The 101,124-nt window shown below is 41.5% G+C and overlaps 3 protein-coding genes, 1 long non-coding RNA gene and 2 other non-coding genes across 22 annotated transcripts; all 6 read right to left on the bottom strand.

Moving 5' to 3' along the window:
• Positions 1–39,268: 39,268 nt before the first annotated feature.
• radil (Ras association and DIL domains) lies at positions 39,269–70,530 on the bottom strand. 8 transcript variants are annotated; one of them, XM_077023181.1, is made up of 17 exons: positions 70,096–70,530; positions 67,446–68,012; positions 63,613–63,732; positions 62,665–62,685; positions 60,856–61,142; positions 56,759–57,451; positions 55,922–55,959; positions 55,466–55,623; positions 53,565–53,680; positions 51,983–52,262; positions 48,095–48,267; positions 47,284–47,434; positions 46,845–47,035; positions 43,704–44,046; positions 43,389–43,531; positions 42,617–42,756; positions 39,269–42,100 (listed from the first exon to the last, which is right to left on the bottom strand). In XM_077023181.1, exons 2-17 carry the CDS (start codon positions 67,978–67,980, stop codon positions 42,001–42,003), a joined length of 3,489 nt encoding a protein of 1,162 aa, XP_076879296.1. In that variant the 5' UTR covers positions 67,981–68,012; positions 70,096–70,530; the 3' UTR covers positions 39,269–42,000. The 8 variants fall into 8 exon arrangements, with proteins under 8 accessions (XP_076879296.1, XP_076879295.1, XP_076879294.1 ...); XM_077023180.1 differs by lacking the exon at positions 70,096–70,530 and having other exon boundaries at positions 43,704–44,025; positions 67,446–70,035; XM_077023179.1 differs by lacking the exon at positions 70,096–70,530 and having other exon boundaries at positions 67,446–70,033.
• A 401-nt stretch (positions 70,531–70,931) lies between these two features.
• Positions 70,932–83,617, bottom strand: LOC143527842 (monocyte to macrophage differentiation factor 2). Of its 4 annotated transcripts, none has more exons than XM_077023176.1 (7): positions 83,384–83,617; positions 79,486–79,567; positions 79,119–79,279; positions 76,686–76,760; positions 76,305–76,406; positions 74,653–74,722; positions 70,933–74,506 (listed from the first exon to the last, which is right to left on the bottom strand). In XM_077023176.1, the coding sequence occupies exons 2-7, from the start codon at positions 79,561–79,563 to the stop codon at positions 74,303–74,305; spliced, it is 690 nt and encodes a 229-aa protein (XP_076879291.1). In that variant the 5' UTR covers positions 79,564–79,567; positions 83,384–83,617; the 3' UTR covers positions 70,933–74,302. The 4 variants fall into 4 exon arrangements, with proteins under 4 accessions (XP_076879293.1, XP_076879291.1, XP_076879292.1 ...); XM_077023177.1 differs by lacking the exon at positions 83,384–83,617 and adding an exon at positions 79,775–80,776; XM_077023174.1 differs by having other exon boundaries at positions 70,934–74,506; positions 83,185–83,617.
• Positions 83,618–84,799: 1,182 nt separating this feature from the next.
• LOC143527841 (uncharacterized) lies at positions 84,800–88,706 on the bottom strand. Of its 7 annotated transcripts, none has more exons than XR_013134285.1 (10): positions 88,460–88,706; positions 88,082–88,211; positions 87,899–87,988; positions 87,493–87,581; positions 86,882–86,988; positions 86,605–86,657; positions 86,092–86,131; positions 85,670–85,814; positions 85,381–85,444; positions 84,800–84,982 (listed from the first exon to the last, which is right to left on the bottom strand). It is a non-coding gene; the product is annotated as an uncharacterized LOC143527841 (long non-coding RNA). The 7 variants fall into 7 exon arrangements; XR_013134286.1 differs by having other exon boundaries at positions 87,493–87,684; positions 88,082–88,160; XR_013134284.1 differs by having other exon boundaries at positions 88,082–88,160.
• Positions 85,522–85,608, bottom strand: LOC143528948 (small nucleolar RNA SNORD60). Its single transcript, XR_013134556.1, has one exon. It is a non-coding gene; the product is annotated as a small nucleolar RNA SNORD60 (small nucleolar RNA).
• On the bottom strand, positions 86,735–86,820 carry LOC143528950 (small nucleolar RNA SNORD60). Its single transcript, XR_013134557.1, has one exon. It is a non-coding gene; the product is annotated as a small nucleolar RNA SNORD60 (small nucleolar RNA).
• Positions 88,707–89,062: 356 nt separating the features above from the next.
• Positions 89,063–99,274, bottom strand: LOC143528397 (interferon-induced protein 44-like). Its single transcript, XM_077024112.1, has 7 exons — positions 98,292–99,274; positions 97,638–97,671; positions 96,848–97,046; positions 96,090–96,239; positions 95,682–95,853; positions 95,206–95,306; positions 89,063–89,435 (listed from the first exon to the last, which is right to left on the bottom strand). Exons 1-7 carry the CDS (start codon positions 98,344–98,346, stop codon positions 89,253–89,255), a joined length of 894 nt encoding a protein of 297 aa, XP_076880227.1. The 5' UTR covers positions 98,347–99,274; the 3' UTR covers positions 89,063–89,252.
• Positions 99,275–101,124: the final 1,850 nt, after the last annotated feature.

Raw genomic sequence — 101,124 nt, 5'->3', positions numbered from 1 at the left:
TCAGCTCCGAGAGGGACTAGATAAAAGAACCCTTGTATTGGAGAGAGCAGAATGATGAACGAGCCGCAGTGCTCGCGACTCATCTCATTACGGCCTACAGACCGCCGGCCATTTAGCTAATGTAGCGAGTCATTGTGTGCCCAGGGACCCCGGGCCGCAGGTTTGGAAATTAATGACACACTAAATGCACGATATGGAGGTTGACCCTGCATAATACTGCCCAATGCACACACGCGCATGCACGCAAAAGGATTAACCTTGCCTCGTCAGATGCCGCCGCTGTTTATGTCCGCGTGTCACGTCTGAGCAGGTGTGAAGAGCTGTCTATGTGCAGGCCGTACACACGTTTGAGATCCAGAGCCATGGAGGAGGGACACGAAGACGTTACACCCGGCAGCTTTCGTTTACAGGCTGAACAAGGACCTGAAATCATATGGGAAGAGGCAGTGAGATGAAAGGATATTGGATGTTTCAGTAAAAGCATTCTAAGTCATGGTATTTATACTCATGTAACTATTGGATATAAATGTGCAGGGCATCTATAACGTTGAGCAATCTTTATGTAAAACTGAGAATTGACGTCAACTATCGCATGTGCTACTATGAAGCATTTCTCATGTTGTAATTGAACATTTCTAATGTTGTGAGTCTGGGTAATAAATCCTTCAAAAATATACAGCTCAACGAATGCCATGATGAAGAGTCATAATTCATCAGTCATTAACTATAATGAAATAATTCCAACGCATGTAATTATGCTTCATGTGTAAGTATGAGACTTCAAAATATGAGGATAAAAGAGATTTGTATGGATTAAGCTTGTTCAGAACACTGCTATTAGATGGATGAATTCAGAAAACTGCTATTAGATGGATGAATTCAGAAGACTGCGATTAAATGGATGAATTGAGAAGACTGATTAGATGGATGAATTCAGAAGACTGCTATTAGATGGATGAATTCTGTAATGTATGCTCACTGGGTCTGACTTTGAAAAATTATACTCAGTTTATACAGAATACCTCAACACCTTCCAACCTGCAGCAGTGGTAAAACTGTTCACCCACTCCACAGCTCACATATGGTGATACAGATCTTCTTCCACAGGTGAATAAAGGACTTGCAGATCTCTCCACAGGGATCCACAGGGATCAAGAATTTGATCGAAATGGAAAGAAAGAAACATAAAACGAGACAAAGTGGATCTAAACCTTGCCATAAAATGAGACCTTACCTGAGTTAAACAGTGGCTACTGATGGATCCCATGTGATCAGTAGAGACAGTGGTAGTTTACAACCAACAGCTTCAAAGGACCAGGAGTTGGCAATTCATGGGATTTTAGGTACCAAACACATGTCCAGGAGACTCGCGTTTCGTGGAGGGGGCGAGAAGGTTGTGGGCTATGCACTTAGCCACCGGTCACTCTTAATGGCTTCAAACCATGCAGAAAATTATTCGCTGACCCCTCACGCACCTCCGCACGTGGAGCAGCTGTAAAACAACCCCGCCTTTGTCGGGGATTATAGCGGGCGGAAATCTGGCCTTATTATTAAAGAGCCTCCTCGTTGGCTTTCTTTTCAGCCATCCAATATTCATTAAAGTGGGATTTCGGCACATTAGCAGGGGCGGGGTGAGGGGTGGGGGCGAGGTAGCCCCTGGAGACGGTGTTTGCGTTTCAGTGCCGGCCCCGTAATTCTGTCAGACACTCGTGTGAAGAGGGGTAAGGCAGCAAGCAGTTGGGGTGGAGGGGGTGGGGTGTCCCACTTACAGGCGATTTATTACCTCCACCAGCTGCCCTCTCTGTAAAAGGTAATTGCATCCAGTTGTAACAAGCTAATTGATTGCTAATTAGATAAATCAGCACTCGAAGAGTTGTCAGGCGCTGACGGATGGGTGGCAGAAGTCATGTGGCCTGGCAGGAGGGGTGGGATTAGGTCTGGATGGGGGGGTGGGGCTGTGTGGTGGTTGTATGGGGGGTGGAGCTGTGTGGTGCTTAGGAGGGGTGTAATTGGACAGAAGGATCAGCCGAGGTGTGCTAAGGAAGGGTCGAGGGCGAGGGGAGGACAGAGGAGTGCAGTGCAGAGACAGAGAAAGGCGTGTGGGGGACAGCAGAGGAAGGTGAGGGAGGGGCTGGGGGGGGTTAAACGATGAGTGACAACGCAAATCAAAAAGGGGCTGGGTAAACATGATTGATTCTGGTGGAAGCTGTCGTAGAGGGGGGAGACGGGCCTGAATGGACAGCTGGATGTCTGTGGTGAGTCCCCAGCACTTTCTCATGCAAATAGGGCTCGGGACCACGGAGACGCTGAAAGGAGCATCCTGACCTAAACAGGAACTAAGGGTGGGTAGATTGGGGGGTGGGGACGGGGGGAGGGGACTGTTGCCAATATCTCTTGCGCATCCTCCAAAGCATCTCAGACTTCATAAAGTGCTACAGCATGTCGCTGAGATGTTTCAGAAGCCGCCGGACGTCAAGGGCAGCAGCTTGCTGCAAGGATCGGTGCAAGGATGGGACTCTTAATTACAAATTTCCATGTCTCATTATGGAACTGTCCCACTCCTCAGTCACTTGTAACCTGGAGTATCAAACTTATATAAGACCCTTGTTACAGTGCACACTGTGAAAGTAAGAGGTTTTTATTATGTTTCATTGTCTGCAGAGGCTTACAATAACAATAAAGATTATTCAGTTCAAGAGTAAGGAAAGATGTTGAAGGTGAAGGCAACAAGCCATGGTAATTGGAGCACTAGGGGCTGTGTTGCCCAAACTGGGAGAGTGGCAGTAGTAAATCCCAGGAACAACATCAGATATCTCCATCCAAGATAGATAGAGAGTTAGATAGAAATATCTATCTGGAAGAGAGAAATATTTGTGAAGTGGAGACAAAAAGTACAAAGGCAAGTTAGGGGTTTAGAATGATTGTGTCTGCATAATAGCCATTTTGATTAAATGAAAGTGCTGTTTCCTCTGTTTGAACATCAGTATGTAAACATGGCTGTCTTCAGGCTGTCCAATAAGACCCCAGCCACACCTCTCTTACCGTTTAATCTCCCTGATTATGCAGGCATCACTTAGGCGTTGCCATGGCCACGGAACCCTGTTGGCAAGCGAGGCCGATCCCCCCCTGTGTCTGGTGAGAAACAGCCAGCGGAGCGGAGAGGAAGCAAAAGCACTATCGCCACGGTGATTCTACAGGCCGGGCAGGCGGGACTCCATCGTTTTATTCCTTTGCTATCTCTGCCATGCCTACCATTATATCACCATTTATTTCAGTCACTCGGGCAAATGCCCTCAAGCCTTCTCAAATTTTTTGTGACAAAAAAACAAAAAATTAACAAATGGTGCCCCCATTGCATGGTGTTTGTCTTGGCCCGAGGGGACGTCCGGCGGCTGGCAACAGCTGGACTTGAACCTGGGCGTCTGGCTGCAGCAGGAACACTACAGACCTGCCAGTCCTGTCTCCACATGTCCTCTTTCCCTCTCTAAGCCCAAGCCCAGCCCCATCCCAGCCCCCCACCCTGTCTCCAGTTGCGCCGCCGAGTCAGGGGAGACCGTGGGGGGGCTGAGCACATACAGGCCTATTGAGTTCCAGCCCTGCTGGCATGCACCATGCCCATTCCCAGCATGCTGTGGGAGCTCAGTGGGTGGCATGGTCCCAGTGCAGTTGCCGTGTGATTTACAGCCGGGCTGTAGGGTTTATTAGAATGAAGCAGTTTGCGGGGGTCTAAAAGAAGCCCAGTCCTTCAACCCTATCTGCATGACTAGGAGAACACAGTCCACCAACAGCAAGACAGAATGTAACTAGCAAGGGCCTGGTTAAAATAAGGTGTGGCATGGTATATAACTTCATTAACAAATTCTGATCCTGTCAGCTAATGGTTAATGTGGACGATACCAAGAGTCTAAAATATATTCCCTCTCCAGGCATAGACACGTGCATAAAATATCATGTATCTTCCTGAGTTTTTATTTGTGAGGGTGTGATTCTCTGTCCTTTCATACCGGAACCCTTATGTGTGTGTGTGTGTGTGTGTGTGTGTGTGTGTGTGTTCAGGACCCCTGCTGATCCCCTTCCCATTTCTTGGTGGTTTCTCCTGCCACATGTCCTTCACAGAAGGGTAGAAGGCTGGGCAGTGGCCATTTAGCAGAATGCTAACTTACGCTACATTGCTCAGAAAGTGGCAGTTGGTAAGTTCACATGAAAGCCTGTGTCTTCTCCCACAGTCTAGCAGTGGACATTGCCCTGGAATGTGTTGAGATGCAAATGTCACACATGTTGAAATGTAAATCCTGAGATGGTGGCCACCATCATGGGACCGAGAATGCTGCCGGCCACCCTTGCTTTGCATCATGCCGTCAAACAGCCAATACAGCCTAATTCGTGTAAGGCCTTATTTTCGAGTGAAACCACGCCCTCACGCATCTCCTGAAATGACATCACATGCTAGCGGTTTCATCAAGGGGGGCTGAACTTTGACCCCAGTGCATGGTGGGGTAGGAGTTGGGAGGGGAAGGTGTCTGGGGCTGAGGCTCAGTTCCTCTGCACCCTTCACCGAAGGATGAGGGATTACTTTCGCACCTCTCTTTTCGTTTGTTTTGCTAAAAAAAAAATCCAGGGTGGGGTGGAGGGTTAGCCTTTGGGGTGGAACATCGCTGTCTAGACGGCCGGACATAAAGGAGGCGGCAACTGTTCATGCGTGTCCCTTCCTCACCATTGTCCCCATGTCCCCCCCTCCAGTCTCCACCGGCTCTTCCTTCGCCCGCCGCCCCTGGCTTCATTGTTGGAGGACAATGCGCTGTCAAGCGCCGCTTCCTAAACTTGTAGGGGCTGCTGCGCATCCTCCAGGCGTGGGCCAATCAGCCAGAGAGCCGACGCTGCGGGGGCGGGCTCCGGATGCCAGGCGCTGGGCCTCTCCCCCTCGACGGCAGAGACGGCTGCCAGCATGGGTGCGTGCGGGAGGTGTCGGCCTGAAGGTGATGGGCGGGGCCATTGGCTGGGTGCCAAGGAGGCTGGCTGGGTGGTGGGGGTCTGCACTATTATGATTACGATGATCCCAGTGATGGACCCAGTACCTACATCTTGATTCATCTGGACTGACTTTAGGCAGGAACTCACAGAATACATGAGCCTCAAGGTTTGTCATATCATATTCAGAAGGGAAAACTTTGTTTGCAGAAAATGCAGACATGCATTTCGAGATCACGTCTAGTAGGCCTACCAAGTACCAACAACACACACAACATGAATGAATGAATGAATCGTTCAAAATGAATATTCAACCCTTTTTTCCAAAATCGTGTCCAGCCATTTCAGGAGATATATCGATACCTCTCTGCTGCACAAACAGACAGGGTATTTGTTTCTGTTCTCCATTCAGGCCAGATTGTTCCATCGGAGACCTGGGCGTCAGATCATCCTGCCGAATTGCGGAAAAAGGGGGGAGGGTGTCTTCGTTCCTGTTTTCCACTGCCTTATCGACACCCTAATGAGTACATCTTTTCTTCAGGCGAATGCTCGAGCCACCCGAGTAATTTATTCCGCTCGCCTGAAGCCTCTGCCACAGTGAGTCGGCTCACAAAACAAACGCCAACAAAAGCCAATGTTAATTTTCTTATTATCGGGCCCCTTAATTATTTGTTGTGCGTGATAACTGCTTTCAGCAGGCACGATATCAGCAATAACCTTCTGGCTGTAGCGTCGAGGGTGCCTTGTTGAGCTCTCCCCTCGCCACACACGTTCCCTTTATTAAGACAATGCGGCCCGAAACACAAATACCCTTTATTGCACTGCCTCCTTCTTGAAACAGAGGAATAAATATTATAGATTAATTAATCCGCACTGATTATAATTTAATTAGGTAGCCTCAAGGGGCTACCGCATAGTTTTACTTTTTTTTATCCATGCACCCCCCTCACCACCATCACCACTTAAAATTCGCTCTATGCCACGACGCGCTGAACGTTTCAGAGAGAGAGCGCAGTCACTCTTTGGTGCCTGGTGGGCTTTGTTCACGGGAGTATTCCTGTCACGTACGTTTGCACCGCCGATGTAATACACGTTTTGCCATTGTTGTGTTCAGACTTCGTCTACAGTGTGCCGCAATCTGCCGTTCAAAACAAACTAAATCAGTAATGCTGGCGATGTCTCCGGTATTTTGTTGAGCTGTGTGAATAGCGCATTTCTTAGATAATCATTTCTTCAGTTGTTTTTACAGACGTACATTTGCGCTGCATCACACGTGAGGAACGTCTGGATGTGTTTTTGATCTTTTCTTCAGTGTTCAGAGGATCAAATTTTCCATCACGTTCCTGCAGTTATGTTGTTGTACAAAAAACAAATCAAGGAATCCACAGCACACTGTGCACCACAATCAAACGCTTCAGATACCCAGCTTACTGAGATAGTTAGAAATATCTATCTGGAAGAGAGAAATATTTGTGAAACTACTTGTAGAGACAAAAAGTACAACCCAGCTTTAACCCAGCCAAAAAAAAACTAGAAAATGGCCTAGAAAAAAATTTAACTAAGAGAGTCGGTCACCTAGTTGACCCTTGAACCTTTTTTTAGCGCGGCTAATTGCACAGCCTGTGCGTGTTTACTGCTGCCCGGTCCACACAGACATCTTCACCTGTAACATGTCTGGACTTGAAGATGTGCAAGCAGGTGGTCAAGTGTGCCTGTAGAGTGTATGCAAATATCAAGCAGCTATAAGTGCACACGCATGCCTCTGTTTGTGCGAGTGTGCATGTGCGTGCGTGTGTGTGTGAATGAGCGAGTGTGTCTAATTTAAACCAGGCCCGGGCTGCCCATCTGCTGTGCTCCACTGGTGTGGGCTTGTTTCAGAAGTGCACGCGTGCATTCCTCCAGTGGCCTTGGGCTGCACTGGTAATCCGACCCCCGAGTACAGGTGCAACAGACGCAAGGTGTCTGTACCCTCCTCCCCCTTCGCCCCCCTCTTCCCCCCACCCATACATCATCTTCCCGGCAGCAGCATTCCCAGAATTCCAGTTCGTTTTTCCGTGTCGGACCATGGCCGCCGCCACTGCCTGTCCGCAAAGAGTGGGGCGGAGGGGCCTGATTGCTTTTCCTACCTCCCACATGCGGAACAGGTGCTTGCTCTCCCGGGACTGCTAAAGCCCCCAGTGGGAGATCTTGAATCATGTGTTGGCTCGTCAACTTTGACCCCGTGCGCCACCTGCACAGGGGCTTGTGGAAAAAAAAAACTGTCTGGAGCAATGGCAGTCCGACAGTACGGATGCCAGGGAAGAGCTCCCGTCCCCCTAAATCACTTCTGACAGAGGAAAACCGAAATTGGAGTCGTAGATCTTTTGAGGCCACTCTTCTGAGATCCCACATGTGCCATTCTGGTCATGAAGACTCCTTCGCAGTCTTTGGACTCAGTCAATTGGCCGAACGGTTTTCCACTGTGCTTAAACTGCTAATTCTCAAAGTGAGAACCGTTAGTGAGGTGCAATGCAGCTGTGTGCCTTTAAGAACAGCCTGAGCCCGTGATGATGTCACCACTATGACCTAGACTGCTGAGCTTGCTGTTTGAAAGTGCAATGCAGTGCTCAGTGGTGTTTACAAACAAAAGAACAGATTAATCTGAAATTCCTTGAGCCTCACACACCTTATTCCCTGCCCTTCCTTACTCCCTGCCCTTCCTGGAGCATGAAAATAAGCTTCTAGTAAAGCATTTGGGTATTTGTGCTTCACATTTTTCAGTAGCACAGACACATAACCACTCCTTCCACCAACAAGCTTCTGTGGTTTTGTTTGTTTGGGAGGGGAGGGGTGTTTGTTTTTTGTTTTGCATTTGAAAAAAATGTCAACTTAACAGAACATAAATATTTCAATACAGCCCATGACTGTCAAACTAACTTTCCTAACATGCCTCAAATCAAACTGTTTAAAGTGGATGGCATATTTTTTTCAGATATAAGTAGGACTTGGAAAGGACACTGTTTAATTGTTCATCAAACGTGTAAATCTTGAATCTTTATGCTTTCCAAATGAACCGCCTGTGATGGTGATGTTGAGCCACAGTAAGCATTTGCCCCACAGTGTTTGTGTTTCACTCTGTGACACCTTTGCGTGTGCTAGCTGCTGGCTAACCTTGTTAGCCCTTTACTCTCAACCCACATATTCCCCTCATGAATCTTGGATTCTACAGCCCCTTGTCAGAAGCTTTTAAAATCTCTCTCCCACACCTCCCCTGAAAAAAAAGAATGATTTGGACAGAAACCGGCTGCTAATTCTTGGTCCTGAATAAGCATTCTTATTAAGCGTTTATGTGGAACAGAAGAGAACACAAAGTTTTGTTATAAACCCCAGCGCTCCAGGATAAGAAGTCTGGGCTGTATATCACAGGCTCACAGTTCTGAAAGCAATCTGAGGGTACTGTCATGTTTATTAAAGAGGATGAGGCGTCTCCAACCACTGGAGCACCCCGACTGAAAAGAGTACCAGAGAATTACATGGAGCAGCCTTTTTATATAAGACAATATAGCATCGTACTGAAATCTATAAGGTAGGAAGTTACATATAAATATATTATTTATTTGTATTTCCATGTTAAAAATAAATACAGTTTTCCACCTTTACTGCACTTCCTTTTTCATTTCCATTGGTTTGCTGGACCTCATTAGAAACCGCTCAGTATTATGTTGACTTTCAGAAGCACTGACGAAACTTATTCTGCCCTTTATTACATTCAAGTAGTGCAATACACCCTAATCTGTAAAATACAATGTCCCAAGATAAAAACGTCAGGGATATTTTGAAGATGCTTTGCATTTGATTGAAGGTTGCAGCCTTGGCTTCACCTCACGTGCCCTGCAGCTGATTTAGATGTTATGAAAAGCAGAGCGGAGTTCCTGCATGATCCTTTCATGTTGTTCGTCTGGAGCTCTTCCAGTAGTGCCCTCTTACACTGCCTACACTCTCTGGCAAATGTGGTTGGCTGAGAGCTGAGAGGAGAGGAGTGCTAAACCACTGCCACATGCAAAGACTGATGGGAATGAAGAGCTGCAGTTGCTCAAGAGTTCTGCTGGTGACCATTCTGATCGAGCTCTGCCCCCACAGAGCTCCTGCACAAGGGGACGTGGGTTCTAATGGCATGTGCATCACGGAGAGGGGTTGGTGGAGGTGGTGGGAGGAAGAGTCAGAAAAATTAAGCTGTGCTGACTCTCAAGCCTGAGCCCAAACATGCGAATTGTGACAGAATGTGGAAGTAGACGCCATTCTGCTGCGCTCCCTCGCGGGGCCTCTTGGTGGCAGTGCCATGAAGTGGAATGCTAGCACAAGGCCATCACTTCCAACAATTTTATAAAACTGGCAAAAGTGAGAAACTGCTAATTGAGCACCAAAAATGTTGTTGACTTATTGGAAGGAAGTGGTACATGGAAGCAATCACCACCAACTTCCTACTTTTCAGGTTCCTGTGTTCTGCTGTTGTATGAACATCTCGCCATGGCTCTGTTTCTCTGTTTGTTTGTTTGACTGGGGGGCAGCTTTGTCTCTGTGCTCCTGAATTAGCATTTCTTTAGCTCATGAAGGGCTTGATTCATTTAAACACTAGCATTCAATGGCAGGAAGATCTAGCCAGGGTAGTAAGTGCTTTACCACTTTAAACACAGTCAGCCATGTTAACGATGATACACATTTACCATCATGCTCCCTTCTGATGATAGCTTACGTGTCCTCATAGTATACATAGCAGTTTTTAGAGTTATAAAAGGATTTTTAAAGAACAAGTTAATGTCCAGAATCAATCAGATTGCTAGGTGAAAGCTCAAGGTCATGGCAAAAAATAAAATGATTTTAGCATATTTCAAATCCTTGCAGTGTGCATGGTCATGCTAGCTCTGCTAGCCACGTTATCATTTTGGGCCAGTGTCCCTATAGGTCATGACAACAACTGTCCCCTCAGATTTCACCCAGCGTTAGTCATGTTAGCATTTTGCGCTAAGTGCACTTTTAGGAATAGAAAAGGCTGTAATGAGGAGTAACAAGCTGATTCACTTTATCTCACATCTACAGTTGGTCTCAGATCCAGTCCACAAGACCCATCCAGTCCACATTTTGATTCTCCCTCAATATCAAGCAAACCCAGGTCAGGTCATTAAAAGCTGTGACTTGGCTCGGGTGTTTTGAAAGCAAGAGCAGGCCAGGAATGTGACCTGGCTGGGAGTTCCCAAGGACTGGACTGAGAATCTCTGCTTTAGATTATGTATCTTTTTCTGCCAGTGTGAACATGTTATTTGACAGATGGTATAAGATGTTTTAGCGATCAGCCAACCTACACCACCACCAACCTACACCACCACCAACCTAAACCACCACCATTTTACAGCACCGTTGAAGCTTCACTCTAAAATGTAACAGGAAATGAACAGTGTCAAGCTGTAAAATCAAAAATAGACTCAGACAGGGACAAAGTGTTTGTCTGACTTTCTATCTGTCTGCATATATTATTTTTTCTTTCCTTTAGAATCTTTTAGTGAGAGGAAAAATCAGATACACGTTTCTGCTCTCAATAAAACACACGCATCTCAATCACTTCATCAGATGATCACATTTTTATTGTAGTACATCTTTGAATATCAAAGAGTGCAATGATAGGAATATTCAGAAATATTTAGGAGTTCTGTATCTTAATCTGAATCTCAATTTATGTTTTTATGGTTGATATGTTGTTTTTCAAAATGCAGACACCAGAATGTTAGTTAAAATAGCTCATTATCAGTGATGTCAGTAACGCGTTACTTAGTAACGCGTTACTCTAATCTTACCACTTTTTTCGGTAACGAGTAATATAACGCGCTACTATTTCCAGTCCAGTAATCAGATTAAAGTTACTTATCCAAATAACTGTGCGTTACTATTTTTATTTTCCCTAGTAAAAATATATATTTTTGCTTTCTTCTTGGCTCAGTTCTACTTTTGCGTCTGACCGTAGCGCTCGACTCCGCACGCTGCGCGCGACCTTGTGAGACCTTTACACGTCATTCTGTGCAGTGTCCTCCCGTTAAGTATGTGTGGTAGTGTAAAGAAACACCCCTCAAAAACAGGGGAAGGAACATTTACCTGAAGAATTTTAATATTGCACTGTGTTCCACGTTTGAAAAGTGCTGGAATTTTGACTAACGTCGCCTACTTTAAAATGCTTAAAATTGTAATGGTATTTCGTTTCACAAGCTGTCTGACTGAACAGGGGTGGGTTTCCCGAAACGTTCGTAGCGCTAAGTACTTCTTAACCTCGTACGTTTCGGGAAACCCACCCCAGTTCGCTTGTATTACTTTTACAAATAAATTTACAAATAATACCGCGCAGCTACACAAACGTAATGTCAGGAGATACTGTAGCGACTCCTACTCCTCACGGCGAGTCTCGCCCTTTAAGTGACACTGGGGGGGCACTGCGCGCGCCAGGGTTGCATTATCAATAAAGTTTTCCTCCTCGGGATTTTTGGATTAAGCAGTTTCTGCCTCGGTTACCGAACCTGCTTCAATACATTGTTACTGTTAAAAATGCACTTCCAATAAAGTGAGTATTGGAAAAATTTATTTTGCTGCTGAATGTAACTACTAAAGTAACTTGTAATCTAACGTAGTTACTTTTAAAATCAAGTAATATGTAACGTAACTAAGTTACTTTTAAAAGGAGTAATCAGTAATCGGATTACTTTCTCAAGGTAACTTAGCCATCACTGCTCATTATATAATACCTTTCCTACGCTTTGAAGTTATTTATTTAATTAATCTAACAATCTTTTTCTATACTATACAATCTTATTAGCATAAAAAATCTCATAGTGATTGTTTAGTGATTGTAATGTTGTATGAAGTAATTGCAAGTTCCACTCTTCTCAATTCATATCGACAGTCAGTACTCCAGTTAGCCTGTCCGGTTAGTTTGGTATGTAGAAGACACAAGAAATGTACAAGTAGTGTGGCCTCATGGTATTGAAGAGCCGCTAATGAATACTACATAACAGTTAGACCTGACTCACAGTTAGACTTGACTCACCATCAGCCCTAACTCACAGTAAGACCTAACACAAAGTTAGAACTGATTCACAATTAGATCTCACTCACAGTCATTTCTGACTTAAGCCCTTAATTAATGTGCATGTATAAGTCAAGGGCAGTGTATGTGAAGCCATTGCTACAAAGGCTCATGGTTCATCTCAGAGATGACCTGCCTTGTTCCAGCTAAGTCATCAGAGTCTCTTCACTTTGATTAAGTGAATCACGTCAGGCTGTCCCGTCACACAGAGGTTTCCACAGGCACTCACCCTCTGGGTTGGGGTGGCATCGGCGTGAAGTCCGCTGACACAATGAGGTTTGGTCATCCAACCCAGATGACATGAGCCTGGCTGACAGGTGTGTCTTGGCCTAAGTTTAATCTCTCTACTCACTTTGCTCAGCCCATGAGGTAAATACCCTCATTAGTCTATGGCCTGTCCCATGAGAAAGAGAACGTTTGACATTTTTAATTGGCTTTTCTGGAGGAGGAGTCAAGTAGATGAAAAGGTTTATCAAGCTGAAATTAGTATTATTATTATATATATCACCACAGAATATGCTGACAGTTCACTTATTCTGGCTGAGAGATGTGGGGGAGGGTGCTCACGTAATTCTCTGGCTTTTTCTTCTATCATTCTTTCATCCGATTCCATTTCCGTAGCTCTTATTTTCACCTCGGATGGGAGGCGACGTTTAAGCCAGAGATGAGGTGAATTTTGAACAGAAAAAATAATTAAATGAAATGTAATTAACTTTAACCTGAATAAAGGAAAGAGGCTGGTTTTATCTCTCTCCTTTTCAGAGGGCAAAGATTAGTCGCCTGCATTGAGACTGGTGTAGCATACAATTAATTCCAATTAATTCAAATTAGAGGGAAAATTATGTCCTTTGATAAAGGCAAAACCGTGACATAATGCAGCCTTATCTCCTTAGTCATCGGTGCCCTCCGCGGTCTCATAATTACTTTAATTAGTGCGGAGGAACACTGTGTGAAACGGAATGCACCTGAACTCCAGCAGTGTCAATATCTGCCTGAAAGAAAAGGAACTCCTCACAATACTGCGGTTTCACTCTGAATGCGTAACAAGGCCAAAGTCCATTTCTTGTTGAAGAAAGTGCAAACTTCTTTCCAAATGTCTGTCCACATTGTTTGAATATGCAAAATGTAGGCGAGCAAGCTCAGTATATCAACTACCCCTTTATGTGTTTGATTTTTATGTATTGATTGATCATAATCGTGAGTTTATCACTGAATGACTGATCACTGAATGAACACTACCACAGCAAATCCGGATTATAAACAAATGTTTATCTGCAGGCCACAGATCACTCACCTTAATTGTGGGGTACAGGCTATTGTGTATTTCATGGCATTTTATAATGCCAGTATGAGACACACATAGTTATCCATGTAAATTAACATTCAAAGTAATCCAGTTATTTCTAGCACTGTCATTGTGCATAAAAGTAAATGAATTCATTCTGGTAAAGATTTGTACCACAGGGTTAAAAATGATTCATGTTGGATTTAAGTTGTTATCCATAGAAGAAGTCCTAATTCACCCCACCCCAGGATCAGCTCCTGTTTATCCAGATCACAACCTCAACTGAAAAAACTGATCTGAGATCTGTGCTAAAGAAAAAATAAACCTTCCTCCTTGGTTTACAGTGACTGCAGAGATCCTCAGCAAAGCCCTTCCCCTCCCCACTCCCTGGACTCCGTATGTGAGGGTGAAGAGGCAGCAGCACTCGCTAGTGGTCTACACGAGAGTGACAGCTCATGCAGCCCTGGAGGCTGAACTCAGCAATGGCGGGCAGCAGCGGGACTGGGACACCTGCTTTCCCCAGGATTAAATCAGTCTCTTGCGAGGATAAGACTCCTGAATCATTTTACACTGATATGTCATTTTGAATTAGGTAAGAAAAACAACATCCAGCTTCAGTGATTCTTTCTGCAGTGTCAGAATTTCTAAACATTGTAAAGCTTTATTTGAAAAAATGTGTGAAATATAGAGCAGAAACAAAAAGACAACATCACATTCACAAAATTATATTCACCAGTGATCTTTTAAATAAGTATGTGTAAATGTTTCAAAGTAGGAAAAAGCAAAGAAGTGAGTTGTTGATATGTAAGTTAGAAACATCTCCAGTGCAGTACAAATACAAACTGAAGGAATTCCAATGTTTCTGTCAAAAGTAAAGAGACATAAAACAAATATCCTTCTTCTTCTGCGCTCTCCAGATGAATGCGCATGTCAGCCGAGTTCATATGGTTCAGAACGCGTGATGCAGTGTGAGACGCAAAAGGTGAGCTGCGTGTCTGTGGGGGCGCCAGCACAAAGCAGTGTGAGCCCGCTGGGTGAGTCGCCGTCTACAGAAGGGGGCGCGCGCGAGCGCGGCGGGGCGGGACGCTGGCTGGCCTGCTCCCTGCCGCGACCCACCACCGTTCGCCCAATCTGTCCGGCCGCCGCGCGCCTCTTCCAGGTCACAGCCCGCCGCCGCCGTGCCTTTATTAGGTCACGGCGTGGCACCGGCCGCACGCGCCGGGTCGTCTTGGCAACGGCGGGCCCCTCGTCGCCCCGGCGGCCGTCGGGCACGGCGCGACATGCCAGAACCCCCCAAAAGCCATAGAGGTGATGAGCACACAGGCACCAGAGTGTCAGAAGGAGAGAGGGAGAGAGACAGAGAGATGGGATGATCAAATAACAAGGCTAGGATGGTGAAATAATGAGGATGAAACCGATATTCACTCACAAGCAATATTACCGTTGAGGTATTGAGCCATTATTTATTGGCATTTGTTGGTAGTATTTTTGCTCTGATATTTGTGAATTATATGTATTTGTGTATTATTGCATTTCCCACTGTTATTATGATGTCACTGTTATCATGACGTCATATGTAAAGTAGCCTATACAGTGATGTTTCTTCATCATGGTCCTGCTGCTGGTGTGTGGTGCAGGTACATTGTTTTTGAAAGCAAAGACATAGTCCTGGTTTCAAAGACGTAGTCCTGGTCGCTGTCGTTCCTGGATTTCTATTTAGTATCCATCTTATCATCAATGACAATGAGTGGTGATGAAATAGAGGCACTTGAAAATGGCCAAATCCTTCTCTAAATGGCTGATTTGGAGGTTGGGCAGGGCAGAGCTGACTCATCCTATCCAGCATTAAGCATGTGTTATAAACTCTGGATCTAAAAGACCTTTCTTTATGGTAAAATGTGTGGCATTTTCAAAAACTGCCTGTCACAAACATTTCAAACCTGATACATTTTGAACTGCTTCCTTTTTCCTCATTTTTTATGTCTGTATCTTCTAAATAATGAGATTGTTAAGAAGTGAGAATGTGAATTTCGTTATTTGCAATCTAAAGTTACCATGCTTTAAAATGACATCGATAAGTTGCTTGAGGCTGGCTGTAGACATCATACCTTTTTGCTTCTGACAGCATTTGGAAGGACGAACAGAGTAGTATTGCACAGAATAGCAATATGTTTTAGTCTTCCATGGCTCATGTCACTACTCTTTATTATTTAAATAAACATTTATTTAAAAGTTATTTAAATTCTCCTTTAGGCATTGTTTCAGCTGAGTGTTATGTGTTGTTTTTTGACATTCTGTCATACCTTTTTAATGAACACACATGCCCAGTGAGTTACCATAGGAATTTTCCATCTTTAATACCACAGGTCCATTGGTCATGAACTACAATAGTACTGTTGTTTGCTCATTTACCTTTGAATATTACGTGTGACAAAACTCATCATAAGCCTGATACACTAACAAGCTGTCTTGGACCAAAAATACAGTTTAAATAGTCTCAACTTCAGTTGCTAAATGCAACATCAGTGATGCATATCATTGGTGGCCCAATGTTGCTTTGATTGGCAGAAGTCCCAAAGTCATGCCTTGGTTTTAATGTAAGCAGGGACATGACATATTGATAATGTGTAACTTGCTAGTTTGTTAACTCTAGTAGCTTCACCATGCAGTGTCCTATCCACTTGAGTGACACCATGCAGTGTCCTATCCACTTGAGTGACACTATACAGTGTCCTCTCCGCTTGAGTGACACCATGCAGTGTCCTCTCCGCTTGAGTGACACCATGCAGTGTCCTATCTTCTTGATTGACACTATACAGTGTCATCTCCGCTTGAGTGACACCATGCAGTGTCCTCTCTGCTTGAGTGACACCATGCAGTGTCCACTCCACTTGTGTGACACCATGCAATGTCCTCTCCGCTTGAGTGACACCATGCAGTGTCCACTCCGCTTGAGGGACACCATGCATGGCTGTTATAGCCAGTCGCAGGACCAAGCCCTCCTTCAGATCCCAAAACCCATGGGGGAACTGTTTTTTTTTTTAAAGACCTTTTTACTGTTGTGTCTTTCTTTAGTGAGGCATCATCTAGGGTTAAAAAAGATCTAAACTCAATTTAAATGGAACGATTAGTGTAGCTGTCCTCCCAGGTGTCTCCCTGTCAGACTTTACAAAGATGATGATGCAAAGAGGCACACGCATTTTGGCATAATACTACTGACTTGTGTTAGCAGCAGTGTCAGAATAAAAATTCTGGTTTAAGTCATGATACAAATGTCTGGGTGCTGAGTTATTCATCTTGCAAGGGGTGAAACGTTATTAAATTCCACTGAACTGGAGAATAACTCAACATACTCTTCTGTAGGGACAGGGGAGCTTGCTCATATAACTAGATAACTAATGATCTTGATAATTAAGTACATTGTTTTTAAAAACCTTATTAAATGTAATCTTGCATAATTGCACCATCCATTTGCAAGGGTAAAAGTTAAAATTATTTTTTTAGTTCATGTGTTTAGTTCATGTGTTTGGGGCATGTGTTTAGTTCATGTGTTTCGGGTATCTTGACAAATGCTTGTTTCTTCATTGCTTAAGTCATTAATTAAAAGGTGTCGACACTGTGGGGCAGTAGAACATAACACCACTTCAGTCGCCAGAGTGCGTGTAGAATGTCCTGGTGACATTTCTCCTGGCACTTTCCACATCTGATGCTCATTAGTGGTGTTCCTTTTAGAGCCATATTTACAGATAAAAAATATTTAGTGAAAGAACAGCTAAAATGAAACCCACAAGATTAGCTGAACTTAAACTAGAGTTAGCTAAACTAATCCAGTACATTTACTAAAATACCTTACTGAGAATGTGTTGTCTTCATCTGCCTCAGGACTCAGGTATGCTGTAGCATATGTGTCTTGATTTGTTTAATATATGAGTGTAAACAGTAAACTGTGTGACTCAGGTATGCTTGATTTGTTTTGTATGGTCTGTACCCAGTCAGACTCTGAGTCAGGATGTCACTTACAAACAGACCAATCACACTCTATGGTCACCACACTCCCTTCAATCAGTTTTCTGTTCCCAGTAAACAGAGTATTAGTGTCATCTCTCACACCTCTGTTCTTTCCCCAATCTTATTTAATCCCACAGGTCCCATTCCTTGGGGATTAGCGTTAGCCTCCACCGGTGACTAAGAGATACTTATACAGCCTATGAAGGAAGCCCTGTCGCTCTCTTCTTGGCCTTGTGGTTTGCTTGGCCATAGTTTTGCACCGTGGTTTGTTGTACTGTAACTCTTATCATCACCCATGCCTCAGTCCTTTGTCACGTCGCTTCATTCATTGTCAGACAGCTGAACATATAACAGCATGGTTAGTTAATTATACATACATAATCCCTCTGACCCCCAGTTGCTAAGTAACATTAATTAATGCATTAGCCTGCGCTGATGCTAACCAGTACTCTGGCAGTAGATTAAAAACAGTGCTTGGGGTTGTGGTTGTCATTAACGTGGTGGTCTAGGTTTTAACAGTGCTAGGAGTTGTTGTCCTCGTGAACATGATGGTCTAGGTATTAACCCTCCATTGTAAATCATTAACGTGATGGTATAGGTATTAACCCTCCTTTGTAAATCATTAACGGGATGGTATAGGTATTAACCCTCCTTTATAAATCATGAATGTGTTGGTCTATGTATTAACCATCCTTTATAAATCATGAATGTGTTGGTATAGGTATTAACCATCCTTTATAAATCATGAATGTGTTAGTCTAGGTATTAACCCTCCTTTATAAATCATGAATGTGTTGGTATAGGTGTTAACCATCCTTTATAAATCATGAATGTGTTAGTCTAGGTATTAACCCTCCTTTATAAATCATGAATGTGTTGGTATAGGTATTAACCCTCCTTTGTAAATCATTAACGGGATGGTCTAGGTATTAACCCTCATTTGTAAATCATTAACGTGATGGTCTAGGTATTAACCCTCCTTTGTAAATCATTAACGGGATGGTATAGGTATTAACCCTCCTTTATAAATCATGAATGTGTTGGTATAGGTGTTAACCATCCTTTATAAATCATGAATGTGTTAGTCTAGGTATTAACCCTCCTTTATAAATCATGAATGTGTTGGTATAGGTATTAACCCTCCTTTGTAAATCATTAACGGGATGGTCTAGGTATTAACCCTCCTTTGTAAATCATTAACGTGATGGTCTAGGTATTAACCCTCCTTTGTAAATCATTAACGTGATGGTATATGTATTAACCCTCCTTTGTAAATCATGAATGTGTTGGTCTAGATATTAACCCTCCTTTGTAAATCATTAATGTGATGGTCTAGGTATTAACCCTCCTTTGTAATTCATGAAAGTGTTGGTCTAGATATTAACCCTACTTTGTAAATAAGCTTTGAGTTCAACAATGATGCATCATCAGTTGTCCATATTTAAACTTTCATTCTTTAAGTATTGTGTTAACTTCACATTATCTAAAAGATTATCCATACGTCTCACTTATGGCTTTAGTGTGAAACAAAGCATTTTAATTAATGCAAAACCGTAAAAACATTTAATATGTCCTCTGAAGGCCTAGCTCAGCATGCTGAATATATTAGTGTACACTAATTACTCAGGACTGATTTTTACAAAACAGTTAAGCCGATGTCCTTTGTTGTCTCCTCTCAACACAAGCTCACTTAATCAGCAGCGTCTCACGCAAAATCCGAAGTCCACTTTGCCATGACCTCTAGACCTCTGGACACAGAGAACACCGTGAGGCCCCCCACTGCTGTTTCCAAATCCCTCCATCATGGTCCCATCCATCTTCTATCATTTTCCCATCCCTCCATCATGGTCCCATCCATCCTCTATCATTCCCCCATCCCTCTTCGCTCCACCCAGGAAGTGAAGGTGACAGTCTGCAGGGTGAGCCCGGACTGGGTGCTGGAGGGCCCGCGTCCCCACGCCTGAGCAACAATATCGCTCTTGGTTGCCCCATGCATCTTCCTGCCATGACATGGGCGTCCCAGGGTGGGCTTATCACCACCAGCCAGGGGAACAACGGCGTCTGCGCGGCTTGGATGAGCCTTGTCAAGTCTGGCGGCTCCACGTCAAACGTTCCCTTTAAAACACGCCTTCAGCGTCTCATGGGTTATTGCAGAATAAATAAATAAGCAAAAAAAAAAACACACACTGTTCACTTTGAAGGTGACCTCATCTTGATCAACACATCAACAGGTTCAATCAGGCTTTTCTCAGCATCAAAGAAGTTTCCTTTTAACATGATGAAATAATCACTAACTTGCTCATAATGCTGCATCTGCACATCAGACTATGGGTAATATCTGTGAAAATGCCTGTGGTATATTATAAAGCAATATGCTTAGATTTATTTATGGAGGGTATGAGGGCCATGAGGGTGCAAGCTTATATAACGTGTTTCTTTAGAACAATGAGAAATTCCATCCAGGAAGAGTCGCGTTGTTGTGGCTTTGCCCCTCTGGTGATGCTGTGGCTCTTATCATGCGTTTCCAAAGAAATTAACTGCCAATCAACATGTTATTTAATCCACTCAAACTTTCTGAATTTCTGCAGTAGTGGTTAAGTGCATGGAGCATGAATGTGTTGTACAAAACAGCTGCATACACCCACACACACACACACACGCACACACGCACATGCATGCACACACACACACGCATGCACACACACACACACACACACACAAACACACAGACACACACACACCTTGCAAAATCACACATCCTCTGAAAATCAGAAACCAAATGGTGCAGTGATCCCAATGAAAAAAAACATTGTACAGGCATTGTACAGCAAAAAAATCCGTTTTTTTTTTTTTAATGAAAAAATACAGAAACCCGCTCTATTGAACGTTACATAAGCCGACTTACCCGCGTCAGAGACTTATTCAGGAGCGTACTCCTAAAGCTCCTTCAGGAATGAAAAGGTGCACTGGGGGAGGCTGGCATGGTAGGGTGGGTGAGGTGGGTGGTGCTGGTGGTGGCTTCGCCCACAGGAAGAAATTCATTTCCTGTAGAATACGGCAGCAATGAGTATCAGTGTGGAAAAGCTGGCGGCACGATAACAGTGATCCCCTCGTTACATTGATAACCGTTTGTTCATTTCCTGATGACAACAAAAATGTGGAAGTCTCTCTTGAAAATGAAATAGGGGGCAGCCTCCCCAACCCCACTATACCCCTCCACACACACTACACCCCTCCACACCCCCACCCCAGTCTCTATTACTTCATTCTGGTCATATTTCATCTGAAATGTGGCAGCGGAATGATAATCAAAGCATCAGTTATCAGGCGGGGGGGGGGGGGGGTTCCTTATGTATGGAGAAATTGTGTATATGTGTGTGTGTCTGTGTGTGTGTGTCTGTGTGTGTGCGTATGTGTGTTTGCATTGTGTGTGTGTGTGTGTGTGTGTGTGAGTGTGTGTTTGGGGTGGGGGGTGGTAAAGGGGGGTCATGGTTTGACTCTCTCATATTTGTGGCGGGTCCCTGTACTTCAGGCCAAAGGGTGGATTTGCATTTTAATGGCTCTGGTTTATGGAGTCCACGCCGGCGTGCTCGATGCCATACAAGTGCTATCATTAAGTGAGCTAATCCGGATTAGTCCAACACGAGGGGTCAGACAACAGGAGCACCGCACCAGAGCCCGAGAAGAAGCACCAGAATGTGTGTGTGTGTGTGTGTGTGTGTGTGTGTGTGTGTGTGTGTGTGTGTGGGTGTGTGTATGGGTGTGTGTGTGTGTGTGGGGGGGGGGGGGGGGGGGAGTTGTGTTGGTGTGTAAGATTGTTGAGTACAGTGATGAGTGGAGATCTTTGCTCTGTGGTATATAGATATAAATATATCTCTGGGAGCTTGTGTATATGTCAAGAAGAGTCTGGATGCTTTTCTGCAAGGTTTAGGTAGCTCACGCTGACAGATTCTCAAACAGTCAGATTCAGTCAGATTATCAAACATTTGCCATCGCCTTCTGTTTTTATTCCAAAAAATTATTATGTGTAATAACTTTGCTCTGACCAGCATCCTACAAATATACAAACACCGTGTCTGGAACATTTCGACTGGTGAAAGGGACACATCCAGGAGGACTAAAATAAACTCTCACAGTGCTACAAGTGTTTGAAGTTGTTGGGTAGCTTGTAACATGGGTCTAGAAGTAAGAGGTTAACAGTGCAGACAGCTGCCTGTTCCCGAATGTACCAGCACTGCATTGTGGGTAAAAAAGGCACAGCCTGTCAGTCAAGGGGCATCGGTCTGTGGAGGTCATGCCTCGGTGGACACGTAAATAAGAGATTATGCATCGAGCAATAAAACTGCAAAGTATGTCAGATTCCTCGGTTTCTGTGCGCATGCGTCTGTATGTGTGTGTGTGTGTGTGTGTGTGTGTGTGTGTGTGTGTGTGTGTGTGTGTGTGTGTATGTGTGTGAGTAGGGTATTATCAGGAATGCAATATTCACGGCTGAGTTTGCACTTTCATGGCAACCCTTGCCAATAATTTGGAACATGACTATGTAATAGCGTGTGTGGATTTCACATCCTGCACAGAAGCAGCCTTTACTTCACAAGTAATCCAAACACTCGCATGTGTCCGTTGTTCCCTTTTAAAAGGAGTCTATAGAGCTCACTTGACTGGTGATGAATTCTTAAAAGGAATTTGTCCAAGGTGAAAGATTGAGATCACACTTTATCATCAGTCAGACAGTAAAACTGAAGTTGAATGCTATTGTTGTACCAGAATACCAAAGCATGATACCCAATTAAATGTTATGTACTGAACTCAGATGTCCACAAATTCCCCAATTAACCTAGCATGCTTATAAGAACTTCTAATTCCTTACATGTTTAATTAAGAAGCAACCTTTAATAATTAAACATGATATACATGCCCAAGATAGTACAGTAAGCTCAATTTTTAATTTGTTAAAACTCAACATTTTATACTGCAGACCACAGACAAAAAAGTGTAGATTAATCAAACAACTCATCAGTTCGTCATAAAACACAATTAACAAAATTAATCAAATAATGTTTCTTTTTTTACAATATCCAACTAAGCATGCATTTATGCAGAATAAATTTGAGCTTGAATGCTGAGCACACATTTAACCCCCAAAACTCTGGCTTATTAAAACACTTCCCCATTCGCTATTATGGTGGAACACTGGCGCCTGACTCGGCCCTAATTGTGTGTATTTTAAAAGCCATTTTCTGTTAGACTGCACAAATCCATTACATCTGCAACCTTAGCAGCAATAATGCGATCGAATTAATGCGCCAAAACAGACCCTGTGGTCGGCGGTGAGAGACAGTGACAGATACCCTCATTGCTGTCTTTGCAGCCCTCTGTTATGTTATCGATACTATTAGCGCCGGTGTTAATAAGAGGGTGGGGGTGGGTTTAAGGCCCTTGAGCGTGTCAGGAGGCAGAGAGAGGTGAAAAAGCCAGTATCAATGCTGATAATCTCAGAACTCCCTTACCAGGGTCAACACGAGAAAAAGAGGGAGGAAAAAAGAGAAAGACGAACGATACAGATATCGAGAGACAGACAGTATGCTGGGGGGGGGGGGGGGGGGGGCTTAAAGGATCACTGTCCTATGTTTTTGTTGTTGTTGATTGTGATAGGAAATTTTTGCTTTGCTTGGTTTGGTTTTTTTTGTTTTTGTGTAGTTTTTTGGATGGCAAATTTCTAATTTAGAAATGAGCTCCGATTCTAATCTCCATGTGCCTAGTTGGTGGACCACCTCATGCATTTGGATCTAACCTGTGAAAAGGAAACATCACTCCATCTGAACAGAAAAAAACACAAGAAATTACACACAAATAACAGCATAATCAAAAAGGAACTTTGTCCATACATACTCAAAAGAATAATGTTTTGCTGCTTTAAAAAAAAAGGGACAGGCAAAACCAGAGCTACACCTGTAAAGCTACACCAGAAAATGAGAAAAGGAAATGGGATTGTTTCAGCACTTTCTCAGATATGAATCTCAAATGTTTGGTGTAGTGATTTACTCCATCTTCCACTTAGTCTGCAGGCTTCTGGGCATTTGACAGTGGCTACTAGTGATAAATAATTAGTTAATGATCTTATGCATTGCATTAAATGAATAACATTAAATGCATTATTAATAGCTGGCACCAATGAATAACAATTCCAACCCACATGAATGTTTAATGAAAATAATATCTTCCATATAAATAATTGCACACTAATTACATTCCAACGATAGATTAATATTGTTTACATTGCAAGACTGTAAACAAGTGGACTTGTACTGATAGTGTGTGTGTGCATGTGTGTGTGTGTGTGTGTGTGTGTGTGTGTGTGTGTGCGTGTGTGTGTGTGTGTGTGTGTGTGTGTGTGTGTGTGTGTGTGTGTGTGTGTGTGTGTGTGTGTGTGTATTTTCCCTACCCTTCTGCTCCCTCTCAAAGGGACCTTATCTCCAAGCTCATGATCACAGAGTCTATCTGTCTAATTATGTGGCAGGTTTCTTCTTAAGAGGGCTGAACTCAGGGGAGAGAGCGAATTTGTGTGTGTGTGTGTGGGGGGGGGGGGTATATGTGTGTGTGCGTATGCGTGTGGGTGTGTGTGTATACACATATTCTGTTGATAGCAAAAGCATTCTGATCCTTTTCACCTAATATCAGGCATCTTATTCTCCCACTACACCACCACCCCCAAGCCCCTTAGCTTTGTATCAAGACCCCTGTGTAAGGGAAATTGGGGTCTCCACTGGGTCCACGGTAGCAGACAGAATGGGAGATAAGATTCCCCAGACTCATCCCCTCATCCCCCTCTCTTCCTGCTCCAAAAAGGATTTGAATTATTGGTCCAACAGTATTCCCAAGCCAAGCTTGCTTATCCTATCTAACAAGCTTTTGTCACATGGACTCCTGATACATACCATATTCATTTCATACTGGTGTGGACTATAAGCTTTAATAGATTATGTGCCCAGGACAGGGGTGGGGGATAATACATCTGGTTTGTGTCATTCATTCATTCATGATAATTAAAAAAAAAACTCATTCATGACCTAAGCAGGATGAAGCTTAGCAGTGAACTACTGAAACTATGTTAGTACTGCAAAGCAACCGATTGACACGAATATTACCTTTCAAGGATTTTCTAGAAATGATCCCCATGATTTCTCTAGTGCAAAACTTACTGATTCCACCTTTGTATAGGGTAACATGATTTTAGTTTGGAGTTTAGTTAGTTATAGGTTGGAGAATTTACAGAAGTCAGTGACAAAAACGAATTTCTAAGTTAGCTGACAGCAGAACTGAAATGTTGACAGCAGAACATGCAAGTGTATGGAATTAACTCAATAACAGCACAACAAGGTGCTTTTACTTTCCCAAACAAAAATAGAGTGACTTTATGGAACTTTTCATGCTGAATCATGTGTGTTGGGCAATTCTTTTTCTATGTTACTTTTATATAATTATATATTAGTCATAAATAGGCTGTTATGCCACTTTAACAATGTAGAACCATACTTCTAATGTGTAGTGTATCGCTTTTTGGCCTGAGAAACAGTAGTCCAATAGTAGTCTGCTAGATGGATTCACTTTCCTTGGTACTGCCTTTCCATACAATACATAATGTCTCTATACTAGATAATCGTATACTGTATACTGGATGACTGTATACTGTATACTGCAGTATAATGGCAGTAAATATGAGTAAAATATGAGTATGCTAAAGCAAAAAACTATGGATCAAAGATGAATTCTGAAAACACATTTTGATTCAGTGGATAAAAATATTTTTTGCAGGAAGTAAGATCACTGTTGACCAGTGTAACTGTGTAAAATGTAACACTCTTTGAAGAGTGAATGTCAATAAATGGAACTATTACAACTTTCATTTTACACATAAATACAATTTCAAAATAAATAGTTAACATTTTTACTCTAATACTAAACTAGCACTTATGTTTTCTAGTGCTACAGGTTTCACTGTGTGAACCCTTATGACTGGTTTATAAATGAAGCAAGCCAAAAGAAGACAACAAACAACATGTTAGTTTATGCACAAGCCAGGAACACACCATTAATAGCACTGAAACCATGTTTTTGTCGCACCTTGGAAAATCGAAGGCTTGGTCTTTGACACTTGCTCCATATATTCCCTAAGGTGAAGCCTCAGAATCCGGTGCCACTGAATGCTTTGTTTTGATGGCCCATGTTCAGTTTAACATTAAGGCCCATGGCTCAATGGCTCCTCGGTGCGAGTTATCAGTCGCGCCCCACAGCTGAGCTGGAATCCCAGTCCACGCTGTACATTATAGGCTGACACGGTGTCCCCTTTAATCTACAGTATATTCCGTGAACTCGGGGAGCGCGTGATCTTCAGCAGGGCTGGTGCTGCTACGTCTCCATGGCGCCATGGCAGTTTAACCCCTGAAAAATGTCCCGGTGGAAACTGGCAGCTCCGTGGGGGGTAGGTCACATTGCTATAAGCTTTCAGTGTTGACTGAATATATATTTTCAATATATCACATATGTTACCCCTGCGCGACATTTATCATTGTGAGGTGTAGGCATACACTTACACAAGACTTGTGTTGAGCTGGTTTTCTTATGAGGGTCTTTTGAATGCTTCTTTTAGTTCCCCTGTCCGGTCTCCATGACAGCCCATTCAAAAGTAACTTTTTCACCTGCTTGTCTTGCAAAGGTGCGGTGGAAAGTCTTCATTAACTGTATCTCGGTATAGACACTGCTGCCCAGGGTTTCGTAAGGGATTGGACAGCTCCTTAGATACCCCCCCCCCCCCCCCCCCCCCCCATGCTATGTACCTACTCAGATATTCCCCCCAATGCTATGTACCTGACAGAAACACAAATGAATGCAGTTTTCCTCTTTTCCTACACAGACGAGTCTAGACATTTATCATCATGTCCGTTATGTTCAGGAGCCCTCTGTCGGAGTCAGCCACCGATCCTGGATGGCAGGTTAAGGGTTAAATGCCTCTAAGCACCGACAGCTCTAGCCGTGGGTGGTGGTATTAGAGAGATAACCCTCTGTCACACACACACACATACACACACACACACTGACACATACACACACACACACACACACACACTCTCTCACTTCACATTAACCCTAATGCAAAGCCACCCACGCCTGTACAAAGCATGCTCTGGTCAGGGTGACACAAAATAGCTCATTAAAGAGTCTAATCTGTAAGCTCTCTCTGCTTATCTGGTATAACCTTCCTGAGCTTAAGCCTTATCTAGCCACTTTTAATCATGTCACCATAAGGGCTTGTCTAATGCTAATGCTGCTATAACATGCCATAATGTATTTAAAGCTCCTTAATGTTAATAATTTTATAGATTTTTTTATCAGGCTGGAATAATATATGATATACAGGTGTAATATATATATATATATATATATATATATATATATATATATATATATATATATATTTATATTATATAACACCTTATATATATATTTATATTATATAACACCTTATATATATATTTATATTTATATAACACCTTATATAACAGTGTATAGTGTAGGTATTTTAATACATAGAGATATTAGAAATTGTACTGAAGTCCACAAAGTTTACAGAGTTTACAGAGAAGACAGAGGTCCTTCGTCAGCTGTGCAGGCATATATGGTTTAGATTTTCTATATGGTAGCAGCATATGGCATAATAAAACTAAATTTAAATGTTTCATTATGATAATATTATAATCATGTATTTTTATTATAGTTTTTTAAAGAAATTTTATGAATTCTGCAAAAGGAATTTAAAATCTGTTATAATAGTTTTTTCTGTTTGTTTGTTTGTTTTTATGTTTGTTTGTTGTTTTTTTTAACATAATTACCTTCTGCATTTTTCCATAAGGGCACCCAGAGCCATTATAAAAATACTAATATTGTTTCTTATATATATATACTATTATATATATATATATATATATATATATATATATATATATATATATATATATATATATATATATATATATATATATATATATATATATATCTAATAGTATAATATAATGTATCTAATAATATGTTTGATGGCTGAATGCCCTTGTCTTGACTTAAACCTGCACCAGGTTCACATATACCTCACAGATTGCTCCTCATATTCTTCTTTATGAGCTGTACTTTCTTTGTTCATTCAGAATAGGCCGCATACAGACGAGAGGGGTATGCAGACATATTTCATGCTCTGGAGTTTACCACGGTTTTTGATTCTTTTTCCTTGAACTATCTTTCACGCTTGATGGCCACACTGAAAGCTAGCCTTGTTTCCAAACTGTTAACAATAGTCAAGTCAGTGGAGTACTGGAGTTACCGGTCGATCCACTTTTACATACAGTATCCATCCTCAAGAACAGGCCCAACACTGCCCACATTACAGCGATTTCATCTTCATATGACAGAACAGTGTGGACTCAGAGAGTCTCTGAGGAACATTGACATTCGCACAGGGGCCTAGTGAACGAGAGCGTCCAGTATGTGGGTAAGTGTCTCATGGCTTGACAAGTGATATACTTTGGACAGAACAAGACTGTACACCTGGGCCCAGGGACAACTACCTGCAGGATCTGAAGTCAATAAAAGGGATATGACTTGAGGAAATAATATTCAACATTCTGCCTGCAACAATCACAACATGAACCCATTCAGTAGTTCTAGCACAATAATCTTCACATTAAGTCTGTTGACCCAGTATGAACATGTATGATAACTCTTACCTGATGGTGTGTTTCTCCAGAATGACCCTGCCTGGCACCCTCACAGGTGTTTAGTGTATTGGAAGGTTATAGGGAGCCGTGATTAGACTCGGCTCGGGGTGTGAAGGGATTTGAAGAGCGTCGCGGAGGTCGGCAGACGGAGTGGTTCCCATTATCCCCTCCTGCACTGTAGGTTTTGATCTGCCTCTGAGATGACTCCTCCAACTGGACCTCCACGACTGCAGCAGCAAGGAGGGTTATGTGGATGTCAGCGCCGCAAATCACGTCCTAATGACTCTCCCATATGCTCCTCACACACACACACCCAGGAGTGAATCCCTTCATTGTCTTGTAAGCTGTCCGATTCCTGGCCCACTCATTCCGTCTGGACTGGATGTGCTCCACATCTGATAAACTTTGGTCACAGCTGTTCCACTTTGCAATCCTAGCCCAAAATATACAACGTTTGCGCGGACTCCAGCATACAAATTGAAGGTGAGTGAACTGTATTTAATTTTTTAAAAGTCATCGTCGTTATAATGATCGCATTGGAAGAAAATGCATAAATGTTTTTGAAGCACACCTGCGGTCACTTTCATCTTGAATATCTGAACCTTTCATGATACACATAATTTGTTGAAAGGAAAAATTTACAAAATAAGAAAGGCAATCACTATATAATACACAACTGCTAAACCATAGTGATCTGTTTCCCCACAAACATTTGTAAAATCATCTGTCAAAATAAATGCACCATGTACTTTTTTTCTCGTTATGACAGTTTCAGTTTCATGACATTAATTCTGTAATTTTCCATGCTTAAGTACTTTTAAATACAATGTTAGCATAAACATTTGCTAGGCTAATGAAATGACCTTCATAATATATATTTAAAAAAACTGTCAAACATCAAACACTATGAAGGGGACCAGTCCCCCACACCCCCCCCCCCCTTTTTTTAAGACCAACTTTTTTGTGGAGGATACTGCTGAGGCATGAAACAAAGAATAGGGGGGTGGGCTTGTTGTGTGTTATTTGTCGTTTTGTCTGGGGTGTGTTTTCATATTTATGCAGCATCTGTCGGCGTGATATCTCAGTGATTTGCAGGTCTGCCGGGCCCCGGGGAGGGCGCCCGCGCTGTTTGGCTTCCTCGGCCGTGACCACTCTTGGCGCCGCTCCGCCGAACCCGGTCCTGCCGCCTCTCGGGCCCCACGGCAACGCTTTCAGGCCTCCGGCAGCCGGAAGGCCTGAATGTCACTGCTGTTCTCAGTTACACATCGCAGTCTGTTCACCAAGATGAAAAATAAAGGAGAAGGCAAAAAAACAAGGATTTGATCAGAATTAAGATTTAATCCTATCACTAAAACATTTCACATGCTTACACCTAAACCTAAACTCGTGAGGCAAATTGCAGCATGTTCAAAGTCATCCTGAAAGGAGTCTTATACTATGTGTACAGCCAACAGTTTGTTTTTGTATCTCTAATAAACTTTACAGCCTTGTGGTCCAACCAATTCTGGCATAAGCAAATTTAGCCAAGCATCTGACACATTCGCTTAAGGGTCAGCAGTACTACCAGCATCCCTGTGAACTATTTGTCGGCATTCAGAAAGGCTGGGAGGGGAGGTGGGGCAGTGATGTCAAGTCAAGGTTTTCGCGGTGTGGAAATCCTCGCTAGGGTCAGCCTCCAACACGACCCTCTTTTTGTCCTGTCGCTGTGACAACACGAGTCATGTTCGTGTCTACCACTGTCGGGACGGAGGCATTAGCCCCGGTGCCACAAAGAGGTGAACGGGGGGCACGAGGCAGGCCGCCTTATGCTCCTCCACCCCAAACCTCCATCAGTCAATCGCTTATGCGGAGCATACACCGCCTGCCTGCAGTCTGTAATGGGATCAGTTCCGCACCTCGATTCAGAATTATAACTTCTACAGCTTCAGTTTGCCTTGTTGAAATTTTGTATGCAGGAGTGAACAAATGCAAATGCTTGTGGGCATATATATGTGTAATATTTCATATTCATTTATGATGGATTTAAGCTACCAACCAAAGGTCATAGTTGTACCTTTTAATATAAATATAATCCTTCACTTACTAGGTCACCTTGTGATGTGGAAAGTGGTGTCAGGTTTGCTTTGTTGTCCTTTGACGCATCAAAAAATGAATAAGTCATTCAACTAGTTGTCTCATTCACCAACCATGGCCCCGTAATTCATTCCAGGGTAATGCCAAGCCACTGTAATGTTTCTTGAAAGATGGAAAATGTTGCCATTTTTGTCCAGGCTTAGGCTGAATGGGTGAGGGTATAACTAACGGTTGAGAAGGGTAAATGGAGAAAGTGAAAGGGAACGAACGAAACCACCACCAAGGTGAGAATAACTGGTACATACTGGTCACCAACAGGTGAGCTTTACCGTAACTGTTGTGCTTCTAACATCACATGGTTTTCTTAGTGTGTATGCCCGTTCCTAATTCATACTGACCAAATTCCTGTTGGTTTTTTGTACATTGCACTGTAAATGTCTAGGTGGTAGGTATCTACCCTTTATTTTACTTATTTATTTATGTTTTAGTATTGCGAGTGTACAGTTTGTTGTGAACCTATTGGTATGGGTTTCACACTTGCTGGGGGGAGGGTGAGTGTAATGTCTGTCTGTCTGTCTTTTATGTGCTGTTTGCTCTTTTATGCACTGTTTGCTCTGCATTTGCAGATATCTGGTTCATTCCAGCTTCTGATGAAATCCTGTCTGATACGGAGGGGCTACAGAGACAACGGACAGGATCTGGGGGGTCTGGTTTCACAGAAAACACAAAAGCAGCTTAGATCACCTTCATTATTAAATCACCATTACAAAGTCCAAATCAACAAAGGTGACAGAAATGATTAGAAACACATTTTAGCCTTTTATTCATATTTAGTGCAAGGACTATCCAACTTACGTGGACCATGTGGGCCATGTCAGTTCATCTATGGTGATATCATAAGCCATTTAAATAAATTAAAAAATAGAATTCTAAACTAAAATTTAAAGATGGCCTAATGGCAAAGAATATTGGTAAAATTTAAAGATGGCCTAATGCTTAATATATATATATATATTAGAAACATACATACATACATACATACATACACACACACACACACACACACACACACACACACACACACACACACACACACACACACACCAAGGAAGAACTAAGTCAAGTTGTAAATGAGTTATGCGTCTTACATCCAGAACTGTGTATACACTATGAGGTATATAAGGGAATCGTGACTTAAAATGCTTGAGTCTGGCTTTGGTGTGGTCAGTTAAATCCTTTGTATTTTTAAAATCACAGAGAAGTTTTTTAAATATTTGTTTTTGTATTCTTTTAACATCCTCGGATATAAATGTACTTCCTTGTTCACGATTTTGAACTAAATCACACCTTTGCTTGAACTACGCCCTTGGCTTGCTCACTGGGGGCTAGGACTCGGCACTTGTAAAGCTGCTTTGTGACAACAACTGTTGTAAAAAGCGCTATATAAATAAAATTTGATTGATTGATTGATTGATTGATTGATTGATTGATTGACTTTAAACACTGAACGAAATTAATGTAGTCTACCGCATAATGTTCAGTATTCTCCCTTATATTTTAATTATGGTATCTTAAAATATCTATAATACTTGCAGGCTTCTTTTCAGTATTGGAGAACTGTTTTTTCTTGCTTATTTATTTTGAAAACTTCTACTTTAGGATAAATGTACAAAGAGCTATGTTAAATAACACATTACGTTATTAGAAAGAAAGCGGTTTACAAAGAAAAACGTAGATGTGTACGTTAACATGTAAATGCAGGCAAGATTGTGTTTTCAAAACCCGCTTTACAGCTTCTAAATCAGGGTAGCTAGAATTGCTTTGTGATAAATGAGAGTCCGGTGAGTCAATAAGGTCTACTGGGCTAAAGAAGGACCTCGCTGCTGTGGCACATTTTTTAACGCAAGTCACCTTTCCGTCTCCGTCTGGAGCGTCTCAGGAGCAACGCGGGTCAGAAAGAAATAAACATTTAAGGTTTCCAGTTTAGCGCGTCTCTGTGCATCTTTGTAAACCAGTGACTCTACGCCACCTGCTGGAGATTTAGAGATAAAACCGTGGTAGTGTGTGTATTTCATTTCTGAGTAAGAGGCTTAATTTGGAAGAGATGGCAGAGGAGTAGCGACGGAGGAATAGGTTTCTGTCCCAGTGGAAATAGCCACGTGGTAGATCAGTACAAATCGAGGTGTTAGCTAAGGCCTGTTCACAGGACTCTGAACATTTTCTTTTCACAGTCATTACAGGTCGTGGAGCTATCAAACAGACACTTAATACCGTCCTCTAGTTTCTTTAGTCAAGTTTGTGTTGCGGTTGAAATGAATATGGGCAAATATGCAAAACCCGTATCCCACAAACCTGACCTCACATTGACAACGATCCTAATTAGGGCGCGTGGAGTGTGTCGGCCTACTAAAATGTTCATTACTGCGCCTCGAACGAAGCCACTTTGAATTTATCTCTTCTTATAGGTCTCTCTCAGGCCGGCAGTTCGTCGTTTAGGGGTGCTAAGGTGAAAAAAGAAAAGAGAGCAAAGCCTCCAACGAGACCTTGACACCCTAATAGACTACTTCTTTTTCGCCAGTGCAATCGAGATGGTCAGCGGAGCAAAAATCATTAGGTAAGCAAGATAATCAAAACCAAATCCGTTCCAAGGCTATCTCCACGTTCCCTCTATGTATTCTCGGCTCTGACAGGCCTGCAGATACTCTCTCAAGGGTAGGTGTCTTTCCTGGGTTTCTCGCTTCTCTTTCTTTAGCCTTTTTCTCGGAAGCTTGTCCCCCCCCCATATTAATTTCCACAGTTAAAAGAGATGCTGACATCACGGGTGTTTAATCTAGGTGAATAAAATGACCTCTTGGATGTACCTGGCTCGCTATCTGCAGTTATAGAAGTATGTTATCACCGTTATTAGAGCGCGTTAAGCAGCGACTGAGAGTGGAGAGACACCGGGCGAAATTGGAAGCTTATTGTGATTGATGGGTTCCTATTAGGCGCGCGCTGTTATCGCGGTGGATGGAGGGGAACGGGGCACTGAGTTGTAACACAACAGATTACCTGAGCCTCGAGTCTCCCGAAGGATGTTTAAATAAAACATAGTCACACACTCGCTTTCTCTTCCTTTTCTCCCCACACCTTCATTTTCACTCGCGGGCCACTTCAACTATCTCACGTCATGTGCAATTTGCTCGAGCCTCTCCACTCAATAAACCGGCATTGCTCTCATATTTTCTTTTATTTTCTCGCCGTTAAAAGAGCGCGGGCACAAGATTCCGAGAAGAGGAGCGCGAGAGAGAGTATTTTGATCTGCTCCCTTCTGCACTGACTTTTTTCTTTCTTCACTTTTCCCTTTTTTCAGTGCGTTGTGCCAAAATGATTGATTGTGACCCGCAAACTGGGTGTCCAGTTTTACCCAACAAATGACTTTGGCCCCTACCAGTAGACCTTGGCCAGACAGAAATCAATATTTCACCATTAAAATCTATCAAAGAGGAGTTCAGACTGCAGCTGTCCAAGTCGGCCTTTTGGCGCGCTGTGAACATTAAACCCGACACTTGTAGTACACGAGTAATCAATATATAGTGCTTCACAGATCATTTGTGGTCACCTTTTTCGTCATGATGGATACCTGGAGGAGTCGTGATTCATTTTGTCACCCCATTAAACTGGATTGTGTCAAGTTCTTCTTTCATTTCATTTCAAAGACCCATTCACATTCTTCACAGAGAGTGAGAGATAGATAGATAGATAGAGAGAGAGAGAGAGAGAGAGAGAGAGAGAGAGACCAAACAAAGAACGGCAGCCTGTAGTTACCCATTTCAATAAGAGTATCTATAGAGATTTGGTGTCTAGTGGAGTGTGAAAATCCCTTTGAGGTAGGACAAACATGCTTTGAGACTGAGCCTCATGCCTGACACGTAGAATCCATGATAATACATTTACCTACTATTACGATGTGAATTCAGCGACCACACATTGTTTTAAATAACTATAAATAGCTTGACTTCAATGTGCAGCTTTGATGTTCTTAATGCATTTAAACATGTCAGTGAATGAATGTGCCACATGGAATAACTACATAATTGCAGACTAGCCAAAAAAAGAACAAGAAGTTGATGAAGAGCAACAATAACAAACAATGACAACAACAACAATGATAATAACAATAATAATAAACATGCAACTGTAATGCTTGGGGAAAAAAAAACATTTCTTGCACCTATAATTGTGTTTTAGGCTAGCATTAATTACATGATTTAGAACTCTTATACCATGAAAACATAAATCACAGAATGTTTAATCACACTTGCTGCAATGAATGCATGTGTATCTACATAATATAAAAGAAAACATTAATGCTGCTGTTGCTCAAAGTTTTGATTTTGAGTTCAAACGAAAAAGTAATGTGGTGTGATATTTGGAACCCAGCCTCATTTCCTCTTTAGCTGACTTCAGTGTGATACTGAAATAAATCACAGGAAAATGAACTACTGCTCTCATTCACCCTTCAGAATTATACCACTGTGGCAAAGCAGCCCAGGGTTGGGCTAGAGGCTGTGAGGGTGTGAGAGTGTGAGAGTGTGTGGCAGCGGCTCTGAAAGAGAGAGGCGTTTTTGTTTTTTTTCTCTTCACTGCTATTGAGCCTCAAGGACAGCCTGCTGCCTGCATGGCAGGTGCTGGACTTCAGCCCCCACACACACACACACACACACACACACACACACACACACACACACATACAAACACACACACACACACACTCTCATATACGCATTGTTGTGTCAGCTTCCATACCTGCTCTCCCTCAAACACACACACACACACCCACACCCACACACACACACACACACACACACACACACACACACAAAGAGTGACAGGAGTGACTGTCCTCATCACAGTCACCCCATATGTTGCAGCCTACCTGCTGCAGGGAGGATTATTAGTACAAGCAACTGTCATTAAAAATGGATTTATTCACCCCCTATAGGGGGTAAGTCGCCCTCCTGATCATGTGTGTGCCCTCACCCTATGACACGTGTACATGCACATGCCCTCTCACACACAAGCTCAAACACTGGGCTACATTCTTTTGGGCGGCATCCATTTGCATTTTTATGGGCGTAATCGCTCATGACAATATCTTTGAACGGAAAGTATTATACATGTAAATTGATAAATGTTTTCTTTTATGTTAAAGAAAGATTCCACCCAATGCCCACAAAACAGTACACAACACTCTGGATGCAATCAGCTACGATTTACTCACACCTGGAAAAGATAAAAACAGCAATAAATGATCAGTAGTAAATGTCTGTGAGATATATGGTATTTACGTGTCTACCTTTTCAGAACCTATTCCCTTTTCCATCTCAAACTACTGAGTCTCATTACAGAGAAATTATTGCCAACTTTCATTTAAAACTTGGCTTAGTGAATGCTGGGATACTGTGAGGAACCTCAAAAATAAAGGACTTGTTTTTCAGTGATCTAGTACATATATGTGATAATTGTAGTTCATAGTTTACTGAGTTTGACTGGTCATGTGCATTCACTATATTCACTATATAGGTGAACAACACGGCTCGAAATATCATTCCGCCAAGCCAGAGTATGAGATGACCTTACTAACTTGTGATTGGACACACTTTGGACATACTTGTGAACTGGATGACCTTTTCTCAAACTCCTCCAGATTCAGCAAACCTTTTACCAGGGTATTTACATCAATGCTCCTGTCAACTCGGTTCTATTGATTATAAGACCTGTAAAGCCTCTACTTGTTGTCTAGTTATTCAATGAATTACAATATGGTGAAGAAACAACTATTGGACACCAACTGGAATGTTGCAACCACCTGCTGTGGACCAAAGGAAGTTAACTGACATCATACCAGCAGGAATGCTGAACCCAGGAATTGTTGCATTGTTTATCAGACTTTTCTAGCAGGTAAAACACACCGCAAGGCTTCCACAGAGTTTGACTCTGAAAGGAAAGGTCATGCCAAAACACCAAATCTAACCAGCGCTTGAACAGATCACTTCGTGCTGAGGATTGCCAGCCATAAAGAAGCTAATCAAAACTGAGAGTAGAGCAGCCCCAGTTATGTTCCTCACATGAGCCCTTATTTGCCTTATAACTCCCATTCAGAAGCCCCATGACAGTCCACGAATGCTCTATGCACATTACTCAACCATTTTAATCGGGGCTACATAAATTAATTTGTGCTGCAAGACAACGCGCTGTAATCGCTTATTGCGAAAGCACGTCTGCCGGGTGGGGTGGTGGGTGGGGTGTAGGGGAGCTGGTGAAAAAAGAGGGAGGGCAGGGATGGTTCTTCTGTCGCAGAAAGGAGGAGGAGGGAGGGGGGAGAGAAGAAGAGGCTGAAACGATAAGTAATTACGACCAGGCACACCATTCATCATCCACTGCTGAGCGCAGTATCCAGGGTCCTCACTGTTATCAGCAGTATATAGACCGAGTGTCAGCGCCCCTGAATAAATCTCCTTGCAAGCGCCTGCCTCAAACTGATCCACCATTACCAGACCTTGGGGCTGCTTGATCATCACGTCAGCCCCTCCTGTTTGGGGAATGAGCTTTAAACCTCTTGCGCTCCCATGCAAGGCGATGTTTGAAGATCCCCCTGCATGAAACGGCTGCTCAGCATAAGCAAGGCGATTCAAAAACAGGCAGCACAAAGACGCCAAAGCTGTTGAAGCCATGTATCTTTTGGTTAGGTCTTTACATACATTATATGACGCCAGCAGTCAGCATCCATTGCAGCTGATGAAGCAGACATGACAACATCACAAACACTCTCTGCTGTGGAAGACCACTAATACACGAGCAGGTCGTTCTTGTCCTTCTTATTAAGACTAGAGTACAAAAGTACAGCTTTCCCATATAACAGTTCCACCTAGAGTTTTCTTGCTAGTGTAATGTTCATCTCCTGTGACGGACGATACAGTTAGCAAGTTCATTCACTGCTATATAGAGCCTTAATAGCCTGTCAACATATATCACTATTTCTACATGATGACAGAAGATGCGGGGTGATGCTGATTTAAATTTTTTTTTTTACCAAACCAACTGTCTGGAAAATTGTGAATTCTTTTGTCAAGGAAGCCTTACAACTGGGTTTGCTCTAGTGTGAAGCAAGATGGGAGGATGGATTTTATGCTGGTACAAGCAGGAAAGGTTTGGGAAGCCTACTACAAATAATTTACTGCGGTACCACACGTGACTACATTCAAGTTCTGGTAGCTGAAACATGGACCCAGAACAATTCGTTTCACAAGGAGACGTGTTACTTATTAATTAGGCTACCCCTACTTTAAGAAGGCAACCATGCTCATTTGGGGCTATTGGCTTTTAAAGCAATATATATATATATATATATATATATATATATATATATATATATATATATATATATATATATATTGCTTTAAAAGCTGTGTTGAAATCCCTCGTGCCAACAATAGCAACGATTTTGTACTGTGGCTGTGTGTGAAAGCTCGGCTCTTTAGTCACTGTAGAAGGGTTCTGCTTGCCTGCACGTCCGCTAGCTGCTAATTGAGTGAAGAAGAGAACAGGCTCGAACTAAGCAGGCAATCCTCGTTGCCCGACTCTACATGGCTTTCTCCCGTTACTAGAACTGTCAGTGTTAATCAAGCCTCATCTCTTAACACCAGCGGCGGCTGGAGAAGAGGTGAAGATTAATATTCCGGCCGAAACAGATGATAAATCATTTGTACATAATTAGCGCTCAGCAAGGTTATAGCTGACATGAATTTTTATCTTAATTACGGGGGAAATTTGTTCCATTAATTTAATTTGTCGCGCACGGACGAGTCCGCGCCTAACAAAGTTAATCTTACACCTGTCAGTGGGAAGCTCAGGTAGCCGTTGCGATGGGGGAGACTCCATTGAAATTCAGATGCGTTGCCAAAACCTCAGGTCCACCCCACACCTCGATTGGTTTAGAATCTCAAACAGACGCCAATAAGAAGGTATTTGAAAATCTATTTGACCACCATTAGGCTATGTGTTCTGTTTGCATGGTTAGAATAAGCGCACTGTATTTCTATTCACACTTTGGCATAAAGGAATTTTGCTGCTACGGAAGCCTTCTAAATATAACACAACATGGCGTTACAATAATTTTAAAAATCATAAAACATGATTAGGCTAAATCACACATTAAATGCCCTAATAGGTTGTTACGTTCCTTAAACACACAGCTTCCAGTCATTAATTCTCTGCTCACTGTGATAAATTTAGAAAAGTTACGAAACAATCACACTAAACCAGTAAATGAAAGTCGGGCATGCTTTAGGAAATGTAGCCTACTGTTGTAATGCCAATGCTACAGCAAGCCACCACGAAGGTCATTTTAAAACACAATTCAGATATGGCAGAATACATACCTGATGTATTTCTATCCAATGTCGCCCCCTGCTGGACCTGTAGTTCTATTTTCATTTATCCCTTTTTTTCTTGTCCTCATAGCCAAAATACTTCGCATTGTTTGTTATGAAAGGTAGGCTCGTTCAGTGAAGACACTGTTCACACAAGTTGGTGCTTTGCTTTACCTATATTTCTTTACCCATGGCTTCCAGACTTTGGAGAACCCTCAACATATTTATCATTGTACAACTTTTAAGGCTAAACTCAAGGCACATTTTATCTACCTATATATCTACCTATATATCTATATCAATTATTGACAGAATTATATCTACAAATACATATGCCAAATACAAACAATATATGAACATGTTTTATTTACGTCTATTTCTGTTGCTTGTTTTTATTATTTTTATATATAATAAAAACGTTTTGTTGTTCGTGTACATTTTATGATGTAGTGTTGCCTTTAGCCAAAAAAAATGTATATATATATATATATATATATATATATATATATATATATATATATATATATATATATATATATATATATATATATATGTGTGTGTGTGTGTGTGTGTGTGTGTGTGTGTGTGTGTGTGTGTGTGTGTGTGAAAATGTGAGAAAATGCAATTATTCAATTTACCAATCCTGATCATTTAATGATCTACAAACATAAAATTATGGAAAAAATAATACATGTAAATTTTACATCGTAAAACCTGTGCAAGTTTATTTTCACATATAAACAAAAATGATAAGGTCAACTTTACTTTACTATCTTGATATTTGCATATGACATTAACACTCTTCCCATGTCAAGTATAAGCAGATATGTATGAACAAGCTGAGAGAGAAAAAACACTATTTTCACTAATTCACTATTTTCACCACAGAGGTGTTCTAACACTACCCAACCACAACAACGGCTGAAGGCATTCTGTTGGTAAATGCAGGACGGCTCCTGAGTCAGCCATAGTGTTGCTTTGGCATTTCCTGAATGGGTTTCTGACAGAAATAAAAGTGAAATCTGAATATTGCTTAAGAAGGGAAATGTAGTGTGTCCTATACTTACACAGAGAGTAGAAACTAGAACTGTGTGGAGGCTGTGGATGGGGACAGCAGACAATGGCTAAGTCCAACGGGATTGTAATGAACTAAAACAGAAAGATTTTCATACACGTTTTCTGTTAATTTAGTCACTTATTAACTTAACTATTGTGTTGATATTGAGGAAACTTTTTTTCCTTACAGTAGGATCCAGAGTCCGAGTCCATTACCAAGAACTGAACCAAGAAGAGAATTCTAAAGTTAATACTTATTCAACAACACATTACATGAGACAAATAAGCTTTTTAGCTGCTTGAGAAATCCCTTATGTAATATTACAGCACTCTGCTTGCCAGTGTTAATTCAAACCCCACAAAGCCGCCTGGTTCAATTCATAGGGAGAATTTCAGTGAAAGTCGGAGCCAGGCCATTTTCAATTGAAGACCTGGCCATTCTTTCCTGTTTAGAATAGCACAAAAATGTCTATTGAATAATGCTTTCTGTCACTTGTGAGTTCTGCCAGGTTCTGTTGTGAGTTATGTCTTAATAACTAACCACTGTTAATCACTCAGTATAGTCTTCCATGTTGTCATGTCTTAATGCCTAACTCATCTTAATCACTCAGCACAGTCTTTTCGTGTTATTGTCTTAATGACTAGCCTCCGATAATCACACAGTACAGTTTTTTTGTTATTAATGTCTTAATGACTAACCTCTGATAATCACACAGTACAGTTTTTTTGTTATTAATGTCTTAATGACTAACCCCCGATAATCACCCAGTACCGTGTTTTGTGTTGTCATTGTCTTAATGACTACCGTAACCCCTGTTAATGACTCAGTAATCTTCTGTGTTTTCGGTGCTTTGGCTAGTGCTTTGACTTTCAATGTTAAAAAACTAATGTGAAAGGTGGAAGATGTTTGAGTCCAAATTACTCTGAGTGGTTGAAAAACACCAGCACTAGATTCTTCATTAATATCTGCAGAAATTGGCAGGCACTCAAATCTAAAGCAGCATTAAATCAGACTTACATTGGGAGTGACCCCTGACCTTGATATCACCAGCACTTTGTGCTACCGGCTCTACCAAGCAAGGTACAGAAGCAGCCATAAGCTCTTGGTTTTGGACTCAGATGTTACGACCATTGCCTAGATATCTGTAAACAGGATACATTGTGTCTTTTTGCAAGGCTACTGCAAACACCTGTTAATGTGTTTTTTTCATTTGGGATAAATTAGGAGTCTTTTTCTTTTTACATAAGACTAACATTCTTTTACTGTCGATCTTCAAGAGGCATTACAAGAATATTAAAGTCCAAAATAGGGTTCTAAAGTAGCTTCTCTGTAGAACTGTTCTCGTATGTCTTTTCTGACCCTGGATGTAGAGGAGGTGAGGGAGTAAATCTGCTCAGAGCCTCAGTCATTCTGTGCTTTTGGCCTCCTCAGTAGGAGGGTGAGGAGAGGAGGTGCTGAGTGTCCCCTGATGTGCTTGTCCTCGCTCCAGGAAAAGGAAGGCGGAGCTTCAATCTTTCGGGTCAGTGGCGGAGCTGGAATCGTGCGGCCGAGTGTAGAGCTCGGCTCGTGCGACCTGGAGGGGTGGAGCTTGGTTTGCAAAGCTCGCAGGTGGAAGCCAACCTATAAAGGTTGTGGGTGGAGTTGGTCGGTCTGCAGGCGAAACTCAGCCTAGGGGTGGAGCTTGAATCAAACACTGTGGGGGTGGAGTTCAAATCGTAAGATCTTAGGGTGAAGCCTGACTCATTAAGCCTGGGGGTGGAGCTTGGATCACTCACCCAGGTTTTTAAGCTCAACTCATGCATCCTGGGTGTGGAGCTTGACTTGCACACTCCAGGGCTGGAACTCGTAAGGCCTGAGGGTGGAACTCGACTTAGTCAACCTTGCTTAGAGCTCGATTTGTACAGCTTGGGGGTGGAATTCAATTAATAAAGCCTGGGATTGTAGCTTGACTCTTTCAGCCCAGAGGTGGAGCTATACTTATATATGCCCTGGGGGTGGATCATGACTAAAACGTCCTGAGAGTGGAGTTCAAGTCATAAGGCCTGGTGGTGGAGCTCGACTTGTTCAATCTGGTGGTGGAGCTCAACTCATAAGGCCTGGGTGTGGAACTCGATTTGTAAGGCCTGGGTGTGGAGCTTGATTCATTCAGTCTGGGGATAGAGCTAGACTCATATGTGTTGGGTTTAGAGCTCAACTTGTACAACCAAGGAGTGGAGCTTGACTCCTAATGACTGGGGGTGGAGCTTGACTCATGCTTCCTGGGGTAGAACTCGACTTGTTCAGCGTGGGGAGGGGGGATCAGACCTGTAGCTGCCCTCCCTTCATTTTCAACAGGAAGAAGCACTGATCTTCTCTGACACGTCAGGATCAGACTTAGCAACGAGGAAGCGTAGCCGCCCGCCGCCCAGTCTGATTAAATCCACAGCACTGACAAGGAGGAACAACGGAAAAAAGAGAGTGGGTGTCAATTCAGCATGTCTGGCCTACATATGTTTAATCTGCCCCACATGCTTAAATAGATATTGCATTGATTGCTTCCTTCACCAAGGGCACAAGCTTCAATGACACCATGAATGTGCCAAATGAGCTCTAAAGACTTGTGGAGACTGTGTGTGTGTGTGTGTGTGTGTGTGTGTGTGTGTGTGTGTGTGTGTGTGTGTGTGTGTGTGTGTGTGCATGCCAGCCAGCCAGCCAGCCAGCCAGCCAGTGTCCTTTCAGCATATGTCTGAGCAACTTAATAGACATTGTATTGATTACTTTCAATGTCAAGGACAATAGCTACAATGGCACCTTGAATGCACCAAACAATGCTAGCTTTTAATCATACTTATCAAGGCTTGTAGTGGGTCTGTGTGTAGGGGAGAGAGGGAGAATGAGATAGAGAGGGTGAGAGAGACACACACAGATGAAGAATCAGCTCCTTTGTGTATTAGTGTGGCTGACCTCTGGTAATCAGCTCCAATGAGACTTTTTCCGTTCACGGCCAGGATTCGGTCTCCGATGTGCAGGCGGCCATCTGACGCAGCCGGGCCATCGGGAATCAGCGTGCGGATGTAAATTCCAGGCGAATTCAGAGGGGTGTGCTACACATAAAGGGCTTGGGTCAGGGCTCAGTGAGGTTTAAAGGTTAAGCAATGATGGAGAATCTGGGTGGATGTCTGGGGTGTTTGACTTAGAGCAGGTCACATTAACACATTATAACTGTAAGTGGGTCTTTATAACAATGCTCATCTGATTTTGTTGTACTGGAAGTTACAGAGCTGGAGTGTGTTCTGTGTGTCTAACATTAAGGATATTGATCAGGAATCATTAAACAGAGAACAGGGACTTTAAACCATAGAGTGGTGGTCAGTGGTGGTGTTGATCAACAGAGTGTTTTTAGTGCAGGGGTGTCCACAGTTTTCAGCTTGCGAGCTACTTATAAGATGACCAGGTCAGAAAGATCTACCGGGGTGGCGGCGAACGTAATTTTTTGAGCGGGGGGGTGGGGGGGGTGGCGAACGTAATTTGTTGAGTGGATTGCAGATTGGCTACCGTGAATGTCAATCAAAATACAACCGTCAGTGCAGATGTGCGATTCATCTACTACTATTTTATGTGACGCGATCTACGCACATTCCTTCGCGATCGACCGACACTTCCTTCGCGATCGACCGGTCGATCGCATCGACGTAATGAGCACCCCTGTTTTAGTGGGAGAGACAGAGTGACTCACAAGGCCGTCAATAAGTCCCATCCCCAGGCCATAAGGTCCTTTGTCCAAGTCCACAAGAAAGACGGAACAGACAGCATCAGAGTTGGGGCCTAGGGCCTGCGACAGGGGCCCATGGAAAGAGACACCACAGCCACTCATAGGACCTGGAGGAAGACACACACACACACATGCATGCATATAGGACTCAGGCTTGACAAAACACAGAACACACAAGCATACATGCATGCACCTTCTGACTGACACAGACACATCCCTTCTGACTAACACAGACACACCCCCATCTGACTAACACAGACACACCTCCTTCTGACTAACCTTCAAGGCCGTTGGCAACAAAGCCATTGATTCTCTTGTGTTCAGGCGTAGAACGCACACATCCATTTGCTGGACCGACCGCTCGTGGGTGCACCACCTCAGGGCAGAGGGGTGTGTTTGGGGGCGTCAGCAGGCTGGAAGCGTCCGGGGCATGGGGCTGGTTGGTGCGCCGTGTGCCCGCCCCTTCCCTGTGGGTGGGCCCGGGAGGCGGGCGCTCTTGCGGGTGTTCCTCTGCTCCTGCCCCATCTCCACGGCCGCCCACTGGGGCCTTCACCTCACCCTCACCTTCCCCCCGTTGGCGAGTGGCGGGCCGCGGGCTGGACTGAGCCTGGAGAGGCTCCCTCTGGAAAATCGTCCAGCCATGACCAGAGATGTTAAGTAACTACTTCACTGCTGTACTTAAGTACTAAAATGCTGTATCTGTACTCTACTGTATTATACTTCCACTTTTACTTCACTACATATTTGGATAAGTTTAATACTTTTACTTCATTACATGTTTTGTGCTGCATCATTACTCATTATAATTATCAAAATGGTATTTCAATATTATTAGCGCCAGATGTCACTGTCAGCGGGTTTGATGAAGCTGCCTCAGTGTTCAGCAGAAGAAGTGATCTGTCCTTCTTCTCTTCACTCTTTTAGCTGTAGTTTTGTTTACAGAGTTCAACTCAGTGTATTAAGGTGCTCTTCCCACTTGTTTTTACATACAAAACACTTGTATGTGGCATGTTGCTGTCAATTCTGTTTAGCCTTTCTTTTGGGCAAGTTTATTTAGAGAGTTAATTGACGGCTCCATGTACATGTAGTCTGTCTTGTACATTCATGCCCTTGTACTACAACCAAAGGAATTATGGCAATCCTTACTTCTAAGCACTTGAAATAATATAAACTGTTGTTATTCAAACTTTTGACTGCTATCTGCAATAAATACATAATACAATACTTGCACTTTTACTTTCAGTACCTAAGCAGAATATTTTAGAATAAGCTACTTAAGTACAAGCATGTTGAATACTTTAGTACTTTTAAGCAGTTAAGTAATTAGTAATTAGTTATGTAGTGATAGAGCACTTCTATATTTACTCTGGGCCTCTAGTAGTTTATACATGTCTGGCTGTGACTGCACTGACATTAGCAAGTCATACACTTCCCACCTAAATGCTGGGGATGAGACTCATGTAGTAGCTGCGGCAGACTGAGGAGAATTTACTGTGTTAGAGCAGTGAAACCCTAACTCTGGTGTTCTGGGGTAATAATAATAATAATAATAATAATAATAATAATAATAATAATAACTAAGTACTCTTACTTAGTGGCTTGTGAGGCATTCAGTGACTAAGGGGCTCCAACCAATAGTGCACTTCACAAGTAGGGAGAGAAGCAGAAAAAATATTCTGCTTTGGCAAATAACCCTTAATGTTATTTTCAGAGATTTCAACTTTTCACTGGTGGATCTAGGATTAATCTGCTCAATCCTGAAAAAATGAATAGATCATAAAACACTGAAAACTGAAATTATGCACAGTAACCTAGTAGATTGTTATTAAGTTTGATTTAGTTCTTGTGTTCTTTGTAATTCCAAATATTTTTAGACTTTCATACTTGGTATTTTTGCACCACATGTAATACTGTTTAAACATACTGACTGATTAGCATAAAAACAGGAGAACTAAAATGAGTGAGCCCCCTGCTGGAAGACTAACATACTACCACGTAATGTGGGACTTTTGACAATTTGAGTTACATAATGATAGGGTGAATCTTGCTCTGTGCACCTAACCTAACACTAGTTACATTACAATAAACAAACTTGTAAGGACACATTACAAACAAACAAAAACAGACGAACATATTTTGGAATGATTTGGCAACAACATCATTGTGATCTACCAACAACTACCATGCAGAAACCCAGAGGGTTCGTCTGCAAGGCAATAAGATACACATGGAGCAGATAATCCGGCCAGCCATGAGGTGCTTGATTACAAAGATAATCCCATAATCAGATTAAGGACTGCTTTAATGTTTGCTGCCTTCGTACAGACTGAGCAGACTGAGACTTTGTCTTGGTTGTTATCTTCAGAATCTTCCAGGACCGACTTGCTAAAGCAGGCAGGTTTAAGCAGGCGTAGTGGGAGAGCAGGTGGAAAATCTCCACCTGCACGTGACTTTGGCTCAGCACACGCATGTGACCTCAGACCAGCATGTGCACGTGACCTCAGCCCACCATGTGCATGTGATCTCAGCTAAGCAAGTGTGCGTGACCTCTGCTCAGCATGTGTGCGTGACCTCTGCTCAGCATGTGTGCATGCTCAGTTTGAGTAAATATTAAGGAGTGTTCTGTACATTAAATATATTTAATAAAGCCGCTGCTTATTTTGTGGTCTGCCTGGAAAGGTAAAATCTGGGAAAATGACTGCCATGGTAGAAAGTATTATCACTCTCTCCATCACCGCTGTGCACATGGTGTGTCATACTGTGGCGAGGGCCAGCAGGGGGAGGCATCTGGACAAATTCTCAGGAATCCTTAAAAACAACTAGGTGATGAAGAAGAATACAAATGTGCCATGGAACATACTAGGAGAGACAGTGGAATAAAGAGCTCTCATGGAGAGCAGAACTCAGAGGCTGCAGAGGTTCATACTCTATAAAGAACTTGAAGGGTCCCTTTCTGGACAACTGCAGTTGTGATATTTCTCCCTCCAAACAACACCTGCTAATCCAGATTAGTGCAATGACCGATGGATTTATTTGTGGTTTAGGGTAACATAATCCTTTAAGCACTGTTAAACAGTGGTGCAGAAAACGTTAATACCTAAATATGCTCAACAATACACAATACAGCTACAATACTTCCACAATAGGCAAAATAACTGCTAAAATATCATTTAAAATGTAACAAAAATGGGAACCTCTTAACTAGTTCTTATTATGAGAAAAAAGACTATATGATTTAAAACCTCTGGCACAACAAACTAGCCTGGAGAATTTAATGGGCACAAATAAAACAGTCTCCATTCTTGCTTTCATTAGATTATCCTCTGTCACATCGAGAAATATCAACAAATAAGCAAAAAATTTATTATAGAAATCCTCCTAAAACATTATTCTATCACAAGATGCATTTGCTAAACATACCTGGATTTCCTGTCTGTCTGTGCTGCCGTTGGCTGGGTGTGTCTTGGTGCGGAGCCCCCACAAGAAGTGTCTGATGTAGAGAAGCTGTCGGTAGATGCTGTCCTCAACACACTCGCTCTCCAGGTTGACTCTGAAGCCTGCGCTAGGCAGCATGATGGGGGGGTGGTTCTCGAAGGTCTCCAGCAGATCAACTGGAGCACACACAAGTGAGCATTTCCTCACAAACAGGAGCACCCACATATGTTACAGCAACACCTGTAAATGTCTCACATATGCTTGTGCATGACACTAATGGCTAATGCATTCTCTAATGATTTTCTAATGACTCTCTAATAGATTCTCTGTAATATATTTTTCAAAGTATGCTTTGTAGTGTGTCGAGATAGAATATTTCATTGTTCACTACCACACACACACACACACACACGCACACCACTACCTGTCCTATAGATATAGGCTTCATCTTCGGTGCTGGGTTGCCAGATAGGGAGAGGCCCCACCTCAGCAGTCAGCTGGTACTGTGTGAGAATTCTGTGCAGCTGGACTGGTTTCAGAGAAGGATGTTCTGCACACAATGTTGTCCAACTCATCTACATACACATATACACACACACAAGAAAATACCTTACAAAAGAATATTAGATCCAGTGGAATGCATTAAATAAAATGGCACCCCTTCTGCACATAGCTCAGTGGTCTTCATAATACACCTACAGTTGAAACAAAAGTGCACGTGCATACTTCAGACAAGCTCACAACCAGGCATGCTCCTCCCAGTCCGTCTTATAGAAACCATGTACATAACTTTCTCATTTCTGCAGTTGGCGACTTTTGCTGAAGGTTTTAATTTAAGCTTAGGTTTGAAAATGAATTTTCAGTTAGGCCTGTCACAATATCCTGCTGTTGTAGTCACCATTAGTGACAACGAGGCACATACAGTGAGTTTTCACTCATGCTGTAGCCCCTTTTTCATGTGTTAAGAACCCGCCGGCTGTTCTAGACCAGCCCCGTATTGAAGAACATATATTTAATTGGTCAGATTTCCTTTCATTTTGCTAATTATTTTGCCTACTTGCTCCATTTCACACACTTACAACTAAAACAACCTTTTAAATGTATACAATATATAAAATTGTAAAACAATGCAAAACATTATGGTAAAGCAAATTATTAATTACAATAAAACTAAACAGCTACACACACACACACACACACACACACACACACACACACTCTCCTCTGGGGGCCACCTGGGACAGCTGTGATGCGGGAGTGGCGAGAATGGTGATGGCGCTGCAGAGCTTGGCGAAAAACGTGTGGGCGAGCTGAGCACGGCCGGCACCTCGGGCCCAGTCCAGGAGCATCCGCACACAAGCCTGGATCTGCAGCACTCGAGAGCGCTGGAACCAGCCTCTCGCAGGGCCTGCACACACACGCACGCACGCACACACACACACACACACACACACACACACACACACACACACACACACACACACACACACACACACACAGCGGACATATAATATATATATAATATACATTGTATTATAGCAGACCAAAATATGAGTGAATGAGAGCATTCAATCATGCGTGCAGGTGTAATTGCTTCCATACATGTGCATAAGCACTTCTCTGATCCTGTCTACTACGACACAATAAGAGGATTATGGGCGTCTGGAGGAAGATTCACCAGCCGACTTTGCCCTCACACGCACACACAAATGTGCCATCAGCTGTCCTTCCATATGTAAGCAGTACAAGCAACAATTAAGCACCCAAATGGCCCATCCAAACAGCAAAAAACTATCTAATTGAGTAATTCTGTATACCACATGATATTTTATTATCAGATATTTTTTTTATTATTTAATAATAATACTTTTACATTTTGCCATTAAGCGACTTACAAAAGTCCTTTCTCATCTACTCATACAATGTATTCTAGCCTGTACCATAGGTTAGAGTTCAAGACACCATAGAATGCCACACAGATGCTAGAGTATGTATCATGGGATGTATTATGGCACATATGTCAAAGTCAAGGCCCGCGGGCCAGATCTGGTGTAAAATGGACACAGATTCAGTGTTATATCGCCGGTGGATGGCGCCAGAGCTAGCGAACTAGTAACGTATTGAATCATATATGTGGATCTGAAGTAAATAAACTGGATATTTTTTTTCGGCGTGAGAAGTGTGAAAACGGTCAAATGCGTGTGTCTCACGCTCAATGCGTGAGAGTTGGCAACCCTGTATTAACGTCTTCACGTTCTCTCATGTTTCGTCCTGGAATTACAAGAGGCTCGTATTTGTTAACGTAATAAAAGAGAACTGTTCAGTCAGATAGCTATTTGTTGTGAAACGAAGTAGTTACAATTTCAAGCATTTTCAAATACTTTAGCTTAAATTCCAGCACTTTTCAATCCTTTATTACTTTATTCATGTTTGCTTGTTGAAAAATATTTTCACTTGAAATTACTGACAGATCCATAAGAAAATATTGCTTTATTCATTTAAGCATTAAATAATATACACTGTGTTAGGTCATGGTTCAATAGGCTATGTGCAATTATTTTAATATGTTTTAATAAACATTGAACCAGTCCGGCCCTCGGCTTGTAGCAAATTTGTTTTTTTGGCCCTCGGTGTATTTGACTTTGACATCCCTGCTCTAACCCTTCATTTTGGTTTATGCTTGGTGTTCTTGGTGAGAGATACCATGGCCATAACCACCCTCAGGATACGTCACTGTGAAAGATGGTTGTATATGAAACATTTCTATTGTCATTTCTAATGAAATATTCATATTGTGTAAAACTCATTATTTGCAGAATATCTGTCAAATCTGAAATTATGTTTGGTGAAATGTCTACTTTGCCAATGGCCCCCTAGCACTACCACTGTGGCCCAGTAGGTGGCCACACAGGTTGAAACCCACTTTACAGTGAAAACCAATGTATTATATAATTTTGTATGTGTGATAAATGTGAAACAATGTTTAATTTCTTTATTAATGTTCATATTTTATTAAAAAACATTTATATATTAACATGATATGACTAGCATCCATTTAACTTACTGGTATAACAGAAAGGTAATCACACTGTAACATGTAGACTTCATATGGAGCCTATAATGCCCATTGATTCTCCTTCAAGTAAAGGATAGTATATATATAGGAATTCAGTCAATCAATCAGAATACCTTCAAATAATTAACAGCTGAGAAATCATCAGACCTGTTAAAGTCCTTTGAGACTTTGCCTCAATTTTTACCCATTACTAATATAGGTCATGAGCAATTTCCTCACAGTGGGGACTTAGAAGAACAGGTGGTGCAAATCATTTGTCTCTGATATCATTTGACAGTTACCTTCTTTGACTATCTATGGCATGTGGCCATAACAAGGACAATGTTGCAAAGAAAATCAAAAAATGCTACAAAAAATGTAGAATTTACATGTTTGTTTGTCTATACATGTTTTTTTCTTCAATTCCCCATTCTGGGGTTTAATGTCCAATGCACTAACGCCATGTGGTTTGCTTTTGTTTCAGTTTCATTTTGTCTCTGTCCTCACTTTGCATTTTCCTGCCCTTCATTGTTTTCACATTTTGAGTTTGTTTTGAGTTTATCTCCTGTGAATATATCATTCTCTTTTAGTCAGTCATTCCTAGTCATCTACCAGGTTTCCTTGACTCATTTTGCTTGTGTGTAGTTCTCTGCTTTATTATTCCTGTTACTTCCAGCTTGCTGACCACAGACTGCTCTGACGACATTGGAGTCATCTTTAAAACATCTTTAAGATACTGTCAACTCTGCACGTGCGTGCAGTGTAATGAGTCTCCATCCTACTTGTTACAGAACGACTGACCCAGGTGGGACCCTTCGGGAACATGCCTTATAGGAGGTCAAAAAACATCCCCTGCAGGGGTTCCCTCACTGGATTTTGGGAGCCATGGACAGTTTGCAGAGGGATCTCTCCGGTGCTGGTGCTATTTTAAGCTAAAGAGGTTGGTTTATGCTCACTGCTTTGACTCCCCCCCCCCCCCCCCCCCCCCCCCCCCCCCTTTCTGTCTCGTGCAGCTGCAGTTTGTCCTGGTGTTCCACCTTCCAGAAAACCCCTCTCCTTCGCCCTTGCTGTTGCCATGGAGGCAGCTACTGTCTGGGTATTTAATGATGACATATGACTCTGCCTGGATGTGTGTGTGTGTGGGTGAGAGAGAGAGAGAGAGAGAGGAAGAGAGAGAGAGGGGTGAGTGGTGACATTCAGTAAAGGTGCAGAGCAAAACAGTATCACAGGCAATGAAACACTCACAAAGCAGGAGGCAATCCATTTGCAAAATGGAGCTTATAGGTTTATAATAGATGGAAAAAAATTCCAAAAGTTCACTGAAACATCAAAAAAGGTTGTCTCATACCAGGATGCACAATATTCCAAGTATATCCCAAAACTGCATGGAACTGCACCATCTATCTTAGACTAGCTTTCTTAATTGTAATGCAATTCTTCCAACTCCAAAGCCAGTAAAAACTACATCTGTTACTTAGACGCTTGTAGTGAACAAAGAATGAAATAAAGGTAGTCCAATAAAGAAATGTATTTTCAGGAAGTCGTACATGATTCCTGTATTTCCAGTTCAGAGAGGGCACTGATCTATAAACAATCTGCTGTTAAGACAGCATGAATTCCTTTGGTCCTGGCTTATCCTACAAATGAAACAGTAGCTAATATTATACTTCAACTCTTCAGATCCTCCATGATGCAGAGACTGCACTCCTATTTAAGATATATATCTGAAAATCTCAGGCATGATAATATTTATTAAAATTTTGCTTTATGTGTTCGGTTTTATTTATTTCCTATACCTTGGTTACTTATTAACTTGTTTGTCCATTTATTTCATTATTTATTAATTTATATATGCAACGGTCTGTTTATGTGGGTTATTGGGGTGGAAGGGTGAGAAGAAGGGAGAAGGAAGAGAAACATAGAGGTTGTATATGTTTATATATGCATCACTTATTTCGATCATTGCTGTATACCTGCTATCTATTAATAGAAATATATTGAAAAACATCCACATATGTTGCACATGGCAGGTTCTTTTCAACAGTCTTTTGACGCATGGTGCTCATACCTTTGTCGATGAGAAGGTTGAAGAGGGACACGTTGACGAAGAAGAACAGATAAGCGAACATCTGGTTCTGGACCTCAGCGTGGATGTGGCACTGTCTCAGCAGGTCAGCGGTGGTCTGCAGGATGCTGACCACGCGGCGCACAGGCACAGGCATCACACACACGCTGCAGGCACACGCACCCACTGCCCGCCGGCACGCCGACATCTCTGCCGTCTCTGCCGAAGAGCTTGGCCCCAGAGGGTTGCAGTCGAGCAACGCCGGAAGGACCACGTACAGCGACTGGGAAAGGGTATGTGTGTGTGTATGAGTGTTTGTATATATATATATATATATGTGTATGTGTGAGTGTGTGTGTGTGTGTGTGTATGAGTGTTTGTATATATATATATATATATATGTGTATGTGTGTGTGTGTGTGTGTGTGTGTGTGTGTGTGTGTGTGTGTTGGGGAGGAGAAATGCATACAGTTGGCTTTGTAACTGCTTTGCTCACGTGATACACACTTAATGGAGATGGAATAGAGGATAATGGGGGATGAGACACAGCTGACATTTATGCCCACACAGGACACAAACACAGTTGACATTTATGCCCACACAGGACACAAACACAGCTGACCTTTATGCCCACACAGGACACAAACACAGTTGACATTTATGCCCACACAGGACACAAACACAGCTGACATTTATGCACATGCAGGACATAAACACAGCTAACATTTATGCCCACACTGGACACAAACACAGCTGACATTTATGCACATGCAGGACATAAACACAGCTAACATTTATGCCCACACAGGACACAAACACAGCTGACGTTTATGCACAGGCAGGACACAGACACAGCTGACATTTATGCACAGGCAGGACACAGACACAGCTGACATTTATGCACACGCAGGACACAAACACAACTGACATTTATGCACACGCAGGACACAAACACTACTGACATTTATGCACATGCAGGACACAAACATAGCTGACATTTATGCACAGGCAGGACACAGACACAGCTGACATTCATGTACACACAGAACACAGATGGCATTTATGTACACGGAGGACACAGAAAACAACCAAAGGCTAAACATACACTAGTTTACACCTAGAGGGTTGCAAAGTAAATACGAATGCTTGCTATCTTCTTGATTTCTGGCTTGGATAATGAGTGTGTGGTTCTTCTAGAACAAAACTGGCAGACATTGTCAGTATTACCAATGACCCATGTAACAGATGTAACAGGGAAATGTGGCACAAACATTTTATGAAAGCTTTAATTGCAAATACATAACCCACTGCAGATTTGTCCTAACAGGCCCTTCTTGAAGTCCACTTCAATGAACTTTAAAAAGTCCAATGGCAGCTCAAATGGAGGTCTTTTAATTGGGGTATTTATACTGACACTGCACTTGTGATGGAAGCTCTAAGTGTTTGTTTAGTGATTTCCTGGCAAAGTGCACAAAACTTACTTTAATTGGGTGGTTCGTTAGGGACACTGCTACCTGTTTTCAGTGGTTGTCTGCCTTGCAAGATTTACATTTGCTTTTAAGTGCACACATACACACACATTTACCTTAGTGATGTAGTAGACACACTGTTGAAAGGTGTACATGATCAACTCTTCCAGAATGGTCATAGCTTCCTCACTGACCGATATTGTTGCGGAGAGAAGAGATTCCTTTGACCCAGCTGAGAGTGGAGCACAGAACAAAAATGTACAAACATACAACCACAGAATGGGTCACAATAGAAACCCCATGTGAATATGAAAAACAGAATATGAGTTACTTATTTCTCAAAAACAACACTTGTGTGATACTGATTAAATACAGTGTTCCCTCGTTTATCACAGGTGTTATGTTCCAGGACCACCCGCAATAAACGAAAATCCATGAAGTAGGGACGCTATATTTATTTAAGTATTTATACACTATTTTATGGCTTTATAAACACTCTCCCACACTTTTACACTCCTTTGTTAGAATTAATATTTTTAATATATGTTTATACATTTTGGGATTTTTTAATATAAAAATTATTCAAGTATATATATTTTCCACAGATCGAGGTCCGCAGGAAACTCGCGAAGTAGCAAAAAACTGCTATATATATATTTTTTTAGGGGTGGGACGCGATAAAAAAAATTAATTGAATTAATTACAAGCTTTGTAATTAATTAATCAAAATTTATCGCATTTTAATCGCATTTCAATATTTAACATGAGAAATATTAATTTAAGCTTGAATGATGAATGAATCAATGAACATAAGCATAAATTTCAACATCTTGTTTATTTTTCCACCAGTCTACTACACAGACCAATAGATGAGTGCAAAAAACAGAGCAAACAGTTTTCAGAACACTGGAAATTCTGACCAAAATTTTTTAAATTTTGGGAGCTTTGCTCAGGATATTGGAAGAATAAGAAGAACTGAAGTAAATCAGAAGATGTTTTTTAATACCATTTAAGATGGTAGACTTTTTTTTAATTTCCCAGGCCTTACTTAAGGCCATTACTTAAGCCTTCGACCACAGAGAGCGGTCTACAGTCCACAGCAATCCATCTCGCCACTGAATAGGTCAATTTGTCTGACGTGGACTTTGACATTTTGTTTCTTAATTTGAACCCCAACATGTGGTCGAGTGTTGACTGGCGACATTGTTTGCTCGTACTAGGAATACATTTAGCAGCTAAGTTATCATTACTGACCTGTGGTGAGTTTCCCGAAACGTTCTTAGCGCTAAGTACTTCTTAACCTCATACATTTCATACGAGGTTACGAAGTACTTAGTGCTACGAACGTTTCGGGAAACCCACCCCTGCGCGTTAACCCCAACATGTTTTGCGTTGAGGTGGTAACGAAGGGTGGAAGTGCTCCTGTAATAAGTGAACTCCTTCCTAAATAAAGTGCAAATAACACTATTTTTGTTTGTACTTCCATCTGGAAGTTTCTTATATTTAAATTTTCCCACCAGCGTAGCCTCTTCAGTCATCTCCATCATGATCTTATTGTGCGTCCATATAATCTGTATGCCTGGAACTCGTGCACTGAGAAACATTCCACGGTGCAAAAGTGGCTCATGCGTTAAATGTGTAAATTTTTTTAGTTAATCTAAATTAACGCGTTAAAGTCCCACCACTAATTTTTTTCAATTAATATTTTTTGATAACCCGCGATGCACCGAGTCCGCGAAAGGTGAACCACAAAGTAGCGTGGGAACACTGTATACATAACCACAATGAAAACCAAAAATAAACGAAAAAATATATATACTGTCTGTCAGACAAATGTCTATGTTTTAAAGGAAGAAAGAATGAATTGTGTGTATGTGTGTGTGTGTGTGTGTGTGTGTGTGTGTGTGTGTGTGTGTGTGTGTGTGTGTGTATGTGTGTGTGTATGTGTGTGTGTGTGTGTGTGTGTGTGTGTGTGTGTGTGTGTGTGTGTGTGTGTGTGTGTGTGTGTGTTTAGTACCTTTGTTGTCCATCAGTTCAATATTCTGCATGTATGTAGGAGATTTTTGCTGGATGAAGTACAAGATCTCAATAGCATTTGACATCCAGAAGAAAATGAACTGTAGATCCGGCACAAGGTCAGAGATTGTGAGCAGAGACAGGGAGGCAGGGTCCTGGCTGTGTATCACACACACACACACACACACACACACACACACACACACACACACACACACACACACACACACACACACACACACACGTACACACACAGACATATGTGCACACACACACACACACAATCACACGCATGCATACACATGAACAAAGACACACACACATACACACACAGAGGGTAAACAGGGGTTGTGTATGACCATGTGTAACACATGATAAAGTGAAACATGCCCTTAAAATAGCACATGTGGATGCACACATGCAGGCAAACTGCTACAAGGTGCAATATGATACTCACTGCTGAGCCTGCTTCTGTGCCAATTCCTTTGTCTTCTCCTGTGACACACACACACACACACACACACACACACACACACACACACACACACACACACACACACACACTGCATTTAGTGTCATCCAAATTTGAATAGCTTATGTGGGAGGTAAAATACACCTTAACACATCTCCTCCTCCTCCCTCTCATTTTATAGCTCTTCTCTGCCCTCCCGCACATGTTCCTCTATTCCGTTAATATTCAGGCTGGGCAGAGCTGACCTTCTGTAATTGGATTTTAATAATTAATCCGTTAAGGGAGTGGGCTGTGGCAATCATTAAACGCTTCGGCGCCAGGATGCCGTGAGATCCCCAAATTACCCTCAGGCCCCTGTTTCACCTCAGCTCGCCTCCCAGCCATCCGCTAAAGGTAAATGTTAAAGCCAGAGACATCCATTCAGGCATGTGTGTGACATTCACTGAGGAAAATACCCCCACCCTGAATGGCTATGTTTATGTGGAACAATACGTAATATTTAAATTTTACATTAAATGAAATGATACCGCTCTGTCTATGGAAAGATATAAAATTTCTGACTTAACACTTCTGTTCCAATATCAAGAAATGTTAACTGTGTAAAGACACTGAGAGACCTAAGTAATGACACATACATACATACATACATACACACACACACACACACAAAGACATATATTCAAAAAAGCAATTAGCCTCCAATAACCTGCCCATTCCTCTCTCTCTAAACAGCAATAACTCTTCTCCATATGGGGCTCCCAGTCTCACACACACACACACACACACACACACACACACACACACACACACACACACACTAACCCATGCTATGGTCTGAATCCTTTTGGCGATTTTCAGCAGCAGTTTTCCGAAGCATCCAGGTGGGAATGTGCTGGCTGAGTGCTGGATGCAGAGACAGAGCAGGTACGCCGGCGTCAGCTTGTGGTCGTCTCCACTTGGCTCTATGAGCGTCAGCACCCGGTTCACCAGCGCATCCTCGTGGGCCCGTTCAAACTCCAGCACCAGCTTCCTCTTGGGCGCTGCCCGGGCTAGTGCCCGGGCGGCTGTCCGTGGGCCTACCTGTTCACGCAGGAGGGCCCCACACGCATGGCACGCCTCGGCCCCGCCCCCTGGCTCATTGTCGCAGAGGCGAGCGAGGGCACGCAGGCGTGCGAGGGTCTGGATGGGCAGTGGTTTGGCGCTCAGAGGATCTTTGTACAGGAAGATGTAGTGGGCACCAAAAGAGAGCAGGTCGCCGTGGCGGAGGGGTGTAGCGCGTTCCACATGGGCGAAGTTGACCAGCACGCTACCATGGGCAACCGGCTCCAGCAGCAGCCGCTGCTCAGGGGAAGAGGAGGAAGACGAGGATGAGGGTGAGCGGCGGGGCAGAGCACGGCGGATGCGGCAGTGGAGCGGAAGGACATCTGGAGAGGACAGACAGATGTTTGGGCGCGTGGACGCTGTCTCCTGTCCCACAGTGTGTTGCTCACGGTTTAGCAGGTACACGAGGCAGTCCTATGGACAAATCAGCAAGAAAATTAAATCTGTTTTTCTGTAATATGCAGTAATTTTGCAATTTGTATTCCAATATGCGACCACCAACTATGCCTGTCAATTACATGTTACATGTTGTCAAAATGTAATATTGTTACATTGCTGTGGTGTAGCCATGTGCTCAAAAGAGGTGTGTGCATCTCACGCACAAGTGCAAAAAAGCAAAATAATAATGATTATAATAATAATGATCTCATATGTATTTGAGCATTAATTTATAGTCTTCATCAAACAAAAAGATGAAAGTGTTACCTAGGGTTAGGTAACCCTGGCCATATGGCCATATAAACACTCCCCAACACTTCATTAGATACACCTGTCCAACTGCTCATTAACGCAAATGTTGAATCAGCCAATCACATGGCAGCAACTCATGCATTTAGGCATGTAGACATGGCCAAGACGATCTGCTGCAGTTCAAACTGAGCATCAGAATAGTGATGAAAGGTGATTTAAGTGACTTTGAACGTGGCATGTTTGTTGGTGTCAGATGGGCTGCTCTGAGTATTTCAGAAACTGCTGATCTACTGGGATTTTCATGCACAACCATCTCTAGGGTTTACAGAGAATGGTGCAAAAAAGAGAAAATATCCAATGAGCGGCAGTTCTGTGGGTGCAAATGCCTTGTTGATGCCAGAGATCAGAGGAGAATGGCCAGAGTGGTTCGAGCTGATAGAACGGCACCAGTAACTCAAATAACCAGTCGTTACAACCAAGGCATGCAGAGGTGCATTTCTGAACGCACAACACATCAAACCTTGAGACGGATGGGCAACAGCAGCAGAAGACCACATCGGGTGCCACTCATGTCAGCTAAAAACAGGAAACTGAGGCTACAATTTGCACAATTTGCTCACCAAAAATGGACAATAGAAGGTTAAGAAAACATTGCCTGGTCTGATGAGTCTCCCGGAGGAGGGAGCCGCGGACCCGAGAGGTGGGTCGCCGCGAGACCCGCCAGTCGCGCTGCATCCAAGCGGGCTGCAAGTTGCGCTGCACCTCGCGCGTCCGCCAGAGGGACTGCCCCCAAGCGGTCAGACAGTTGCGCTGCACCTCGCGCGTCCGCCAGAGGGACTGCCCCCAAGCGGTCGACCAATCGCACTACGCCTCGCGCGTCCGCCAGAGGGACTGCCCCCAAGCGGTCGACCAGTCGCGCTACACCCAGCGCGTCCGCCAGCCGTGCGGCACCTAGCAGTGAGCGGGCGGAACAGGCGGAAGGAGCACCGCCTACTGCAGCGTCTCCAGCCCCCGGAGCCTTCATGCCGCTACAGGCGTTGCCCCAGGCGGGAAGCCGGGAATGAATGTCTGTGTACCTGTGTTTTTGTCTGTCCCCTTGTGTCTCCCTAACCCACTGTTCCCGTTTGTGCCCTTCGTGTTTACTGTTCCGGTGTGCGTGTTTGTCCTCGTGCCCATGTTTAATGTTTTCTCCCCTGTCTTCCCAGGGAGGGTGTGCTAGAGCTGTTCGCGGCGGTTCCCGCCGTCGGGGGTGTCGGCTCTCGGAGACTCGTGAACCCGGCGGCTCCGGACCTGCCCGTCGGTGTTGGTTCGGGGCTTTCCAGCTACGCCGGACGCTCCGGGAGTAGCGAGCCCCTGGTGGCGGGTTCTGTCACGGGACAGCTCCGGACCCTTCCCTGTGGGCGTGTCATTTTGTCGTCTGCGTGCAGTTATGTCCATGTTTGTACTTCCGTGGGTGTGGGTTGTTTGTGAGCGTGTTCGTTTGTTACACCTGTGCCTTGTCTCGAGGTCACGTGGGTGTGTTTAACTCACCTATTTAATGTGCGTTCGCGCAGTGTCGTGTGCTCGTCTTTGTCTAAAGCTACGTGTCAGCGTGAGTGTGTGTTTGTTCTGCTTGCGCCCCACACCGTGCTTATTCGTGTATTGTCATTAAATGTTCATCGTTCACCGTAATCGTCATGGTGCCTGCTTCCCACACCCAAGCGTTACAGTATCTTTGTCTCGTTTTTGTACATAGCCCTGTGTTTCTAACCTCTGTGTGTTTTGCATTTAGACTCATTGTTTCTACGTTTCTTCATATAACTTTATATCTAAATAAATATATATTTGATCTGTATCACTATAATCAATACACTCAATTCTTTTGTAGGCTATAGTTATTTGTATCTTGTTAGTCATGTCTTCTGGTTCATGTTGATTATATGTCTTGATTGCCCTCGTTCTAAGATCTCAGATCATCATAACTCTAATTATGGATTTGCCCTTAATTAATCTCGCTCTTCTCATCTCTGCCTCACAGTCGTTCCGCATTATAAAATGTAAGAAACTGACCCTAAAAGAATACAATGGTACCTCGAGATATGAGCTGCTCTATATACGAGCAATCCAAGATACGAGCACCGAGACGAGCAAAATTTCTGTTCGACACCCGAGTGCACGCTCGAGATACGAGCATGAACCGGTCATCACAGCCATTCACACGTGTGCTTTGCAACGAGTAACAGTACGCACGGTGTATACAGTACAGTATTTCAATACTACAAACGTTTTTTTTTTTTGCATTATGGCTCCAAAGAAAGGCTCTAGTAGTGGAAAGTCCAGTGAGAAGAGAATAATAACTATAGAAACTAAGCAGGAGATTATTCACCTGCATGAGAAAGGCACTCGTGTAGCCGAACTCGCTCGTCTGTTCGGCCAGAGTACATCCACCATTAGCACTATCCTGAAGCAGAAGGACAACTTTAAAAGTGCAAACACGGCGAAAGGCTTGACGATATTGTCCCAACTTCGGACACCGGTTCATGCCTTTATTAATAAAGAACATGTCTTTTTTTCCACATTTACGCTAGTTTTGTGACTTTTTTAAGGACCGGAACCAATTACAATACTTTATATTGTTAAATTGCTTCCAGAACCGAGCAGTTCGAGATACGAGCACGGGTCTGGAACGGATTAAACTCGTATCTCGAGGTTCCACTGTATTAGATTCCACATCATTAATCTCATTGGTAATGCTGTATCACCACCAGTCACTCCCTTGAAGCAAAAGTATTTACCACAAAAACCACAGGTGTTTGTCTGTGTTGCCAAGGTTACTAAATGCTGGTGTAGCAGTCTTTTTGGGTCAGTGATGCTGGAGTCAGTTGCCATGAGAAACTGAGGGCATATCAGCAGCATTTGAAATCTAATTTTGAACTGTAGTCTGTAAATCGAAATAGTAAAATACTAAAATACATTTGCTGTTTTGGAAAAAAAAAAGCAATATTTCCTGTTTTCTACACCAAGGAGATTCTGCTTTGCTTTTATTTATTTTTTGCCCATTCCTTTGATACATTTGTCAGTTCAGCCTTAATGCCTAACGAAGGCTCTCCACCCCGCTTCCTCCTACTGGCTGAAAGGTCATCACTTGCCTGTCGGTTGTAGCCTTGAAGGAGGAGCAGATGGGGCGACTGGTAGAGGGAGTGCTTAACTCCACCTCCTTCCCGATCCTTGCGTATATCAATGTCCCGGGGGGAACGCCCCCTCGCTGGCCCCGCCCCTGGAAGAGTGGAGTAGCAGCGCTTGGGCTCCTCCCCTGCTGTGCCCACCAGGTTCAGGCTGGTCTCGCTGAGGCTGCGGCAGAAGGGAGTGCGGGGCTGTGGGGTCGCTGCCCCCTTGGCGCGGTTCCGCTGCACCTTCCGTGCCTGCGCATTTATATCTGTTACATACAGATAACAGAAGTTAAGCCACTGCACTTCAACACACAAATAAGGGCCCATTTCACAGACATGGTTTAAGCCAAGCCAAACCATGAACTAAACTGCAGAGCTAATGGAGAATCATTATTGGAAACTCTTTAAACACTAGGCTTAGGCCTAATCTTGGTCTGGTGAACTGGTCCTATATGTTTCATGGTGAATTAATTGACTTCCATCCTGCAAAGTAGTGCAGAATTTAACCTGACCTGCACATCACTCATCAGAGAGCTGTGGCATGTTACCATCTCTGATTCAAGATCTGGATGACACAGGCAAAATGCAAGAGTGCATCTAATAAACAGAACCATTCTCAAGAAGTGCATATTAAAACACAAATCAGCAACGGCCTGGTACTTACTGGTGATGGTGACACGAAAAAAAGGCAACTAAACAAAATGAAAAAATAAACAAGAACTCATTACCATGAGGGAGTGGATCCAAAGCAATCTAGATTTAGTGAATTAAAGTACTGAAATCTCTAGGAGCTGAATGACAAACATTACTGTGATTACTGTGAGTCCCTGTTCTCCTTCAAGAGGCCTTCTTTGTGCTCTCTAAACTCACTGAAGATGGCCAAGCCTTGAATATATGAATGATCACTCCAGGATGAAAAGTCGATGGCAGAGTGAAGTGGCATGCAACATGAGAGTTGATGCATTTTTTGTTAAAACCCCATAAACGTTTAAAAGGCTGACACGAGTGCTCACTTGCTAACACAGTGGGTCATCGCACTTCAGCCTAACATGACATGGTCTTTTGAGCAAGATGATGCCCCGTTCATGGAAGCCATGAACCCTGAACAATCGAGAGTTCTTACCAGAGTTTTTTTTTCCCCATGGTTTTGGGTAAAATAGACTGGCATGAAAATGGTTACAGCACTGCAAAACTATTGCAAAAGGAGGCTGGTGGCATTGCACAAATGCACAAGCATGCAAAACTGCAGTGTGCTCTACCAGTAGCATATATATGTGGGATGTGTGAAAAATGACATTTGAGATTCTGTGGAATGTGAAGTGGTAGGCAAGAGCTTATAATTCAATGTAATATAATGTGGCTCTCAGAAAAAAAAAAAAACTAATGCAGAAAAACATGAAGGAAAATAGAGATTCAGTGCACTGTTGAAACAGGATTTGTACAACAACATCACAGAGCATCCCAGGAAAAGTCTTCGGGAAGCTTTGTTCTAACTAGCAACGTTCTGAATTCAGAACTCTGAGCTCAGTTCAGAATGGGTGAACTAGAAATGACACATAAACAGCTGACAAAGATGTAACAAATGAAAGAAAAAATAAACATGGCAGGCACAAAGAAATCACATTCAGCACAAGGTTTGGTTGTGATAACGCACAGTGGCATTGAGGACACAGCGATATGTATATATGAGTCATATGGAGCTGCATTCTGTGGTTACGGAAGGATATGGCACTGCATGAGGCTTAATACAGCATGACATGACAGCTGCATTGTTCAGGCTTTAGTTACCTGGGTTGGGAGACCTGCAAGCTAGAACAGGACAAATATTGGTATAGATATTATTTACTACTATATTGGAGTAAATTACACAGTACAATTTTTACTTACATTTATTTACCTATAAAAATGAAACGTCCATGGAACAGAGGATTACAATTAAATATAAATGCAGAAATATTGCCTAGTTTAAATCAAATGAGTACATGCAGCAATGGTATATGGGAGAGTTGGGGATGAAGGTATAAATGGGAACTGGGTATACTATGGCTGCACTGCTATTCACAGGCACATTAATCACTCCTGCAATTATGGCCAGTGTGATTAACTGTGAAAGACCGCAATTATGGCCAGTGTGATTAACTGTGAAAGACCCCAATTATGGCCAGTGTGATTATATGTGAAAGGCCCCAGTTATGGACTAGCACTACTGCAATAGCAGTGCTCCGTTATATGCAGGAGAACTGAGGTGAGTAACACTCGGTCATGTCACCAAAATGCACTGAGAGAGAGAGAGAGAGAGAGAGAGAGAGAGAGAGAGAGAGAGAGAGAGAGAGAGAGAGAGAGAGAGAGAGGGAGTGAGTGAACAAGCGAGAGAGAGAGAGGGAGAAAGAGAGACAGAGTGAGAGAGAGACTGAGAGAGAGAGTGCACTGACCATTCTTTCCACTGGCTGCTCCAGGAGCCACTCGGGGTGTTCCTGAATCCCCAGTGTACTTGTGACTGGAGTTGTCACTATGGTAATGTGTCTTACTGTGTGCCCTCTGCTGTAGTTCATTAGCACATTGACAGTGTCAGCAATAAATCAATTAATAAATAAATACCCTTATCACATTACATTTTTGACAGTGAATGTGCAGTCCCACAGTATACAAGGTAAAGGTGGATTATGTAGTGGAATTCCAGGAAGAGAAGTGGAGGGTGGGCTGGTGGTTGACACCATACCTGAGAACAGTCCCCACCTTTAACAGTAGGAGTGTTGGCCAGTACCATTCGCCAGCCCCGGGGGGAGCTCCGGTGGCATCTACCATGCCCCCCTCTACTCAGGGTAGAAGTTAACACAGGGGAGTGTGTGTGAGACCCTGGGAGCAGGTGCACATCACAGCACAACAGAGCAAAACACATTGATAAGACAGTAAAAAACACACACGTAGACTTTATACACACACAATAAGAAAAACACACACGCAGACTTCATACACACAATAAGAGAGAAAGGAGATACTGTGGACCGTAAAAAATGATCCAGTACTGTTACCAATTTATTCAGTGTTAATACAAATAACATCAAATAACAACAATCAAAAGGCATGGTTTTCTCCAATTACTTAATTTCTTTCTTCCTTTCTTTCTTTCTTAAATTGTTACTAAACTGCCACCCAAACAGCACTGCTAAGCTCAAATTACTCAGATGAGAGAAGAAACTGCTTGATGCTCTACCTGAAGCCCGGACGCCTGTAGTGGATATCTGGACTACATCCCTTTCACTAAGAGGAGACATGGCTCCTCCCTTCGAGCTCTTTCAAGGAGTTCAGTGGTAAAGAGTTTGTCTTGAAACAAATTAAGTAAGACCTTAACTGAATATACCATTAAAGCCAAATAATTTAGATCTGGATAAATTCAGGATCTGAAATATAATACATATAATACATACAAAACAAAAGCATATGTTTTATTCATACACAGATAATTTGCAAATAAATAAACTAATTTATTCACTTATTTAAAAAACCTTCAGAGCTAACCGCAATTTGAAAGCTGCTTTCTATCTTTCAATAGTGTCATTACTTGATATTGTCTTACTGAAAAATCAAGTTATGCATAATTTATTGCATTCTTGAGTGGTGTCAGTGTGCACTTAATATATCAACACAATTCACACTGACCACCACCTGCCATCAGTCATGCAGTATGTGTGTGCACAAATATGTTTTTGTGTATATGTGTGTAGTGTCATTTTCACATCCATTCCCATTCGTTTAATTTGTCTAAGCAAATTCTGGTTTCATCAAAGAGATTAGCACAAATCACACATTGATACAGTCTAGGTTCTAGGCCATTTTGGCTGGGGTCAGTGGCTCTGTTAGAGGGGCCTGTTCATTTATACTTTTGTATGTTATTGTTCTACAAATTAGTCAATGTACATTTCAACATTTTATTTGTTTATCTGTGCTTTCCTGGAATACAAGCTGATTGAACCGAAATACTTTTTTTTCTGACAACAGATGTGATTTTTAACAGGGTGATGTTCATAATATGTTTGATGTATTTGTTCAAACCCTTTGATATTCTTTATATTCTTTATTATTTCTTTCATAAATGTGTTGCAGAGATTTTTATTTTAATTTTTTGCAGAGAACATCATCAAACAAAACATACAAAGAATAATATAATCAGGCTTTTCAAGATACTTAGCTAATAGTCTGTGGTCATGAACAGACTAGGATAGATTTATATAAAACAAAAATAACTATAAACAGTGCTTATGTTTTACAAAGGTATTCACTTCAATGCTATGGTCCTCCATGTATTTGAACCTCTACATTTTTATAGTCAATGTGATGCTTTTTATAGCCCATCGAAAAGTATTAAATGCAGATGGTGGGAAGGTGGAACTTGACATTGTGGGCTAAAAAAAAAATTGCCTCATTGGATATTTGATCAATGGGGGAGTTCATTATGTGCAGTATGTCAATACAAATTTTCTGGATAGGCTGTGTGAATCTACAGCTTGGCCTAGACCAGTTCATCAGAGCCAATTCATATTTTTATTATTATTTTTAATGAGCTTTAGGTGGCATTCTAGTTCTTATAGTTTAGTTCTTTATTAAAGACATAGAGGGCTTAGATCATATATAACAAATGCACTCGTATGAAGAAATCCACTAAATGGATGGATGGATGGATAGATGGACGGACGGATGGATGGATGGATGGATGGATGGATGGATAAACATGGGCCTCAATAACAAAATATTCCTATTGCTAAAATAAACTGACCTTTGTATAACTGTAACATTTGAACAATACATTTCTCAAGACATTTTGGGAGAGTCAGTTGGGCTACATTTGCGAAATGATTTATTGTTTTTGCACAGCTAAGTGCCAAACAAGCAAAACACATTAAAACCGGAAGTTCAACTCATGGACTTTTCAGTAGCTTGCTTAGAAGGGTTAAGTCACACAAAGCCAGGCTAGCTTTCCCCCTTCTACCCTTCTACTTACACTGCATACTTCTAGAATGTCAGTTCCACAACAGAGCTGCAGATAGTCCACACACAGACACACAGAGACGTACACAAACACATACAAAGCCTTTGCATGTAAAAGATCAACCTGAGGATAAATTATCCAGACTAACGCTACTGCTGGTATTGATTTAGCTCCACTTTGTATTTGGCTCAACTGCCATCTTGTTAAATTTGTAATTTAGCACCACGGCAAACAGAGGGAGAGAGAGAGAGAGAGAGAGAGAGAGAGAGAGAGAGAGAGAGAGAGAGAGAGAGAGAGAGAGAGAGAGAGAGAGAGAGAGAGAGAGGAAGAGAGTGATGCTTTTCTGCGCTCTGATACTTTGCAGTGTGAGGACTTGGATCTCAAGAGTGAGAGAATTCTCCACCATATCTCAGAGTTAACATGAGGAATAATTCAATAGCGGTTCCAAATATCACTACAACAACACAAGAAGAAATGTCAAAGCTGACTTCCTTAAAAATGTAGTTATTCAGTAAATCATGTATGGTGCATTTGGATAACAAGAGACTGAATTTCTGCATCGAACAGTTACATTACGAAACCACAAACACTGACAAAGCCTTAATATTCTGAGAGTATTAACACTACAAAGAGTAATAGCACTGCAAGGGAAAGGATGTCGCCAGTTGCAGCTCAACTGTAAACAAAGCTCACAGCATCCTCAGTCCCTTCAGCAAATGCTGAGGTGGACAATACAGGACAAGGGGACAGCAGAAGGGGGAGGGGCCACATGGGTGGGAGGGGCCACAGGGGTGGGATTGTGGGTGGTGAGGATACAGCTTCTCCACCTTCAGTCTTTGACTCTGTCATGTCTGAGTAACAAAAAAGCTATATTTTTCTCCATTAAAGTAATGCACTTTCTTGTACACACTTACATAAATTAAAAATCTGCAATCCTTAAACTCATATTCAGACTACCACATGCCCACATAACTGCACCATACATTTTTAATATGCAATGAATTTTATTTGGGTATATGATGTTTACATAATATTGTTCATAAAATCATTTTTATGTTACTGGTCTGCTTGAACATCCACCACATGTTGTGTGGTGACCAAACCACACTGCTCCAATTGAACTCTTTATACAGAGACATTATACCCACTTCATAAATTAACCAAAGCTTACAAACTAAAACTGTTCTGGCCACAGTGTTTAAAGAAATATTTCACCCACTAAAAATTACTGATTGCTGCATGGGCAGTAAACAGCAACTATGAAATAAGAACAGTTTCTATGTCAATGGGAAGTCGTTTGTGCAGTATACTACACTACATCTTTATTTCAATGGGAAGTCATTTGTGCAGTATACTACACTACATCTTTATTTTAATCTTGGGAAGATCCAGGTCATGGTAACAAGGCTGGAATTAAACTTGGAACTTAAGTTAAGACAAGCATTTCTCATAAGGTAACAATGGGAAAATTGGCAAGTGACAGTTATTTGCCTTTGTCCTAGAAAGTGAGATATATATTTAGAACGGTGCAACAGCAGTAATGCTTGTTTATATTTGTTGTGTCTAAGTGTATGTGTGTTACCTGCAGTCACTGTGTCTTTCTCTTTGGCTGCCAGTTCCTCCACCTCCACTCTCCTCCTCAGCTCAAAACGACGTGCGAAACCTTCCTTCGGCTTCCACAGATCCTGCAGGAGGAGGGGCTTCTCGTTGCTGCCTAACGCTCGCAAGCATTCAGTCCTCCATCGCCGGTCCACCCCCTCAAATCGCCCGATTACGTCGCACAGGACATAACTGCTGGCAGAAGCCTTGTTTAGCGAATAGCGTTCCAGAGCCTCCTTAATAAGCTCGTGGGCACTTGATTGGGGTGTCGCCAAAACACTCTTGTAGTTAGCGCCAGCGCTTATTTCATCTCCAAAGATCTTCAGCACTCCAGGTGCAGAGGTCTGGGTGGAGAGCTCGGCGGGATCATCCCGTACCTGGTCCGGGAGGTCTGTGATGGAGCGGCGGTCGCGGTAGCTCAGCGTCCGGTACAGGACCTGTGTGAAGGTGCGGCTCTGCCGCTTCATGCGGCTCTTGGAGGGCAGGGACATGCTGGCAGCAGAAGAACCGTAGAACATGGTGCCAGGCTGCTCTGGACAAAGAACTAGAACTGAGAGAACCATGAAAGAACATCAAAGAGAGCCATGCAGTATGGGGGAGTGGTCTCATCAGCTTTAGGGACCCACAATGCTCTCCAGTTTTACTTTTATTTCAGGTCCTTTGATCCACTTTACTGACCTGATGAATGTTTGCTAATTAGCTGTCCAGTTGGTCCGTTATGTTATGGAAGACAATGTTATGATGTACAGTCCTTAACATTCTCAGAAATAGATCTGGGAATAATTCTTCTAGGCCATCTTAAAAGTGGAAATGCAGCCCGATCTCTAGATAAGGTTGTAGAAGGCTGAATGTGGAACGTTAATTAAATCACCTTATAAAACCTAGAATGGCTGATATGAATACATTGGTTAGGGGGGTTAAAAACAACCAACACAAAGGACAGGCACATTATCAAGAACACTGTTATACATGCTGATTGTGAGAAAGATTAAGAACAAAATATTTAACACATATTCTCCCACTCACTCAGAAATGTTTGTATAATAGGTAGGCTGTTTTATTCTGGCGTGGCAAAAGTGGCAATGTAAACTTAGCGCCTTTTGCTAATGAAAAAATGTATCATATTTTTTCAGTCCCCCTGATCACTGTATGATATTTAACTTGATAAAGGGACACACATAGACACACACATAGTGGGGGGAAAGCAAACAGGGATGTTGCCGAATGTCGAATGGAAAACCTGCTAATGGAAACTATGTTATATGTGAATAGCAGAGCTGAAAAAAGATGATAAAGATGCCACCATACTGTTACCTCTTTATAAAGGAACTGCAAACGTTCCTTCCAGCTCTATGCAAATTCAGTGTGGTTCACTGGCCTTACAACCCAGCAGAATATTATGTCTCCTGGGCATCTGCTACAAAGTGGTGGGTAAAGGAATCCACAGAACGGAGCTGTACAAATGAGACCCTTAGACACATGTGTATGCGTGTGAGTGTCTGTGTGTGAGTATGTGTGTATCCGTGTGTGTGTGTGTGTGTGTGTGTGTGTGTGTGTGTGTGTGTGTGTGTGTGTGTGTGCGTGCGTGCGTGCGTGTATGTGTGTGTGAGTGAGTGTGTGCAAACAGGGACATATTCTGCATTCATGATACTGCAGTTATGAAAGAAACGGGCCCTTCGTGTGGAACAAAAAGAGAGAGAGATATATAGAGAGGGAGACTGCATCAGCTAAAATCTCCACTACTCGGCAATCTGACGGAGACTTTGACCATCTGCTAGTGTGTAGAAATACTCTACCATTAGCTCGCTCAGCCTTTTCAAACATGGCACGCATTGGGTAGCTGCTATATATTTCACACTTGTTATATTTTTGAGATATATTAAAATCCTATAGAGTTTGGGTTTCTCTTAGCATGTCATGTGTTCAGAGTGTCAAGTCTCCAGAGACTAACTGAATGGCGAGAGACACTTGTGCTTGTGAAACCCAGCAGCCCAAGAAACGAATTACTGGCTATGGTGACAAACGAATATAATTCTCAAAAAGTCAGAATTTAGTCTCAGTTATCATTAATATTTATACAGAGTATATAAACAAGACCAAATATTCTCGGTTCAGCAGCGTCATTACCAAGGTCAACATTTTCATCCTCTTGGAAAGCGGGATCATGTTAGAGCATCTCATTTAAAACAAGTGTCGGCCCGTTCGCGAGTCCAGTTAGTTGGGCTATTGCGGGTCTCCACTAGCAACGCCGCGGGGACACAAAGGCACCTGCTCACGAGCCCTAATCCGCTTCTGCGTCTTATCCGGGCTTCAGCCACCAGACACTGATCACTGATCCATCACAAGCCGCTCGCTTGACTCTTATTACTGACATTTCTCAAAACATTTGAAACGTTTTAAAACTAATTCAGTGGGAGGGCGAAGTACAAGGGAGTTCCGCCCCATGACTGTTATGGAATGCGTCAATGTCTACCTGTATAATAACATTAAGGTAACAACGTCACCGCAAGCAACATAACACAAAAGTTCGCCATGATTAGTGTAAGGCATTAGACTGTATAGTTTCAAAACTGATTCCTGTTCTCTCAAACACCCAAATTACTAATACATTGGACCGACATGGAGATACTCACGTTGATTGCAGAAACGAGGCTCATTCCGACGCGCTCTGCCAGTTATATGCTAGTCCTAACGCGTTGTACATCCATCAGCATTGAGATTTGTCGCATATGTCAGTTCAGAGGAGAGTCTGCTAATATATATGTTTTCACTACTACCTCTTTCACCCTGCTTCGCTGTTTTATCGCTTTAGCCCTTTCTTTTATTTGCCCGTTTCCATAGGCTACGCTCTGCTGTCTGCAAGCTTGTGCGTCTGCATTCACCGCGCCGAACACGTCCGGAGAAAGACGAAGTGAGAACTTGGAAGACTCGCACTAAACCGAAAGTGGCACGTGCACATAGTAGCATTCGCCTCAAATAAGCCCGCTAAGCAGGCTCGGGTGGATGGGATGTACTCCGCAGCTAGAGGAGGCGAGAAAGTGTTTAAAGCAATAAAACAATGGCGTAAAGTGAAAGAGTAAAATGGCGCCCAAATGGCTGTGGAGTAGATGTTAGTATTAGCTTCTTCTGGTTTATGGTTACTATTTTTTAGAGTAAACAAATAATAAACAAATAAAACTATTCAACCACAATGTGGTCTCACAGGTGGTATATGTTGTATAAACATTTGACATTGCTGAAATAATCTTTCACTTTAAGGTTGTGGAATTTTGTAGAGTGCAGTGCTTTTTTGGAACGTTGATAGGAGCATCAGATCCACACATACCAGGCCTTTTACTTTCTGATCTGAGAATCACGATGTTGGTTGCTGGTTAAATGGTCTCATGTTTGTGTAGACAAGAGTCCTTTTCAGAGCCACGTTTTGTTCCAAAGTGTGTTTATTATGGGATGGAGATTTAAGATTATTCAGATTTTGTGCCACCTGGAATACTTTTTACATACAGAGAAGCAGGCCTGAGATGAAAAAAAAAAAACAATTCCAAAATGGTAATAAACACCAAAATGATGACAATAAGGTAAAAGCATTGTTATATGTCGAGACATATAAAATACACATGTACAGACATTGAAAATCAGCAGCACTACAAACACTGCAGCAGTATCACAATCACAAAAGTCCCATTTTAAAGTCATTATCACACATGTTCCTTTGTAATAGTTTGTAATATAACATAGGTATTAGCAGTTTGGCAGGGTGGCTCCACAAAGCTTTGAACATTTCAAAACTTCTGAAAGAAGGCAAAACTAGAAAAGGCACAAATGATACCTATAATGACTTTTCAGTTGGTTTTTTTGGCATTTCAACCTACACCAGATTTGTGTTAATGTACTGTTTTGTACTGTTGTACTAACGAATCAAATGTAGCTCGGTCATCATTCTGTTACAGACAAACTAGGACTGAAGTAAAAAAAAATAACCAAATTGAATGGCAATAAGGCAATCCATTTTAAATCTCAGTTATGGATTCATCCATAATAAAGTATATCATTGATTTTGTTCTGATATATTACTTTGAATTCCATATCTATATCTGTATTTGCAGCTGAACCGGGTTTGCAGACTCGGTGCCAGTGGCAGTATGAGCTTGAGTTTAAGATGTTGTTGACAGACTGAAAGAAGTGTCCTCTTGTAATGCAGTAAAAAGGGAAAGATGGAGTCTTCAAGTAAACACATTAACTCCAAAATAATAATTCATGGAAGGGGGAAAAGGGGGCACAACGAGTCACAATATCTAAAAACTACAGTAGTATAAATATCAAATTATTTAAAACACTGAAAGGAGTCGATAAATATCATTGTCATTATAATAAATATATATATAGTCTTTGAGTTAAAAGTTGCACTTTATACTGGGCAAAATATCTGTCTGCTTATGTGATGGTGATTATAAAAAATACTTTAAAAACTCTCCAGATCTTCATTTGGGTCCTAGGTTCATATACACAGTACACCAGGTACCCTGTTCTGTTCAGGCTTTAATTTTTGTGTTACTTTGACAGCATTGTGATGTAGAAAACATGATTTGATTTTGAGTCTGCCAGGGCCTGAGTTGCCAAGGTACCAAATGTGTACTGTGGCAAAAAACATATGAGGACATAACAGAACTGAACACTTAAGCATAAAACATACACATTATGAAAAATCTGAAGTTTCTCAGTACCTGACATTTAAATAAATGATTCATCCTTAAATCAAATTTAGCCTGTACATACCAAATCCCAAACAGGAAACAATCGCAACCATAAAAAAGAGAGAATTACTATAATATTCAAATTTCTTTATATTCATTATTAAACATGAAAATTATTCACAATTTTATATAAGAAGTTTCTAGGTGTATTTTCAGTCACTGCTGACCACCCTTGAGAACCAATTAGGCTTTAGAAAAACTCCCCTCATCTATGAAACAAATTTATTTTTCAAGTGCTAAATCCAAAGAAAAGCCTTGGCAATAAGATTCAGCCTGTAAATCATCTAAAACAAGTGAAATCACGACTGGCCAATATGACAGGCCCACAGGACAGTTCTTTGAAAATAACCCACCAGATGCAGATGCATCTCTATTCTGTGACTTTCATCTCAAATACCTGTTGTGAAGCATTTCGGTAAATATCTGTGGCATTACCTCAGACACAGTTCGTACTTAATGCAATTTCTGCTTTTCATTATGATTTGTTTGACCTCTGACCTTTCAATGGCCTCTGCCATTTTTCTCCACTTTTGTTTCTTGGAAACCATTTGAGACCACTTTGGGACTTAATCCAATAGAACAGATATTTCTTGAAAGGTTTTACACCTTATGCTTACAGTACAACATGCATACCAACTGGTGTTATTTTTCAGTTTCAAATTCAAATTTGACTGTATCAAATTAACTTTTGTAAGAATAAAAGCATTAATTAATATGAACATCATTGCATTGAGACACAATGAACAAATATTAAACAGCTCGATGTTAAATTGCCAGAAAACATATACAATATTTACAAACTAATAAATTAAAATAAAAATATTTTTTGTACAAAAGGTCCAGAGATTTTATTCAAAGCAATACTGTTTGGTCACTATTGATACTATGAACAATGAACACTGAATATCATACACTATTATTATCAATAGTAATAATAATAACAATAATAATAATAGTATTAATAATAATAATGTAGACTTTATCTAAGGCAAACTACAAGTGTGAATAAAATTACACTTGTAAGCAATTTACATATTAGCAATTTTAGGGTTTTTGTATTATTATGGTTGAGTGTGGTTGCACAACAGGGGACTGTTAGAGAGATGGAAATGATGCCAGTCAATGGGATTGCCCTGAGAGCAGAACTTTTGCTACTTTAGCCAATCAAAAGTGTGGACAATCCTGGGGGTGTGGCCAGTCGTTATGAATGGTTAACAACGACCCTGGGGAATATTGCTATGGTATTCCTGGATCAAATATCAGGAAAATTTAAGTAAATGAGAGAATTTTGGACCAACCATATTAAAAACAGAGCTTGTGAAAAAAAGGTATGTGGGTCAACTTTTCAGGTAAAACATAAAGCAGCAAAACTGGACCAGATCTTCAACCTTTCAAGGTGAGATTCTGGAATGACAGCTGCCCTCAATTGTGAGCTTTTGTCATTGAAGCACTTGTGGCATTTCACATGGACATGAACACTGAAATACAGTATATTAATGTAAATGGCTGTACGATTCTATAGATACAATGGCAGTGGCCATTTACTGTTCACAACTGGAAACAGTACTGCGTAAACAATATTAGGAAGGAAATCCTCCTCTCTTGCTTAGCAGTAGAGAGAGTCCCTTTTGGCAGTGGCAGACATATAAAAAGAGAAACAAAGAAATACTTTCTTTTGTATTTCTTTGTCTTAAAACTGAGGTGAAAGTTCAAGTATCCTTATAGCTCTAAGGTCCATAGTTTTATGTAGTTTTATGAAGCATTTTTAAATAGTAAGAAACATTTATTTGACTGGACAAATGATTTGACAATTTGCTAATCGAATTTACCTTATATTTCTTTGTGTCTTTAGTGGTTAAATGAAATCCGACTGCAGATACACTGCCTGTCAGCAGAGTGGAACTCAATATTCCTGAATGAACCGCTCTCCCATCCTTACTCAAATAGATTTTTTCTGAGATTACAGTGTTTGTACTTAAACATTTCAGCAGTTCTTTTCACCACACTGCAAGGTAAGTGAATATGTGTGTGTGTGTGTGTGTGTGTGTGTGTGTGTGTGTGTGTGTGTGTGTGTATGCACACATGTTTGTCACCGAGCTGTGCTGGTCTTTTGATTGACAGGTGTGTACAAGTACTTCCAGATGGCGTAGTAATGGATGCCTGCTCCCATGGCAACAAACAGGTGCCATATAGCATGCGCGAAAGGAACCACTCCATCACTTTTAAAGAAAACCATCCCCAACACATAACACCCACCTCCAACCAACAGCTCACACAGACCCGCTCTATCCGTCTGGGAGAACAAGATAGAGAGAGAAAGAGAGAGATAGACAGAGAAAGAGAGAGAGAGAGAGAGAGAGAGGGGAAGGCACAGGAAGAGTTATTTGTCAGAGGATCCATTTATCATCTGTTACAGTAATGTGATGGGACGCCTCTTACCATGGAGAGGACAACCAAGGCAGGAAACACCCCCATTGCTGTGTAGCAGACCAGCTCAACCACTTTATACCTACAACACATGGCAGAATTAATAAACATTAAAGGGGGAGTTTTCTTTGACGTTAACTTAGTTTGCTGGTAACCAATTTGAAGTGTCCGATCAGTTATGTAACTATATCTAACATGGATTTCTTTTTAATTTCATATTGGTACTGCAAACCAGAACACAAGACATGGATTGAGACTTGGATTAAATGTGCAGTGCCAGTGGTAAATTATCTTTTTGGTTTATGTTTAGGCTTAATCTGAGTCTAGGAGTCTGGTCCAGTATGTTCTATTGGTATGCTACTGTTTTTAGAAAAGTTATTGCATAACCACATTTGCAAAAAGGCCACATAATGGACCACGGTGCTTAACTGAATCTTGTGAATTGTCTTCTCATAATTATTATTTTGCATACATGTACACTAGAGTGGTGACTTTTATACAACCTCGTTTCCCTGTATCATAATTTGATGAGCTTTCATTTAAGATTAAATAAAATATTACATTCAAGGCAATTTGATAAAAAAAACCTCACGCACAAAATGATTTTACTGTCCTAGCTGACGGCGCACAGCGTTATACGATGTTCTGAAAAATTCTATACATCTCTCTGCTACATAAATTATTGCACAAGTCGGTTTCATGACTTATGTTATATACAGTATATATATATATATATATATATATATATATATATATATATATATATATATATATATATATATATATATATACAGTATATATAGCTAATACAATGACAAAATGCTAAAATGCCTACATAAATAACATTTCAAAGTGGTTTGTGCGTGACCTTTTTCAATATTTTAATGGAATAAACGTCATTTTAGTCATTAATAGGCAAAAGTTCATTCATTCGTGATACAGGAAATAATGTTTGAGAAAAAAAATCAAAAAGTCATGTACTAATGTACACACACAGACATTACTGTGGTGTGAAAGCCATTAAAAGCCATTCATTTACTCCTTGACTTAGACCAGCAGACTTGCATTTGTCTGTAACAAAGTTCCTATCTGAAGCAACTTTGTCTTTCATACACAGAACTGGGGCTACTGACCTCTGAACCTGTTGGTCACATGAATATTCATTAATGTAGTCATATAGATTCTAAACCAAATGGCTAAAACCAATACAAAACAGTCTGACTAAAGTCATCTGAACAATTTGGCATAACAGCTACCAAGGAATGTATCTTCTTTTGTTTTAATTCTTAAAATTATTATAAACATCTGCAATAAACAGTTTGGTCACTAAAATCTGTTCTCATTGTTTACAAAAAACCTTTTTGTTTATTAAGACAGTGAAAGAAAAAAAACATTCACACTATTCTGGTACTTCACACTGATGCACTAAATGCACAAGAACATACACACACATGCACAAACACTTACATAAACACAAACACACACACACGTGCACAAACACTTACATAAACACACACACAGACACTTACATTACATTAACACATACACTTGCATTAACACACACATACACTTCCATAAACACTCACATGCACAAACACTTGCATTAACACAAACACACACACACATGCACAAACACTTGCATAAACACACATGCACAAACACACCTCTCATGAAAGAAAAAGACATATGTAGTTCCTCCAGAGGCCATCACCCAGACAACCCAGCGCATGTGAGCAGCCCACGGACCGAGCTCCCGTAAAGTTAGCCTGACAAACACACACACACACACACGCACACACACACACACACACACACACACACACACACACACACACACACACACACACACACACACACACACACACACACACACACCACACACACACAGCAATGATTCCCACACCAAGCCAAAACGCAATATAAAATGGGTATATTTCAGAGTGGTCTGTTTGGACAAAAAAATATTAAATGTCTCCATAATTACTGAGCAAAATAACAAAAGTCCATGTCTCACAATCCTACTGGGCAATTCAGAATGGGCTCACCAGGGAGTGTAGGATGCAGCAATGAAGAAATAGATAACAATCCTGTCACACATGTGGAAGCACTGCTCGACTGATCTAGAAGGAAAAACACGCTCATATAAGGGACCATAAAGTACCAGGAACAACCCAGAACAGTGTCCAAAATGATGTCCAATGTTTTCTTTTCCCTTTTCCACATATGTGAATGCACATCTACATCTCGGTTGAAGAAACTTGTACAACTCAACACAATCTGGCAATGCCAAAGAAACATTTTAACCAAACAGAAACCTGGTCAGCTTTACAGATACAGCTTTTTATCCTGATAACTTATATAACTTACATTCAGCATAATTTCCAGATTTACAGTTTTTTATGACTGCTAACATCCGTTTGTCCAATCTGTAGTCACATTTTCAAAACTCTAAACACAGTAAACACAACATCAGTCTTCAGTGGCTATACAATTAGCACAATTCATGTTGTTTTTGCACGAAATGCAGTCATTTTACATGTTTCTATAATGCTTACATTTTCTATACACACAAGGTTATCCAATAACAAAATTCTGTATCATTTGTGTCTTATTTACAAATGCTTGCACACAGCATGTCAAAAATGAAAACCTAAGGTTCAAAACCTTAAATATTGTATAAAATGCAAAGTTCTGCAAAAACAAAGGCAATTGAAAAGCTATTACTGCAATACACATTTTGTGCACATATAGATCAATGAAATGAAATGAAGTACAGTAATGTACCAGGTCAGAGAGGAGCAAATATAACCATTTGTCCTGCAATCTCAAGTGCTGGTTTGGTCCTTCACAAATGCCAGATTGGTCCCTATTACAATGACCTCTTTCTTTTTTGTTTTTGAATTAACTCTACCAACAACTGGTTCCAGAAACAGAAATGGAACAGGTGGGAGGAAATACGGGGACATTTGTGATGGGACAATGTAGCATTCGGTCATTCTCATCACAAACTGGTTTATAGACCATCCAAGAGTTATGTCCCTTTTCCTCTTGCCCTACTCGCCTTTCCTCAACCCCACTAAGGAACTTTTTTCAATCTGGAGGTGGAAGGTGTATGATCATCGGCCCCATGACCAAATGTCCCTCCTAGATGCAATGAATCCCTGCTGCAGAGACATTTCAGCTGAAGACTGCCAGGGGTGAATAAGGCATACCAAGCTTTTCTATCCCAGGTGCATGGCAAGGGCCAACATCAGATGTGATGTGGATGAAAACATGTGGCCAACTGCTGAAGACCGTTTAGATTACACGTAACAAGACTGTCCAGTTTTGTATCCTGTTTTTTTCCCCCATTGTGTGGCTTTTTTGTATATGTGTATTTCTACACATATGGGACCATGGCTAATTATGTTTACAATTACGGTAGTTTTTGGGGGGGGTTTTTGGGTTAGGCTACAATTTACAGTAATGTCCCTAATACAGTAAATAACTTTTACTGCAAAACTGTTACTGACTCCTTTTTTGTCTAATCTACATTCCATATAGTACCTAACAGTAAATATCACTCTTTGTGTAGATAGTATGTTGCCAAAAATGCACACATAAAAAAAAGTCCAAATCAATCGGTTTACAGTAAAAAAAAAAAAAACTACAACTAAGAAAACAACAGATGTTACTGTAAAATGTCTGATGTTTGCTGGGAGAGAGTAAAATATTACATGTAATACCTTTTCTGTATCAAATGTTTTTTGACAGTGGTTTGACTATGTTCATCTCGAATAGAGAATCTGTGCTAGTGTTTGAAAGAATGATTGGATACTGAACCAGGTTTGCTGTGTTTTAACAAAGTTGGTGTATAAAGAGAAAACTTTGTTTGCTTTGTGAAATGCAGACTTGGTATTTAGTTAAGAAACTGTGCTTTTGATCAGGATATTAACTATTTGGCTATTTGTATGAGGTAAATGTGTTGCTGTGTTTAAAGTTTTGAAAATGTATCTCAAGTATTAGGAAACGCATGTTAGCAGTCATACAAAACTGTAACAGGATGTTTCAGATAGGGGTCCTTCATTAACTGTGCTTCTGAAACCAGGTTAAATACTTAACAATTAAAGACCCCCCCCAAAATGTAATCTCTATATATATGACCAATGTAAATATATGACCAGTCCAATGTTAATTTTATTAAAACATATATCTGTAAATAGTAAAACCAGTGAAATGTATAATGTAGCATGTTCTCTTAATTTTGTCCAAAATTGTACATTGTATAGTTTTTGTCACAATCATTTAAAAATTTTTAAATTCTAGACTTTTTGGAAGAATGAAGTTGATCACATGCTCAGTATTTTTTCCACTTTTTCTGTTTTGTAGAATTGTCCAGGAAACAGCTGGTGTGAGTTTCTGAAAAATATTTCCAAATTTTTCACATAAACAATTAAAAATGTTTTTGAAGGAACATTTCTGCATGAGAGTGTGTGTACCGTAAGTGACTCTTTTTCCAGGTGATGATGTGGAACGCTGTGGATATGATAAACAGGCTGGACAGCCCCGCTCCATACAGCCACGCGGATACCTCCTCCCATTGGTCGTCAGAGAGGAAGTACAGCAACACTCCACCCATGATACTGGGCATGATCCACAGCTATAGAAAACAAACTTTCACTGCACGTGAATTATTTTTAAAAAGCTCAAACACAGTAGTGTATATAATAACCTATAATGATGTCAGATTCCAAACAGCAGGGGAGACGAAAGACAGTCATAGAGTTCTAAAACAGTTTGAGGCTAAACAGTTTGAGGATAAAAACCAGGCCAGACACACTTATCTGGCAAGGTGCACGTGCTCACCGCGTGTGTGGCACAGTTGGCCGCATGCTCATATTCTGTTGGCTGATATCTCTTGTTAGCTGGGGCACGATTGTTCATAAATCTGTAAATTGGAGAAAATAAAATTCAAAGTAATGACAAAGGGAGTGTAATACAAAAGCAGGACCACCAACATATAGATGATAGTCAAAACTCAAATCAGGACACAGAAACCCAATTCATGTGTGAACCTGACCCAAACAAGTCTGCATTATTTAAAGGCAATAGTACTTGTGTTACTTGTAAAAAAACAAATTCCAAACTTACTTACCGTAATTCACTCTGAGATCATCAAAGTTATCCTTGCGGTGAGTTTAATGGAGATATCAGCACTCTATCTGCTCAATTAAACGAGCTGCCATTAGTCCCAGGCCTATTTGACCTGGTGGCTGAGAACAATGCAGTTCCCTCACCTAGTGGAGCCTTTGTTTCGTCTCAGCAATTATCCTTATACTTAAATCATTTTAGCATATAATGTTTCTCAAAACTCTCGTAAGAATAGGATGAACTCCCTCATAAATGAAGCAATTATTTGAAATGCTTGACGAACTGCAAATGGGGACCAGTAATTAATGACTTTAAGTCATGTGATCAAGGAAGCAGCCATGTCATGTGAATAATGATTTAGACCTGTAACTTGACAAAATTAAGCTGATTCTGCTGAGCACTACCATGCCTTTCAGTTGCTTGGCAACAGCTGGTAACCATGGAGAACCATGACAGAGGATTCTACCTTCCTTTACACACACACACACACACACACACACACACACACACACGTTTCTGTGCAGGAGTGATGTCACCGTTGCCACAGAAACCAATGGATCTGCAGAGCTTGAGGTGCAGAATTCCTCTGCAAATCCTGGAGAAAATAGTTTCGGTTCACCTCTTCTCTCCATCACTCATCACTCCGGGAGTCCCCGGCAACACCACACCCTCATTCACACGGGAGTCGGCGGGAACACCACACCCTCATTCACACCGGCAACACCACACCCTCATTCACACGGGAGTCCCCGGCAACACCACACCCTCATTCACATGGGAGTTACCAGCTTCCCACTTTAATAATTTATCAACACATTTAAAACAGAGTGTCCAGCTAAGTGCCCTTGCAAGGTTCTGGACCTGATAAAAGACGCAGACTGCACCTCTCCTCCTGGCTCACGCCGGACATTATCCTGAGAGTTTCACTTTGCACTGATCAGATATAACTTGAAGGGTTTTCTGCTTCTTGCAGTGAGAGGGCCCAGGGAGATGACTCATACGTTTTCTCTTCAATTATGCAAAGCACACCAACTGCTCCCTGCACTGCAAATTTATACAGTGTGAAATAACAAGTTCGTCCTGTTATTTCACCATCAGATAAGCTTGCAGCTCCTAATAATAATAATAATAATAATAATAATAATAATAATAATAATAATAATTAGTGGTGGGCCGTTAACGGCGTTAACGGCGGTCGTTAATTTGATACTCTTATCGGGCGATATAAAAATTATCGCCGTTAATCTATTCTTAAAGTTGGGTTGGGAACTGGGTCTAAATGGGTAAGCAAACTATGATGACTTTCAACTTGATAGTTTAGCTCGGCTGTATTCCTAACCAAATTGCACAGTAGGGGCGAGAACGAGTTTTCAAACCTGTCAATTACAAATCGTACGTGTTTTTACATGGATGCAGCCACGAAGTCGCCAGGTTTGCTTCATGGAAAATTCATTTTTAGGAACCTAAAGTGTTACCGGAGCGGAGCTCGGAGCGGTCGTTTTCTGCATGGTCCTAGCGCTAGATTCGTCGCTATTGAAATATTTCTTTTTAACCGTTAAAACTGCAGAGGACCAAAACCGGCTTTTGAAAAAGTCCCCCCCAAATTACGTCCGTGAGGTTAAATGTACTAAATGTTGGCTTACATTTCAAATATCATGTTTAGCTGAATAAACATGTTATCAACCCCTTTTAATGTACAGTATATAGGCTTACAAATTCATGTTTAACTGAATAAACCGTTGAACACGAGTAGGCTAACCTACATTTTATTGAGCATGTTTTTTTTCTTCAAGTATCAAAGTAGAACAGCTTCCTCAAGCAGTCATTGATGCATTTTTGAAACAGGAGATGAGCCCCTGGTCTAATGCACCCCCTGTATTAAGAAACCCTATCTCAAAAACGGACTTTAGTCATTACTTGGGTAGCACGCATATGAGCCATTTTAATATAGATTAATCTAGATTAATTTCAAGATTTCAGTTAGATTAATCTAGATTTAAAAAATTTATCTATGCCCACCCCTAATAATAATAGAGATGCTCTTGTTTGTAATAATATAAGCAAAAAAAACAAGAGCATCTTGACAATAATGGGACTCATAATGGGACAATGCAGCACCATAATAAAGGGGGACAGGTAGTAACCACTGCACTGCTGCACAAATATAGGTCAGACGTCCCGAAGCAGCTTGTCCAATAAGGACACCCAGGTCATCCACTACGGGGCTCTTCTCAGACACCAAAAGCCTAAAATGTTTTTGATTATTGCTGTGGGCCTCAGAAAACTGGAAGGAGATTGGAAGAAGACCAGAAGGTACATTTGCTTCCATTAGTGTAGGTAAAGCACTAATCAAAATATGAAATCCGTAGGTCCAGATGTTATAAACATGGATATAACTTGGAAATAAATTGATAGATGGCGTATTGTAACCAGCATGATCAAGATGTGTCACTGTAGTCTCTAGGGTACTGTATATCCAATACACTTTGACCCATACAGAATATTAGATCAGACAGTATTTCCATAATACAGTAAGAAATATCTTATGAGATAGATATATTGCTCTGTTCACACGGTGTATAGCCAATTGAAACAAGTGTAGAGAGAGCATGTCATTTATGCTTGTCTGCAAATGTGAACAAATGTCGTGTGTTGTAATCGGTACCACAAAAACTGAAGACAATTATATATGAAACGCTCATCTGTCGTAAGCACAATTTCGTAGCAGACACCCTGGGAGCTTACTCACGCTATTCTCCCATCCTACACATGTTCTAGTTACTATTCTTAGTGACCTAATAGAGCAGCATGAATATTTTGACCTACCAAACAAAATCCAGCCATACCCAGTCTAAAGATATTGTAACTTGTCCAAGTAATTGAGCACGTACGCAATTCGCAGGAGCGTTAATATATACAGACATCGTTCACCCAGAACACATCCCCCCCTCAAAAACACGCTGCCGCCCGCGCCCTGTGATGCTTTTCTCTAAGACAAATTGCAAATTCACAATACGTTTCACAGACTATTGTTTCCGACTAAATGTGATGTTTATTTGTCAGCCAAACCACAGAATATAGATATAAACATTGCTCACCAAAGTCTGGAGAAATCGTACATCGCGTTTTGTCCTATAATACTAACGAATTACTTTTGAATATTAAAAACACAGATGAGGGGTATTAAAATGGAAATATAATGTGCTGTTTTCTTTGGTCTCCAGACAGAATTAACACACAAGCGCCTACAGATTGTTGTCACGCGTGGGTATGGATCCATGTTTGTCATATAACAAAGCTGTTAAAAAAACGAACACAAAAAACGGACATATATGTCGTTCACCGGGAGTTCACAACCAGGATGCAGTTTTGATACCTTAAGGTTGCCAGAGATTAAGGATACGGCATGCTTACCTTACAAGATTCATTTAAATCGCGTGAGTGCAACTGTTGCACGGAGATTTTAAAATGCAGCTGTGTAGATTAGTCCAATATGTTGCTGTGCAAAAATCGATCACACATCGGTTGCTCGTGCAAACATTTATCTGCAAACCACTAATGGTCGGTGAATATCACAGGGCTGCTGGGCGAAATACGGAGCGATTCATCTCACCAGTAGTACAATCCGGAAGTCTTGGAGGACGTAACGGTCTCAAAGGAAAACGATCTTCCTATAGCCAGCTACAGAAAGTGATGTCAGAGAAGCAGAAACCGAGCGTTTTACTGGAATCAGACTGTTTGTACGGTGGGCTACCGCATCCTATTACAGTCCTCAATGAAGTTACTGGTGGTTGTTGAGAAAGCATTCTATGAAGTGTTTTGCTTTGAAGTTGAGCTTGTTACTGGACCTATACTCCCCTAAGAACATGTATAACATTTACATCATTGACTAAATTAGCCTACACTATTATGCAATGTCTACCCTGCAGTACTACATCTAATTAAAAGTTTAGGCGAGTTTGAGTAAGATACTGCATAAGATCACGGACTGAAACGCTCTTGGACTCAAACTGGCTACCCCGGCCCCTATTCACTAATTAACTCAAACAGGAAAACTTCAGTTGCTCTACGAGGTCGTTTTCCCATGTGTACACTTAAAATGTGGCTTTTGCAGCATTTTTTATTCAGCCCAATTTAAGACGAGTTTATGGGTAATAAGCAAAATTAGTCAAGGAAGCAACTTGTTTCCAATTAGGTAATTTAATAAAGCGGATTCAAAAGTCTTGTGGCAGTTTCTTGCAAATAAATGCTGCATTCAAAATATCCTTTACACTAGGACCCCCATACTCAAATAGCGGCCCGCGAGCAGTTTTGAAAACTGTTTTTTTTTTAGTAATCTTTTTTTTTTCAATCGCGCTATCCGCTCTTATTTTGAAATCGCGCACCGCGATCTCAAGACGCTGCCGGGGATTGCCTTTATGGCAACAACAAACACGTAGCAGACGCCCAAATGCGTTCGCTACCCCCCCCCCCCCCACCCGTCTACAGTTTACGTTCAGTCACCCCGCCCCCCTTCAGTGATTGAAAAAATAAAATGTGGCCCGCCATCATTTCTATTTGAGTACCCCTGCACTAGGAGGTTAATGACCTGTTTACTACCTGCAAAATGCTCGTTCCCTTTGCATGTTCCCTCAACCTAGAGAACTTTTCCTACAAGACCCCCAAGACTACATTAATAACTACCTCTTGTGCATTTAACCCCCAAATGGCAGGTTTATATATTTCACCTGTAGTGCAACTTTCCAGATCTCCACATTACTTTAAAGATGAGAGCACTGAACTAAAAAAAAAAATGCTTCACATTCCACTTCCAGCAAGTACTGCATTTCAGCTAGTTTCACCCTGGTCCATGCATCAGATTTTTTTATTCAATAAGGCACTTAAGGGCACAACTCCACTCAAAATTCCAGGAATACAAAACATCCATACAGGTCTAATGAAAAACCAGAGGGGAATGTGAAATGTATACAGCAATACATGAGCGACCATATACAAACAGCAAATCCAAACCAAACCACTTTCTCCCATGTACAGAAACTCAACTTTATTCAGAAACCAGTTCCTCATACAAATACTGAAATATTTAATAAGAATCAAGTGTAAAAACACTACATGTTGAAGGCATCATGGTGTTGGGCACAAACTTTATAAGCCAATGCACTGCATGGAACATCTCCGATGCTCATGTCAGCCTTTTACTGGTAATGTCCACCTGCAGAAGGACAGTGTTAACAGGATGAAAACAAACATTTGTAGCAAGTACATCAAGCTTCAGATAAGTGTCTATATCTGCAGTACATGGTCCCCACACCTCATGGAGACTTCCCTATTCTGTTTCAGTACCCCCAAGTCACATTTTCAAGAAGCTTGATTGTCAGGCACAATGCTTCAAAAGCACCTAAACAATGCTATCTAGAGAAGGGTGGAATGAACCAAACTGGAAACGCTGAACATTAAGGCCAAAACCAGACAAGTGTTTTGAGATCATTAAAGTTGATTATGTAAGAGTTGCAAGTCATTAGTGACAACCACGAGGAGGATGTTTGTACAGGCATACCTCCCACAAGATTACACAAAATGCATTTAAAACCACACAGCAAACTGACTCACCTCCTACATCACTTGCCATGTAGTTCTGCACACAGTACACAGTAGTTCTGCACACAGGGACCTGCTTAAAGTGGGCACAGATTCACAAAAATATTACTATAAGCCATTTACCTTAGCAACACTCACTGAAAACAGGATCAGGAACCTCAGAGTGTGATTCATAATCAAGTACTGCTGGGCAGTGATCATACGAGGTGTCAGAAAAAATAGAAAGGGTCATCATTGGTTCAGAGTTGTATGCAATCAAAGCAAAAAGAGGTAGATTCTGAAAACACTTACGCAAACTCACCTCTACATTTAAATTTTCTTTAGGCAGCATCCAGACCACCAGCAGACGTGCAACTAGTTGGGCACAAACTTTATAAGGCAAGGCCCTGCATAGCCAGTCGCAACATCTCCGATGCTCATGTCAGCCTTTCACTGGTATTGTCCACCTGCAGAAGAAAAGTGTTAACAGGATGAAAAACATTTGCAGCAAGTACATCAAGCTTCAGATAAGTGTCTAATCAATATTGGCAGTACATGGTCCCCACACCTCATGGAGACTTCCCTATTCAGTTTCACTACCGCCCAAATGACATTCAAGAAACTCCAAAAACCTATTAGCTGTGTCAGTCAAGACTTGGGGTGCAGCGGATCTCTAGGAGTTTCAGGTATGTCTGACCACTGAACCACACCGGTTTAATATGGTTAACAAAGTAAATAGCTTACCTTTACCATGACGCATCAAACCAGCATCCTCCAGTTAAAGCTGTGAAAACAACCCAATAGAATTAAACATGCATACAACACACCCCACAATCCATTTCCTACTGAAAGTGCTTGGGTTTCGAGAAAAAGATTGGGTAATTAAGAGCAATCCTGCACATTACTCCAAAGGGAAAACCCCACTGGCTGTTGCCATGCATCAGGGAGAGAGTTTATCATCAGACCCTTTTACCAAGGACCAGACAAACACATGATCATCACTGCATTCCACAGCCAGGCACAATGCTTTAAAAGCACATAAACATAATGCTACCTAGAAAATGGTGAAATGAACCAAACTGGTAACGCTGGACAATAAGGCTAAAATCAGACAAGTGTTTTGAGATCATTAAAGTTGATTATGTAAGAGTTGCAAGTCATTAGTGACTTAACCACGGAGAGGAGGATGTTTGTACAGGTATACCTCCCACAAGATTACACAAAATGCATTTAAAACCACACGGCAAACCGACTTACCTCCTACATCACTTGTGTGCCATGCACACAGTAGTTCTGCATACAGGGACCTGCTTAAATTGGGCACAGATTCACAAAAATATTACTATAAGCCATTTACCTTAGCAACACTCACTGAAAACAGGATCAGGAACCTCAGAGTGTGATTCATAATCAAGTACTGCTGGGCAGTGATCATACGAGGTGTCAGAAAAATAGAAAGGGTCATCATTGGTTCAGAGTTGTATGCAATCAAAGCAAAAAGAGGTAGATTCTGAAAACACTTAAGCAAACTCACCTTTACATTTAAATTGTCTTTAGGTGGCATCCAGACCACCAGCAGACGTGCAACTAGAGGACCAATTCATAGCCACGTGGCATAGCATTCGGTCATCCATAGCCATCCTACACGTAAAAGGAAAAAGGTCTGCTTAGCAAAGTCATTGACAGAATTTAAGCATTTGCTTCATTTAACTAAACCTGCAGATTGCGAGTCGATTAATAGCGTTACTTGAAATATTTCCCGTAGTTAATAACTTTCAGCTATGCGCCATAGCAAATGATGATGGGATAAACTTCTGGATTGCCAGCAAATCTGCACTTTTAAATATCTGTTATTTAAAACAGGTATTTAATACCTGTCTTGTTTATTTTTATTTTCTTACTTTATTTTGTTTTTCTTTCTTGATATGGACCATGTATTTTGTGTCTGAGGCAAATAAAGAATTGAATTAAAACAAGACGCGAGTGCATCCTCGCTGAAAGTGAACTTAGGCTAAACACACGAAAAACAGCTGACTACAGACGCGTTTGGCTCACCAATTTGTCTGCTAAAGATTCTAGCAATACACCGGATAAAAACATTTGTATTACTACATCCACAAACAAGTCACACTAAATGTTTCTTACGTGGACATCACATATTGCGGCAGAAAACGACGAAGGCCCATGCTGAAGAACTACGGTTTATTTGCAGCTTGATTCCGCACACACTGCGTCTATCGGCGAGGCAAAAGAACAAGAACACGCTAGTGTTTCATTTTATAGTCGTTCTTCTTTGTGTCGTCCGCGCCTGTTTTACTATGTACTCTTTATCGCCACCTGGCGGAGAGAAATGGACACGTTCGCGATTTGAATGAATTTAATAGTTGTAATTTCAATGCATCGCCTCCAAGTGTTGCCAAATGACGAAAATACATTAGAAACATACGTACGCCTTAAGTGAAATTGCAGTGGGGGTACGCACTTTCTCACGTTCAAGTCACATTTAGTACATCTGAAACATAGCCTACGCAATGTTTTTGTACATACGCACCGTTAGAACACGAGGCCCCAGGTATTCAGCAATAGGTTAACTGCTTGTTCATTCCACCTAGCCACATAATTCACTGCATGTCGATCCTCCCTGCAATGTTGGTCAACACGGGCAGTTCCTTGGCACTCATCTGGGTTCTCACGGCAATAGGCAGCTGATTGAAAAATATCCGAGATGACTTACCAATCCCGTGGAGAGTCCCTAGTACCCGCAGCGTCATGTGATTTAAAGTCCCTGGTCTTTCGGGACAGGGTGTTGCATTCTGGGGATTAGTGTATAAATGTTGCTCTTCTCGGATGAGAACTGAAAGGTGCTTTTAAACGGATTTTAAACTAGTTTAAAAATCTGATTTAACTAGTTTTTTTAGTTTAACACCCGTGTACCTGCTTTGAGCAGTATCATACCATTAGGCTGAAGTCTTGAATGGAATCTGTCTAGATGGCGATTTAAGGATAGTAAGCAAATAATTTTCTAATGAATGGTAAACTTCAAATTTGGGTCTGCAAATATGTAACAGAACTGCATTCATGTTTTTCCTATTAAGAGAGCTTTCAGACATACCAAATGTGGCTTTTAACACGAGTTCACTGAAACTTCTCCTCCTGAATTCCACTGTACAGATTTGAGCAAAGTCATGAAAACAAGTGAGAGTCAGTTTCCAGAGTATCAGACAGCTAAATCAAAAGGTACAGACAAAAGAGTATTTGGTGAATTAGTTCCAAAGGTTCAATATCAGGAGGTGAGATCACAGTGCAGAAAAAGACAGAGATGATTGTTAAGTAGCAAAGCAGGTCGAGAAACAGACAGAGCAAACACTCAAATGCATGTGGCGATCATAGCAAAACTTCACAATGAGATAGGCAGGTGAACAGGTGTGAATAGTCAGTAATCAGTAGAGATGGATCTCCTATTGGTGGAGCCAGGTTGAGTGACGGAAGGGTCCGTGACTGCTGAATGCTGGGAGGTGGAGTCCATACTAGGAAGTGTCACACCCACCAGGTTTACTACTAGGACCCCATAATCCTGTAGGTTTGAGTCTATATAAGGAAATGAATGAAACACTGGGAAATGAAAGGGAGTTTATAGGATTTTATCTGGATCAGATAACGACAGTTTTATTAAACTGAACATTTTATTAAACATTGTACATAACTTTGTAAGTCGCTCTGGATAAGAGGGTCTGCTAAATGCCGTAAATGTAAATAAGACACAGGATTACATATAGTTTAAGATGCATCCCATTCATTATTTTTATGTCTTTTATGAAGTAGTTGCAGTTATTACATTTAATGTCACTTTAAAATAAAATGGAACTGGTCACGAGGCTATGGAATCTCAAATACAAAATCCATGCTCATTCAGACTTAATAGGAATGGGTTTTTTCATCAGTTTGTCATTGGCTATGTTCACAATCTGGTCAAGAGCCTTGAGAATCAAGACATCCATGTATTCATCTGTATCAATCTCCTCATGGTAGTTCTTCACAGGGAAAATGTAGTTCATGGGGATACCCAGGTTATTACTGCACACTTGCATCTGAAAGAAAAAAAGCAATGATATATATATATATATATATATATATATATATATATATATATATATATATATATATATATATATATATAAGCCTGAGCAAAATCCTGGTGAGTACTTTTAATCGCGGCACCTGGAATTGACAACACTAATATATATAAAGGGAACACTTAAACAACACTATGTAACTCAGTCAACCACACTTCTTTGAAACCAACGTGTTGAGTTAGGAAGCAACACTGACTGTGAATCTATTTCACCTGCTGTTCTGCAAATGGAAGAGACAACAGGTAGAAATGAGAAGTACTTAGCAAGACCCCCCCTATAAAGGAGTGGTTCTGCAGGTGGTGATCACAGACCTCCGTTCTCATCCTTTCTGACTGATGTTTTGGTCACTTTGGCATTTTGTCAGTTCTCTCGCCATAGAGGTAGAATGAGGCCTGTCCAGAGCATGGAGCAGTACACCAGGAGACATGGAGGGGGTGTAGGAGGGCAGCAACCAAGCAGGAGGACCATTGACTGAAGGTGAGGGGTGAAGTTAAGTGGAAGCCTGTGTCTCCCCCTATCAGGACTGTGATGCCCGTTGTTCGTTTACAGAGGGCCTGGCAGTTATAATTCAGCGCAATACCAGTTTAAAATGACAGCAAAATTGACCAATCATATCTTCCCTCTTAGTGGGCGGGCTTAACTGTATGATAATTTCCGCCCGCTGTGCCGATGCTAGCTGTCGTTAGCGTACCACCGCTAGCTAGTTTCGATTCATTCCTTTGATGCCCTCGTGCTTTGCGTTGTTTACATATTCCGCTCCCGAGGAACACGGAGCTGTGAACCTTATTTTGTTGGAACCTTATTTTGCTTAAGAAGTTATCTAATACAGACGTTATTGTTTATTGTGTTTCTAAAGCTGTACTGTCGTCTCAATTTTAATTTTTCATTTATTGCAGTTAATTAGGAGAGGAAACAGGAATGGGAGGGGCGCTGGTATGGGAGCGGGTCCAGGTTTAATGGTCACGGTTCGCTACTGGCTCAGGGGGATGTTGAAGATGTCCGTGAGAACATCCGTCAGTTGTTCTGCACATTCCCTGAGCACTCTGCCGGGGATGTGGTCTGGTCCTGCAGCTTTGCGTGAGTTGACTCTGCGCAAAGTTCTCCTCACATCCACTGCAGACAGACACAATACCTGCTCATCTAGCTTGGGTGTGGTCTTCCTTGCCGACGTGTCGTTTTGTGCCTTGAACCGTGCATAGAAGTCATTCAAGGCATCAGGGAGGGAGGCATCACCGTCACAGGATGGTGGTGTTGTCCTGTAGTTGGTGATTGCCTGGATGCTCTGCTACATGCGCCGCGTGTCACCAGTGTCTTTGAAGTGGCTGTGGATTCTCTGGGCATGTGCGCATTTTGCCTCTCTGATGGGTCGTGACAGTTTGGCCCTTGCTTTCCTCAGGGCCACCTTGTCACCCACTCTGAAGACTGAGTCGCGGGTCCTTAGCAGAGCACGTACCTCAGCAGTCATCCACGGCTTTTGGTTTGGGCGTGTTGTGATGGTCCTGGAGACAGTAACATCATCAATGCACTTGCTGATGTAGCCAGTGACTGATGCTGTGTACTCCTCCAGGTTAACTGTGTCACCGTCAGTTATAGCCTCCCTGAACATGTCCCATGCAGTGCGCTCAAAACAGTCCTGAAGGGCAGAGATGGCTCCTGCCGGCCAGGTTCTCACCTGCTTCTGAACTGGTCTGGAGCGTCTGATGAGCAGACTGTAGGCTGGGGTGAGCCACACAGACATGTGGTCCGAGAATGCAAGGTGGGGGTGGGGCTCCGCCCAGTACGCGCTGGGGATGTTTGTATAAACAAGATCTAGTGCGTTCGCTCCTCTCGTTGCAAAGTCCACATGTTGATGGAATTTAGGGAGGACTGACTTGAGATTTGCATGGTTGAAATTTCCGGCGATAATGAATAGTCCATCTGGGTGTTTATTTAGCAGATCTCTGATAGCACCGTACAGTTTGCATAGTGCCTCCTTAGCATTAGCACTAGCGCTAGGTGGTATGTACACGACGGCTATCAGCATGGCGGAGAATTCTCGTGCCAAATAAAAAGGTCTACATTTGACTCTCAGGAACTCCACTAGCGGAGAGCAGTGTCTAGCAACAGTCACAGCGTTGTTGCACCATTCCGTGTTGATGTAAACACTCTGAACGCGGTTAGCCCTGCTAGCTGAATGGCACTGTCTGGAATGTTGTCGCTCAGCCACGATTCCACGAAGACTAAAACACAGCAGTCTCTGAACTCACGCTGGGTAGTTCGCTGGAGTCGAATGTAGTCCAGTTTGTTGTCAAGAGAGCAAACGTTTGCGAGGAATCGCGGTGGTATAGCGGGGCGGCTATGGCTAGCCTTTAGCCTCGCGCAGATCCCAGCTCTCTTTCGCATTTCCGCTTTCGCTCGCACCGCTTGCGATGAGACTTCCGCCAGGTTCCACCATCAGGCAACGCCGCGGTCTGCAGGCCTGGGTCTCGTAGCAGACTGAGCTCTCGTAGCTTCTGCAGAACATCATCTTGGAGCTTGTTTCCTGATTGATTTCTCCACTGTAGCAGGGTATGGCGGTGGTAGAACATGTGCATTGGAGTTCCCATGCATTTAACAGCGGAAAAAAAACTGGAAGTAGCGACAACCAGTAACACAAAAACACCATTTTCGGACCCAGAGCGGCCGCTGCATGTTAACGCGCTGCCATCTTAGATCTGTCTCGTCTTAGTACCCTGACGCTGCTCTTTGAATTTGAACAAAGACAATGGAACTGATTAAGTGGTCTCTCCACGCGATTGACACTATTTTTTCCATGAGGAGTCATGCTGCGGGAGAACCCACATGTCCGGACGGAATATTGGATATGTGGATATGTGTTTGACTCAAGGGGGACGTGGCGTAGTTTGTGTCTCGCACCTCTCCCCCTGGAAGACATTGAGGATGTGTATCTATTTGGATCTTTGATCTTTGCGGTTCTGTTGATTGGATTAGGTGTTGATTGGGTGTATCAGGAAATTAAAAGAGTGGTGTCAGTTATCAAACGCCCACGAAAATTGCCCAACATGATTGATGCAATGGGTAGAGCTGTCAGAACGCAGACTGTGACTGTTAGTAAAAGCTTGGATTAGATCGTGGAGGATTCGATTATATCAATGCTATACGCTTGAAGACTTAAGAGGAGTTCCGTGTGCTCAAGGACAGGCTCCTTACTAAATTCTTCATTCTTGCTTATCTACATTGGTAACTTGGTTACCTGCTCCTTCCCCCACACAGAGACTGTCAGAGGATGGCTCTCACTCTCCACCGTGAACTTTGACACAAAAACTGTGTGCCAGGCCTCTGGATCCCCCCTCCCTATTTGAATGAATCACACCTCTCTCTGCTTGAATGTCTGTGTTATCAATGCATGGATGTGTTATTGGGATTTTTTGCATGCACACAGACTGTTGTCCTGTTGTGAGAATAATCAGTCATATTTTTTTGTCTCCTCCTAGTGTTTATCTCTCTATGTTTCTGCCCCAATTCTGAGGAACTGGCGGCGCATCTTATGATGCAGCGGCTGGTCTGGGCTCCTGGTGCTTTAACACTGGACCCAGGGAACGATATTTTGTCACCTTGTACTTGTATAAATAAAGTTCACAATAAAGTTCACTCTGAGAGACGGGATGTTTCAGATAGTTGTGTAAGCACTTTGAACCAAAGTGTTTCTGAACCAGTTAATCTTCCCACAATTCCGAAACATTTTGCTGGTACAGTGCAAAACATTTTCAGAAAATTTTCAGTTGGCCTCCAGATTTCAAGCTGATCGAGCATCTGCGGGTAATATATGGAGCTTTTTTAGTGTCACCAGAACCTGAACCTGAAATCATTATTACTTGAAAAACAGTCTGTAAAATTCATTCAGGTATGCAAAAATTCAAGTTAAAATTCAGGTTCAGGTCGAAATTCAGGTTTGGGTCGCAATTCAAGTTCAGGTCGAAATTCAGGTTCGGGTCGAAATTCTGGTTTGGGTCGAAATTCAGGTTCAGGTTGAAATGCGGGTCGGGAATGCATCCGGGATACTTAGGATGAGCAAACAAACTCGGAGCTAATCGAACTGCATCTGGCCAATCACAAAACATATCAGAGGTCATTGGGAGGCGTGTCTTTCTGCTAAATTTCCTGTAAGGGTGCAGTCCCTGTTTGGCGTGTAAGCAGCATGTATGCAGCACAAAAGTGACCACTGTGCCACCCAGAAATGGCACCTTGTGGCAGCTGCCACATAATCAGAAGCTGAATTTCGACCCGAACCTGAATTTCGACCTGAACCTGAATTGCGACCCAAACCTGAATTTCGACCTGAACCTGAATTTTAACTTGAATTTTTGCATACCTGAATGAATTTTACAGACTGGTTTTTCAAGTAATAATAATTTCAGGTTCATGTTCTGGTGACACTAAAAAAGCTCCATAGGCAGAGGTGGGACCAAGTCAGTGTTTTGCAAGTCTCAAGTAAGTCCAAGTCTTTATCCTCAAGTCCCGAGTCAAGTCTCAAGCAACGGCAGTCAACTCAAGTCAAGTCTCGAGTCAAGACAAGCAACCGTCAAGTCAAGTCCCAAGTCTGAAACTTGGAATTTCAAGTCCTTTCGAGTCTTTTTTTTTACAGGCACCAACGCTTTACGAATGCTACTCTGATGCGTTTCTTTACTCGTTTTGTTGGTGTCCGCCAGCCAAAAGATGACAGATCATTTACATTTACATTACATTCTCTTAATTACATAAATGTACTTAAACAAGAATGTTTCATTACATCATTTTACACGAAAATAGCAAGCTTCATCGTAAGCAAGATGCTGTCATTACAAATGGTTATTTGGATAAAATGTTTAAATATAGACTAATAAAAGGTTAGGGTTATTTTTTCATTGTTTTCTGTTATTGTGGGGTCACGGTGTAGGCTACTATTGTTACCTGGAGATTCCGTGGGGTCACATATTCTGATGGCTGCCGTCAGAATTGGTGACCCCAGTTTAAAAGGCTCACCTGTACATCCCATTCATGATTTCTTTGTTGGCTGCAATGGTGAGGGGATGGTAAATCTTGTTTAAGTATATTTATGTAATTAAGAGACGATAAATGTAAATATAAACATCTGTCATATTTTGGCTCGTGGACACCAACAAAACGAGTAAAGAAAGTGCATCAGCGTAGTTTACGTAGCATTCGTAAAGCGTTTGTGCCTCTGAACAGAAACTGTGAAATAGCGCCCCCTGTGGTCACAAAACTCGACGGTCACAGAATCTGGTGTAACGCCGGTCTGCGTCAGAAGGACGGAAATTAAATTAATGGGGCGCACTTTATAAATATTAATATGCGTTTTAAAATTTAGATTTGGGGTAAGAAAAATCAAGTCTTTGCAAGTAAACAGATTCAAGTCCAATTCAAGTCCCAAGTTATTGGTGTAAAAGTCCAAGTCAAGTCTAAGTCTCTGAATATTTTTTCAAGTCAAGTCAAAAGTCTTAATATTAATGACTCGAGTCTGACTCGAGTCCGAGTCATGTGACTCGAGTCCCCACCTCTGTCCATAGGTAATACTGGAAAAGGGTCAGATCAATGGAGGACTCAACTCACATTCAGAAGATCTGTTGTTAATGCATTGAGGCCATTAACCACAGAACACCTACAGATGTCTTGTGTAGTTCATGTCTCAATGAATCAGAGGTGTTTTGGTGGCCTAAAAGGAACCTAGACAAATTAAAAAAATTACCTTCTCTTTAATCTTCTTGCTGGTGTAGACCTTCTTTAAATCCTCTTTAACCAGTGGACATGCTTCATCCACTCTTGTCATGATGATTATTTGAGGCATATCTGAATAACATGAATTTATGTAAGCTCATAACATCAACAAATGTCATCATCACAATATGCTCTAATAGGCATGTTGCCCCCCCTACACACCACTAGAGGGAGGACATGTACCTGCAGTGATGGTTTAAGCACCAGCACAATACAGGTATGGACTCTCTGCTTCAGATCACCTTTTCCATTTTTAGTTTCGACGTAAAATACTTCTAGTGTGGAATGATTATGGCACTGATTTCATATTGCTATCCATTAATTCAGTATTTATTTATCCAGCAATTACTAATGTATATATATATATATATATATATATATATATATATATATATATATATATATATATATATATATATATATATCCATTTTGTCCATAGTACTTACCCAGTTCTGTTGCCTTCTCACGGATATATCTCATCTTTTTAAGAACATGATCTTTCATAAATGATACTTTGTCTGCTGCCATGATGTTGACCAGGCAGTAGGACTGATCTCCAGCACTGGGGTTATGTCTGTAATCATGGTCCTTTTTGGTTAAGGGGTTTACAGGATTAAACTGAATATGTGAGTGGAAGAAAGACCAAATATTAGTTACATTTTAATTCTGGTTTTAGGTATATTCAAGTTCTTGACCATGTCAGCCCCTTTTTGTTATTGCTTAAGACAAATGTATTTGCAGGAAAGTGTTCCAATTGTATTATTTCAAAAAAAAAAAAAAAAAAAAAAAACCTTTGAAAACAAACCTTTGAAAAAATCAGTAAAGGTTTTGTATGTCTTGGATGTCCTACTCACTTTGTATCCTTCTTTAACAAGACCTTCCAGGGCTTTGATGATGTCATCTACATGTGCACCGCAACCATCTGATGATTCAAGTCCCATGATGTCATTGAAGACAAAAGGCAGTTTTTTTTTATCTCCTCCATCAATGTAATGGGTTTTAAACTAAAAAAACAAACAGTAGTGTAACATATTAGGAAAGGCAGGATCCTGGGACGAGAGCATTGCATACACAGAGTTTATTGATACGCATCAACATGGAACACTTTGGGGCTCAGCAAACACACACTTCCGTGTGTCTGTTAAAGTGTTCAGTAAAACTGTTACTTTTAAACTTCCTCTTTTCTCAGCATCAATACACTTACTATACTATTTGATATTTTGAACCAGGTGGCAAAATAAGTAAATTAAAGAATAAGAAGTCCAGTCTGTATAATTGTGGCATGAAAAAGTAGTATTTCACAATTTGGTGTCACATTTTTGCATTATGTTTAATGTTTTTTAGGGTCATTTTATGGCTGCTGCTATGCATTGTGGTGCCAAAGTGATCCTGTATAATGGGATAAGGGCAAAAGTGAAGACCTTACCAATTCAAAGTCCATCAGATAAAAAAGGTGTAAGCTATGTTCAATAAAGTGTGATAGAGCAGACTAAACCTTAAACTCTTTATCTATAGGACTTGACAATACTAGTTAACATGAAACCACACATTATACATTTTTGTTTAAAATTCATTGTATGTAGAAAAACATGAAAACTTTTAATGTACTTACTATTTTTGTGAAACTTGTGCCACCTGTTGTAGCAGTAAGAGCCTCACAGGTGATCCGTCCTTGGAAAGCATTATTGACGGAATTTATGAAGCTGGACTTTCCTACTCCAACCTCTCCAACAATCAGAATCCTGACGTGCTCAACATCTGGATGGCTGACACTGAATTCCCTTAGATTCTTTAGTAAGTTTCTTTTGCCTCTGAAAAAAGCAAAAAAAAAAAAAATGATAACACTATTTGGCTACTGGTAATACCACTGTTTTCATAAGGTTACATCACACCACATGTAATGTGAAGTAACACATGTGATAAGACAGGATAATGTCCTTTATTAGGCTTCACACTCATGTATATAAAGAATTAAGAATTAAAGAAAATAAATAAATAATTATAGGTGAGCATAAAATATAGATACAGGTTGTCAGAAATGATTAAACATGCTGTCTTCTACTAATTGGCCTGGAAGACAATGAGTTTCATACTGCTGTTCATGATTTTGTGGTTGGGGACCCCAAAACCTAAGATGTTCCATGCTCTGCCTTATCAACTACACTTTACAGCTTTAAAAATCGTTCAGGCACACAATAAATTTGGGGCAAGACAAATCTTACATCATCACAGGGGGCCTAAATGAAAGACTGCAATAAAGCTGTAAGTGATTGTTCAAAAGTTGAAAGGTGTTCTGAACCATATTCTAGCTGGAGTTAAAACACTGAAAACAATTACATGAATTTTCTTCTCTTCATCACAAATGAAAATACCCACTTCACTTGACCAGTGCTTTTACTTACTCCCAAGGTGTTTTCCTCCATGGTGAATCAAATTCTGAAACACAAAATCAAAATATTCGCAAAGTATGAGTAAAGTATTCAATAGGGCATATGTAAGGACAGCTGCCTTAGATATGCACTGTACACCAATAATTTAGATCATGTGTGTTTTCTTTTACACTAGTTTAATCTTTTGCTATTAGTGAAAATGTTTGCACATTGTTGTGGGAGCAGGTATTAACAAAGCTGCCACAAGATAGGTGTTCTGTGGCCCTCTTCCTTAAGTGACTTTTGGGCCACAACATTCATGTCAGAACTGGCCCTTAAACAAAGATATGAAACCATACACAGCTACCAAAGTCCCAATTCTGGCCAATATACCTAATATCTACCTGGAAGTAAACACTTGCGTATGAAAGCCATAATCACCTGACAACTGATGTTTGGGGTTATCATAACTGTCCCTTTTGCTTTGTATTAGCCAAATTAGCATGTTGCTGATTTTCTGCTGTATGTGTGTAAATGAAACCAAAAACATTTCTCCCATGCAATCCTAATCTGCATTTTTAATAGGTTATAATGATGTTCACATCATTATAAATCTTTTTAACTTTTAAACTTTAGATAATCTGTTTTAATTTTTATTATATATATATATATAAAAGGTGTACTCACCTTGTTTGGGTGGTGGTGCTGTTGGTGTTTCTATTCGGGAATCTGATGATCCCATTTTATCCAATTATTTCTTTTAAAAATCCTAGTATAAATACCCTAATTTACAGAAAAGTATTTACAATTTATGAAAAACCAGGATGGTTTTGATATTTATTAATAATTAATTTTCTGAACACCAAATGTCTGTATTCAGTTTCTGGCTCGGCTGGTCTGCTGGTATACTAGCTTGTTCTTCAGATTTATACCTGCTGTGTCCTACATGCTGTCATATACTCAGGCTCTATATTTATATTACATATAAAGTGAAAGTAAAACATACATTAAGTGTACATTGCCTGCATGTGCTTTCTAGTAAATGGAAAGTGAAAGAAACCTTTTTACAGCCTGCATGTGTTGAAAAGAAGATAAAAGAGAATTACAGCACCGGTGCCGATGGCAGATATAAAAGTTGGCCTGGTGATTATGTAATATGATACGGATAACTATTTGTATTCTTACAGAAACAAAATACGAGTCTTAACTCACATTGCATGAACTAAAACAGACTTTACCACTTATCAATCTCAGTTGTGCTAATCCAAAGAGCTCTATTTCGCACCTACAGAGAGTTCAGAATGCGGCTGCAAGGGTTTTGACCCGCAGGAGAAAGAGAGATCATATTACACCTGCATTCCACTCACTGCACTGGTTACCTGTCAGCTTTAGGATAGATTTTAAGGTTCTAGTCATGGTTTTTAAATGTCTTCATGGTCTTGCCCCTCTTTACCTCAGTGAAATGATGGTTAGATATGTTCCAGTCAGGTCTCTCAGGTCTTCAAACAGTAATCTACTGGTGATTCCTAAAAGCTGATTAAAGTTTGGCGAGGGTGCTTTTAGCCACTATGGCCCAAAGCTCTGGAATTCTCTTCCTGAAGAGCTCAGAGGCATTTCATCCCTGAATAGTTTCAAGAACAGTTTCAAAACATTCCTGTTTAGATTTGCTTTTAGTTAAGAAACTCTCTATTTTATTTTTATATTATCTTATTTACTTTTTTATTATATTGTTTACTTTACTTTTTTACATTTTATGTTATTTTAATATTTTATCTTTAATTTCTTTTAACATTTTCTTTTTGTCTTATCTCCTTTTTATGTTTCTTTTATTTATACTGTAAAGCACTTGAGTTGCATGTATGTATGAAAGGTGCTATACAAAAAGATTATTATTATTATTATTATTATTATTATTATTATTATACCAGACCAAGATTTGGTTAGTTTCAAAAGCATTTAAAAGTCTTTTTGATCTGGAAATATTCACCTTATTCATGAGAGTCTTTGTAGTAAAAAGTTCATACATTTTAAATGCTAGAAAAGTGCCCTTGGAACCAGTGAAAAAGGCCTACCAGTAATAAAGCCAACAACTTATTGAGTCAAGTACACTTTATTTATATAGCACTTTTTACAACACTTGTTGCCACAAAGCAGCTTTGCAAAGCAGAAAGCAAGGGGATGAAACGGTGTATAATTTCAGATTACCAGAAGACGCAATGACTGGGGGCCCCCCAAGCTCCACGCCTTCATATGTAGTACATTAACTGAAGGCTTGATTAGATAGGTGAGTCTTAAGTCTAGATTTAAAGATCACGGGTGCGTTTTCAAAAACGTTAGTAACTAAGTACTTAATCTACCGTAAAGGCCTCTCTGCTTTGAATATACAAATAATATGCAACCACCAATGCCTCTTTACGGACATTGTGGCCAAGTGGTCTGTGAGTATAATGACTCCTTCATCTGGGCTAATTCTGGAGTGTGTCAGATGGCTAGGGACAGTGCATTTGATGGTGGACATGTACTCCTGTATCAAATCCCCTGGTATCCCTTCAGTAGCTGTGGGGCCCAGTATCCCCAGTGCCTTCTCCTCCTCAACAGTAAGGGAATTTGTGGACATTTGACCTCCACCAGTCTTAGCCCTCTCCTTTCTGAGTTGTGCCCCCTTATTTTGGCTTGACTACAGAAGTCATGCCACATGCCATATCTCTTAATTCCATTACATGCACTGATATTCTTGGCAATATCGTCCCATTTTTGTTTTGTTTTTTTCTGAATTTGAGGTCTTCCTCAAGCTTTTGAAAACAGTATACTTTTCTTTTTGGCTCAGTTCACTCGACAGAAAGTTTCATTTTCTCTGCTCATTTGCCATGGTTTTGAATAACGTGTGAAAGGTTAATTCTAAACTAGAAGCCTGCTTGTTTTTTATATGTGTGGTTCTAAGTATATGTGTGATATGTGTTTTTCTTGTTTTTGAACTTTTGCTTTCTACTTGAAGGGCAATCAATGACTAATATCTCAGAAGAATGTTACCCTGAAACAACTTAAACAATTTTCTAAGTAACTTTCTAGAATGTATGTTTTGTTCATAATGTTAAGGACCTGTAGACAAGTCCCAAAAACCTGTTTGTAAAAAAGTCTAAGCAGGTTTAGCTGGAACTTGAAAAATTCAGAGAGTACTTGAAGTGTAAGAAATCCACATTGGCTCCTCCTCCCCCAGCAGGTTAGTTTATACGTCAAAGAGGATAAAAAAAGCTTTTGTGACGTTCGGCGAGGGACGAAGGACGAAACACGAAATCCTTCTTTCTGCAGACTTCACGTTTATTATACAAGTATTGCGCAATAGCGCACGGAGAACAAACGACACAACGTGTAGACTTTAGACAACGACGAGCACAGGACACTGCGTGAGCGCACATTAAATAGACAGACCACATTAGCCCCACGTGATTACGAGACGATTCACAAGTGAGACAGATTATCAGGCGACATAGCCCTCACCACGAAGTTCCACAGACGCAGA

The sequence above is a fragment of the Brachyhypopomus gauderio genome, chromosome 12, assembly GCF_052324685.1.
Source record: "Brachyhypopomus gauderio isolate BG-103 chromosome 12, BGAUD_0.2, whole genome shotgun sequence".
Lineage (NCBI taxonomy): Eukaryota > Metazoa > Chordata > Actinopteri > Gymnotiformes > Hypopomidae > Brachyhypopomus > Brachyhypopomus gauderio.
This window is presented reverse-complemented; position numbering and strand designations above follow the sequence as displayed.

Coding starts and splice junctions, on each gene's coding strand:
- LOC143527842 (XM_077023174.1), bottom strand. Junction 76,761..79,118: donor TGGAAAAAGAGTCACTTACG/GTACACACACTC, acceptor TTTTCCTTCTAG/ATCAGTCGAGCAGTGCTTCC. Junction 76,407..76,685: donor GCTGCATCCTACACTCCCTG/GTGAGCCCATTC, acceptor TGTGTTTGTCAG/GCTAACTTTACGGGAGCTCG.
- LOC143528397 (XM_077024112.1), bottom strand. CDS start 98,346: ATGGGATCATCAGATTCCCGAATAGAAACACCAACAGCACCACCACCC. Junction 95,854..96,089: donor TTGTTAAAGAAGGATACAAA/GTGAGTAGGACA, acceptor TCACATATTCAG/TTTAATCCTGTAAACCCCTT. Junction 89,436..95,205: donor GCAAGAAGATTAAAGAGAAG/GTAATTTTTTTA, acceptor TTTTTCTTTCAG/ATGCAAGTGTGCAGTAATAA.
- radil (XM_077023179.1), bottom strand. CDS start 68,025: ATGGTTCTCTCAGTTCTAGTTCTTTGTCCAGAGCAGCCTGGCACCATG. Junction 48,268..51,982: donor CAACCTTCTCATCGACAAAG/GTATGAGCACCA, acceptor GTGTGTGTGCAG/GCCCTGCGAGAGGCTGGTTC. Junction 47,036..47,283: donor AGCCTATATCTATAGGACAG/GTAGTGGTGTGC, acceptor TGTGTGCTCCAG/TTGATCTGCTGGAGACCTTC.